General features: G+C 38.7%; 3 protein-coding genes across 4 annotated transcripts; 1 reads left to right on the top strand and 2 right to left on the bottom strand.

Annotated features, from left to right (window-relative positions):
• The first annotated feature begins 21635 nt into the window (after positions 1 to 21635).
• smox (spermine oxidase) lies at positions 21636 to 38496 on the top strand. Of its 2 annotated transcripts, none has more exons than XM_053338132.1 (7): positions 21636 to 21727; positions 28560 to 28794; positions 30398 to 30624; positions 32390 to 32563; positions 33898 to 34642; positions 36382 to 36542; positions 37960 to 38496. In XM_053338132.1, the coding sequence occupies exons 2-7, from the start codon at positions 28587 to 28589 to the stop codon at positions 38110 to 38112; spliced, it is 1668 nt and encodes a 555-aa protein (XP_053194107.1). In that variant the 5' UTR covers positions 21636 to 21727; positions 28560 to 28586; the 3' UTR covers positions 38113 to 38496. The 2 variants fall into 2 exon arrangements, with proteins under 2 accessions (XP_053194107.1, XP_053194101.1); XM_053338126.1 differs by lacking the exon at positions 21636 to 21727 and adding an exon at positions 26900 to 26985.
• A 7892-nt stretch (positions 38497 to 46388) lies between these two features.
• fbxo41 (F-box protein 41) lies at positions 46389 to 77138 on the bottom strand. The gene is made up of 13 exons (XM_053338119.1): positions 76590 to 77138; positions 75612 to 75841; positions 61754 to 61961; positions 58182 to 58255; positions 53681 to 54069; positions 50660 to 50898; positions 50420 to 50535; positions 49705 to 49857; positions 49471 to 49566; positions 49247 to 49365; positions 48665 to 48823; positions 48117 to 48232; positions 46389 to 46451 (listed from the first exon to the last, which is right to left on the bottom strand). Exons 1-13 carry the CDS (start codon positions 77136 to 77138, stop codon positions 46389 to 46391), a joined length of 2511 nt encoding a protein of 836 aa, XP_053194094.1.
• A 37355-nt stretch (positions 77139 to 114493) lies between these two features.
• LOC128378572 (E3 SUMO-protein ligase EGR2) lies at positions 114494 to 116236 on the bottom strand. Its single transcript, XM_053338142.1, has 2 exons — positions 116080 to 116236; positions 114494 to 115821 (listed from the first exon to the last, which is right to left on the bottom strand). Exons 1-2 carry the CDS (start codon positions 116234 to 116236, stop codon positions 114494 to 114496), a joined length of 1485 nt encoding a protein of 494 aa, XP_053194117.1.
• Between the last annotated feature and the right edge of the window lie 2602 nt (positions 116237 to 118838).

Here is a 118838-nt window from a genome sequence, read left to right as displayed (position 1 = left end):
CAAATGACAGGGGTGCATTGTGAGATGGGCGCAGAGTGGGAGTGCCATGTGACACTTGTGAATGGGCAGCCGGGGGTTGGCCGGGGGGGAAGGATGGCAGCATCCACAAAGGCCCATTGAAGGATTGCAGACTAGGTACAAGACTGGCACTGGTCCTCCTTCCCTTCCATGGGATGGCAGGAGGAGGCTGCTGCTTGGTACTGACTGAATAGAGGGATTATTTTGAAAGAATTGGAGAGAGGAGGTTTATTATCACCATGTTACACTTCCTTCAGTCTGTTGATGGCTATTATGTCCAGTTCTTGACATACACTACTGTCTTGTGTGATTTACTACTCTGTCTTGTCCATACAGCTTAGAATAGGCCGTTGTGTTTTTAGCAACACAAAAACATGATAAAATGGCACTAAATCATAGTCACTGACACATTATTACATACCAAAGGTCAAAGTAATAACTGTCCTTTCTCAGGCTTTAATTCACAAACATTGTCTATAATCTCACACCCCTAAAAGGATTACTGGTTAATCAGATGATATCTTAGTTAGGATGTTGATCCCTTACTATGATAAAACATACAGTATATAAGTTCAGTACAGTTATATTTATACAACATCAAATCACAACAGATATCTCAGGGCACTTTTCACACTGAGCAAGTCTAGACTGTAATAACAGAGACCCAACATTCCTCCATTAGCAAGCACTTGGCGACAGTAGCAAAGAAAAACTCCTCTTTAATGGGAAGATATATAAAGCAGAACTGAGCTCTAGGTGGGCAGCTATGTGCTTTGACTGACAGCAAGTAAGGTAAAAACATATTTGTGATACAGCCTGTAGGAGAAGTCTTATACAAGAAATGGAGCAAACTAAGACTCACTGAATGCTGCCAAACCTGCTGGTCTGGCAATAAAATTGACTTTAGGGCTTTTGAAATACAGCATTTATCCACAATCCTGCCAGAAGTGCAATTAACACCAAGTTGTGGGAATAATCAGTGGATCTGATTTAATGACTAGTAAAAATGAAAACATGTTCCGTAAACAATCAAAGACTAAAGAACAATGAAACATTTTGAAGTTGTCTACATTATCATGGAAAACTTTTTTTCTAGACATCAAGTGAGCACAGGTGAACTTGTCTTGTCCAATTAACACAGTGTTTTTCAATATGGGAATTGCACTCAATCTTTAGAGCAAAACTGTGTTGAGTATGTTTCTTGAGTGAGCTTATTGTAACAGCACTATGATACAATCAAACAGGTATAGTGTTGTTATAGTTGTCAGTTGTCAGTACTGCAGAGAGTACATACTCTATATTATATCATACACCAAAAAATCATGTGATATTGTTTTGCTGGTTGCTTTCCAAGCCTTTACCGTTGCCATGTGGATGTTTAAAAACACCCTGAAAGCTACGTTCCTAAATATGATTATCAATTCTTCTCAGAGCTTCTTTTTTCAGTAAAATGGTAACATTCAGCCTAAAACATTTTCATGACATGAACATTTTTTGTCATGTCATAATTATTTGCTTTGCTTTATTTGTTGAAGTTAAAGATGTCTCACCAACCTGCAGTACTGTACTGTACATTGAGTTATATGGCAGAGTGTCACAGACATGACAGCATGTGTGTCTGACTGGTGCATTTGTACAAAGATACACTCATACACTAACATCTATTTGCTACCCTCTAGTGGCAAACATAGTTCATTATATGTTGAGATAGTTTGCTTCAAATTGGAAAGTATGACTTGTAAAGACATGTTATAAAACACAGATTTTCATCAATAGATATGAAACAGTTATGGTCAGAAATCTGTTTTATTTGGGTATATGGTAGGTAAGTCGCTGTTATTAGGGCTAATTCAAAGTAGGAAACATAGATGTGTGCTTGTGATTTTGAAGACATGCATTATGTTTAATTGGTATATTTCAAACTCTATGTCATTTAAGTGACAGACAAAACATTTGTAAGATTTGCTTATTGGCATGCAAAATATCCAGAATACTTTGGTTTTGGAAAAAAGATCCCAAAACTTAATTTCAACCAGTGGTTAAAAGCTTTTCTGTCTTGCCCTAACAGAGGGGTGGGGCTGGCCTGCAGAGGGCAGAGTGGTACTTTTCTTGCTAGGCCTTTTGAAATTAAGACATATCCTGTATCATTTTCTTAACTCGAGTTGTCAGGGGGATTCAGGTGTGATTGAGTAACGGGTACAAGACCACTGTACTGGTGTCCAGTTCTTTCCAATATAGCATACAGACTGCTCCACATCAGTCTGATGCTTGAGGTCTGATTATATAAACACCAAAATGAATTTGCGTTATATAAATACTTACATAAACACTAAACAATTTGTGTAATGACCCAACCAGACTTCTCAGGTTTGGCTACTCTAAGGGCTTTCAACAAAGCATTGTGTGAAGTGTCCTTTAGTTTGTATGAGCCACACATCTATGAAGATCTCTGATTTGTTCCAACTATAAACTGGTTTAACTGGTTTTGTCAGTACATTTAGGCTACTTATAACTGTACTTATAACTGCCCCAGAGGCATTGGTGTTCATTCATTGTTCCATACCTGTTAATGTGCGGTTGGGTTTGCAGAAACTGAATTGCCCCTCGGGGATAAATAAAGCTGAATCTGAATCTGAATCATATGCATTTCAGATTTCCCTTATTCGATGAGCTGGATGAAAATTTACTTTCCATGCCTATAAAAAAGTAAACTTGATGCTTGTTTTAAAATTAGTAGGTTTACAGAAGATCAGACTGTTTGTACGTTTTATCTCTTTGAATATAAAACAGACTCAGTAAAGCTACATTTTTCAGATAGTGGATTTTTCAGAGATTATATCTCATGAAAATAGTCATACCTATCTATCTCATAAAGGGATGTACAGAATATGCAGCTATTGTGCATGGACTTCACTTTGGTTGTCTAATTCGAATCCACTGATATAGTTGTGCAAATTGTTTTGTTTTCAAATGCTTTACTCAAGAGGAAATTGCAATAAGGTACCGTAGCAAAGTCACAGTGTACAGCATCTAGAAATGTCTAAGACTAATGACTAAATTGGCTTCCTGTACCTTTCAAATATAGGACCTAAACTTTATAAAATGGTGGTGCAGATTATAAACATACATCTCTGCTTTTACAGAACATATTATTAATCAAGGATAAAAGAAAATATCATATTGCATTTTATGGTGGTAAGATTTCTTGCAGCCATTAACACGTTTTGCTACAGTATTGCAACACTTTATGTTGCATTATTGGGGCAGAGGCATTTCCATTTCTTAGATATATGAGCTCTGAAATATTCAGGTTTCTTTTTGTGTTTTTAGCCTTTTCAGCATGATTGATTAAATACAATAATCATCAATCATCATCTTGCTATATGACAGTCATACTTGCATCAATTGCTATCAGCTGTTTCCTTTATGCTCTACCATCAGTGGTTCACTGATATTATACTGTCCATCAGCTGATGGGTCTAGTAATATTAAATCAATTCTACTGAACCAACAGCCATTTCTGATGTTCTTAGCAAGCCTAAAGTCAACTGAGCAGAGGGCAGGGAAGAACTGATATGGCCTAACTGTGGTAGAATCAGTGACTTCAATTAGGTTTTTCAAATGTATCAAAGTGAGATAATGCTACATACAGTGCTTACAATGCCCAACTACTTTGGCTATCATCTCTTATTTGAAAATAACTTTTAGATGTGCCACACCTCACTGTTTCCCATGGATTTGCAAACATTGTTGTAGTGGCTGTGACTCAAGAGGTAGAGCGGGTCGGCCACTCTTCCAGTTCATACAAATGTCCTTGAGGAAAGCACTGAACCCCAAGTTGGTCAGGCTGATAGCAGAAAGCAGGTCTCCCGTCATGTGTGGGAATGGGTAAATGATAAGCAAAAATCATTAAGTGCTTTGTCTGTTAAGGTAGAAATGTGACTCAAGAGACCAAAGAGACCCATTGAAGTCAATACTCTTTTCACTACAAGTCAACTCCACTGCTACAGTTACAGATCAACAACATCCTACATGTACCTATGTGAGAGAGTCAGCATATCCTGCAATGTTTGTGACATTTAAAATCAGCATAGTTGTGGCGCTGCACTGTTTTGAAACAGGAGAGGTCCACGGTCACATAACTCCCAGCTCTCCCACCCAGAGACACTTAACAGCTTGTGACGAGGCAGCATATCCAGTGACAAACACAAGCGAAATGGAAACAAGAGTGTGTGCACTGACCTCATATGAAGAACAACATATGGAGGTGTGCTGCAGTAAGCAATGTTCAACTGTAGATACTGTATAAGAACAACAGCAAATGTACTGAACCTTTACAACCTGATTTCTCTAGAAACATTATCGTCATCATTATCTCCTAACACAATGTTTGATTTTATGAGGTTCTTAAACAACTGCGCAACCCCCGGTTACCAAAACAGTGGAATAAAACAAATTGGATAACTTAGAAAATTGATTAGAGAAAAGTGAATTTATGTGGAGATGATTTTAATAATAAAATTAAATAACCGTAGTCTGTGTACCAGCACAAAGACTATAAAAGCCTGTGTCACCCCGCTGCCAAAGCAGCAGCTGATCCAGAGATACCCAGACAAATACAGACATGAAAATCACTCACCTTTCGGCGAAATTCGCCGTTTTGAAGCCAAAATAGATGACCTACGTGAATCATGCAGATCCGATGAGAATTTTTTTTTTTTTTTTTTGGGGGGGGGGGGGGGGGGGGGGGGGTTGTCACGTGGCAAGTGATTGTGATTTGGAGGTATACGGGAGCCTTGAATTGGGAAGAGAGAGAAAAAGAAGAAGAAGAAAAAATATCCAGAGGCCTCCGTCACTTGTAGACCTCATTAATACCATAGATAGACGATTAATACCAAAGTCCTTCTAAGGTTCTTATTATAATGTCTATTATTAATACACGCACCTATTGTCACCCACGTTGTCGTCGGTCACATGTCCTCATTGGCTTTGGAGACACGTGCTGCCTCATCCTAAACACTGATCGGCTGGTGTGTGGTGTCGTATGAAACAGTCACGTGTCCCACAGATGCACGCGTGAGTCAGGAAATGACGTACCGGACATGGTTTGTTCCGCGTGTGTTACGTTACGTGTTGGACTAAATACATGGATCTATTGAGGAAAGTATTCCGGTTTTATGGAAACGAATTTCATATTTCAGCAGAATGGATATTTGGCGAGCTGTACAGGAAGTCCTGAGTCATAAGATGATCGTTGTGGATAAAGGGAAGACTTTGAAGGTATGTAGCATTATAGCTGTTAGCTTACTTTAGCTGAGTGGCCAGCCGAGCTAACCGCTAATACTATTACGGCTGTGAGCAACCATATAAGTCGTGAGTGGTCTTGAATGAATCAGGAGAATCTAAGCTTTCCAACAATGTACGGCATGAATATATATGTTTAAGAAGAACGTGTCGCTACCTCCCAACCTCCGGTCGGTCCCGTAGGCGGAACAGCGTGTTTTACGTGTCTGCAGTTCCGGTTCTTCATGTTGGCTGAAACAGACAAGTCACCCTCAAACATGCTGAAAACCACATTGAAGTTTGGCCTGCAGTTAGTCTTCCCTAATGTTTATGTGGCTTTGAGGATGTTCCTCACGTTGCCGGTTCTCATTTGGGGAGAATCAAAAATGAGCCGGAAGTCCTTTTTATCATTACTGGCAACAGAGTCTGAACCTGTCAGAGACCTGGACTTTAGAGATGCTGTGGAGGAGTTTGCTAGGAAAAAGGTCATTGCATAAGGGAACTACTCTAGTGTGTGTGTGTGTGTGTGTGTGTGTGTGTGTGTGTGTGTGTGTGTGTGTGTGTGTGTGTTGTTAATGTGCATTGTGTTTTTTATGACTCTGAAAACATTAGTTGTTGGGATGTTTGATATTGTGGAGATTGTAAAAAGAGGTTGTTTGGTATTTGCTTTGAAGTGTTTCTGCATATCTGAGTGTAGACTGTTTTGATAGTACACGCACACACACACACACACACACACACACACACATACACTGCATGTGCTGAGAGTCTTGTGTTGAATTTATCAGTCAGTGTGAATCCTATGCAAGTTCAGGAGTTTCCAACAACTACTACATCCACACTTGTGCACTAGTAAACTAGTTGTATGTTGTGTTGGTGTTGGTGTTGAATTTACATTGAACATGTTTCTTTTAATCTTTGCACTTTCATCAAACTGTACTGTCCTCCGTCCGTCCGTCTTCTGCCACTTATCTGGGGTCGGGTTGTAGTTCTGCTTGAATTTCCTCTCAAAATGCAGATTGATGCTTTCAAGCCCTAACCTCCCTAGAGGGGTCGTATCCTTCTCACCTTTTTCACCCATGATCCGTTTTCATGTCTGCAAATAGGGAAGAACCCCGAAGTGATAAACCAAGAGCTACAACCTGGAGCAGTCACACTACTGCTGCTCTTTTTGCCAAAGTAAAGTAAAGTTTTTGATTGAAACTAATTTGTTGTAAATATGGCATTATTCACTGACAAAATCATTTAGTTTAGGAAAAAGAAAAAAAGAAAGAAAAACACGCTAGCGTTAGCAACGGTTAGCAGTGGTTAGCCACTACTAATGTCGACAACCGTTGGTGGCTGTTAATAGCCGTTGGTGCTGAGCCCCTCTGGTGACATTTGAAAAAAAAAGAAGCATGGCCATGCGATACTAATGCGCGTATGTATCATTATGTATTTCGTGTCCATGCATTAGTGGTAAACTGCATGGCTGCATGTGAGTGCAATACCTGAGGGATCCAGCAGAGGGCGCATATGGCTTTGAGCAACATTAAAGGACACCGTCATTCATTCATTCATTAGCCTGACCGATTGAATGAAGTTTGTCTTATTTCGTCTTTCACTGAAAAACTCCATTTCTGGTACAAGTCCATCAGAACAATGGTTAATATTTACAAGTGTGTTGGGTGAATGTTCATATATGTGCTCAGGGACCTATTTCACTCCAGCTAGTGAATCATGAAATCTATGACATCCCCTAGATCAGCATATTCTTTGCGTTTAAGCTGATGCATTTTGAGCAGTGTCTCTTGCTAAGTACTCCATGTCTAACCGCAAGTGACTTGAGTATGTCATTGTAATTCATTCCCGTATTAAAATAAGGAAATCAATTCAAAGTTGTCCATGTTTACACCTCAGCAACAATCAACAGTATCTTCATGGAAATGACAACAATTAACTAACATTATTTTATTTTTTTCAAATGCCACCAGAGGGGCTCCGTAATGTATACACGTAACACGTAACAAATACACGTAATTGTGTGTATATAGAAATCAATTTGTATAAGTCAATGTTAAAGTTGTATTAGTTGTACTATAATTATCATATTGTATCTTAAGCTAAATAACCTGTATAACCTATATATCTAATTGGGTTGATTTGTAATGCCTTAATGATTGAAAAGAAGAAACGAGAGAGAAGAGAAAACATGATAAAATAAGGAAGAATGCAAGTTTAATTTTGTTTAGTTTATTAAAATGTCAATCAAATGATAATTTGTAAATAGAACAAGAGTGATTTTGAAAGAAAAAGGTTTGATCTGTGTAGTGATTATAATTTTTTTGGCTTTGTGGTTACAAGGCCAGGTCCTCCTCCTCCCCATCTCCTCTTCTTCATCCTCCTCCTCCCCATCTCCTCTTCTTCATCCTCTTCATCTCCTCCATCCTCGTCATCCTCGTCATCCGCTTCACCATCATCATCTGCACCAGAGATCTTCATTCTTCAGCTCGGCTGGTTCCGATAATGAACAGTACAGTAGGGCTGAAGTGACGAACCAACCCCTGAACCAAGAAGTTTGTCTTGTTTTGTTTCTTTTATTGATAATTGAGTTTTTGATATTATATTGTTAGCATTTTATTTAGTTGAGTTTAGAAAGGGAAGAATAGGGTTGAACGAACCACCTGTTGGGTAGAGACCAAAATAGGAATAAATAGTTTAATTATAGCTTAATTAGTAAAAAGACTAAACAAAAACATTTCAATCATACTGAAATAAATTTAGCACTAATATAAAACTAAAGTGATACTAAATAACTCACACACACCCTGCTCAGCTGTCCTGCAGTCCTCTGTAATAACCGTCTGTGGGTTTGACACTCCACCTCTCCAGGACCGTGAATGGCCTGTTATAATTTGTAGCCTGCAGCTTGTTACCAGCAATTAGGTCCAAAAGGTATGTGATTGGCCTGTCCTAATTTGAAACCAGCAGTTTGTTACCAGCAATTAGATAGTCCCAAAGGCAGTTTTCGTTTAATAATCCAAGTTAAAATTAGAATTCATGCAACTCTTTAGTCAGTGCATACATTAGGGGGGAAAAGGATCAAACCATGCAAGGAAGTACTCAAAAAAAACACAAACATGCACAATAAAACAAATTCAAATCATGCAAATAAAATCCCACTAATTTATACAAACTGTCCTTCTGACATCTACGTTCACCATATCACCTTTTAAGCTACAGCATGTACCAGTGGCATGCACAGACCTTTTAAAGGGGGGGGCGTAAAAGAAAAAAAGGGCACATACAGCACGTTTTCGCCACTGAAGAGGGCACTTTAGCAAGCGTTTTTGCGACCCAAGAGGGTAGTTTAGTGTGTTTTGCCAACTAGGAGGGCACTTTAGCACGCGTTTTGGCTCCCAAGAGGGCAGTTTAGTGTGTTTTGCCAACTAGAAGGGCACTTTAGTGCGCGTTTTGGCTCCAAATAGGGCACTTTAGCGCACGTTTTTCAACTATTGGGCCATGACCAACCAACTACCCTCCCCCCCCCCCCCCGTGCACACCACTGGCATGTACATATGGCTGTGCTGTGTTCCGGCTCCGTACTCCACAGTCCGTAAAACCCGCCGCCTCCGTCTGTGTTGCGGCTCCGGCGGGCAGCGGGAGCCGTGAGGACCTACGAGATCTCTAATTGCGCGATATAGCGGGAAGCCACAAAACCAACACATCCATTTGGAGGAGTAGTAGGGGTGCTAACCTGTTGATCTGCCTTGCTGTTTTCAAGGTATAGTGCTGGGAAATATGATCCGCCGTGAACATGGTGTATTTTATTTAGAAGAGAACGTTTTTATTTTGTATTTGTGCTTCCTGTCCCCCACAATCTGCTCTGTGCTGAATTGCTGCGCCGTGATCCAGCATCTGGCAAAAATAGATGCTCTGCGTATGTGCTCCGGAGGCCTCTGGACTGCCGGAGCCGTTCCACAGCCGGTGGAAGTACACACATTGACTAGAATGGAAACGGATCGGATCCGCCGCCATGCTGGAGCGGAGCCGGACCGCAGACGCATCCGGTGGAATTTAGCTGTTACAAGGCAGACACAACGACAGCAGGCCACATCAAACAGTATAAATCAGGTGACATTTAGTGCAAAGATAAAGAATAAATATGAATGTGACTACAAAGTGCATTAGTACAATAAATAAACAAGAATGAAGATTGCATAGTCAGTGTGAGACAGAGTATGCCTCTCTGAATAGGTGTGTTTTCAGGCGGGATTTAAAGGTGGAGACAGAGTCTGAAGTGCGAATGTCTGGTGGGAGAGAGTTCCAAAGGTGGGGGGCAGATCGGCTGAAGGCTCTTGACCCCATGGTGGTTAAGTTGGCAGATGGGGCAGAGAGCTGGTTGGCAAAGGAGGACTGGAGAGTTCGGGAAGGTGTGTAGATGTGAATAATCTTCTAATCTAACTTCCAAATATGAACATATATCTTCATCTTTATCTTGCAACTTAGTTTGAACGAGCCACCACACAAATATTCACTGTGAAAAAGGAAACCACTATCAGGAGTTAGATAGTCAATTAGCTGCTCAGCTACAGCACATTAAACAGCATGTTAACATACCTGAAAATGTTATTTTGGTCCCCTTAGATGCTTGTTTGGTAATTGCTCTTCAAAAATCAGTTTTAGTAACACACCGTCTGTCTATCACTTGTAGCTACATCAGTTTGTTCAGTTCCCTATACTATAGCACCAGTAGCCTGCTAGCTAGAAGCCTCTGACACACCAGCTGAGACAAAAAGGAACATTTCATCTTCAAAAAGTACAAGGTGATTATCAATACATTTTAAAAAAATATAATATGAAGACAGGTGATCATGTATAATGCCAGTTGGATTTAAAAGTTCAAATATATGATGTGTTTGCAAGTTGTTTTTTTTCATTGCCCCCAAATGGCCAAAATGTAATTAGGGCTACTGTAAATTAGATCATTAGCACAATTTACTGACCTCTACTCTGAATAAGTGGTTTTAAGTTGTAGATGGGATTACTGGAACCAGAGCAACGGCAACATGTGGCTGAAGAAATATTCATAGCAGTTGATATAGGATGACTGCATCAGGGTGTTGGTCGTTCATCCCTTTCCTGTACTTAAAATAACCTCCACATCACACAGGAAAGGGGGGTTATCTACTACCTCCCATTCATGTCCTTACTGTATGACCACCGGATGACACTGCAAAGGGCTTGGACACTAATATAGTTTCTTCTGGCCAAAGATTAGACAGGAAGCTTTATTTATTATTGTCCCCCTCCTTCTTCATGTCTAGCTCTGTCTGCATCCTACAGACTAAAAATGCAACATTCATCTTATTGCTTATTTTTATTATGCTGTATTCTATTATGGTCCTAATTGATCACTGTCCTCACTTGTTGAGGATAGCAAGAATAAATGGAAGGGTTTGTAATGAAAGGTATCGGTGCACTGGGGCAAATGGCAATGAAAGGTCATGCCTTTGATGTTCTCCTGCAGTTAGTTTTTTGATACTGTAACATACACAGTTATAATTTTACTACTTCACTTGCTTCACTTCAGTAGGAAATTACATCTTAAATCTTCTAGCATCTTAAAAGACTTTACAAAACTTTCTAATTCACTTAGAAGAAAAGTCATCAACTTCTTTTGTGACTCATTCTCAAAGTGCTATTAGTATTAAAATATTAAACACTGTTTTACTTCTGTAGTACTACGCAGAATTACAGATCCCAGGCAATGCCATAAGAAGTAGAAATATAGCAAGTGATTATGGAGAAGACAAAAGTTAAAGTCACAAACATCAGTGTGCTTCTTTCCTCTTACTAAGAATATCATTTTTTTGATAGGAATAAGGAAATGCAGTGGAAATTTTCTTTCATTCTTCAACACTCCCCTTTGTCCCTTTTTGCAAATAACTAATTCTTCCGTTCAAACCAGACAGCGTTAGTTTTAAAAAAAAATATGCAAATAGGATTTCAGCCTGTTGTGCTGATTCAGATGGAGAAGTAAAAAGTAGAGAAGTGGAGAAGTGGAAATGGACCAAGGAATTGAATATGCTGAGTAAAACAAACATCCAGACAAACAGACATTGACACACAAAGTGAGCATGATGATGTATTACATATATAGATGCTTTATTCTCATTGCACATTTCTATACAACATTTTCTTTGAGAGCAGTCCTTATTACAACAGCATAAATAAAATAAAAGGAGTAAACATAAATAAAAGGAGTAAACATAAATAAAAGGAATAAACATAAATAAAAGGGATAAGCATAAATAAAAGGAATAAAAGGTCAGAAATCAAATATAAAGTGTAGTGTAAGGTGCAAGTCCAGTAAGGTGCCAGAGTCCATATCAGGCTTCCAACAGAGCTTTCACCACCCTGGGGAAGAAGCTGTTTTTCAGTCTCTCAGTTCGTGCCCTCATGACCCTGAGTCTGTCAGGGGGGAGGGTGTCAAAAAGACCAGGATGTGTGCAGTCAGAGCTGATCTTTCCAGCTATATTCCTCAGCTGAGCAGAGTGGATCTGTTCCAGGAATGGAAGGGGTCACCAATGATCTTTTGTGCAGTCTTGGTGATTCGCTGCAGAACTCTCTTCTCCGAGGTACAGCTGGAGAACCACACTGTGCATCCATAGCTCAGGACACTTTCTATGGTGCACTGGTAGAAGTTGGTTGGGAGTTTCTGTTAAGTAGTTAGTGCTGAATGAAAAACTGACTCTTAAAACTGGCAATATTTAAAGAGAGCACAGAGTGATATTTCGTCAATGTGACTCAACAATTGTTGATTCAACTTAATACCTGCAATTTATTCAACTGTTAGAAGTAGGTTGAGTTAATTCACATTTAGGTAGCAGGGGAACTTGCTAACTTCTAAGTTGAACCAGTTTTAAATATATTATGATGTATGTACGGAGCTGGAAAGATAGTTGGCTGGGGTTACTCATCAGATCATCATCTCACTATATCTGGGATTTCTGATGACAATTTCAGCTTTTAGATGTATGAGTTTTCCTTTTGAAATAAAAGCACAAATACAACAGGTTGAACTGTACTTGCCATGCCTTTCATTCATTTAAAAGTGCAGTCAACAGTTACAGACTTCAAACACAGGCTGCAACCTGAATGTGTATAAGAGATGATGCAGTGAAGCTAACCATAAATAAACATCATATTAAATGAGTATTGCAGAAAAAAGTATAATTTTGATTTGTGAACTTGTATATGTAATGTATATGTGTTTTATGAATTGAAGTGCAGTCGTGTGTGAAACGTGAGTAGAAAAGTAGACTAAGAACACAGCCTTGGGGGGTGCCAGTGTTGAGGATGGTGGCAGAAGAGATGAGGTTTCCAAGTCTCACTTGCTGTGGTCTGTTGGAGAGGAAGTCCTTAATCCAACTACAGAGGTGGTAGTCCAGGCCCAGTGACAGCAGCTTGTTGACCAGCTTGTCAGGGTTGATGGTGTTAAAGGCACAGCTGAAATCAACAAACAGCATCCTCACATAGGTGTTGGGGTTCTCCAGGTGTGTGAGGGCAGTGTGGAGCAGGAGGTACATCTCTTGGTTTTATAGGCAAACTGGTACCAGTCCAGGTCGGCAGGGATGGAGGCCTTGATGTATTTCATTACCAATCTCTTAAAGCATTTCATGATTATCAGTGTAAGTGCGACAGGCCGATAATCATTTAAGCATGCGACTGCTGAGCACTTCAGGACAGGGATGATGGTCGCTGCCTTCAAGCAGGTGGGGACTGTGGTCTCCTTCAGTGACCTGTTACTAATTGGATGTGAATGTGGAAATACAAAATGAAGTGTAAAACATGTAACAGGAGGGAGCAAAAAGCCATCAACTCACACATTGAAACTCCCCAAAAAAGCATAAATTTAAAAATGAATTAAAAAAGCAATGTTGGCCTGAATGATTTGTTTTGATATCTCTGGCTCAACGAAAACAAAGGAGAATAAATAATGGAATTATTGCCAAGTTAAACAAACAAACACTGAGCAAACAGATCAGTGTAAGACGATTACTAAAGTTAATTTTGTATGCAGATGATATACTTTTAATATGTTCAGGTTGAGAGGAGCCAGATGAGGTGGCTCGGCATCTAGTTAAGATGCCTCCTAGACGCCTCTGGTGAGGAGTTCAGGGCACGTCCCACAGGTAGGAGACCCCGGGGAAGACCCATGACACGCTGGAGAGACTATGTCTCTCGGCTGGCCTGGGAACACATCGGGATCCCCCGGGAAGAGCTGGACGAAGTGGCTGGGGAGAGGGAAGTCTGCGCTTCCCTGCTTAGGGTGCTTCCCCTGTGAACCCGACCCTGGATAAGGGGCAGAAGATGGATGGATGGATGGATGTTCTGCTAAAAAACTAAATTTATAATATTTGGATACTGAAAAATCATGATAGATAATGTTGTTTATAGACCACAAACTGAAAATCACATGCAGTGTATGAGTGACTGTATGTAATATATTTTACCCCACATGGTACAATATATAAACTGTACTGTACTGGGACCCATCCCTTTGGTGTTTCATGAGATTACTAACTGCATAACCATTTTATGTACTCCTATAACCATGGAAACGTGTACATTAGTAGCAGAGATTTGTGGTATAATTTAATTTTTGGGATATTTTGGGACAGAATTGAAGTTTAACACATACAGAATTATTTTCTCTTAAATTCAAAACAATTTCATTCATCATCAACCAAGATTTCAGGTCGTTCTGATTACTTGAGACAGAAATAAAAGTTTGTGCAACTCCAGAGTTATCCTTGTTGTCTTTAGGTGAAAAACTTTGTCCTGCTAAGTGATTAGTTGCTGGACATTTCTCGGTCACACCTCTATTAATATCACTTTGTTTCTCAGTCTGACTGCAGTTGTTTTATTCTCATGCTGAAATCACAGAGGAGATTAACGTGGGTCCAGACTTGTATAATCCTCCTGTTTATAAGCCTTGTTAAGTTCTCTGAGACGGTGCAGCAATGATGGCTTATTTCAGTAAGGCTTTTGTGGTACTAGAATATTTTAGAACTTATTTGTGAATATTTATGAAAAGGTTATTCAATCTAAGATTTAAAAAGTGGGTTCATGCCTGGGTGTGTTTTTGTTGGAACCTGTTTTGCTTTATATGTGGATGGGTAAGTGGTTTGTGCAGCTAGATTTAGTAAAAGCATAAAGGTAGCCTGTCCAAAATATTCATTCTACAAATTATATTGACATAGTTTGAGTTTAAATTCAATTTTCCAAACAGAAGCAAACATTGCATCTAAAGGACAAATCTTACATTTTTGAAAGCTTACATAGTCCCTCTACAGATTGTCAGAGTTATGCTAAAAATCACCTGACCTCATCAAATACACACTGACACATCTACTTACCCTTCTTTTCTTTGTTTCAAATATGGCGTTGTAGTGAAGTGAGCCTTCACAACTACAGCTGACATTGTCGTGATACCAATAATAGTATGCCTTTCTTAAGCCTTGAGACAAACTGATCCTTCCAAAGTTCTGTTGCTGCTGGTTATGATTTACAGTCTGTGTAAATGGAACTAAATCATAGGAGAAACCCAGCCTCGAATGATCCTCTTGAAGTTCTGTTGATACATGGGCCAATCAACAAAACACCAAGGAAGGATGAACCCAGCGAATTGTTACCCCCACCCCCACTTAAGGAATGACAATTACAATTACAATACAGGGTCGTAAACCAAGTCCTACAAACTCAATTTAGGAACAGTAGTATGTAAACATACTTTACACTACTGTGAATGCACATTCTTACCACTCCTCAGCTTACTAAAATAAGCTGTTTTGTTGTTTGGTTGATTCTGTGACAAAGGCAATGTACTAGTTAACATGTGGGGGAGAGACTTGAGAGTGGGGAGAGTGGGAGGGGGGGAAGAAGGCATCAGTTTCACTGAGGGAGGAAGGATTTGGCCAAAACACTTGTGACAGGGTTCCTTGTTACACTACAACAACAGAAAACTCAGACCTCTGGCCAAGACCTGTTGCGCAACCGGTGGTGTGATAGTATACACAAAAGGGTGTGAAATAGAGTAAGGGGCAACAGACTTTAAAAGAGAAGAGGTGAAAAACATGCGTTCTGGAATGGTAGTGAAATCTTTTCGGCACCGTGATCTGCTGTTTGCCTGCTCTGGTTAACATTATAATATTGAATTACTCATCTTTCCACAGCCTCCATAGCTTGAGGTGATGAAATTCCTCAATGACACAGTACTCCACTATGTTTACCATCAAGTCAAACATCTACCTTGCTCAAAGAGCGCCTTTCATCAGGGGCACATGAAACATGGATAAAGAATGTGTTTTTATTTCCGTTAGCATTTTTTTGGCACGATGGCATAGCTGTTTTCATTTGTTAACAGGAAGGAAGACACACGTTTCTGTGTGGCTCTCTTGTTCATGTTAGGTCATGTAGGTCATGTCCTTTGTATTATTCTGTGGAGTTTTGGAGTCTTAGCAAACTGAGAGGGAAGAACATTTTTTACAGTTAAAAACAAAGCTTAGTTCAGACGGTCACAGAATAAGACAATTAAAAGTCTTCAACCTACACGTGGGTATTTTTAAACTCAATATACTCAAAAACTTAACAACAACGTTAAAGTATGAGTGTAAAAAAATGATTCGGTATTTCGTCAGACTTTTACGGCTGGTATCAGATATAGGGCAAGTCAGCATTTAAAAGGATAAATCAAATCAGTGAAATATTACAGAAAATAAAGTATAACTGAATTGATAATTAAAACTATTTTAGAGACATTTAGGCCCTGCTGCTAGCCTTTTGATGACCAAGTGTAAGGTGTTCTACATACTGTATGCAGCTTATAAAGGTTTTATGTGCCTCAGACAATATGTGCTGTAGGTCTCTCACATAAATAGGAAAGCTTGCAGTCCCAAATGTCCTGCACTGAACTCCACAAACTTGGTAGTGGATGTTCTTTTACTCTCACAGAGGACCTTGAAGTCAGAGCACAGCAAGTTACACTATAACAACAAACCTTGCATTAAAGACTGCACTGTGATTGGTCCTTTGCACCCGCCTCACTGCTTCATGGTAGTGTTGAAGGTAATGAGTCACTCTGAAGTATTCATGCAGGTTGCTTGTTGCTTGTTGCTGGGGAAGGCACAAGATCATGAGAGGCAGTTGTCGCCAGCTGACTGACTCCCCTCCTCACTGAGTTCCTGTGCATGCTCCAACTGACCCATCAATGAAAAGCCACTTTCTTCCCCCTCCGTGGTGCGTGGCTGTGCAAGAGACTGAAAGGGAGGTGGGAAAACGATGGACAATACAGTAACCCAACACTGGCCAGACTCACAATGTGAGGTCTCTGTGCCCTGGTAGACCAACAAACAGAGGGGCCTTTCTCATGATCCAACAGCTTCACCAATCCCATGCCAGCATTCCCCTGCACTTTAATTATGCCGCAGACACATGCATATTCATGTGCTGATCACGTCACCTCGGCCGGGACACCCTGTAAAGTAATTAAGATAGCAAAGGAACATGTGATCTGAGTGGACCAATACATAGAGAGGAAAAAATTGTCCTGTGGTTACATAATACTGTCAATACAAGACTGGCTGATTGTTAAATCTGTGTTGATGTGTCTTGTAGAGACCCGCGGGGTTTCCTGCTATGCCCCTTACAATTTTAGCTGAATTTTAATGAACACAGTATGGTGCCATCCCATGTCAAAACAATTAATATATTGATACAAATTTTGTTTAATACATGAATATACTATTGTGTATATGATTTACACTGCTCTTCATTAAATAAAATTTGGGACCATTTTATTATTCACACACTGCACTGTAATCCTGTTTTATTCCGTTGTTATCCATTTTGGTAACACGTTATTTTAACTTCCCCTGTTTAGAGTAAAGTGTTTAAGATACTCTGTGCACAGCAGTGTCTGGGCAAATTACAATAATCAAAAAAAGTATACCAGTGCACTCCAGGATACTAGGATTGACACTATTTTAGTATTCATCGCAAGAGTTATTCAGAGCGAACTACACATTTCACATGGTGCTTCATCAGATTCACTCTGTTTTTTATGATTTTACTCTATTGACATTTAAAGCACTTTCACTTCCCTTATTGTTAAACGTTGCTATAAAATACCATTTTACACACAGTGAAGCATGATGTACAAACATTAACATAGAGAAGGGTTCTTACAATACCATAATAACAATTTAAATGCTTATATTGTATGTTCACAGAGGATCCTTCCACAGATTTAAATATATAAATTATTGCTTCTGTATTTTGTACAAGATAGTATCTTTTTAGCACACTAAAGTTTCCATGCAGGTGCTCAGCCCATCAGGATGAGTCTATCAGATGGGACTTTTCTGTTTAGAAAGGCCAGAGTCACATCTAATGCTTGATAAAAAAAAATGTGCCCATTCAGAATATCAGGTCATCGCTTATCTCATTAAGACTAATGTGCAAGATGCTTATATTCACCTTTTGTTACATGTTACATCACTTCAGCCTCCTGTGAGTTGATATCTGGAATAACTACAGTTACCATTTCAAGGAGACTAAGTGGCTGGCTATCCAGGTTATGTCATGCTGACCTGTTGCATGATGGTTCACACATGTGACATCAAGTTTACAAGTCAAGCTTATGTCAAGCAGTAAAGTGATAGCACTTTGCACCTTCAAGCGTATAATGCCCTGTTATATGGGAAGAGCCTCTGAAATAGAAAGGCAGTTACACACAGGCTTACATATACAAATTCAGTTGGTCCAGATAGTGAGATTATACTATCTGAGCCATAAAACCCCATTGAAGGACTCCACCTGGGATTGTAATGTTAAGTTAATGTAGCTACCATTTTGCCACACAGCTTCCAAAATGTGCAGCTAAATAAGGGGCTTCTGAAGAAGAGCAAATATCAGAAAGAAAGAAAACTGTAGGACAGTTTTTTTAGAATTGCTTGACATTATAACCCCCTACTTGCCTGTACATGTCATGTCCTCAGAGTATTTCTAACTATTGTGGTGCATGAAACATACATGATGGGACCTGTTTGAAGTCTGTACTGGTGTGCAATTTACCTGAGCTTTGCCAGAGCAGTACCAATCAAGAGTATGGACAGACCCTTATATTCCCTTGAATGAGAAAGTGTGTCCACATTTTTTAGTGGTACTTAATATTTCAAACAAACTGAAAGTCTCCAGCAAAGCAATGCAGTCCACACCAAGACAGAGAACAGAGACATTTCATCCAAAGCATACCCAGGTTTACCTAAACTGACCCCATCATTTTGAGGACCAGTATATTAATCAGACATTTTTACAGGATAGAACAACATCTGCACTATAAATAGAAATTCAACTGAACAATGCATTCCAGTTTGTAAATGAAACGTTGAAAGGTAAAAATTACAGCCACACTAGGAGAGCCACAGTTTTCAAACTTCTTCAGTGAACTCTAACTTGGGCCAAAACAGCACAAGAGTAATACTCTGGAAAAGTGTATCGAAGCTTTGTTTCCACATCTGGTTTGAGGGCTTACACGAGAAGACCAAGAGAAGTTGAGAAGTTAATGAAACTTGATTATAATCTATTTTAATCTACTTTATTTTGCTGTGAAGCAAAAGTTATCTATCATTTTGTTGGACTCAGCACCTGGACATGAAAATGTTCTTCACATGGATTGCTGTGACAGCAGTAACAATACCATATCTTTAAACTAACAGATAAGAAATTGTCTATGAAGTACATACGACGTAGATGTTTATTCTCACTTCAGTTAAATGGTTTACTTTAATGGGTTGTGTAAGATTTTCTGTAGCAGCGTGTGTCATTTTCTGCTGATAATTCAAATGACTATCTGGCAAACATCCTTCTTTTAACAGAGCACAGACAAAGCCCAGGACAGGAAGGGAGGTGACCTGTAAGATGAACTTCAGTGATTATTGGCCCGTACACAGACAAACGCTGATGACATCCGAGAGGTGCACCCCACCAGTGAATCACCCACATGACTTCCTGTTGATTTATGAGTTTGGACCTGTATAGACAAAACAGCTGGAGGTGGGCTTTTGGAGAAGTTAAAGGGTCAGCCCACCAAAACAAATGGCCCCTGCTTCCTTAGGGATTTCCTGCCCAACAACATGAAACAAATCCACCACAGATATGGATCATCAATTTAAAATACTGTCATTGAGATGACATGTTAATATCATATGTCACTGTCATATTTGTTGTTAAATGTGGGTTATTAATATGTGGTTGTGTGGTGGAGATGGGGTGTGGTATGTATTTTAGGGTATAAATGTTGTGCATATTCCTCTAAAACTGAGAAAATATAACCTGAGAAAATGTTTAAGACTGTTAATTTCCATCCAAAATTGATTCTGTCTGAGAATAATAAACCATCTGTCACATCAACATTTGGTTTGTATATTCACACACAGTCAGCATCTTCGTTTACATTAATTCATTCTTGTAGACCTGCTTTTCTAACTTATTTCATTACTGCAATGTTTCTTTTTATTGGACTGTTACAGCATCAGGGATTATAAAGACTGGGTGGTTTGTATATGTTGACTGAGGGATGCTGTGTATATTTACTCAGATGTTTTTTAAGATGTTAAGTCTATTTACTTTACTACTTTACTAACTGTGGTAAATTTAGAGCTATTTATACTTACCCAGTAATTCAGATGTAAGCTAATTTACTCTACACAGACATCCAACACAAATGATAATCTAATAATGCAATGTAACACTCTGAAATGCCATTTTGCTGCCTAATGAGTACACTGGATGCTTTAATTACATTTTGCTGATAATTCTTCTTCTACCTAACAAGACATTTTAATGCAGGACTTTTATTTGCAATGTCATTTTTTACACTGTTACATAAAACAATTTCAATACATCTTTCACCACTGAAAATGATTAATATTAACTATTAACTATTATATTTTCACATGTGAAATATACCATAAAATGTCCCAACATTTTGACTGTTATCAATTGTGAAATACAATTATTAAAAAAAAAACACATAACATATGTGTTAAATCAACAAATGTGAAATATTGTTTCACTTGTTAAACCACATGTGCCTATGTGTGAATTGTGTATGTGGTTAATACAGATGTTTCATATAAAAGATCTGAAAATGACATCAACCATTATGTGACTCAGTTTTAATTATGTGTCCTCTATGAGAAGGTAGGATGGACATCACTTACCACTTTAAGGTAACAACACTGTCTTTTTTTAATTAAACAAGCCATCCTAAATAAGCTACCATTTACTTGTCATAACTTTTAAGACTTTGAAATACGGTATTACATTTCAATAATACATAAGGTTGGATATCCCATATATGAACACAGAACTAGGAAAAACTACACTCGCCTATGATGATCCTTGTAGTAGGAATAAGATTCAGGACTCTGAAATTATAAAAAATGTTTAACTCTAAAACATTTTAAGTTACTGCTAAACCATGTTTTATATAATGAATCATCAGTGCCTGATATATTACTGTCTGTTCTTTGTGTTCTTTTCATGTCTGTTATGTCTGTGCTTGTGCTGTAAATATGTTGATTTTTACACTTTTTGTCATATCCTAAGGCTCTTTTTGGTTTTGCATTTGCAGGACACCATTGTAAATGATTGGTAATCCTTGAATAAATAAAGGATTCTATTCTATTCTATTCTATTCTATTCTGTTCTATTCTATTTACATATAAAACAATGTGAAAAAGCAGTTAAGATCTCTTATTTCACCTGAAAACTTTAAAAGTCTGTGATCAAGAATTTGCAATACCACTTGTAATTGCTTGTTGTAATGTGATAATAATGCCCAACTTGTGTTTGTGTACTTTTTTTTTTTTTTTTTTTTTTTTAGTGTGCATCTATTCATGCTTTAACTGTACATGTTTATTATTGTACACAGGGTTGATCTCAATGAAAGTTTTTAAAAAAGGATTCAGTAAATAAAATGTCCCACATATGATAAAGCCCAATGTGCTTTCTGGTTGTAAATAATTAAATAGATTTTTTTTTTAAACAAAAAAAAACATGATTATAATTAAGCTATTATGATGTTACTCGTATTATTATTCCAATATTGAACACTTTCATGTAGCTATCTATTGACGTTTATGATGATTTGACTACATGTGCACACAGGCTGTGTGTGGTGCGCAGCAGCACTCTGACTCATTGGAGGGCCGGTCTATGTCGTCATCACTCCTCATATTTTATTAATGAGGAGGCAGCGGCCACCGAGAAACTGGCTGCTTCTGGTTTCCAGGCATAAATACAAAGCGGAGCCGGTCTGAGCTGAGGGAAAAACGGCGCAAGCTGAGGGTTTGAAGCTGAAGACGAAGAGAGTCAGGTAAGGTGGTCTACTGAAAACAGATATTCGTTATTGAACAGCGGGATGGTGATGGCGAGTGCGGTGATTTAAAGGTTCAATAGAAAGGACAGAACATGCTCTGTCGCTGAAAACACTGAGAACCGCTTGTTTACTGTAGCTGTCACGCTGCGACCGGCCGTAAATACATTATAATAGATGTCAGCCAGTTGTTTGTGTAGAAAAGGCAACAAAACGGCACACAAAAACAACCTGTGTACACACACAGCGCCGGCAGCTGAGATCAAATGTGATGTGACATTGATGTGTTGGCTCGCTGGATTTGTTTCACTGCACCGCCTGGAACAAGGTAGATTTTTGTTTTTCGCTTTGTTTTCTTGCTTTTAAACTGTGTTCAGGTGTTGTGGTAAGTCCAACACATGTTGTCTTTCACAGACAATCAGTCAGAGTAACTCACTGAGGTAGTTTTCTTTGTTTCAAACTGCTGCCACTTTGGCATCACAGCTTATACGTGGCAGTAAAGGCTTTCCCAACACTATAGTTTTCCAGCCAGGCAGCATATAGAGGAGCTGAGATCAAACACTTAGATTGTCTTTGTCTTCATCTGCTCTCTGTCTTCAGTCACACTTTTCTTTTCTGCTGGATGAAGTAATAGTAAAAGTTTTTATTTGCATTTTATTATCCATACTTTGTTGCCACTTCCAACAAACCACCCTTTATAACGTTTTACCTAATGGGTTGGTTATTGGTCAAGAAGTTATTCACCAAAGCTTCACAGCTGTAGGTAGAAAGAAGAAAGAAAGATAAAATCCTTTAGTTGATGTTTACCCACTCAATTTAGCAATAATGCAGACATAAATGTCAGAAGTAAATTATCACAAGCTCACTTTCAAAAAGGTCATCTAGACTGCACTTATAAATGTTAATACACTTCAATGAAGTGTTTTTAGTGCATTGAGTCTAAAGGTGTAAATGTTAACAAGTTCCCAATAAATGAACTTTGGTCCACCAAAGTGAAACTGTCAGCCTGACAGCCCAAAATGATGTCTGTTAATGCCTTATAACTGTAAAGTTATAAAAGAAGAAAAAGTATAAAGTATAAGCAGAAGATTTAGTTATCTATTTATTTAATTGTTGATCAAATTGTTTGTACAATGCGTAAACCCATTTGGCTACATAGGGTGACTCGAAGAAAGTGATTCATGTAGGCTATTTCTTTATTTAAAGGATGTGACTCACTGTTCCAGAAAAGGGCGTTTTTCGTTAAAAAAAATAAAAACAGTTAAATATTATCCGTAACATGTTATCTTTGTCTTTTATCCGCCTTGATGATTTGTCAGTCATTAATGATTACCGATCCTCTTCCCTGAGTCTGCAGTTCTTGTCGTTATCAAGGCACTGTTCTCCTAATCTGGACCTTAGACTGTATGTAAAAATGTACGTAACAAACTGTTACATTGGTTTGCATTGAAGCAAGTTTGAAGGGTGATGTCAAGATGGTAACCCTATTGGCGAAACTCTTGCGCTGTCCATTGATGTTATTTTTTTCCTAACTGCATTCTGTAAAGACACGCCCTACTCTGCATCTGATTGGCTAGTACTTGTTGCCTTTGTTGGTTAAGTTTGGGCATGAGGATTGAGATGGTTAGGGTTAGGGTGAAAATATCAGGGTCAGATTTAGAGTTTCAAAAATCTAGGGTTACCCATCTCGACATGACCAGTTTGAATCCCAGAGTTGCTGCCCATGGTCACCGCCATTTTTTCCGTTTGGAGCGAGGAGTGCGGAGTATTTCCTTCCACACTCTGGAAACACATCATGCTACCTTGGACCGAAGCTAATGCTAATTTACCGGGAACACTGAGCAGTGCAGGCTTGTGCTAACATTAGCTAACAGGGCAGGTATTGTTATTAAGTAACACTAAACTAAACTGTCAATCAACGTCCACATGGCAGACATCAAAGCTACTTTTCAACTTTATATGTAACTAATAGAGCAATAATATCCATTAAGCCACTATTATGACTATTACATATACAACTATTATAAAACTACTCTTATTAGAAGGCCCAAATTCAAAAATTGAGACCATAATGACTCGTTGAAAAAATGTACTGACCTAGTATTTAATTGAATAGGAGTCCAATGGAGCCAGGGATTTTTTGGAGCCAGCATCTAGTGACTGGCAGTAGTGATGCACTGAAAGATTAGCCTTGATGCTAGCTGCGGGCGGCTCGGTAGGCGGCAAAACACTTTAATTAATTTTGCTTTCGACCTACCCCCAATAACCGCAAACAAACGGGCTGACTGACTCTAACATACGTACTATAAATACATTTTCAGTCAGGTACCTTTTACATTAAAAAATAATATATGATTTTGTGAACGCGAAATTGTCTAACAGCTAGTGGAAAGTGTTAGAAAAATAACCATAGACCGGCATGCGTAACCGCACTTTAATATTCTTGAAGGTTAACCGATTAACGGTTAACTGTTGACATCCCTAGAGAGTGTGTGCGTGTGTGTGTATGTGTGTCCATCATCCAGTCCAGTCCATCATCCCAGCTTGCGAAAATCAGAGCTGGGAGAGAGAAGTGGAATGCCTGGCCTTTGGCACAAAGCCCCTAGATTACACTGCTGCTTTTTTTTTTTTGATGTAGGGAGAGAGATGTTTGTTGCCTGTCCTAGTACTCACATGGGACTGATAGAAAAAATGCAGATGTGTCCACAAATAAAAGAGATGGGCTCATTGAAAGCAGTAAAGATGGGAGACAGGAGTTCACAAACAGGCGTTTAAGGCTGGCTCGGCTCTTGAAAAGGCCACCGGCAGACGCACTGTAGATTGCCATTTCTAGGTCAGTGGTAGCCCCCCCGCCCAATCCCTCCCTCCCCCATCCTTCTCACTCCACCCCACCCTGAGCCGCCTATCTGCTCAAGGCCGGCCCACACATTAATCTGTGGTGATGGTGTAAAGTGTGGACTAGTGGCATGTGGCGAGTGCATTAACCAGCCGTGGAATTACAAGCAACCAGGGAGGAATACGCAATCTGTTGAGGGAGGCCCATGTGTGAAGTGGTCATTCTGTCATCCATTTAAAACGGTTGTCTCGCTAAACAAATCTGGTTACTCGTTTGTAAAATCAGGTGAGTTATATACAAAAAAATTGCTTTATTTTGTAGGTCAGGCCCCACATTGATAGAATAATTCTGAGTGGAAAGTTAATCCTTCATCTGGAAATGTCCAGAGAAAGAAATCTATGTCTTCCCAACTTTTCTACCGTAACAGTAAAAACATCTACCTATTCTTGTTCGTCCTAGTTACATTGTTAATAATAATTTCTTAAAAAATGTTAATCCTTAAAACACAGTCATATTATTGATATAGAAGAGAAGTACAAGGATAATTGGCTTAGTCAGCATCCTCTTAGCACTACCTGGTGGTTTGTTGAAGTTTCATTGTGAGACAAACAGGAAGCTGCAAAAGAAAGAAAGTAATAGATGAATAATGTCTGACTACATGCTTGAAATGTAAAAACAACATATCTGAAATGGGACATCAGCGTACAGTGAGTGAACAGAGATCAAATATTGATCTTTGGATATGCTGTATGTTTGGTTCTTACTGTCCAGGACGTTTAAGTGCCACTTATTTACTTATTCACGCCTATCTGTTGTGAATTGTTAAAATGTGTGTGGAAAACAAATCATGTATACATATGTAAACATCTGTGTAAGGCAATAAAACCACTGGCCCTGGGAGGAAATATTTTCACATTTTCTATATTTGCATTTTATACCTGAGTGATGATCTAATGGTTTTCCCTGTTAGTCACAGGACATTTGCTTGCTGGGCCTTTCATCAGACATAATTTGATTGGCTGCTGGTTTGTTACTATGATTTTTAAAACAGATGTACAGTATTAAATATTATTATATATTTAATTTATTCACAAATTATATTTACAAAACCAGACACACAGTAAACTCCACATCTGTTGCTTATAGTTCAAATAACTTTTAGATAATTTTGCTGCATTCAGCAAATAAATGAATGCTACACCCAAACAGCCTAGACAATATAAAAAATACCATCCAGTCTATCACTGCATCCTTTGACACGCATGATGTCTTCATTTGTTGTCCACCACAAAACCGTGTCCTCTTATGATCCTCATCTCAAACAACAACAATCCACTGAAAAGCCCACAATTTGTAACATCTATTCTTTAACTTACTGCGGATGTAGTAGCACAGGAAACAGACATGCTAAAGAAAGACCACATTTCAAGACCATGGTTTCAATAGGCAGGTACCACCCAGCGAACACAGGCAGGTCTTTTAAGTATGAGAGATGCTATGAACAGGCTTATCTATAAATCTCTATGGTCCCATGGCGTCCTTAGGGTTGGTTTTAAAGAAAGTGAAGGAACTGATTATGAAACTTGGTTTGGCGGTACAAAGTTGAAACTATGTGGTTTAAGCAGTGATCTACAGCTGCTGACTGGAGACTGATGTGTCTCATTGAAGTATGCAACAGAGAGAAGTTCCTCAACCATAGTGCATGTAATTGATGATGCAAAATCAGTTGATAACCCATCTAAAATAATCACATGAAAATAACCAGTCACTGATTTAAATATCTGACAAATCAAGAAATATCATCACATTGATGCAAAAATCAGATAAAAATTAAATATTGCCGTAAAACTGTCCTGTTAATTTATCTTTTTTTCAGACAAATCTATATGGTCTATTTGTATAAACTATCACTTCTAACTGAAATGCAAGTTCAATAAATCTGTGCTGTCTGTGTCCGACCCACATTCAGGATAAGGGTCGTGAAATCAAGTCAGATGTCGTGTGTTGACCAATCCAGATTAGCAGCAGGTTTAACCCACATCTGTGCTGAAGGTCACATGAAAAGATCAAACAGGAAATGAATAGGGATGTACAGAAATCCCTGTGCATTTTCTCTTTAGTTTGACACGTAGTCTAGTCCTTATTGCAACATGAATCTTTTTTAAAAAAAAAGAAGTTCATCTGTGCTCACAATTACCATTACCATGTTTTTCATGCAGTGCTGACTGGTGGTTTCCTGTCTGACATCCTTTGTCAGCTCTTCATGTGATTCATGCAGCTGAGTTGTCAAGATTGACAACTTATGACATGGTTTCTCAGATGTCATTGTTCAATCAAGGCTAAACGCAGCTGAAGACAGGAACTATCTACTTGTGGTGTACACATTGCATGCATGCACTCGTGTAGCTTAAGCCAATCAGAGGTAGGTTCATGAACTCATATAATCTATTATAAACAGGGTGTAACACAAATATGAGTTATCATGACATTCACTGAATTCTGTCTGCTTTGTGAGTTGAGAGAAACTCAAGAGTGTATTTTCTACAGAGAACCATGTGTGCCACCTTGAGTCCAGTGTTGCTGTGGCAACAAAGTGGAGAGTATGTGTATGTGTATGAGTTGTTTAACGTTTGTATATCACAGTTTTACCTCAGAGGAGTGGATATTGATGCTCATGCATGTCCTATACTGGAAAAAACAGACCCATTTGGAATTAAAAACTGTAAGATTACAACAGTTTACTGGTGAAAAACTGCCACTTATAGTTTGTACTTTGTAGATTTCTCTATTGGGTTAACAGGGCTGTCTTCTGAATAGACCCCCACTGTGTTATTCTCACACACAGCTGTCCATACATTCAAGGCAGGCAGCCTTGTGTACTGGACTAACAAGGTCGTCTGTGTATTCTTCACTTTGAATGTTAATGTCCCAGAGCAATTTCAGTATAATTACAGATATTGTAACATGAAATTGCTTTTTGTTTGTGTGTCGTCTTGGGGCCTGACAGAAATAACTGGGTTGTGTCAGGACGCCTAAATTTGGCCTCAGTAAACAGTGTCATACAACATGATACACAGCAGAAAGGCAAATTAATGTTAACATGTCATTAACTTGTAATGGAAACATGAGGTTAATCACAGTCATAAATAGAGCCATAAATGTGGATCATATAGGGGAATATGCCAGTAAGTAGCACTTATCAGCTATGAAAGAGGTCTGTGTACTCGGCACTTAATTATCAATATTAGACAGCAGAGATCCAAAGAGGCTAAATTACATGTATCCAAACTGCAGGTGCAGTGTCTTTGGAGCACCAAAATACTGAAAAAAGCCAACTATTTTGAAACTTCAGTCTAAGGTCTCTCTAGCCATGAAGATAGTTTTGGTATAACATGTCCAGATTTGATTTGTGGTACACACAGTGCAGCAAAAATCATATAAACATAAACTCAACAGCTATATATTTTCCCAGAAACAGTGTCCCTGTAGCCGCCCTGGATAATCCACAGACCTCACTGCTTCAGTTTTCATCAGAATTATTTTCTTTAGTAGAAAGTAGGTCCTGTTTATAGTGTTTTCTGTGGCTTATCCAGAGTAACAGGGACACATTGTGATTTACGGACACAGTTTGTAAATGCACATTTTTTACCACCAATTAAAAAAATAATTTTATATTGAGGGTAATCTGTACAATCTTGACAACATATGCTAAACACAGACAAACTGCATCAACAGTGAGAAGCAGTGATCAGTAGCTGAAAATACTGTTTAAGAGGTAGTATCTACTGCTACTGTACCTGGCATGCAACCTAATACAACCCACCTAATCAACAGTATATTATTTCTTAAAAGTATGTTATGTGTCATTTAAAGGACATATAAACTCCAAAATATGTTGCCTTTCTCAGAATCATCTTCTGGTCTATAAGCTTCAGTCTGTCGGCTGACTCTGTGTTAATGCTTCTGTTTTTAACCTTTTCTCTAATTTGTCCACAGACTCTATCGAAGAGGAGCTTGGAAGGCATGCAAAGTTGTGAAATTTCCTCAGACAGCACTGATGATCCTCTTAGTAGCGGCCTACGCATTCATCGGCAGCCTCGAATAGTAGTAATTGGTGCTGGCTTGGCCGGCCTTGCTGCAACTAGGGTCCTACTGAAAAAAGGCTTCACGGATGTCAGAATCCTAGAGGCGTCAGACCACATCGGCGGGCGAGTTCACAGCGTTCAGCACGGTGAGAGGATGTTGTTTCCTTAAAATGAATAATTAATGTATTCATGAATAATACCTAAACATCCAATAACTATAACTGTGGCATTTGAATCTGCAGCCCTGAAATACAGTAAGACTTGAAGCTTCAGAATAAATAATAGTGTGTAATCAGACACTAACTGTGTAAAATCAGTCTTAATTATTGTTATCTACAATGTATACCCTAAACATAATATATTTATTTGGTACAAGGCAACTGAATTTATTTTTCAAATGTTTACATTTACATTAAATCATATAGTGGTAGTGTTTCATGAATAAATCCAAAATCAACATAAACACATTAATGTAACATAAGATGTAAAATAAAACCTACTTGATCAAATAATGTGAAAATAGAATACATAAATGCATAACATAAAAATAGAAGATAAAACCCACTGAATAATAATAATTAGAGTGATAATGATAATGAAGTGAAGAGATAACTTTAATTTTCTTTTTAGTTTTGTGGCGTAACTGACAGAGGCTGCCTCTCTGATTTTTGTGAATCTCCAATGAACCAGCAGCAGATGATAAGATTGATACCACTCATGTGTGGAGCTAGATCCAGCAGGCGAATAGCTTAACTTAGCATAAAGACTAAAAGCAGAAGGAAATATATAGACTAGTAGGCAGCTAATGAGTCTCCAGGAAGACATTACATTCAGAACTCCCTTAATAAAATTATTACTTGTCGTTTTTATGTTCAGTTCATATGTTAATCAGCTTTTGAGATATGGGTAAGCACATTTTGCTTCCTTTGAACTGGGTCCAGGCTAGCTTTCCAGTTATTAATGCTAAGCTAAGCTAAGCTATCTGTCTCCTGGCTGTAGCTACACAGACCATGGATGTATAAAGATGTTTTTAGAATGATTATGCAGAAATAGGATTATCTAATTTCCAGTAGGCTTTCATATCTAAGTAAAATACATGGTTTTTTTTAAAGACATGTTTTAGTTTGATTGCTCAGTGTTTTTACATGTCTTTGGAAAACTGAAAGCAGTATATTCACACAGTCACCCTGCTTCTAGTACCAAGACAAATAGTGTATTTTTGTACTTGGTTTGCTTCAGTGATTCTGATTGAACTGTGCCAGAGAAAGTTGCCTGGCCGCTGCGGATTTCATGACCAGTTCTTTAAGCTGGCAAGAAAGTAGGAAACAACATCTGCTCGTGGGACTGATACCGTATGCACAGAAAAAGAAGTCACGTGCAAAAACATGCTCGTGCTGCACTGTTACATATAAACCTTTACGACAGGCACATGGTTAATTGCATCCGTTATGTAAAAGTCTTTTTTGTGTGTTTAGAAGTTATGTAAAGCATTTAGCCATTTCTGTCCCTGCATCACCTTGTTGTTATTACGTAAATTAATGTAAAACAGTCTGTCACATACAGTACAGTGGGTCATTCTGTTATTCTTGAGAAAAATATTAAATAATGTTATTTAAGTGGCCTTTAGCTACAGTCTGTTAATTGAGTTGAGCTCCTTGAATTGTCAAATTATCTAACTCTCAAGAGTGAATACTATTTTTTTTTTTTTTTTTTTAACTGACGCTGATCTCTTTTTTTTTAATCTTCTAGGAAAATCAACTTTGGAGCTTGGAGCCACCTGGATCCATGGAGCCAATGGGAACCCAGTGTACCACCTGGCAGAGGACAATGGGCTGCTGGAGCACACCACAGATGGGGAGAGGAGTGTGGGACGCATCAGCCTGTATACCAAGAACGGTGTGGCTCACTACCAGACCAACGTTGGGAAAAGGATCCCCAAAGACCTGGTGGAGGAATTCAGTGACCTGTACAACGAGGTGAGGGGGAAGCATATGCACACAGACACGCATAGATACACACAAGAATTCACACTTGCATGCACAAATGGATGTATGCACGGACGAGAAAACAAATATACTCATTATTCAGCAAGACTGACCATCACAATATGTAATATGTAAGTTCCATTGTGTCAAGCCTTAGTAACAAGTTTATGTAAAATCAGTTGGAAAGCCTGAAAGGGCCAGCTGGTTGGTCAGTCATTACTAAAACTTAAATTCTAATAAGGATCACAAATATATTAAGTTGAATTTTGGGGAAACGGGAAAAATGGGGTAATCTTTTGCAGCTTTAATGAAGAACTGGGCTATAAGACAATACTGTCAGACTGTCTGGAAAAACTGTCTGATTTTAGCCAACCTTAAAGCTTAAAGCAGGGAAAGAAAAGGGGAAACATATGTTAAGATATCCTCTCAGTCTCACCACTACTAACACCCAAATTAGCGTTATTAAAATATCTACAACCATCTTAAGGAAAACCAATGAAATAGCCTCCAAACTGTGAAGATTTTAACAAGGAATGGCCATTCATGTCCTTTCTGCAGGCCCGGTTTGCGCATGATTAGTATCGTTTAAGTAGGTCACGTCTGGAAAAGCAGTTACAGAAGGGAGGTATAGCTCACACATATTACATACACAGAAAATATATTCTTTTTTGTCATCTTTGCTTTCTGAGTGCACTTGTGAGCCTGTGCTAACTCCATGAGATAAATCATGGGATTTCATACTAATGCCTTTGCAATTTCACCATCTTGGAAACCGGATTATTTTACATTTACCAGCCCTGTGTAGCCACTGCCAGTTTATCTTGTCCGCCTTTCTTCTGTTTTCTTAGTAGTTTTCAAAGTAATTTTAATGCTTTTTGCATACATTGTACAGCTGGTAAAGCTTTCTCAGACAAGTTTGTGATTTCACTGACTTGACTTAACTTGGAGTGACTCCCATCTCTAGGACTTTTTTTGCTTTTTACTGTCTCAGGTACAATGCTGCTATTATACCTTCTCCTCATTTCATCTACTGGAATATTTTCTTTTATAACAAAATATAACAAATGATAATTTTTCAATTTAGAGAGGCTCACGCCGCAAATTAACACATCTTTCAACGCAGAACCGTGTAAATATGTTGAAGTCGCTTTGCTAAAGTGTTTTTTCTATCTTTGATGCTGATTCAGTTACAGGGAACATCATGTCACCTTACTGCCTACAATCTCCAACATCATCATTTATTGTGTGATGTCAAAACATAAACAGACCTTGACTTTATCAAATGCTCAACTTATAGTGTGTGCTTCATATTACATGTCAAGGATTTGATGAATTTATTCAGTTGAAGCCAACTTTATTAACTTAAAGTGAACACAGTGTAGATTCATGCTGTTAATGTTTTGACTTGATACATGTTGATACTTTGCTGGTGCTGTTTTGACTTGCTTTCTAGGAAAAGGTTTATTATTACCCTGGAGGTCAAGAGAGACAACAAAAAAACAGCACAACATTAATGTAGCATCTTGTCAGCATTTCTCTGTATTGTTTTTCCTTCTCGCTCCTTTCTATTTATTGAGGTGCTGCACCTGTCGGGTGGCATTTATTTTTAATCTGCTATGGAGTTGCTAAAAATTACATTTTCTTATCGGGACAAACAAGTGTTGAATTTAACTAAAGTGGTTTGTTTTTCTTCCCTCTTTCACCCTTTTATGCTTTCTGTCCTTCCTACTTCTTCTTTACCTTTGGCCTCCTTCAGGTATACGAGCTGACTCAGGAGTTCTTCCAGAACGGGAAGCCAGTTTGTGCTGAAAGCCAGAACAGCGTTGGCGTCTTTACACGTGACGTGGTGCGAAAGAAGATCATGTTGGATCCTGATGATCCTGAGAGCACCAAGAAGCTCAAACTGTCAATGCTTCAACAGTACCTCAAGGTGTGTGATGGTTCTCCACAAACATGTCCACTTGTGTATGTGATACTGTAACAGTCTATCATCACCGGAGCTCTTTTGTCAAAACTATGCTGTATCTTGAATGATGCATAAGGAGGCTCTTTAGTCTGTTCTATGCTGTTGTTTCCCTGAGGCCTTACAGTCACTGGAAAATGCTCATAAATCATCTATTCAGACATTTGAAAGGGCGTGGAAACACTAGAAAAGTTGGTTTACAAACTTACTGTATAATTGGACTGGAATGAGATAACACTTATTGCTCTAATCGTAGTGCTGAAAGTCCTGAAAACTACAAGAATTAGCAAATAATTACAAAAACATTGGTTTGCTAATTACATACGAGTAATTAGCTTTTATTTACTTGCCTCTGAGCTATAATCTATGTAGATATAAATTGACAAATATTCAGGCCAGGGCCTTTTGTTATTTCAAGCACAGCTGGTTTTGTGTTTATTTCCTACCATGCAGTTGAGAGAGGCGGTTTACTCACACGTTTTATTTGTCTGAATACAATTGAAACACTTAAATGTATGAGACTGCATCTTAATAGAAATGATCAGTAATCATAATCATTGTTTTGATCAGTAATTGATCACTTAACCTTTAAAATGTTTAAAAAAATTCAAGCTGAATTTCACAGAGTCCAAGGTGGCATCTTCAACAGTCCAAACCCAAACATATTAAATTTACAGCAAAACCACACACAGTATTTGAGAAGCTGGGAGCAGCTAATGCTGAACATGTATGCTTGAGAAATAATGATTACTTGATGATCAAAATTGTTACATGCATTCATTTTAATAACTTGTCATAAAGGCAAAAGAAGATTGGAAATTATGTTTCTTTTTTTTCTTTTTTGTGCATCTATTTGTCAAAACGGATGTCATCTGTGAGCATGATTACTGTAGGCTATGAAAACACCATTTTGTATCCGTAGCCAGCTGATATATTCATGTTCTTGAATGTTTCTCCATACACTCCCGCCCACTCACAAAAACACAAAGGAAATACAGCATGTTGTGAAATGCAGCTACCAGGTGACCTCCTCAGTGCAAGCTCACTTACTAAGTGTATACTATTACTAAGAAAATATACAACTTAAATAAAACGTGATATGCTCCCTGCATGTTTAAACCAGTCTAGTCACATTTGTTCAGGGCTGTATAGATGAAGCTGTTGACACACCTTTACTATGAATTTAAGTGTTATCTTTAAGGGTAAAACAAAAAAGTGGATATTTGTCCAGTTTATGAGGAAGCAGTCAGTCTAAATGTAACTGACTTGATTCTCTGTGTTTGTACGCTCTCCTGTTTCAGGTGGAGAGTTGTGAAAGCAGCTCTCCCAGTATGGATGAGGTGTCTCTGAGTGAGTTTGGCGAGTGGACAGAGATCCCTGGTGCACATTATGTCATTCCTGGAGGTTTCATGAAAATTGTGGAGCTCCTGGCCCAGGACATCCCCTCTCACACCGTCTGCCTTAGCAAACCAGTCCGCTGCATCCACTGGAACTACACAGCCCAGCGTCAGGACCTGATCGCCAAGAGTAACGACACCAACCAGGACAACAACCACAACGAAAACAACCGCGGCTGCCAACCTCAGGAGGACCCTCTGATCATGGGTCACCCCATTTGTGTCGAGTGCGAAGACGAGGAGTGGATCACAGCCGACCATGTGATCGTGACAGCCTCCCTGGGTGTGCTAAAGCAGAACCACGAAGCCATGTTCTCCCCGTCTCTGCCCGAGGACAAGGTGCTAGCCATCGAAAAGCTGGGGATCAGCACCACCGACAAGATATTCTTGGAATTTGCAGAGCCCTTCTGGAGCCCCGAGTGCAACAGCATCCAGTTTGTGTGGGAGGATGAGGCTCAACTAGAACAGCTGGCCTACCCGGAGGAGCTGTGGTACAAGAAGATCTGTAGCTTTGACGTCCTCTACCCGCCTGAGCGCTACGGCTATATGCTGAGTGGCTGGATCTGTGGGCAGGAGGCGTTGTACATGGAGTGCTGTGATGATGAAACAGTAGCTGAGACCTGCACTGAGCTGCTGAGGCGCTTTACAGGTCAGGACACGCACACAAAAGAAAGCAGAAATATGCATTATATGCTGTGCATCATATAATCCTGTTTACTATAGAAGCTTGGAGGGTTTTCTCTGGTGATATTTAACATCGAATTTCGTGTTAAAATTTCCTTTTGTCTCATTTATTTTCACTGTTAGATATTATTTCTTCTTTTTGTCATTTATTAATTGAGAAGATCTCTGAAGAACAAACTATTCTTTACAGAAAATGACTCTGCCTTTGTAATTCTGACTTATATTGACTATCAACTTCAGACTTCCAGTTCTTGTTCTAGTTAAGCTTTTGCTAACAATCTGTAATCTAAAACTAACACAATAGACTGAGACTGTCTGCTCAGTGACTCATAAGAACTATGACTTGGCTTGGGTAATTGTGTTTCATATAAAGGATATGACATAAGCTTCAGCTGTGACGTAAGTAGCTCTTTTCCCCTGAAAAAAGCTTGACAGATAATACACCTGAATGACTCATACACATGGTATTGTGTAATATCAGGTACTGTCTTTTCAGCACTTTCATGTGTCCCATAAGAAGAAGCCTTTACTGTAACTGACACACAATCAATCCTCCTTTACAAATCATATGGACCACTCACTTTCTCTGAGGCTAATTCAGTGCTGAAGCCACTACAACAGTCAATATAATGCATGTTGAGCAACAGATGTATTTTCCAGGAAAAAAAGACCTCTCTGTTGAAGATGATTTCAACATAATGTGTAAAAGTTTCCCACACACACACACACGCTCATGCATTCCTCATTTAGGTCAGTGTGGTTTAATCCCCTCAGCTGTTGCTTAATTACATATAGACTCGCTGGTGCCTCTCTGCTCACAGAGGGTCACATGTTGATTAGTGTCGGCAGATTGGACGTCCCCGTGGAAGGCCTCAACTCACAGCTGCCATATCTTTGGTTTTGAACTGGTTTCACTCTGTAATGAACTGTCTTTTCAGAAATGCTAGCAGCGAGGCAATGTCCAGTTTAGCAGTCAACTGGTTTTTGTTCAAAATTGTTGTGAAATATCTCAACAACTATTTGGTTGATTTCCATTAAATTGTGTTTGTACATTAATACTCCCCAGAGGATGAATCCTAATGATCCAATGAGTTTTCCTCTAGAGCTACTGTACTTCTAGGTTATTATTTCTGACTTTGAGTCAAATATCTCAATTAGATCAATTGCCTTTATCAGGATAAATTATAATAATTTTGGTGGCACCTTAAAGGACAGGTTTACAATTTTTCAAGTCCGTCTTGAAAAATAGTCAGGTGCTCGAATCAACACTGAATCAGGTTTAACTCATCCCTGTGGTGCTCTAAAATCTACTTTTTTTAAAATTGAAAGAACATCATCAAACATTTACTTAAAATATGCAAATAACATAACAGCTCAGATAACTACACAGCATAAAGACATGATGCAAACAATATGCAACTTTATGGTTTCAGCGATAGCATTGTCCATAGCAACCACCATAGCAAACGATATAAAGCCTGAAAAAATCTACATAATGACTGACATACTAAACATCATATGCATTTACTGAATGAAGATTATGAAAATAAAATGCACATTTCTCACTATAAATGTTATCAAAAAGCATTTTCATGCTAAAACATAGCATAGACACATTTTGATGTGAGACTGGGTTGTTCAAAAAACTCTCTCCACTCTCTGTCCTGACTCTCTTTTTCTTTCTGTCCGTCTGTTCGTCCACAGGGAACCCCGACATTCCAAAGCCCCGGCGCATCCTGCGCTCCTCATGGGGCAGTAACCCTTACATCCGAGGCTCCTACTCCTTCACCAGGGTGGGCTCCAATGGTGGAGACTTCGAGAGGCTGGCCATGCCACTACCTTATGCCAACAGCACCAAGGCTCCGGTGAGGAAATCACAGCACACATGAGTTGCGCACAATAACATGAACAAATATGTATGATGTGATACAATGTAATTCAGCAGCCCTCAAATAACTCATTCATGTTCATATCTTGTCCGTTATTTGCAAGCACTGTGTGCTGTTAGTGTAATATTTGATAAGAAAAAGTTTACTCTTTAGTTTTCAGGTGCCAGAGACTGTCTCAGCAAACAGAAATCAATTGCAAAGCTGAAACTCAGTCACTGTTAAATATTGGGTAGTAATTGTTTTAGGGGTGGATTATAAACTGTTATTTGGTACTAAATTTAGGGAAACTATTTTGATAATCAAATATGTAATCAAATAATAATTATTTGATGGTTTAGTGTTCTGCTTTTCTTGGTCTTATATGATAGTAAATTGAATATTTTGGGTTTTTGGACAATCTGATGTTTTATAGACCAAACGATGAGTCGATTAATCAGCAATCATCTATTGTCAGATGAACTGACAATATAAATAATGGTTAATTAGTTAGTTGCAGTCTTATATCACATACTGTATGTTGAATTGTATGCTTTCCTGCAGAAAAAAATTATTTATATATATATACATATATATATTTGCATGAACTACTGTTCAGCAACTAAAACACCCTCTGTTACACCAATCATTAATTGGAATCAATTAATCAATTGTAATTATACCAAGTGGTACTGTCTCCATTTCCCCTATAATCAGTACCACATTACATTTTTTCTATGATTCCTGTGATGAATTTAAAGTTAAGTACCAGTTCCATTCTTGGAAATTAAAAGGATCTATTAGAAACTGTAAATTAAGTGTTTACCACTAACAATACAGCATATTTATATGTTTCTTCCTTTTTATTAACATAAACTGTATTATACAGTATTCACTGAAACACTAGGAAATAGCTGTCTCTACAATAGTACTTTTTTGTGACTGTACATTTGGTTGTTTACAGTCTCTGCATGCACTCTGAGAGCATTTGGCTAATGTTGTCATCACTACCATGTCACATCCCAGCACATGTAGAGCAAATACAGCTGGTGTCAAGGGGTTATGAATGCTGATTCTTGGCCAGCAGTCTAGACCTTGAAACTTGAAACGTTCTGGGTGAAGAGAGTGAAGGGTGGGGGGCAGGGCTGAGGGTTGGGTTTGTGTACTTACTTGACACTGCTGAAGGAACGGCACAACCCCTCTGCTGAAGTCCTTTAACTCTATCAAACTGAAATTGTCAGCCCTCAGGAAAAGTTACTGTAGCCTGCACCATGTAGAACAGGGATGGAAATTCTTAGAGAGGCCAAAAATATGTCAAGATGATATTTAGAGATCATGTTTTGAATCTGGATTTCTTCTCTCAAATCCCTTTCCCCCCCCTTCTCATTTCCTTTTTCTTCCCCTCCTTCTTCCTCAGCCCCTGCAGGTCCTGTTTGCTGGAGAGGCCACCCACAGAAAATACTATTCCACTACCCATGGTGCTTTGCTGTCAGGACAGAGAGAGGCCACTCGCCTGATAGAGATGCACCAGGACTTGCACAGAGCTGAAACCACAAAGCCTAATATGTAAAATAAAATGAACCTCTGACTAGTGAAAAAGATATAAATAAGCAAAACTGTTGAGTTTTAAACTTCTGATTAATCTTGATTAAGTTATACTTTAAAAACATAGCGCGGGCATTATTACACTGATTACAAATGAGTATTGTTTCTATTGTACTGTAGATTCGAATCATGCTAAATTTTATTTGAGATGTACAGTTCAAAAGTTGCCAATGGTGCTGTCATTTCTTTTCTTTATCATTCATGTCATTATGTTGTTTTTTTAAAATCAGTAATTTAATGTTTATAATAACAGCATCTGTAATTTAACTTGTTTTTGTAAGTGCCTTCTGTACGTTATGTTATTTCAAAAATAATGGAAATACTAAATAAAAATTGAGTTTTAACATAATAAAAAGTTCTATCATCATCTAACGAGACTGGCTCAGTCTTAATTCATTAAAATAGAAAACATCATGACAAAGTGGAAGGCATCAGATACCTCCTCTTAATCCATCTCTTTTCCACAGAAGTAATAAAAGGGGAGCACTTTGTACAAGCACAGGCAAAAGCTGTTTCCATACTATCACCGTCTTGGTATCCTTTTAAATCTATGAGAGGGAGGCAGAAAGTGAGTGCACATGGAAAGAAAAGAAAGGGCTCCAAAGCTGTAATGCTGTGCCAAAATGACAGATGGTGTTAGAACAGACCTTAACCCGTCTTCACTTCTGTTGGACAACAGTGTTAATCCTCCTCTTCACTGACAAAACAGGCTGGAAAGAGATGGGGAAGTTTTAATTAGCAACAGGAAATAAACAAGGAAATCAGTAGATGTTGCCTCCCCACTTATTAGCAAGTTATTGCAATTAATTTCTCTTCTGACTAGTGCTGAAAACTAATTCTTATTTTCATTATCAATCTGCTGATTTTTTTATTACATGAATCAGTTAATTGTTTAGTCTATGAAATGTTAACTATATAGGACATGAATCAAATTGCACATTTTGTCTGACCAACAGCCCAAAACCTGAAGATGATCAATCAATTAACAAAAACAGAGACAAAGAGAAAATACTAACATTTTAGTGTCTATGTCCATCAAATACTGGTAATTTTTGCTTTAAAGGTGACCCAAAAATCAAATAATATCTAATATATAAAAAAATAAAAATAAATTCATCAACTAATTGTTTCAGCTCTATTTCTTGTATGATCTAACGTTTTTTTCAACTAAAAGACATTCACAGAAACAATACTATAATACTCTTTGGTATCTAAATCAAGATTTTCAAAACTCCCCTGTTGCACAGCAGTACTTAAATGTTGGAGCTGCAGTTCTTCATTTGTCACCACCTGATAGGTGTAGATAAAACTGGGGAGAGGCAAATTAATAATAGGATTATGCAGGATGACCACTGCTTCACCTGGTTAAGTCTTTGTAAAGTGCTGGAAACATCAATGAGCCCACTTGATGGAAGATTTACATACACTTACGCCTATGCAGCATTCAGTATTTAGTGAATACTTATACTGACTGTGTGTGCACATCTCTTTCATCAAGTTTAACTAAAATAAGCACCTTTGAAGGTTAATCAGATCCACAAAAAATGTGTTACTGATAAGGCTTATAAGTCTTTGCATACACTAAATACATTCAAAATTTAAAACAAATAGGCAAAATTATTTGTCCTCAGTGTCCAACTTTGGATATTTTTATAGAGGTCCAAATCAAATATTAAGAATAGTACAACAATACAATGGAAAATAAATAGCAAACGTCCAGGTAACTCTGTGGAACATGTTGACTCGTGTTATAAACTGAATCTAGTTTTTTAAATTCATTCCACCTTACTCATGTCAGCTCATGATTGCAAAATGTGTATATATATATACACACACAGAAATCTTGAAGCACAGTGTATGAAGCCTAGCTCCACAATTCAAATCTAAATGGTTGAAATGCTTTTTACACCTTTTTTAGAAATATATTTATGACCTATTTAATGTGTTTAGAAGAACATCAAACATTTTCTTCTAAACATTTTCTTCACTTTACACAGTCTTTAAGAATTCAGTCAAACAGGTGGGTGCAGAATGACACATCATCATTGCATGAGTACCTTTAAGCTTAGCAGTCAGATAGTGAAATATGCAAAGCAGGGGGATGACACACTGTTAGACTAGCATCTCTACACCAAACACAATGAATCACTGTTTCTTTACTTTCTATGGTTGACTGCAAATTCACCTGTCGAAGTGGAACAAAGGTGACCTGTTGATTTTACAGCACAGCAAAACACAGTTTTCATTCTCAACTGAAATGAATGACAATGTCAGTATTTGCATAGATTGGGACTAGTGTGACTGCACTCTTGTACCTTTGTCATGCATTAGTCCATAGAGTTGGTGACATTGTGCATTTTTCTATATAGCCCTGCTGCCCAACTTCAACCTGAACAGAGGTCTAATAAGCTACAAGTGAAAACATCTGTGTGGGTGTGCAAGACCTTAAGAGCCTGAAATGAAATTGTATATTTTTGTCTACTACAGCTTACATATCTGCTAAAGGAGAGATTTTTATTTTAAAATATTTGATTTCATGATTGTACCCCCCTAGTTTTACATTATTTAGATTAAATGATGTTTCATCACCCTCTTACATAGCTGTCCTTATTTTAATACATCAACAAATTAAATCCTGAATAAAGCGATTGCATTCAATCATAGGCCAAATAGATGGTCAAACAGAGCCTGACAGCATCCTGCTACACGACACAAGAGCCACAGACTCTGAACAACAACCCACATTATCTTACCTGCTGAAGTCTCCTTCTGACCTAATTTACAAACAACACTTGTCTTGTCCTGCACCTCAGGTTGTTGAATGAGCCACTAAACAAACACTCAATTTCCTGGAGAACCTAAAGCTATTTAACTAGACACTAGAACAAGGATTATTAATCAATATGCTAATAAAATAGGTGTAAATTGTGCACTTGAGTCTCTAAATTCTATATAGGAATTTAAAAAAAAATGAAAGTAGGTATTAAAAAAGGAGTTTGCTAAAGGCCTCCAATCATGTATATATTACTCTAGGGCCTTGTTGTGGCAAAACTTTAGTAATCCACTGTGAGATGTAACCAGAGAGCTCCTTCTGAAAGTGTCAAGAGCACAGAAACAGGCAGGTTTGCCAACAAGTTCAGAAGTTGTCCAATTACAGCACGTTACATTTCATGGCAGATCAGATAAGATTTGCCTCAATGTTGCTTTCAAGAGTTTCCCCTTGAGCTCTGAGTAAAGACAAATGCAGCTGAGCTTCATCAACACATGGTGGTTATGAAAACAGCTAGAGGGATTACTGTGCATTGCGAGTCTGTGTACAAGCATTTACAGCTGAAACCTTGTTTTCTGTGGGCAGTCTACTCACCCTCCTCTCTCATTCAGACTGCTCATTGGAAAGCAGAGAGGGAAACACAGAGGGACAAAGTTCTGGCAGGAGGCCCGGTGCAGCAGGGGAACGCATGAGGCAAAAGAGTAGATCAGGATTTAATCATTCAACTACAGACATCAGCAGAAGGGAAAGTAATCTGTTACACTGCTTTGGTGGTGTAGCTTCATTCACAAAATATATTCACTACATGAGGAAACAAAGAGTTGTAGGTATGTAGGAATGTCCTCATTAACTTGTAAAAAGGGAAACTGTAACTAACGACTGACAACTTAAATAATATATAAACTTTGGCAAATTTCATTGTACAGATTACAACACTTTATAATGAAGAATTTATAAATCATTATATTAATTACTTGTGCGTAATAGAACCATGTCTACTGTACATGAATGCAGTGATAAATAATGTGATGCTATTGACTGTGAATAATAAACTATAAGAATTTGAGAATAGATTCAGAATATGAACATTATCACTCAAACAACAGTCACATGTTGTTAAAGTTGCATTAATCAATTTGTCGGCCATGAGGGGGTTAGAGTTAGGGTTAGCTTTGTTGTTAGCTGCTGTGTCCTAATAAGCTAGCATGAGACAGTTCATCAGAGCTTTTATTAAATATTTAAATTGGACCTTTACATCTTCTCACAAGTATGATCATTTAAAAATGACTTCTAAGGAAATAAATACCAGACTCAATGTCTTGGTCTTGTCTTGATAATCCATGAACTTCCCTGTGTCAGTTGTCACTGAAACATCATCAGCTTGAAACCAATAATACAATTTAAAGCAATTTTATTAATGACAACACATGAGTGAAAATGAGTAGTAAAACATTTCCATCTATTGTAGTCATCGGAGAAGGCTGATCATATTTTGGGAATGTTTTTTTTTTCAGCAACAAAATCTGTTTTTGTCCTTGTAGCAACATGGATGATGTTTGTGGACCAATTGGCATACCTGTTGATGATAGTCACAAAAAAGAAAAGAAAAGAAAAGACAAACTGCACACTTAATTGCCCAGATAAGTGTTGAGGTAATATGTAAAATACTATTCAGATGGATGGGCAGAGTACAATCATTCATACGGAAAATATGTACAGAGAGGTACATGAACACTCAGTTTTTCCAACTGCACAGTATGGCAAATGCTGTAAAGGAGAAATATCACTTGATTTAAAAAAAAATCAATTAATGACAAAACCATGAATGAGGAAGCACCTAGGTTTATGAGTGATGCTTCAGGTTCTCAATCAGTAAAATAAATTAGAAACAGTTGACATTAGGAGAGGCAGAGAATGGAGATGTAAGCCAAAATTATTCTGGCATACTTGGCACCTCTAATCTGCAGTTTCAGAGCGCACAAGCTCTGCAACGTCTTCAGCAGGTCCATTATCACAATAAAGCAAAAGTACTGTTGGTATGAGCATGAAATCTACAGTATAATGCAAACGTAAAACAAAGGCTATGTTACTGTAACACATACAAAAGGTGAGCATAAGGTCATATAGGCAATGAACCTAAAAAGCACTTGAATGTAGTTGAATCAGGTTCAATCTTTGACTTTCCAACCTATGAGAGATATGAGAGATGGTGTAATAGAAATCAGGCAAACTGTTCACTTATGATCAAGTTCCTATATGATTGCTGTGTTTCCCCCAAAATCTTCTTTCTATGCAACGGAACATGTAAGTGAACAATTCGTCTCCTGCTGACAGAAACCAGTGTTGTTTCTGACTAAACTGATGACCGGCGGGTCGATTAAAAGTGTTCAGGAAAAAAAAGTGCATCATATTTTGTCAAATACTGAGAAATAGCTGAACATTAAAAACAACACTCTTATAATAAACATCTGAAATATCTTTTTTTTTTTTCCTCACTAGTGCAACAACAGACTTGGTCAAATAAAGAGAAAACCTGCAGGCAATCAAAAGCTCTTGAACATCTAATATTTTTTCTTGCCACAGTAGCAGAACAGTTAAGAAGGCAACTTAATGATTGATGCTCAAACACAAACATGCCAACATTATACACATCGCTCTTTTTTATAGAAATAAATAGCTGAATTATCATCTTTATCCTCTTCTTAAATAATTTCCATCTCTATATGACTCTGATGCACATTTAATATAAAGTATCTAATACACAACTGCAATTTCAACACTACTGTTATACATAATATAATTCTCTATGTTTATCTTTCATTCAACTTTGGAGAGAAAATGCTTACCGAATGAAGACCTGTAAACCTCAACTTTTTCCACTCATGAGTATGACCTTAATATTATATAACATCAAATGTTGGTCCTTTTTTTCTCTTTTTTTCTTGTTGTTTTATACAAACATTATATACAGAGTATCTGATAGCGAAGGCAGGATTGTCTAAAACTCAAAATCAACAAGTGCATTGTGTTTTCTCTATTGTGTCAGCAAAGTTTTACACCTTTCCCACAAACCTGTTTTCCTCAATGAAACTGAGTGGATAATCAGTATAAGTGTAAGCTAATAATATGCAGTACTGGAAGATCGTGAAGAAATGGACATCCACAAATGTTTCTCACATACTGACTTGGAACACGCACATCATTACGACAATATGCAGCCGCAAAAGACCTCATAAACATGTTTGACTATGTAGCAGAGACCAAAAACGGCAGCAAACAGCTCTCCTCATCAGTGGGTTTTGAATTTTTAAAGAGCCCACATGACAAAAGCCTGCTCAGCATTTTTGAAAACCGCCACCTTGCTCTGTTCCACCCACGGATGTTAAGATCTGTTGTAGAGACGTGGCTAGTTGCCTTGAGACAAATGAAGTGTTCAAGGTCAAATTAACTGCATGTCACAAGGGAGGAAACGCAGTGTCCTGATGAACGTGCATGATTTCATAGTATCAAAGTGGATGTAAGTGTCTAATAGGAGCTCTGCTTAAAGGGGCGCTCCGCTGATTTTAGTTATTGCACTTTGATGCAGAAGCAGAGAAATTCTCACTTTTGGTCCCAAGTACAGGTCACACTCCGAATATGCTTCCCATAATTCAAAACAATTAAGTATTTCTGTTAGCCTTGTAAACATCCCCATCCTTCAAAGTCAATGCTTCGCAGGTTTTATAATAAATGTGTGCTGTTTCCAAGCTAAAATAACCCTGATAACAGCAGTGTTATTTTTTTTCACAGTCTGAGTTTGTGAAATCTGCAGAGTTCCTCTTTAAACTGATCTGCAGCTCAGAGGAGTGTAACACTTGAAGTATTGCTACTCATACGTCTTTAAAGTTTCCACAACGTACGCTGAAGCCAAAAATGACACCAAATCAAATTCCCAATTGAAAGGTGACACTGAGGACCTGATCCCTTGGTTTTGAGTTCTGTAAAATACGTAAGATGATTCTTGTTCCATGCTGGAAAGGGCACAAAGTGTCAAATCACAAAAGCTGGCTGTCAGCTGTGTAACTGCCTGAAAACACCAGCAGAGGGAGTCAGAGGACGTCAGCCGAAAATCATAAATGAGGATTGTACAGAGGCTCATGAGGAGTCCTATAAATGGCACTGTTCAGTCTGGTTAGGTATGAAATTCATGATATATCAACACTGTAAGAACCCTATACGCCTGGAGACCATGTTATATGAAACACAAAACCATATGTTCAATAAGAGCTGCTCACACTCAAATCAAACTCCAGTAATATTAAGTTACTTTAGATTTGAAGAGATTAAACATCTGCATTTGCGTGGTCCCTTCTTCCCTCATTAATGGCACATTGGAGAAAACGCTCGCTGGAATCAGGACAGACACTGTTACAAATGGCACCTGTTTTGAGAGAAATGCATTATTGATCATCTTTGAGCCTCGTACATCAAAACACTGAGTCCACGGTTTGAGTCATGATCCGGTATCTGATGATCGGGAAGCAGAGGATGGTACAGTAGAAGAGGCTAAATGCATCGCTGCCATGCAGTGGCTAAAAGACGAATGTTCGTAAAGGTGGTCTGTGCGTTAACTCTCTCTCCACTGTGCCTGGAGCTGGTGCAGCATGTTTCTGTACTGGGTGGAAGCAGGAGGTGTTTCTTCTGAGAGTTGAAAGTTGTCCAGTTTCAACATAGTGCAGGGCAGGTAGCAAGAAAACCATTTATTCGACCCTCGGCTAGTCTATTTATACACTCTCAAATCTGCACACACGCAAATGTATAAAGCCTCTGTGTCAAGACTCTTAAGAGAGCTCAAGATCTCTTAAGAAATTCAACTTCTCAACAATGTCTTGCAATCATTTAAATCTCCTCAAAGTGGAAAGTATGTACTGTATGCTGTATAATGTGCTGCTGCCCACGAGCACTTGGTGCTGAAGGTAGTCTCAGGTATACGTCAAGCATTATGGAGAGTCAGACAGTTAAATACAGCGCTGTCACCTGGCTCCAGGCATTTCAAGAAAATGATCTGACTCTGTGCGATGACACAAACCACTTTCATGGTGAAAATAAAAAGACGACTGAGAAAGAGGAATCTGACAGTTTTGTTGAGTACAGTTTGAAACAGGCCCTTCATTGGATATACAGTGCCTTTGCCAAAGTGTTTGCAGTCCACATAAGCTCCCTAACTGGTTTTATGTCATAACCAATACATAGGAGATATCGATTTCCCCTACTTGAGTAGTGAATGAGTTTTTCTGTTTCAAGTTTGTCCTTGTGTAGTATGCACATTGAGCCTCAGTCCTGGTTCATCATCATAGCGCTCATCTGTTGTTTCTGTCAGTGCTGCAGATGTTATTCAACCCAATGGAGGGGGCCCAAAACAGCTGGGTCTTTTTGATTGACTGGAGCCGCATGGCACCTCTCCAAGACTTGAAGAATCTGCACAAAAGATGTTAGCAGAGACTGTCTGCTTTGACGTGGAGGATTTTGGAGAAGCCAGGTCTCTTTTTCAGAGCCTGAAAGAACAAGAGAAGGAGGGACATCAGAATCTCATTTCAATGAAGGCAACCTGGGTATGAATTTATCCAAATATCTGAGTGCCAGATATTTTATTATAACTATTTTTTATGTTCTTAGTTAGCAGTAAGTATTTGAATGTGTAAAATACAGAATGAGTCATATAAAACCCTTAAAGCACTGAGGTGCAGCAGGGTTAGGTTGACTGTCTTATAGAGCTTACTTAAAAAAACATTAAACATGAGAGGAGATCTTTGGCTTCTTTTTTGCAGCAAACTTGAAGAGACAGGGATAAAAATAAATCATAACTGTTTGCAGCTTTTGGAGAGGTTACCTAACTGCTGTGAGCAACTTTATCATCTTGTGAGTGTAATACTCAAGAAGAAGTCACTATAACTGACTCATAAAAACAAAACAGAAATAAAACCCTGGGATTTCACAGCCTTTAAATCTCTTAAATGTCTGTGTGTGGTCAGCTCTACTGTAAGAATGACCTGAGCCTCTCACAGTGAGCCTCTGCTCGAGTGAGTTAGCAGTAGCTGCACATCCACAACCAACCATCATGGGGACTTCAGGGACTGAGTCACGGTTTTCACGGTGTGTAGTCATATTAAAAATAGATGCATTTTATCTGCTGAGCAGCTCTAGGTGAAACTGTTAGTCATGTTGTGTATACATCAGAAATCCAAGAAAATGTTGGCTTTAAAAAGGGAAGCTAAATTCACAATATGATAATTATTAAATCATTTCAATGAAGTGTGGCCTGTTTATAGTTCTGAGGGAAAATTAATGGATTTCTTTCTGGTGAGAACTGAAATGTAAACAGGAAACGTGTTTATGTTAAAAGAATGGGAGATCTAGAAATGTAAAGTTCTGTCTGTTGATGACGCTAAAGGAAAGCTCATAGGTTTCTTTGTTGTGGAAACATAAATGTATGTGCAAAGCATTTGTCCATAGAGGGAGCGGTTGGGGAGACACCCTCACTATAAATCTAATATTTTTCTGATGCTGGCGTTCTATTATAGTAGTACCACAACTTAAGAACTGTAAAAAAAAATAGTTTATGAATCAATAAGTCGATCAACAGAAAAATGTATCAGCAACTATTATTAACTACTACTACAATCATTCATTTTAGTCCTTTTTTTAAGCAAAAGGATTTAAAGCTTTTCTGTGTCATACATTATAGTAAACTGAATATCTTTCAACTTTGGACTATTTACCAGACAAAACATGCCATCATGAGCTTTTTCTGACATTTTATGGACAAATTGATTAATTGAGAAAATAATAGAAAGAAATTGGAAGTGTAAATAATTATTAGTTGCAGCTCTAGAACAAATATTAGCCCGGGCTTGCTACAGTATTTGTATGTACGCCCAAAGTTGGTTAATCAACTATTGAAAGAGTTTATTTTTAACAGTTACATTATATATAACTTGTAAGAAGAAAGCTGAAATATTTGGAAAGTCATTCAGTGTAAGTGAGAAAATGTATTTGTTCAATTTGTACACACTATGCAGGGACTAAATCTATAAAACACAAACACAAAAAAACCTGACATGCATAGAAGCTCTAATATTAAAGTTTGTTTTAATGCCTGAAATACCAGTATGGTGATCTGACAAGTGTGTGTCCTACTGGAAATGCTGAGGTGTTGTTACCTGCAGCTTGTTGACCATCTCATCAAACAGTTTTCTGGCTTCAGGGCTGTTGGGGTCTTCAAAATAGTCCTCTATACCGATCTGAACCACGATGGATTTCAGGTTGCGGCACACGCCTATGTGAGTGGAAGAAGGGTTCAGAGAACATTGACATGAAAGTCATCTGGGTTTTCTTGAATTACATTTGTAACTAAAAATATGACAAGTAAATACACTCTCGTTTTGTGTGATGTGTATGTGAAGCAGGCAGCAGAACAGGTGACTATTATTTATTTATTTTTTTTATTATTCCTACACTGGTTTTAGTGTCCTTTGGTTGCCATAACAACTATATTTTGACTGCTTGGCTATCACAATACCCTTGTAATTGTAGCAACTGTATCATGCATCACTGGCTAACTCTACAGAGGATATCTTACACATACTGTATGATATTACACTGTGCACAATATTGTCAGTATGCTTCTATACAGCACATTTAATGTATAGTACTGTGTGACAAATATTAACAAGCCTACTGTCTTGTATACAGTAGTTTTCAGACTCACTATTGAAGTGGAGCAGGGCTTTGGGGGTGACGGGTGTGGAGGTGAGCACCAACATCTCCAGGCCTTTAAGCCCTTCTCTGCAAACCTCTGCTGCCACCTCCTGGTTGATTTCACTCACATGGTCCAACTCCAGTACCTGCAGGCGCATGCAGTTCCTCGCTGCAGAGAGTGGGAGAATGAAGCGGTCAAAATAATACTCAGGAGAGGTCATAGCAGGATATAAAGGGTTGTCTACATTTAAGGTCTGTGGTGCCAATTGTGGCTGCAATGCAATATATATAGTGTAATATAGTCATATATGTATTTTTAAAACAGAATTTTAGCATTAGCACATTTAAGGGTTGTTTATAAGAACATTTTTGCTGCTTTGTTATCTTGTGTCTTCACACACTCGTACCATTTCTCCATCATCTAGCCACAAAAGTTACATCACTGTTCCTGCATATGTGAATCAGTTCATAATTTAAAAGTGTGCCGGTGCTGGAATTGAAATCATGAATAATGTATTTTCATATTGTAGCTAAAATTACTTCCGTGGAGTGTAAGTACAGCGTGAATTATAGTTATATAAGCAACACTTACCCAATGAGGCCAGACCCTGAATGCCACATCCAGCCCCACCTACACCGAGAGCGCGGAGGTGTGGCCAACATCGCCCAATGGTCTGCAGACATCGGTTACTGAAACGAGCAGGTTGTTGGCTAAAAGAGACAAAATTAAAGTCATGTGCAATCATTAAATTTCCTCAGAATAGTCACAATAACACAAAAGTTGCAAGTGAATCTTTTTATTTCCATGTGTATTACCATGGGTGTAGTGGTGCCACCTGTAGAGAGATAATGTCTCTACAACCTGCTCCAAGGGCCCAGATCACCTCCTGGCCAACTGGGTCTGTAGCGCTTCTGGAACACAACACACATATACAGTTGGTGTCTATATTACATACATGTGCAGTTTTATGAACTCATTCAGTGGGGATTAAGTGGAAATTTCTGTTAGAATTTCAAGGTGAAGATTTAATGGAAGTTGGGTAGGTGTACCTGTAAGTGACAGCCTGCAGAGCTCGGCAGTAGCAGCTGGCCAGCCAGAGGGAGCGGTCAGTCAGCAGGTTGGGGCAGTGAGAAATCTTTAATATCAGTAGGTTACTTCCTGTGGCCTTTAACAACGCCTCCAGACCCTCCTCCAGACAGCCACTAAGATGGAGACATTAAGGGAAGAGTGACAAGAAAAAACTGAGTAGCAGAGACACAGCAGAGGAGGTCATTCTCCTGTCCTTCAGCACAGCACTTCTACTATTTATAGCACATAACAAAATGTTCCTGCAATGTATTTGGCAATATATGCAAGTGGCAGCATGTCTATGCAGAGTCTGCTCAATGAAGGAGTAGTTTGAGCTATAACATACTGTGTGTCCCCCACACTGGACATTTAGACACAACTTTACTCACTCATATCAAACCTCTATCGGTCTTCATTCAGGAAATGAAAACTGATGTTTTATATGCTGAACATAATTGAACAGCACAGATGGGTAATTAATCACACATGTTCCTCTTGTTGGTTTCCTCTCATCAATCACTGTTTAAGGAGTCATTTAGCCTGTCACTCAGTTCAATAGATTGCAAAGCAAAGTGCTTATCAAAGCCAAAACAACACACACTGTAGTAATGTGCAACCTGAGGTCAGTTTATTGTAAACTGCGTGCAGCTTTGACATCCTGCCTGTATTTGAGTTTCTACTGCATGTGTGTCTCACCGTGTGCTTTTAAGGTAGTCCTCCTTGGTTTCCTTCTTGCCACGCTGTCGTGGTTTGAGGTTTTGCAGGATGAGTGAGTGCGTCTGAGTGCACCACTGAGACAGTGTGCCCAGGAACTACAAGAGGAACAATGAAATCAGTGAAGATCTTAATAATACAGATCAGAAAGGGTGACACAGTTACATGCATTACCATACATGCTGCTGCTATTTACTGTTAAAAGTTTCTATCAGCTTTCACCTTGGAAGAAATGCGAGCGTTCTCGAGCAGCACTCTGGTCCAGACAGCCGGGTGACGAGCCACAAACCTCCAGTTGCGGCAGACCTCAGCAGCTCTCAGCAGAGTTTTAGTGTCCAGGTAGGTGAAAATGCAGAAGAGAGCGGCACGCATCTTCAGGATCTCTGGACTGATCACCTCGTTGGATTTGGATGGGCTCTTCTCATGACGGCAGGGCTTGTTGTAGCCCCCTTCTGATCGACCTATGGGAACAAAAAACTATTTTGTTGCTTGTATGTGCTTCACCACTGGAGGGCACTAGCTTAAATTCAAACAAATGGACTATTTCTAATGTTTAAACCATTATGATGAATTTTGACATAAGGTTTTCAAGGATTCCTTAAACTGTGGGATGGCCATCCTGCTTTGAAGGTAGGAAGACACCACATGTTACAAACATAATAGTGTCAGATGTGTAATTTACATGTATTATTTTTATAATGCCATTTTTTTTATGACATCAAAAAAGTCTAATCTACTGACACATAACTTACATGTTCATATTTATATACTGTAACTTTTAACAGTATGAGCAATCAGCAGTGAGTGTTCCTCATTGTGCTAGTGTCCTGCAGGGTGGGCCAGTGGGTGGGAAATGGTTAAAACTCTGCAATTTCTACTTTTTATTATTATTTAGTTATTCATTTCAAAAACAAAAAAGTGACTTGGTAACTGTGCTTGGAGAGATGCTCTCTATTTTGTGGACTTATTGAATTTTTTAAAGAGGATGTACACTAGAAGGACATGGCCAGAAATGCTAAAAAGATTTTCTGTCGCATGGTGGCGCCAACCTTCAACGAGACACTGAATGAGATTACATAATTTTTTTCTCCTTCCTTTCATTTTTATCCTCCGTATTGCTATCTACTGGCTATTACCAAGTGTCCAATTCAAACAGCTTATTCCTCCCAGCAAGATTTCTCCTAGATGACTCATTTTCATCTTTGGCCTTGGAAGGAGTCTGCTTGATACCATCAGGGCTATGAACCATTGCTTACACTCTTCCTCTTTCTCTTTCTCTCACTCTCTCTTTCTTTTTCTCTCTCATACACACACAAACACACACACACACACACACACCACCTACGCTCAAGACTGCCAAATGAACTAAAAAAGCAGAGCTGTGTGTAACATGCGGCGATAAAAAAACTGAGCATGTAGATCCATACCATCTGATCAAACCTGGCAGAGACCTTCCCAATAAGGAGAACTACGTCAGAGCAGAGGAATGCCAGTAACATGTTGAGTGTTACATGAGACAGATCTTTGAATTAATGGAGCTGTCATAGCAGTTCATACAGATTTGTCAGAGGGCTCTGGCCCAGTTTCGCTCTTTCACTGACTACTCAAGTCCACCTCGTATTTATAAGAAACCCAACAGCAGGTGGGGAAAAATGGAGGGTAGCAGCAGTGAGTTTAAAGATCTTGGCACGGCAGGAAGTTAACAGAGAGATGTACAATCTGTGAAAGAGCTGAAAAAATGTTCAAGCATGACTGGCGTTCCAACTTGGCTCGCTCATAGAAGCAAAAAGCTTAGTACGAGAGAGGAAACTGAGAGGATACATCAGGCAAATAGTGCTCTGCTGAATACAAATATGTTATAAGTCTACCATAGACACAGACACACAGAAAGTATAGTGTAGGACTTGCAGCAATGTATGACTTGGTTTACTCATCGTCTATGACAGACATACTGATGGTAAACAAAACATTGTAAACACATCCTGAAAAATAAACTGTAGATAATTAAATCACACTTGTCATCAACAAAATAAATTCAAATCATATCAGACTGCACTGCATGACAATTAGCAGTATTATAAACAGTATAATATATGCCTCATCATATCCCTGTTAAGATATATTTAGAAAATAACATTTGAATACAAAAACAAGAACACAAAATGAATAAATACCTAATGACGTGCAGAATCACAATTTTTCTTGTGAATTTGGGTAAACTTATAACTGCATTATACCTTCTTTTTTTTGCTTATTTGTTTTCAAATGAATGTATCTAATTTGATTCCATTTCATTTTTACATATGCTTTTAATCTTTTAATTTTATTTTTATCTCCTTACATAAAGCATTGCCTCTGTGTTTGAGAGATGCTATTTAAATAAACAGAAAAACAGATGAATGCTTTTGTTGAAAATGGAGCAATAACATGTGTTTTGTTCTCTAAAAACTACACATGGTGACATATGGTATATGGTGCTGTGAAAACACATTATACTTTCATATATTGCCCACTGAATTAAATATCTTTCCTTCTCTGCCTCTGTTAGTTTCAACTAGAAACTGCTGTTCATCTTTGTCAGGATACACTAGTTCTAGTAATAATGATTTTGTGTTTGGTTTATGTGATTTTGTTGGTTTCAACTTGTCAAATGTTTCTTTTCTTGTTTTTCTTTGTCATACATCATAGTAAACTGAATAACTTTAGGTCTTAAACGCATGATTTGAATAAACAAGACATCTGAAGATATTTTTTCTAACATTTTATAGACCATAATCAATCTGCAGATTATGAAATGAATCATTAGTTGCAGCCCTACAGTATGCAACATGTCCATCCATGAAATTAAATAAACACCATAACTAAAATCTGTAGCCGTGTTGTGATTGTGCTTTAAGTTTCTTCAGAGTTTAAGTGATTTTTTAAGTGATTTACACTGTGGTGTCTACACTCTGCATCACATCCAGTATGTGGTCTCTTCCATTCCTCTCTATGTTGCCATATAAGCTCACAGCTGCTCCGCACTCCTCTTAATTTGTAGAATGAGTTTGGTCAGTGACACAGCTCCTGAAATATTACAGTGACTCAGCCTGACCCAGTTCCACATCAGTCATTGATCTTATGGGAGTCATTCCAAGGCCTTTATTCTGTAAATCCCATGTGTCAGAGTTACTGGCTGGATGGTTAGACTGGAGAGAATATGTGAGATTCAATATGTACATTTCTAAGAATAAGAGTCCTTACCTGCGTTAGGGCGATATCCGGCTCTGCTGTGGTGAGGATAGGGGGCGGCAGACTGCTGGACTTCAGCCACAGCTCTCCTCTCTTGCTCCCACATCTCCACTTCAGACTCGGTGGTCCGGGAGCCCACGTCTGACACGTCTCCCTCATCGCCTTCAGTGCTGTTCCTGTAAGGTCGCCGCTGCCAGTTCTGGATAGCCTGTTTACGGAGACCCCAGTTTCTCGATCCTCCTCCACCACATCCAGGGGAGCGCTCGTAACCCCCCTCACCCAGCCGGCACTGCATGTGATAGTACTGAGACTCGGGACAATCCTCCATAGGATGCATCTCCACGCTGTCACTATCGTAACCCCCAGAGCCCTGTGATACAGACTTGATTCGACCTGATGCTCTGCAAAAAAAGAGATGGAAGTGAGAGATAAGTACCAGTAAAACAATTTATGACTGAATTGCTCTGAAATAGTTGTACAATATTAACTAGGTGGTCCAATTGGTCTCAACAATGAGAATTTACATCATAACGTGACAAATCCATCAAAGTTGAATCTATTCATGATGTTCTAACAGAGGCAGAATCAAGTCTTGAAAACGCTCCAGTGGTGTATATTTGAATAGAGGGTCATCTATTGGCCCTATAATACAGAAAAAGCTCAAAATAATTGCACTGCCTCGAGAAGATCACTGTTGCAAATATCCTTTTCTATCATTAATACTGTACATTCACATGGTAATCATGACTAGACTGGAAAAAACTGTATTTCATTTCATTTTTCAAAATTAACACATTACCATGTCATGCCATGTTTTCACAGAATTAAATGAGATATGCAGTCCTACTTCCACTTGACACTTGGTAGAAGATAAAACTAATTAGGCACAGTAGATACTGTATGTGATAAGTACAACTCTAGTTATCCAACGGCACACTCACCCATGCACAAGCACTGCACATTAAAGATCCTGATGAAACCACTACCATCTATAAATCTCCTCGTAATGCATTTGTTCAATTGATTCTTCTGATTATTATTGTCTTGGAAAACAGCTGTTTTATGTGAGATTCACATCCACTAAGGACATCAGCAGGTTTAGTATTTAAAGTTGACAGTAATGGATGCAATGAACCTCTGAAACCAAAATGAACCACAAAAAGGTGCTGTAAGACAGAACTGCGTTTCACAGGATTTCCAGTAGAATGAGGGCAGCTATTATACAGTACATACTGCTACAGTACTGAAAATAACACAAGTAATGAGCAGTTGCAAATATCAGCTTCTCAAAAACTAGGACAGTTTTCTTTCATTCTGCGTTTCTTCCATCTCACTGCTCCTTCCTTTTTCCTCTCAGCATAATAATGCTCAGTCAAATGCTGAGTCAAAGCATCCGCACGTATCATTTTAGGGATAAAAACAAAAAAGGACCACAGGTGATACTGCAGGAAAAGGATGCACAGGATATGGGATGCTGTGCCACAAATAACCAACGGTGTTTGTTTATGGTTTCACCATCAAAACTGGGACACTGACAAAATCTGGCTTTTTCAAATCATGAATAAATTCTCTAATGAGCTGGTTGTAAAAACAGTTGCACCACTTTAATGTTTTCACAACATTAAATCAACTGCATGACATAACGACATAGAACTGACCTCAATCCCATATGATTAGCTACTGCTAACTAATTATTTCAGTGTTTGTGTGTGTATCAAGACTGCAAAGCAAATATAAAACACAATAATCAGAGGCAGGAGAAACACACTCCCTCCTGTCTCATCTCACTGCTTGTGTTGTTTCCTACTGTGCACATAAACATTAAAAAAGTGGATACACTTCACTCTGAATGTTAGTTTTAATGTCCTGATCGACAAAATCATTGCTTTTGGTCATTAAGTAGAGCGTCTTTATTTGACATCTATCCATACAGACACTGTTACAATTACAAATTGATTGCTATTACACATAAACTATGCAATACATACAATTATTGATATTTATTGATATTGATATTTGACAGTGAGATGAATATCTGGTGAGCTCGATATCAATAAATCACAAAACAGAATCACAACTGAGAGGATGACATTTGCTACATATAGTGGCAAAAATATCTTGGTCCTTAATGAAGAGCTATTAATAACGTGAGACAGAAGGCTTTGCGGGTTGCTGTTGGGCCACTGTGTGTGTGTGTGTCGTGTCATTCATGATTCAATGGGGAAGGCCTGACATGTTCTGTGTGACATCACATTAGAAAGCACACTCACACACCAACTGGGAATGACAGTTGTGTTAGTCAGGGTATCATGGTGCGACCGTGTGTCTGACATTTCCAGCAGAGACTCAGAAATACTTTAATGAGTGTGTAGAGAGACGTCCGACCTGCACCTCTGACTGAAATACAATCTGTACATCACATTGTTCAAAACTGTACTGCAATTAAATATCTTAATATAGTCGTCAATGTATGAAACCACACTGTCTGCTCAATATCAAAAAGAGCACTTGTTAATTATTTATGCAATCAGTCTACTGCAATGTAACAAAATACTGTAGAGAAAAATGCCAATCACAATTTCTCAGAGCCCAAGAAGACGTATTCAATTTGTAATAATAAATCAAGGAAATCAGCAGATCCCCACATTTAATGAGCTTGCATCAGCGAATGTTAGGCAGTTTTACTTGATAAATGTCTGTAAGGAGACGTATCATAAACATTTCCAGGTCTATACTTATATTCTGGGGATCTACTGGAGTACTTTGAATGATTTACATAAAAAAAAGAAGAATTTATCTCATGCTGGCCCTTTATGCTGCCCCTCAGTTCAGCCTGTGTTTGAAAGCTTCCTCTCAGTTCTTGCGGTGGCCCTGGAGGCTATGTATGTGACCATGGGCGGCTGGTTATGTTTTAAAATGTGGGAGCAAACTTGGAAAGACACATAATTGATGAGGGGGTCTGAAGGTCTTCCCCAGAACAAAATAAATAATTTAAAACACATTTCCTGCATTTCTAGACCACCTACAGTAAACTCCATGAATACACACTAAATCTTAATCAGTTTGAAATAAATTATGGTTTTGTAAAGAGTAACAAAGCAGACTGTCTTAATCTCCATAGCAACTGTAGCTGAGGATCATGGGGAGGTTAATGGTGCCCTCTGCTATCCAAATCTAAGAAAAATTTCGAGAGGGAGAAAGTCGAGGGAGAAATAATTCAAACTAATGGGCTTAACATTACCTGTTTGTAAGAAAACTATTTTTTATCAGTTGCTGAACATAGTAAAATAATTGTTGATATAAGCTGCTTGAGATATAATCACCTGACTGCAGTGACTGTATGATGGTTTATTTATAAAAAGACAAAAAGTGGAGTAGCAAAACTATAACTCTCTAATAGGGGATGCATTTGCTCCAATTGCTCCATTGCTCATGCATTTATGTAGAGTAGTAGGATTATTTTTTATATTCACTTATTTTCCTCGTTCTTTACTCAAAATTGACTTAAAGCGAGCATTTTACATTCGTTAACATTAAGTTTTGGAAATATGACCATGTTTAACATAGATATATGCCATAACAGTATATAAATGATAGAAAATCACAAAAAGCACAATATGTCCCTTTTTCATTATTCACAGATTATGAAAATGATCAACAACTGATTTTCTGTTGGGTGCTTAATTCAGTCTGTTTATTGTTTTAGCATTTAAGTATTGCAATATAAATTTAAGTGAACTTCAGAAAACAGAAAAACTAATATAATGATAGTTTGCTATTTGCTGCGATGCAAAGTCTGCATGCAGCCCTGCTTGTGTGGACTCTTTCTTTAAAAAGAGTTTATTGAAATAACTAAAATCTGAATTTTAGAGTCACACAGGGAGAAACCATGGCACTTCCACTGTTTCTATTGTTTCCATGAGGTACTGTAACTTCAGCTGCTGTGCTTACAAACACTCATGGTCACATGGCTGACATTGTGTCCCATGGGGCAGGGGTAGCCAGCACAGTAGATGGTGGTTAAAAAGATCCAGGGCTGCAGGGGAGCTGTTACATTTCCACATAACTGACAGATTGTGTTTCGCTCTAGGTAAGAAAGACGTGGTGCAACCAATTCATGTGACAGCCAAGGGCCTCAAATTCTCCAACCACACCAGAAAATCAGGTTTCTATCCAAATAAACTTGCAGACTGAGACTGCACAGCTCCCTAAACAACTGGCCTTCTGCTCCAGACACTCTGTCAATACAAAATCTTTCCTATTATTACCTTAAGAAAATGTGCAAGAAAGACAAATTGATTCCTGATTATATCACATGTAATATGGCCACTGAGAGCTTGGATAATTCCCTCTTAACTTGTTGGTTAAGTGTACCAGTAAGTGTAACCACAAAGCTCTTTATGGCACAGTGGTAATCTGGATGGATTATATTTCACATTCATGGTAAAAAAAAAAGGTCTGGCTAGGTTAGAAATCATCTATAATGTGTATAAGGAGCAGCCTGCTGACTTACCCTGTGCTGGGGGAGGAACGTCGGTCTGACACTTGGTACATTCCCCTTGTGCTCCCAGAGAGGCTGGAGTTTCTCTGCAGGGAGACATGAAGATGCAGAAAGAAAGAAAAAAGAAAAAGAAAAGTTTTATAAAGAAAACATTTCGGTACCCCAAAGTAAGATAAGGTTTTGTAAGATTAGGTGAGTGGGGTCACATCCTTTATGCTCCGGCTATATCATTGATTTGTTCCCAACTGACAATATACAAGTGACTTCAGGTGGTTAGGATAGTTTTTAATGAGAGAAATTTAGGTATACTATTTTATATTTATACAAAAAATGTATATGTTGTAAATTATTGCTACATTGCTATTAAAATGTCTACAGTGCACTGCTTAATAAATTCCCTATGAAAAGAGCAGTAAATCTTACAGTAAATCAAACAGAAACCTTCAATATATCAGTTAGCATGGGTAGATTTTCTGAACTTTATTCAAACCAGCTTTGGCATCTCAGCTCTGGTTTGGGGAATATAATATAATAAGGTTTAAATAAACAACATAACTGATCTTCATGTCAAAGACATTGGACATTTCTGTATGATTTAATTTCACTTCACAGTCATAGATTTTAGTGTGTATGGTACAACTGATGAGAGCAGCTGAGGAAATGATGATCAGTCATAGATGAAGAAGAAGCATGTTCAGACTATTGGGATCATTTTGTCCTGAGGGTGGCACAAGAGGAAAAGCTCAGCAAATGTCCAACATGGAGAGGTTTTGCTCTTTGGGGAGGCTGATTGAGTGTGACATTTAAGAAAAGGCCATGGGTCACCAAAAAACCACAAGATAATTACATGACTGAGACCATGTAAACTCAAAAATCCACTTAATGTTTTCAGAGCCATAAACCACATCTATAGTGTAACGTTTTATACAAAGTAAAGGTTATCATATCACTATTAAATACAGTACTGTAGATTATCTATGTCCAAAGTCAAGAATTAACATCCGTGTTCAAATTAAGATACATTATGGGGTGGGGTGGGGGCAGGGTCATGATCCAGAAACTGGTTTTCAAGATAATTTGACAAAGACTGCAGTGATGTCTAAAGTCTAAAATGAAAACATTTTTTAAAAAAAGTAAAATGATCATCTCGGAACTCTGGATATTCACTGAAAACTATTTGGTCTGAGGGTGGCGCTATAGCGAAGTTTACAAAGTACTTACGTTAGAAAGGATAGAAGGATCCTGACAGTCCAAGTGCTAAGGTGTGTTAAGAATTATTAGGAATTAGGACAATTATTACACATGCACCTAATGAGAATGTACAGTCCAGCTGAGTGTATTGACTTTAGGTGCATTGTGGGTAGTGTAGGCAGCCGGACAAAGCAGGAGAGCGCATGAAATAAAAAAGATGACATTTCTGATTCTGCTGCAACAATATTGATCCTTTTTTGAGAGGGATAAACTGTCCATTGTGAGTCAGAGATAGGTTCTTTTTGGTTGAGTACTCTTTTAATGATGCAAAACTCCAGCTTTCCTACAACTTAAAATGTTTGGTTGCAGCTCTGAAGGGAGTAAAAGGGTGAGAATTTTGAGATCTTAGATGTTGCCGTGCACTCTCTCTCACTCTATTTGTCCGGGTGAAAAATCCTCCTGGTCCTTCCATACAGCGATCAAAGCTGCCTGTGCATTAAAATACACTGTGTTGAATATGTAAGTGTATCTATGTGTGTGAACTAGTGCCAGGTGGAACTTTGTGTACCAGACCGGCGATGTACCATAGAGAGAAAATGTGCATAAACACAGGCACTGTCACTCCCTCTCTCCCTCTAACTCACACAGTTTGTCTCTGGCCACATGCCAGTGAAAATGGACGAGAGAGGAAACAGGCAAACACTATCCATGGTTCTCATTCCTGGCCAGCAAGCCGTGACAGCAGAACAGAGACAAATCTCTCAGCAATCGGAGGAACGCAAAACTTTTTTCCTGTGCATCAGGAGGTAAAACTTGAATCTGTTGACTTGAGGTTGGTCTTAAAATGAAGTCTTTCTGTATTTTTTGCTTTCATTCTCTCCAATTTACCTCAGTTACAAAGCCAAACAATGTGCACCTATCTCGCACCTCCTGTGAAGAAATGCATTAGACTGAGCTGGGCAGAGAGCAGGAAAGCAGTCAGTCATCCTTTCTCTTACTGTTATTCCTCAAACATCTCTGTGGCTCTAAAAGCTGTCTCCTAGGAGATACTGTAAGGGCGACCTTGTTGATGCCGTGACAGAGAGATGGAGAGCCAGGTTTTGAGTATGAGTGGTCCGGTGACATCTCTGGGCTTCCCTTAGTGTAACAAGGTGCCAACCAGTCTGTGACTCCACACTTGTACTTGTCATGTTGATTATTCAGTCATCCATTGGCATGCGGAAACAGACAAGGAACTGACTGATCTTAAAATCTGAAGAGAGAAAGTCTACATTTAGGTTTTAGGTCAGTCATGGGGCAAAAAGCTTTCGGTAAAAGTCAAGAAAAAAAAGAAAAATAAAACTTTCTGAACATTGGTTTGCAGAAAACATATTTAAGTATTTTTTGCTACAGGCTACACAGTGTTACAATTAAGATCACTGACATTATCTTATACTGGCCCTTTATACAGCCCCTTAGTTTAGCCTCTGTCTCAAACAGGCTGTTCTGATTGTCCGGCTTAGTTCAGCAGACCAGTTTGAAATAACATAGTGAGGAATAGTTTTAGCAGAAATAATCACAGCGATGATGAAATGAGGAAAAGCATGATAGGTCCACTTAAATTGAGAGGGACCACTATCTTTAGGTATTAAGTACAATTAAAACACAGTGTCAATGACATATACTGTAGTTCATACATATAAATAAACTGAAATAAAAAAAAACTTGTTGTCATAATATAATTTAAGCACTATCACTTCAAGTTCAGTAATTAAGGTTTAAAAAAAATTCTCTGCAAGGTTCAATTAAAATCCTGCAAATACAGTTAACAAGAAGGTAATGGCGAGAGGATTCCTAGAGCAGGAGATACAGCAAATCAGCTACATGACTTAAAGCATACACACCCAAAACACACACACACACACACACACACACACACGATTGTCTGGTTCCTCTAACAAACCCATTCAGCCAGAAAGTCTCATCCAGTGTGTGCAGTTTCACTTCGAGGTGATTCCAGTTTATTGAATATTAACTGCTTATGTTTAAAAAAAGAATTGGGAATGTTGTAGACGTGTCTCTGGCATCATGAAGTCTATTAGAGGTTTCACCTGTGGTGCATCCCAGGGACACTACTCAATATAATCAATGCGTATGCACAATTCAGCAGGAAAAGGTTCCAGCCTTAAAGTTACTGGCTAATGATAATTATTTTCTAAAAAAATCACAATAAAATAATAAAAATAAAATAAAATAATCTGAATTTGGCCTGAATCTTATTATATGATTTGAAAAACAATATGACTTGTTGAATCATCTCAATAATCTTTGTATTATCATGCAGGTCATGGTGAGCATCAATTCAACAATTTAAAAAGTATTTGTTCTGAGCTATCATGTTATGATAACCTCACCTGGCGTCCATTGCCCTTTGAAGCCTGTAGACTGCAGCGTCCCAAGCTGCCATTCGGCGTGGTGCCACAGCTGCTGATGATCTGCAGCTGTTTTTCGGCGCGGTCAGCGCGGTCCAGCAGCTCCTCAATAAACTGCTGCAGGCGTACCTTGGCGTTGGCTTCCCGTGCTGCCGTCTCCTGCAGGAACTGGTCAATCTGGGCAACCTCCCTGAGGGCAGAGGAGAATAGAGAATATACTTTATTATGACTGAAGCGATTTGTGTTTTCTATTCTCTGTCTGTCTGATTTGTAAAACTATCTGATTAGGAATAGATCGCTTGTGGCAGAAATGCACATGTGATAACAGATGGTCCTTATGTGACTTCAGGACACTATTTTATTCTTTTCACATTTTTTTCAAAACCCCTCTAACATACATGCCAGCTGCTGTCCTGCCATTTTTGTATGGAGACTGTAAACACAGAGGGTTGGTGACGGAGATGAATACAGAATATAAACACAAAGAGAGAGAGAGTGGAGGAAGAAGAAGAAGAAGAAGAATAGAGGGTGAGAGAGCAGCTGGATATTTATATCACAGGCAGAAGGGGGCCAAGTTCCTGTCATTTTAAGGGACAGTGTGTTACCCAGATACAGAGGCAAACAAACCACAAGTTCAGAAAGTGTAAGTAGATGTCTGTAGCCTGCTCAGCATATATTATCACATTCCTTGAATAAATTCTTCCCAGCGTTGTCTGAACAATAACTGCAAGACTAGTCATGTGTGCATACATGCTCTGGAAACACTCTTAAATGCTGAGATCTGATTAGTTTCATCATATGATGCAACCCAGTAAATGTGTGCTTGGCTTGTGATTACTGATTTTTCTGTCTATCAATTCATTTTACTTTGAAATGCCAAAAATAACACTCATTTCAAACTTAAGAACTATTTCAATAGTCCACAGTGACATATTCTGTTTTCTGTCTATCAGCTTGTGGATTACTGTAAGTGTTGCAGCTCTGACACAGTTCCCAAATGTGCAGTAACGATGAGTGATCTCTGCATCAATGGCCTTGACAAAGTACATGTTCAGATCGGCCAACAGTAACCGGTGATACCACCCACCAAAAGGATAAATGTATCACACACCTCAGTGACAGCTGCCACAATGACAAAAACATGTTCAATCAGCGGCAGAGAAACTTCACCTAACTGACATCCATCCTGCAAACATACTGTTCATCTTTTAAGTTGTGGGTCATTTTACCAAGGCTGTACTTATTAATTATGATTCTATTTGTCAAGTGGTCTGTTTACTTTTGTCTAACCAATGTCAGATTTCATTCAGATTGCTTGTTTCATCAACAGTCATGAACCCAAGGTACACTCAATTTTACAATGTCATGAAACTGAAAAGAGCAGCAAATTGTCACACTAGATCTGGAACCAGCAAATGTGTCTTGCTTAATAAATGATTAAGAATTGATGATCAATATCCAGCTCACATCCTGTCAAGCAATGAGCATACATACTACATCATGTTGGGATAACTAGCATGCTAAAATTACACAACTTTTGACACATTTTACTGTGTCTTCATAACTGCCCATCAATATACCAAACAATTAGTCAGCTATTCATTTCCCAAATCCCTCCTCAGCAAAGTGTCTCTCTTTCTTTTCATTCCTGTCAATGTGGATCTGCCTCCATATGGGACTTCTGCAATTCCCAAGCTGCCTTCTTTCTTTATGAATCTCTGTTTGTGTTCCTATAAACAGCCCAAGCCCAAGCCTCCACTGTCTAAACAATGCAGTCAGGAGAGCTTAACAGAGCAACTCATCCATCTGACCTTGACAAAGCCAAAAGGAACCATTAAAAGGTTCAGACCATCACTGCAGAAAATGAACGGGGGACATAAACTCTGTGCCCCTTTGGATTAGTTAGTTCTTCTTTTCCATTCCTTGCATAAAAGCATCCACCTAATTGGTGGATGCTTTTATGCAACAACTACTGTAAAACATTGACTGAATGTTCACAGGACCAACAGTCACAGTGATATTTCTTGAAATGGGGGCATTCTGGGATAAATATAGTTTGGTGTTTGGCACAGATAACTTTTCTTATCTTCAGGCATAGATGAGAAAAATATGACTCTAAAATTAGTCTAGGTGTTTGACTGCAGGGGAGAAATGAAAGCAGATGTGCAATCAAAACTGCAGCTACATTATACTGAAATTAAGTTGCAATAACATCTCTACATGTACAACGTGATCTGTTTGTCTCTCTGTAATTGTTCATAATGAGAGAAAAATTATCTTTATCTACATCAAGCTCTTTGAGACTCATACAGTTGGGTGTAAAGTGTCTGAATGAGGCCTATTACAGTGCACTGTCTCCACTGCTTGAGATAATGCTCCTCATTGGGGAAATTTACAGAGGAAACCTGAAAGGAGTGTGAGATATAAACTGTCTCAGCTCCAGGCTGTTCTCAATCCATCTCATCCTCACCAAACTGTCAAATCACTCTACTTCGGAAAAAGGAAAAGGCAAACGTACCACTCAGCCAACAAATCTGATAGATTTTATCAGCAGGGACAAACTGAAGATGGAAACAGGACAAGGCAGGCTCTGGTTACAAATAAATTAAGAGACATAATTCAAAAAGGTACTTAAGCTGGAACAAACCTCTAGAAGATAGCACTTACCCAGACGTTGGCTACCTTAAATAGACCTTTGATAGATTTATTGGGCACTAAGGAGCAGTGGAACTAGCTGTGAACACAATGTTGACATATTATCTATCACCTTGGTGGACTTGTTAGTATTAATTGGCTATTTTCCCATCCAGCAGACACAGAGCAATATTAGCATTAATTTGGAGTCGAGGTTCTGGCCTTCTATATTGTTAATATCTCGCTATTGAGCTGTTAAAAGCAACACTATGTTCACCATGAAGAACAATGAGAGACAATAAAACAACGGTAAATTAAAGATGCATATAAAGTCAAGAGGTTATGATATGTAGCACAACAGGCTGGTAAAGCTGTAAACCACTGCGTTTCATGCACAGTGGTGTTCATCTTACAAAGAACTACTCTCCCAAAACTGAAAATATGATTGCTGTAATTACTCTTTGGAGTCCACTCTTTGTGGTGAAGAAGCAAGTCACCCAGTGCAGCCGTGACAGAGAGGAATAAAATACATCAGAGTTTGGATACACACAAAATAAATGTAAGTAGGATCAGCTCATGTTGGTTTGGCTCTGCTCATGAGATGTGTTGACAATAAGAAAAAAAATAGAAACTCGGGAGCCAAATCCTTTAAAGATGCTGTAGAGCTGTAGAGCTACAGGAGCTCAGCGCTATAGGCAATGCTTTTCACACATAGTCATGTGATCCACTATTTATATATGAATATTGATCAGTGCAGCTTTAAGCCTTCATCATTATTCCTGCTGCACTTCTAACTTCATTTGTCTTGTATCTATTTCTAGCATTACCTTTTCAAATGTGTCAAAAAATGGTTCATATCCTATTTCAATTTGTGTCAATGTTTTATGCTGCATTTCCTTTTTCTTTATTTTATGGAAAACATTTTAAATTGCGCCTAAAGGAAGAGACGGATTGAAAAATGGCAGGACCAGGCACTGTCTCTTTTATTACATAAATATATGATTAGCTATTGTAATATTCAGCTTTATACATTGAATTTGCTCACAGCCAAATATCAAAAATGACACATGATTACAGAAATTCAAAATATGAACTTCTCTCAGTGGAACCAAGCGATGATTTTGCAGCACTCCTCTGTTGAACTTCTGTTGTGTTGCATGAACTTGCTCATCAAGAAACACATTGAACATGAAGGGAGACAGCTGCCAGGTGCAGTAGTACTCATGTCAAAATAACAAGCATTAGTAAAACTCCCTCATTGATTCATTTTATACAATTCATCTCATTACTGTGCACAATTAATGAGTCTGAGAATCATTTATTTTGATTTAATGATTAATTTAATGATTTAATATGATGTATGAATAAGTAGCCTGAAGTGGAAATTTTGCTCTCATTATTCAAGTTAATAAACAGAACAACCATGACTCAGCATCTAATAGAGTAACATATGTCACAATTGCTATAAATAGTGTTTTTGAGCTATATGTTTGTATGAAGTCAAAATAAGGTCATACTGTATCTTTTTTGGCATCTGAATTTTTGTCTAAATGAATTATTAAACTGCATCAGGTTCTTGTTAATGGAGACTGAATCCCATGAGGAGAAACATGTTAGGAGCAACTGAGGAAAGCGTTTCCCTCTTTCTCTGTGTGAGGAAGTAATGCATTGATGCACCACACTGCCCGGCTGTCTAACCACTCAACTGAAGGCACCTCGGCATGAAATCCTTATAGAGAGGGAAGGGAATCAGGAGCAAGATCAAAAATATGAGATAGATGTTAGAGGGTGGGCAGCAGGAGGGAGAGGCGGGAGAAAAATTCTTCACCCGGTCCCAAGAGAAATGTAAGGATAAAGGGGAAGACCAGAAAGAAAGAGAAGAGAGAGGAGAGGAGAAGCAGGAGTGAAGCTGATGGGAGGGAATGGGCATAAAGACTGTGAGGGGGAGGGTTGGGGGGGGGGGTTGTACTGCAGCGGCTAAAGCAACAGACAGCAAACAGAAATCTGCAGTCATGTGGAAGCAGAAAGCACACAGGAGGTTTAACAGAAAGGAGGAATGGGATGTGGCTGCTTCCTGTTGTCAATCCTAATTTCAACACACACATACATACACACCTCTCTCCCTCTCTCTTTCTCTCTCTCTCTCTCTCTCTCTAAGCGTGACTCGCTCCAACACCTCAGAAATACAGCCTCAAGGTGACAAACATGCCCAAGTGTTTACCCGGACACTGGGGGAGTTGGAAAGGCAGACCGCCATCATTTCTGGGTGATGCACATGCAGGTTGTTAGTCTGAGACGTGATTCAGAGAAAATGACTCGGCGGCGGCTCCATCGCTTTACACCAGCATCCTCATAACACTGATGTACGTTTGTGAAAAAGAGGGAACCGCATGTTTGTGACCCTGTTGACACTGTTTGCTGACACAGTTTCATCATCGTATCCTTTTTGTTTCTGCTATCTGAGATACACTGAACATCCAGACATACCTTATTACGTACACTCAGTTTGTTTAATGGTATTTTCCACAATTTCAAATGAAAAAAAGAAGGATCTTCAAACAGCATTAAAGGGTGGATTAGGCTTCAGCAGATGCAACAATTAACCAATAATTTCTTGATTACAAGTAAGAAAGCATCGTGCTCTCTTACACAGATAAATCATATATTCTATTTACAATACGAAATTGCATCATCGATCTAGAAACAGTGTCCCAACATTCACAACTCCGATCACCAAATCTGGCCAAATCAGTGCTCAGATGCTTTTCTTTAAAAAAACACATCAATATCATTGCAATTCTGTCATTTTATCTTTCAAACCTATTATTGCATAATACCTCCTCCAGGACACAGTGAGACAGTTTCCTTTATCCACAGTCTGCTGTCTTTAGTCCACCATCGTCTAGACTCCAGGGTGACCTACAGTATCTTACCTTACACTTAATGAAGACGCTTTTTACATTGATGGAATATAATCACCAAGGTCTTTCTCGCTAAGCTAAAGAAATACTATTATACACTTAACTGATCTCTCCTTATTGAACTAAATATTTTATACAAAAGCAGTGTGCCACATTCATTCTAATGTAAACACTAGCAGGCAACAGTTGAGATACAATCAATACCACTGATTAAAAAGCACAAGTTCACAGAGCTACATTTCAGTTTTATCATTTAACTGGTTGTGCTCTCTCGTCTCGCTGCTTTCTCCCATGAGACTGGTATAAGGGGCATATTGTGCCCGATATGCACTGAAAATGTGATGGCTTTTGAAAATAAAAAAAATGCTTTATTCTCTCAATCCACTCTTGGTAAATTCAGGTCTTGGGAGCCTTCAAACTGCTGTGGTCACTTTTTTTTTTTTTTTTTTTTACAGCAAAATGAGCAGTAAATGTGTCATGCTGCTACCGCATGTTTACAGAGATAGAATGAACAGCTAAGCTAAGCATGTTTCATTTCCATATCACTTAACAGCCATAGCAAATGGTATAGCAAAGACTTCCAGCTGTAATAGCCATGATTAATAAGGCATGATCTTCTGAAGGATTCTGTTTAAATGGTAATTACACTGGTCAGCCTTCCTTTCAGAGTTGTCATCATCTCTAGCCATTAATTCAAAATTATGCCTCATTAATATTAAAAAGTAGAGAAGATTGAGTCAAAAGGCTTGTATATGACGATGAGGAAGCTGTTGTATGAATGCAAGCTTTCCCCACGTTAACAAAGGACAGCTGTGCCTGTGAGCTGTCCTTTTTTCGACACCTGGATCAAATTGTATTTTGTTGTTGTTTTTTTTGGTGAGACAGACTCAGTAGGTCACATTGTGACATCATGTCTTCATGTTACACATTTGTATGCCTTACACAAACATAAAAAGGCAGCAGGGGAAGAGTGCAGAGCTTATGGCAACATGAGGAGATGTGACGCAGACAAGGATGAAAGGGTGAGAGAAAAAGGGGATGATGAAAGAGAAACAGGCTGTAATGGACAATTTTTCAAAGCCTCTCAGGAAAATAAAGTGTGTGACTCGTTTCCCACGACATGACTAATCCAGGTCTTAGTGCCCATCGATCAGAAGAAAGCAAATATTTTATTGTGGTTCGACAAGTCCTAGATTGATTCATTATTGGAGAAAAAGACACCAACATTTATCTGTCAAGATTTAAAAAACAGTATGAATTTCTGATTAAATGTTTTTGCAATGATGATTGAAATGTTTCTGGATGCTTTTGGATACATTATTTTCTGAAAAACAGTAGTGCACATGGGGGAAAAAATGCAGCAAGTATGGAAATGTGCATAAAGAGTAGGGCTGCAGCCATTTATTTATTTCATATTATCACTAATCTGCCAGTTGATCTGCTGTTTTCTTAATTAATCAATTCATCGTATAGTCCTTAACACTATATGAAAACAGTAAAAAATTGCCATAAGTTCAAAGAGCCCAAAATGAAATCTGACAGCTTTTTAATGTAGGCTTGAAAAAATGATATAAGTGTGTCATCAATTATTAAAACTGCTGCTGATACATATTTCAGCTCTAGTGTAGGCTACTGTAAGTCAAATGTGCATTATTTTTACCTACAGATAAACACACCAGCAATACTCATTCATCTCTATGACAGCTTGACAGCTTGAGAATAACAAAAAAAGAAAAACATGACAGCATTGTTTCTGTGACAGGTTTCCACTGAAGAACCACACACACACACACACACACACACAGACACACAGATGCTTATCCCCAGAAGATCCTTCACACATCTTAAACTTGTATAACCATCTACCAACAACGTAAAATATGCATTGAATTATACCACTCTAGAACAGACACATATGCACTGACAGACTGGTGACACCATGATTCCTATTTCTCTCTGCCTTCGTGTTCAAAGGGTTTCATCGCCCAAGGTCTAACATGTCAGTTTCTTCCAACTAATGATAGATCGACACCTCCGCTGATAAATGCTGCTCTGACTGACGGCTAACACTCATTGGATCATCCACACATTACAATGTGGGCTGCCTATTAATGTGCAGAACCATTACCCATCATTAACCACTTCAAACCTCTGCTGGAAACCTTGAATGCTGCACATACACACTTTATATTGGTCTTTGATTTACATAGAGCATAATTATCTCTTAGCTGGTCATATTACAGCTCTACATTGTACATTATAGCCTTAATTTATCTATCAAACTGCAGACATCAGGCTGGGTAAGTACCTACTCTAACCATAGACAGTATATTTCAGGTTAGGTAATAATTGTGCATAACTTAAATATCCTGTTAATAAATATATTTCTGTTATAACAAGGGTGTTCAGGGTGTTTTTCATATTGTAGGAGAGTATAATATCAGCATTGTAATGTTTCATGTCCAAACAATTCCTATAGTTTGGACAAATATAATATCACTGTGTTCCCAGACGGTCCAAATTCTTAGATATATTGCAGATTCCCTTTTCCTTTTTTTTCACGTTTCTTTTGATTAGAAAGTCTTCAGAAGCTGTGCCATGCTATTACCGCCTGCTCCTCTCTCTCAGACACTGCCATTAATGAGGCAAGTTCCCTCTCTGCCCTGACAGCTTCACTTTGCATTAGAGATTGCAGTTCAGTGAAAAATGAGCCTGCTTTTTTTAAGGGAACAACAGTGATAGAAAATAGGAAGACTGCTCCTCCGTGTTCTGTAGAGCCTTTAGAGCCTGCAGCTTTCTTATGCTGCACAAGGCACTCTTACTTTATCATAGTTGATTGTTGGAATAAATCAAGCCTCAGGGTTGAGGCCCAATGCAGTGACTGCCTCTCTCTCTCTCTCTGTGTGTGTGTGTGTGTGTGTGTGTGTGCGCGTACACTGAATACGATATGTAAACATGACAAGAGGTTTCTATGTACTGCTCTTCTCCCTTTTCTATACAGAGGGTGGATATCATGAACAGTTGTACAATGTCATGTGAAAAACTGCAATACTGCATCAGTGCAACAGTTCAGGCTTTTTTCTGTTTGTATAGAAATCAATACCACAATGTCAAAACATAGAACTACAAAAGTCACCATAATAATTACTTTTCTGAATGAATCTCAGCAGATATGTAACACTATAAAAGTTAATAAAAGGATTTGTTATAAGGCAACAACATGTGGGAATGTGATGAACCTGAAGAGTTTGGTTTAGAACGTGCTCTATGTGTAAAGTGCCTTGAGATGACTTTGTTGTGATTTGGCGCTATACAAATAAAGATTGATTGATTAATTAATTAATTATTACTTTCAGCTAATAGCACACACACACACACACACACACACACACACACACACACACACACACACACACACACAAAAGCAGTGAACTGTCATATTTGAGAATCTGAATGAATCAAATGTTTGGTATTTTTGCTCTAATTGTATCCTCCACCTCCTGTACACTCATACCATAAAAACATTTCTCACGAGAAGAAGAACAATGAAGGATTAACAGAACAGCGGATGATGATCCTTCTGCCGCTAGAGCATATCATGTCCTCCAGAAAGAGCAGTGAGGGTACTGCCATCATTTCCAGGGTCATATACTATATGAACAAATCACAAACTAAACTGCAGTTAATTAGAAATGTCTCTTCAAAAGTTATCTACTGGAACAACAACACAACTTTTGGCATATTAGCATTTGTAATAATTTCACAGCAAATAAATCTTTTATCATTAAGTAATAATTAATGGCTGGAAAGATGGCGACAACATTCAACATATTTCTGTAAAAGACACTAAAAGAGGCTGTTTTTCTGATGTTGGTGAATCTGTTACGCTGAAATGACGCAGATAACTGCCCCACCATTTTTAATTGGGCTCCAGTTTCTGCTCTCATTTATTCCAGCCACTATTAAAAGCATTTAAAAGCCAGTTTATTTTTGTGTGTTTTGTTTGTCTGTGAATGAATTTTACTGCAAACTAAACAGCATCCTAAGATAATAAGGAAGGCTGAACAATTGAACCTGAGGCCTCTTGTATTATTTAGAATTATTTAGACTGTTTCTGACAGCAGAATAAATTATCAGCTTGGTGTCATATTTTCATGCATAGCACTGCTAGCAGCAAAAGCCAGTTCGTAGGAGTTTCCTGTGGTTGCATAGCAACTAACCATTAGGTGACTTGCATTTTTAGCACTTGACACCTCAGATGTTCAACATGAGGAATATCTCTTTGAAATGAGTTTTACAGATAAAAAAATAAAGTCTAAGTTACTGATGAAAATCAAAGGTTTAAAAAAGTCAGCTGAGTGTATGTGAGTGTTAGGCAGCCATTTTTGAACCAATAAGCTGCTCTGTGTCTGTTGACTACTGCTTAGTCATCAACCCTGCTGAACATTCACCGACTGTGATGCTCTTTTTCCACCTCTGAGCTACTCTGTATTTTAGAGTCTGAATGAGCTTGCTGTTTGACTGCCAGTTTCTCTCCAGAGAGTGAGAGAGACATCGAAAGTGTGTGTGTGTGTGTATGAGAGAGTGAGTGAGTGAGTGAGTGAGTGAGTGAGTGGGAGAGAGAGAGAGAGAGAGAGAGAGAGAGAGAGAGAGAGAGAGAGAGAGAGAGAGAGAGAGAGAGAGAGAGAGAGAGAAAAAGAGAGAGAGAGAGAGGAGAGAGAGAGAGAGAGAGAGAGAGAGAGAGAGATATTGGGTTGCTGGTATAGCTGGGAGGCAGACATACAGCAGAAACTGGGATTTTAAGACTGTGACCTTCCTGGTTTCGATGCTGCCAGATTTGGGATACATGACCTTTGCAATAGAAGGACAGAAGAAAAGAATACACACCTTCAGCTTATTCAACTCAAAGAAACACTTACTTAGAAGTTTTTAAACAGATATAAGAAGATTGGTGACCTGCAAAGACCCAGAACACCTACTATGTATTGTATGTATTCATATCTAATGTAATTTAATTAGTCAATTAATAAATAAATGAATTGAAAATACTTTACAAGAATTCTTGTCTGATAAAAGCTGTTCTGTTATGTCTTATATCACTGTGAATCTAATATATTTTAGAGTGCTGGTCAGACAAAACAAGGACACTATGACGGACACATTAATGAAAACATTAACACACATTAATGAAACATCCAGGACTGTTAACAAGAGCACTGAAAACAGGACAGAGACACCATAAGCTATCTCCAAACAGCAGACCAGAACCTGTCACCGGAAGAGGTCAAAGTCATCAACCAGGAGTCAGTGGATGGCCAGAGAAAAACATCTCACACCTGAGAGACAGGAGTTACAATCCACGTGTCCAACAACCACTTGTTATCACATAACCAAAAAGCATATGATAAGGATAGGTTCACAGTTTTTAAATTGTCTCATAACAAAAATTAGGAGCTTATATGAACATTGAAACAGGATTCGCTTGCTAAAAGACATCCTTCTTCTAATACAGGCCATTAAAAGATCCCCTCTTTTGTGCTAAAAAGATTTTGATGTTACTACTTTGGATGACAGAAACTTCATATTAACTTCATATAATCCATTAAATACAGTGTGCACAAACATTTTTGCGCATTGAGAAGGGATTCCTAATGACTACAGCAAGAAAAACCTGATGCAATGTTCATTTGAGCATCTGACTCTTGTTTAAGAACGACTTGAAAAACTGAATCTGCCTGCATGACAACTGAGAGACTCTATCCCCCAATGAAGGCAACAAGATGTATGAAAAACCATTTAAACATTTTTTATTTTTTTTATTTTGGCCAAATATTTGCATTTAGGGTCTGGGAAATTAGTATGGCCATTTCTACTATCCTCTGACATTTTATAAATGAAACTATTCATTGAAAAAAATAATCAATAGATTAATGGATAAGGAAAATGATTGTTAGTGGCAGCCATGCATGACACACAAAATAATGTCTTTCTATTGATGCCCAAAAGCCAAGACTTGGATATGTACATTACCTTTGTGCCTTCTTTAATGCCTTTACAAAGAAGCCATGAATGGCATATGTAGTGCAGTGATGTGTGTAGTTGTGTGTTTGTGATGATTAAAGGCCTTGGAAAGTGCCTGTCTGTCTCTGACATATTGTTGGCATTCAGGCCTGATAAGGAGAACGAAGAGAACTGATAAAAACCAAGACAAAGATAGAAAGCTGAGGCAAGCTGTCCTGACAGATAAAGACACAGCACAGATATCTAATGACTTTAACATGAGCCTTGAACAGCATTTGTCAACATGTGTTGACCACTTTAAGAAAAAAAAAGTATCAGCAAATAGCTTGTATTGGTGGTTGCAGCAGGTTTGATAGTAGACAATTTTAATTTATGTGAAGTGCAGAGAAAACACATTTTTCTAACATCTTCTCCTATTACTAAAATACCAAAATATATAAAGTATTTTCTTATAATAATAAACACATAATATCGAAAAATTGGATTATTCTGTTTCCAGAGCCTTCTTGCCCATTGTGGCTGTGCCTCATAATTCTCACAAACACTTGTTATTAATAATAAATTAGATGCTGAAGAACTCTTTGACTTTATAAAAACATTTTTATGGAAATTCAATGCAATGCATTTTTAAAAAACCTTATTACTGAGAACATGTTGTAGAATATAGGTAGAGTTTTAGCATCATTTTAATTTATTGCCTTTCATTTTGACAAAGACTTATTGTCAATAAAAACACTGGATTTTATGCACTGCCTCTCGCCTGTCAGTAAAAATAGCATCACAGTTTGGACAACACAATAAATCATGCTGGGATTCATTTCAATAAAAGGTCTCAAAATCAGGAAATATAAAGCCTGGTCTTACTCTCTGTGCCATGCTGTGGAAGAGCTCCAAATCATGCTCATCAGATTAAAAGCTAGCAATGACTTACATCACCACACTGTGAATTATGTCCAAATACTCCGACATTAAACTAGTTCATGAAGCATGGTAGCAACTTTATTGAGGGACCAGCCTGAGAAAGAGAGAGGCATGGTGCTGTGAGAGCACCTAGACATCTCTGTTGCCTACCCAGCTGCTTCTGTCCGACCCTGCATTCAGCTTCAGCAGCTAACCCACCCTGCAGGGCACCGGTGTATAAGAGACAGCAGTGGCACAGATGTACAGCACATCTGGTTGTTGGATACAACCGAGCATTATATCATCAGCAGAGAGGTAGAGGTGAAGGAGAGGATGGGGGTGTGACAGAGTGATTGTGTGCATGATAATGTCCTTTTAAAAAAAAAGGAAGTGTGAGGTACACAGTTGAATATCTATAACTGTATCCATAAAGCTGGAGATGTTTGTATTTTTCTTATTGCATACTACATCTGTCTAAAAGAACTTCAGTAAAAAGTCAGGTGGTTGTGATATGTAGCACAACAAGTTAGCGAAGCTCTGTAAATAGAACCACATACCTGCATACGTGAAGTGGCGGCTGCCTTACACAGAACTACTCTCTGGGCCCTGAACATGTGAACGCTGTTATTACCCTTTGAAGCCGTTTCTAAAGAAACTAACTAATCTTCTCAGGCAAAGAAACATGTTATCCAGAGCAGTGAAGCAGTGTGAGTCATTGACTCGTTTTTTTGACAACAATGGAGGATATATAAAATACATCCGGCTTTGGATACACACTTTTAAAAGGAGGATCAATTAATTGTGCATTTGGCTCTACAATACAAAACACATAGATCATCGTCAGCCTTATTGTCAGAGAGCTCTCTGGATTGATGGATTTTCATATTTTCCTCCCTTCCCTGCCACAACATGTCATCCTACCACAGGCCAGTAAACTGCTACCTCTGGATCAGTAAGACACATAGACGGACCGACCAACCAACAACTAAAACTGCCATCATTAAACCCAACCACAACCTTTGCAACTTTTTTTTTGTTGGACACGATTATGAAAAACATTTCTGTAAATCTAAATGTATGAAAAATAATTCTGCAGATCATGTCTTATGCAGAAAATCTAATTTATCATACAGTTAAATTATTTAAATATTTTGTGCATAGGTCATGGTGTGCAGACTTTTTGGTTTGTCGATGCTAGATCATGTACCTGACAAATGTAAACTGTAAGTGTAATTGCATGCAAGATATTTTTCATTTTTCTGAACACGCAATTAAAATCAAGAAAGCACATCACAGCAGGTCAGCAACAGCTCAACTCCCACAATAAATCTGCCAAACGGGTAGAGAACAGTTGAATCACTTACTGTTGTTTGTGGTTGAGCTCCGCCTCCTTGTTCACCAGGTCCTGTTTGAGGTTAGCTAGCATTTCAACAGAGACGTCCACCTGCCGTGAGAGCTCAGAGGCCTTGTCCTCCAGGTCTTGTTTCTCCTGGCTCAGCTGCTCACTCTCCTGCTTGGCCCGCTCCAGCTCGGAGCTCTTCCTCTCCAACTCTGCCTGAAGGCGGCCTACACGTGCCGCTATTTTCTGCTCCACCTTAAAAACAAGAGGCCCTTGAGCCACTTAATCACTGTGTTATATGAAACGGTACTAGTTATGCTGATGAAGTCATTTACTAATACAGAGTAATTAACACTTTAATGAGCAAATAATTCAGTCAGCAAACACTCTGACATATCCATGTTTTGCATTTTTTTTAATTTTTCTGCATCACAAGTTTTTAAGGAAATTACTTTTTCGTTAGTTCTAGGATCATTTTTGACCCGACATGTCATACTTGAGATATTTGTAGACTGTGTTCACTGTAATGTCTACCCACAGAAAAACACATACAGAGCAGAACCCAATGACCCGATGATCACATCTGTATCTCTTTGAGAACTGCTTGTAGGGCAGCTAACTAACAATTACTTTCATTGTGAATTACTCTGTTAATTATTTTCTCTTTTAGTCATTCTAATTTATAATATTCTGGTCTATAAAATGGTTTCCCAAAGCTCAAGATGCAACCTAAAATATCATGTTTTGCTTTGACCAACTCTCCACAACCTACAAGTATTCAGTATACTGACGACTGAACAAACCAGAAAACATTCACATTGAATATGCTGGAGCAAGAGAATTTGGACATTTTTGGACAGTGACTCAAAACTATTAATCAATTATGAAAACTGTTGGCGATTAATTGTCTGGCAGTCAACTAATCAATTAATCAACTAATCATTACAGTTCTAATTACTTATATGTGTCACCACACTTGTCCAATAAAGTGGATCCTATTTACCTCTTCAGACAGCTTCTCCAGCCTCTCATCCAGCTCCAGCCGTTCAAACGCCCGTGCCTTCAGCCTGGCCAGGCCTTCCTCATAGGCAGCCTCAACTGCACTAGCTGCTACATTAGCTGCCACTGCTACAGCTGTGCTAGGGTTTCCATGGGGACCAGGGTCTGCGGATGTCATGGCTTTCTTCATAAAAATCTCCCCCAGGGGAAACTCCACATTGGGAATATATCGGGCTGCAGTGTTGGTGTTAGCCGGGGTCAAACTCAAGTCGTCGGCACAAGGAAGCTCACGGCAAGGGAAGCGTCGTTCCTTTAAAGCTGAAGGCCGCAGAGGCTCAAAGGGGTCGTTGTTGTTGGCAGGTGCGAGGAGAGCTCCTTCAGCCACTAGGGGCAGCAGAGCAGCGGCGTCGCATACACTGTTGGATTTGGAGAGAACGTAGAGGGTCTCGTACGTGTGGTTGTACTCCAGGTGGGCGCGCAAGGACGACAGGCTTCGGAAGCGCTTGTGCTCCCCGCAGCGAGGACACCGGTATGGCAGGTCCAGAGAGGCCATTCCGTGCAATAACTGCCGGAGGGGAGGGGGCGCTCACGCAACACAACGGTAGCGCCAGTATGAGGGCATAAAGGTCAAGCACCTTACAGATCCTCTCATGGTGAAAACAGGGCAATAGGGCAACTCGGGGTGGTCAGCTGGTGGAAGAGAAATCTCATGTGCAATGGCGGAGCCCAGCTCAGTCACATGACCACACATAGTGGCAACATTCAGATGCTCTTCACTTCATCTTTGGTGGGTCCCCTGCCAGAGGTCCTAAAACAGAGGAGAGGAGGAGAGGATACAATTTTGAGGTTAAGTGCTTCAAACTGTGAATACATGTGTAATTTTGGTTTAAAATGAGATGAGAATCAACTAGACAAAGGTACTATTAAGTTTAATTGCTGACAGAAGGTTGTTACGAAAGGCTGGTGTAACAACAATGCAATACACTGGGGATAATAATTTGTGCTTTTTAGCCTGTTTCATTTTCCTGCAGTGTGTTCCTGTTACTTTACATACTCCTATAACAGTTCATTTTAAAGTTTTGCTTTTCTTCTTTCATTTGAGGGAAAAAAGGTGAAAATAACCTTCAGTGACAAACTCCTGCATGCTGTCTCACTTACTGCTGAAATATGAATTAGATCACAATGTGTCTGTCTTTGGATTACCAATAGTGAGACAGTGTGTGGAAGTTCTCATTGTTAGCAGGTATATGAATAGGTTATACCTGATGAAGGTTGCACAGACATTTTCTTTCCAAAACATTTTGGAAATTAAAGAAAGGATATGCAATTTATCCAGTTACAGAATGTCGTTCAAAAAAATTGTAAAATGTGATCATTGGCTTCCAGTCAATATCTACCAAATTAAATGTGTTTTACAGTGTATGGGAATGGCTGGAGGAGATTGTGAATTAATAACTTCAAATATATTGATTAAAATTAAATTATTTTTGACATTTGCATGAAAAATATGTCAGGATTAACATGAATTGTTGGTAGATGTAAAAATTAAAAAAAAAATCTCTACTATCAAAAATCATTACTTACAGGGAAAGGATACATCTCAGCTGACTCTGTCAGAACTGTCTAAATAGGAATATGACGTATAGTGGTCAAGAACATAAAACCTGTACGTCACTAAGGATTAAGAGTAATCTACTGAGATTGTGCTCTGAAATACTCAGAGGAAGACAGCTGGGGAAAGACTGGGGAAATAGGAAATGGACCCATTAGCGAGAGTGCTTGTGAGCGCCAACATCATTTTCCAGTCTGAAGTCTACAAGGTCGGGCTGGACAATGCCTTAAGTCCTTCACAAGGGGATCTGGTAATCCAAAAGGAAAAAAGTCCACTCACTGAGTTGGCTCCTAATCCAGCCTTTGCTTGTGTACTGTAGTTCCTTGTAAACCTTGAATTCTGCTTCTTCTTTTTTTCTAATACCTCGTAAGTGAAGATTAGTCAGAAAAATGTTCAAAACATTTTTTTAAAAACAAAAGCCTATAATTAAACTGCTTTCCTACAACACCACAACAATGAATCCTGCATTCAGTATTGCAGGGTCTGATAATAGGACTTGAGAGTTTATATTTGATAATATCTGATAACTAAATGCTGAGGAGGCTGAGGCCACTGCAAGAACATTGTTTAGCCAGCAGTTTAGCCAGCAGTTGCTGCTCCTGATTTATTATATGAAAATAATTCAGTATGTCAGCATTCTATGATCGCAGATTCCCCTGCGTCAGGTTCTCTAATCAAAGTGCAATCCTTTAATTAAGCACTCCACTGAAAAATTGTTTCTACTGTATGATCTTAAGGTCAGGCTCACACACCAGTGCTGTCAAACAGATAAAAACATGCTCTTCAGTTTGTGATGATGGATATAGAATAATGTATCTTGTCTTCACACTGCATACCATATGACTCGCAAGTTTCGCGAGCATATCGTTGTATCTAACTAAATCTGCGATACGATATAATAATAGTAATATAATAATACATTTTATTTATAGAGCACTTTTCAAGAAATTCGAAAGATGCTTTACACAGCAAGTGAAAAGTATTCCAAACTATAAAACTACAAAAACCAACAACATCGTGATTATTTCTGCGGTAAGGTTCCTCTGTTGATATCTAAAATCTAACTGACATCATGGCAAATATTTATTTAAATTTAGCTCATACCTACATCATCTACACAAAATTATAAACATTTCATAATTTCAGTTAAAGGATTTTTAAGTGGGCAGCTATTAAAGGGCAATGTGGTTCATGTATCCTTGTGACAATTAAATGTTTGTTCATAGATCCATAAAAGTCTGCAGAAATCATCCTTCATCATATTTAATGGTGCTCAGCCCACTACATGGTCTACATGGTCTTCATATCAGTTATATTCCATGTAGTGCAGTGCACACAGTCCTTATTTAAACATGACTATCAGTTGGGCAGAGACAGCAATTGTACACCATTCAGAGACTGGAGCGAATCACAGATGCAGGCCGTTCCTCACAGAGCGCTCAACACAATGGAAATCCCCAGAAGTCACTGAGACTGTTATTAGAAGTCTGGTGAGGCTGGGATAGGGAGTGTACTGGCAAGCCGTGCCCACTTATTAAAGGAGGAGGATTTCACAGGCGCAGTCACTACAGTGCAGACAGCAGGCATTCCCATCTGCTTGAAATTACTAAGTGAGGCATTTAACCAGGCAGGAAATGGAAGAAAGTGAGGCTGCTTGGTAGCCACATGTCAACATCCTGCCAATGGAGTTCAGCTGAGACATCCCAAAGGACTGTCTAAATGTTTTATTATGGACTGGTAAATAGTGGAAGCATGTGTTACACATGAGACACACAGATATTGCTTTCGGTCCTTTTCTATTTGTCCCATTACTTTTCTATTATAAGAGGCGTATGAACTACGATGAAGAGTGAATGTTGCAGGAGGAAACAACAAATCTTTGTTGCATGGGAACACACAGAAGAAAAAAATTAAGTTAAGTTGAATTCCTGCATGCTGTCTGTGTTGTGTTATCCAAGCTTTTCTGTTCTTTGTTTTGGTAGCCACACTGGCCACGTGTGCATGTTAGCACATCTTAGTCCCTTTCATGGATGTGTTATAAAAGTTGGATAGCGCTCCACTGCACAGCCAATTTTTCCTAGTGGCCACTCATAAAAGAAATGACTGTAAAACTATTGTCAGAACTCCTCAAACTGCAAGCAAGGTTAATGATGACTCATTTATGAATTTGTGATTCATGGAGGAACAATTCTTACTGGACTGAATGGGCATCATTTTTAGTCTGGTATTCAGTTATTGTTATACATCCATTTTCCTTCCTTTTACACATCCGTTGGCAAGATGGCAACTGCGTCACAAACTTTTTCAAGTAACTGCTAAAAAGTACACTAAAATATCTTCCTGAAAACATTTGAGGTGAGAAATATGCAATGCAATAACAGAATCTTCATCAATATTTGATCAGCACTGACTAGTTTTGACTGAATTTTGTGAGTTGTCAGCTTTCTTTCAAACATTCGTTTTAAAACAATCCACTCTTTTTCTGTAAAGATCAGATCAGTAAAACCAAAAGCCATAAGCCTTACCAAAACAGCTGCACATCTGTCTTCAAGATGCAGAGGTATCTACCTTTTCATTTCCAGCTGACAGGTTGTGGGGACCTAACAGTGATGTCCTTTAAAAGCAAAAAGGGCAGAGTAGTGCGGGCTAAGTACAGGGCTTCTCTCTCCTTCATGCACTAATCAGAGACACATCTGCCACAATCCTACAGCCACCTATTGTGTTATAGCGCTGTTTTAGGATACAAACATACACATAATGGCTCTGGTATGATTCCACAAATACTCCACTTTGTGCTACAACAAAATGTCACAGTGAGCTCCATACTATTTACCATTGAAAAGTGCAGTATGCTTCTTATGAGCACGTATAGACGGGAGTTTTTCTACTTGGTTCAGTTGTCCTTGACATGTTATTTCAGGGGTGAAGGGAACACACAGACATTATTAAAGATCCAGATTACTGCTTTGGGCCATATTCTTCACTGATATGACAGGCCATCAAAAATATCACCCTAATTGGCTGTTTTATTTCCGTTCCATGAGCAAACTTATTGTGCCCACTTTTAATAGAAAAAGGAAAAATTGAAGTTTTTAAAGGCTCTTTACTGGAAAAAGTAACAATCTCATTTTCATTGTCTGTCAGTCTCATACAAGCTTTCAGACGGTCAAACGAGGCATTAAAGTTGGTCCAATCAAGCCATACACATGAGACAGCACATGATCTACAAATTCAACCATGGCTCTTTATAACAAGGTCATGAGAGAGAGAGAGAAGATATTTGGACCATTTACTATATCGATGGACATCATGACAGCTCCCTGAAAGTGGGGCCAATGCATCTCGATCGCCCCCTGGAGGCTGGCTGTGGTATAAGTCACAAGTCCCGCACCTTCCATGTTAGTGGATGGGACGTGAGCCAAACTGAAAAAATCAAACTACACGTCAAATACATTTTTCCCAAAGATGCTGCAATTTTAGTTAGTTCTTATTTCGGCAGGAAAATATATTGACGATATATCAACATATAAGACTAGATATTGTCATGGATATCATAATGTTGAGATAGGACACATCTGAACTAGCTGTTTTATTATTTGCCTTTTAACCACTTAGTCATTATGTCCACATAACTGATGATTATTTATCAAAAATATCTTTGTACATATTTGGTGAAAGCACCAATAGTCAACCTTACAATATATGTATAGGTATTTGGTCAAAAATATTGCGATATTTGATTTTCTCCATATTGCCCAGGCCTACTTTGTATCACACTCTCATTTGCCAAAGTGCTCATTTTCTGACAAGTGAAAAGTAAAACTGGAGGCTGGTATACAGGGAGGAAGTCACAGACAAATACTGTAAAACAGACAGAGAATAGAATGGTGATGATAAAGAGAGAGGAAAGGTAAACAGGCAGCTGAAGCGGATGTGTGGGTGTGAGGAAGATGGAAGACACTGACTGATAAAGTGAAGTGGTGAGGAAGACTTTAAAGATAGAATCAGAGGTTTACAAATCTTAAAAGGAGTAATTTTATGTATATAGCCCTAAATAACAAATTACAGTCAGCATGCCACACCCTCAATGCTGAGACCTTTGATTTAGATGAGGTAAAACTCCACAAGTAAAGTAATTAGTGGCCAAGGGAACATTATAGCAACTAAAAGACACATAACAGAGCTTCAAGCTTACAAGCAGGCCACAGGAGCACCCACACCGCTGATATGAAACACAGTTTATATTCAGCGCTTTGAGAATAGAACTGGGCAATAGTTGGTATTATAGTCATTGTTGATCATATTTTTGTCATTTAAAAAAAACTATGTTGTCTGAATAAATTATTCCAAACTAATATTTGAAGATATTATAAATTAGTTACTGAGGTCAATTAAATATATCAACAGGATTATATTATGGTTTCTAGCAGTTTATCAACTTCGAGACACACAGATGTGTTACATAAATCTGAGGGGTGAGACAAATATTTAGACCATCATCCATCTTTACTGATTGATCACATTGCACGTTCTCTTTCCAACAATTATTTCAAGCAGCATGTTGGGGAAAAAGAAAACCTTCTGAGTTTTTACCAGTGTGAAAAGTCGAGGCTGACAGCTCAGTCAGCCACATTTAGGTCCAGATGTGCACAGAATAAAGTCCCTGCTGCACTATGAGTGCAGGCTGAAGTTAGTTTGATTATCACCAGTTGGACACATATTTAACCAAACAAAGTATGCATTGGGCGGAAGTTGGTTTAAGATAACAAATCGAAGAGCTAGACTTGTAACAGTAGGTCTTTGTTGTTTGCAACCATGACTCAAAGAGTTCAAATAAAGAGGAGCTCTCTCATCTTAACCACCACTAACCAATATCCACAGGCAAACTGTATTTTATGTGTGTTATGGCATAAGTTGCCATTTTTTATATAAATCCATATTAAAAAAATTGTCATTAATGCCATGATATCAATTAGAAGCAGAAGTGGCTCAGGAGATACAGCAGGTCAGCCATTGACTGCAGAGTTGGTGGTACAGTACCAACTGAACTCCAGTTACTCCCGTGCTAAAACAGTGCCTTGCATGGCAGCACCACCACCATTGTGTACACATAATAGACATGCACCTCCGTACCTACAGGAACTGATCATATCACAAATCTCCACCCACACCCTCAGATCTGCCAGCAGCGTGCTCCTCCAGGCCCCCAGTAGCAAGCTCCGCACCATGGGGGAATCGAGCCTTCTGCTCCTCTGCACCACACGTGGGGAGCAGCCTTCCTAACCATTTGAGAGCAACTCTTTAAAAAAAAAAAAAGGTCTCAAACCCTTTCCATTCAGGAAGGTTTTTCCATTCTCTTCAGCTCTTACTTCTATTTTCTTTATGTTGTGTGTGTTCTATGTTACTAATAATGAAGGACTTTGTGTTTCACTGAAAATGAAAAGTGAATGAAAAGTGTGGTATAAATTAAATGGATTATTATTGATGTTTGTGAGGATTAATAAGAAGCACACTGTGGAGTGCTTTTGTACTAAAAGCACTACAAGCAGTCCATCTGATTACAACCATATCCCCCAGCCCTAGTAAAGAATGAATAAGCACTCAAGCATGTTTTACTACAGCTATGTTTGTATGTCTAAATGCTTAATAGTCCTGGCTGGAAACACTTCTCACAATAATCTAATAGCAGGTATCATTTATTGGCAAAATCTGATGCTTTTTATTAGAAACCAAAGACAACTATCCTAATCCATTCTCACTCCCTGCCTGTATTATTTCATCTTTTAATTTTATGCACAGTGTGGTCACTGGATATTAGATTGTGCACTCCGCAGTATTTAATGATCTTTGATTAGGAGGTAGGAATGCCCCATTACATCTCTGCATATAAACACAGAGATCATACTTGCTGCATTCTTTTTTTATTTAGTAAGATACAGAAGAGAGAGGGAAATGTGTCAAAACATCAGTGTCAAACCACAAGTTTTGCACATCCATGTACTGTTCATTTTAATATTTTACCCCAATACCCGCTGCAGGCACAACCATCTCAGTGGGGGTTTCCTAAATTGACTTGGCCTACACAATGTCACCCTCTTTTTAATTCTCTCTACTTATACTTTTCTCTCAAAGTTTTTTTTTTCCCCACAATACCCTTGACATTTATAAGAGAAAATATTTCACAAATCTGAAGACTTTGTTTCTGTATACTTTAATACTTTGATACTTTAGTCATTTGGCACTTAGTGATTCGTTGTTGATTCATCAGATCTAAGTACATTTTCATTTTGTCCTCTGATAAGAACCTTGCTTGGATGCCAATGTTCTCTGGAGGTGTTGGTACTAACATCATAAGAAATTAATAAGTAGGTCCAAAATCTTAATGAGAAACACAAAAAAGAAAGCTGGATCTGTTTGTTTCTCAAATCACTGTAATTACAGATGGCTCTGCCTAGTTTTCACAGAACCCTAATTACTGAATACAGGGAGATAATTTCCAAAAATATTTTAGATTAGTTCAGCATCGATGGTTCTAGTGATAGAAGTATCACTGCTGGCGACAGAAGGAGAACCAAGGAACTAATAACATGAATGTTATTGAACAACTACTGTGCTTACATTTTAAAAACAAGGCTTTAAAAACAACAGCTGCCATGACCAGAGGCTTGAATGCACATCAACTAATTATTTCATTCAAAGTCTTTACATTATCTGTCTAAAGATACCGTGTCCTGTGGTGCAGTCTTTGCAACAGAATTTTTAAACTCTGCACCATGTGAATAAAACATCAGCATTCCTTCAGGCTCCACTAATGACGTGACCGTTAAGGAGTTCAGCTCTAAAAGGATGAACACCAAATGAACCAAATTGGTCTAAATTCACTCATAAATAATAAAAGTAACAAGTTAAAAAGACAATGCCTCTCAGCCCTCACAATCTTGGTTCACAGCTCTGATGCTCTATCACAGTCAGGTGGGATTTATTCCCCTGTACCTGCCGTGTATGATACAGACCTGTTTTGCTTGGAGGTGTGAGGAAGAGAGTGAGTCAAGGTGTATCACAACCATCATGCCAATCCTCTGCAATGCTTCACCCAGAGATGCTGCTGCACTGAACAGTGAATAGTGAACCGAACTACACGCAATACCGGAGGTGCCAAAACTATTTAAGAGGTGTGACACGAGCATCAGCCTACACTTCAGAAATTGAGCTCTTATCATTGCTGGTATTTTTCATGTGGAAAATGTGCTCCTCCCACAATGTTTTCACAGTCAATGCTGCAATAAAGCAGTATATCAAAGTAAATGAAGATGTGAAATGCTGTGATAAAATTATTTTCAGTCCTAGTTTGTTCTGAATGGCATATGATAGCATCAACATTAATGTGCATAAAGAGACGGCAAGCCTTCTGACAGCAGATGACATGGATAAGAAGCCCTCAGAGGTTTGACATGTTACTAGGACTGTGTATAGAGTCCTTTAAAAACTTGAACAAGAGGCTTAGTGAATGTTTCAAATGCCTTCTAGTCTCCTACATGAGCATGTCAAAGTATGTTAGCCCTGAATAAGCCATGGGACTCCCATGACAGACAATCTCACAGCCTGGGGCCGCTCACCTGACAGCAGAGGCAAACCTAACCACTGAGGTTGAAAAAGATTGAACACACTTGAGTCATCATACAGAGAATCACCCTTCTGAAGAAGACGAAAGTAACAGACATTGACCCAAACATAAGACTACCCAGATAATGTGTTGGCCACCCCCTACTGCTTTATTATTTGTGGATAAAAAAAACACCTTGAAGGTAGATATACTGTATTATATTTAACATCTATCAAGTATTTTCAAATATATTAAAGGGGGAAAAACTTCTTTTTTTTTCATTTTACCATCTCCACAAATATTTTCATTATAAGATCATGTTGGTGCTCTTCTATATTTTTCTCATCCCATGAAAAGACTAAAATCAGCGATACCTTAATGTGTTTCTGTTTCTGAAAATCTTTAAAAGGGATTATATTATACACATTTCCATGTCTACATTTTTGATCTGGGGCTCTACTGGAATATCTTTGCATGATTATACAAATTCCTTATTTAACTCATAGTGACCCTTTATGCTGCCCCTCAATTCAGCCTCTGTCTGAAACAGGCTGTTTTAGATTCGGTCTCTTTAAGGCCTGCCTCCCACTGAGGCCACTCTGTTCTGATTGGCCAGCTCTTGAAAGCCGCCCAAGACTGTGAGGCTACATAAACAAACCATGCAACAAACCATTGTCTTTGGATTACACTACTTTTTTCTTGTTTTTTACTGATAATGTAAACTCCTACTGTATAATACACCCGCGCATGTTTGAACTGAAATGTTATCCAAGAAAAAAAACGTCACACACAGTGTCCAGAGTGGGTTGAAGCCTCAGCGTTTGACTTGCAGGGAGCGTTTCTGTATAAGTAAATCTCAAGTTTTGGAACTTTTATGTTTAGTGTAGATATCCAACATCATATGAATATTAATTTTAAAAAATCAAAGCACAAGAAGCATATGTCTCCTTTAATATGGTTCACAAATGTATAGTTGCAAGGTTAAGTAGTTTTCTAAAACATCTGTACACTGCAGTCTGTAGGAAATAATATTCAAAATGAGTAAATTGTGCATTTGGTTGTGTTGAGCGGCTTCCCCCATTCAGTGAGCTGTTTTACGGCAGTGTTTACAGCAGCAGCTTTGTCCTAGTCCTACTTGTAGATAAGGATATATTTGTCAAGCTCAAAATATTTTGTTTTCTTCCCATCTTCTTATATAAAATTAGACTATGTGACACTTGGCAGCTTAACATATGATTATTTCTGCAGTAACTTAGTTTAATATTAAACACTGGGGGAGACTCTCCCCTTGTGTCTGCTTTTAAGGAATTTATTTCCTCCAGTAAAACACAGAACATGAGCTGAGAGGTGACTCTGCTTACTGGACACTAGCAGGCCAAACAAACTTTACTAGACACACTGTAGACTGTAGGAATGTGGTAGCTTAGTAACAATAAGGCTACAAACAACCCATGATGCAACACTTCCTTAAAGTAACAGGCTCACTGTAAAACACAAGAGCTTGTTCTCGCTTTGTCCAGAGTAAAACTGATGCCTCTTCAAATTTTAAATGAATCCCATTTTTGAATATACTTTCCAGAAAGAAAAAAAAGAAGAAAAAAAAAAAACATTGGTGCAATAAAGTTCCCTGTGACAATTGAAAACAGTTGTTGTGTAGCCAGTACTTTTTATTACAAAGACAAACATGGACACTATGTAAATGTTTTTCTCATATTTTATGACACAGCCCCAACCAGTGCCCATTGATGCAGTATTAGCATTCAGTCACCACAATGAGTATGAACACAACAAAAAAGCCAAAGCTGCACACCATGGAACGAGGCTCAGATAGTGAATGAGGCTGAATGACTTTCACAAATGTGAGCTGACAGACAGACTCATTCCCAAGCTCACCACTGTCTACTATTGATCCAGATAGCCATTCACAGAAACAACTATCTTCCAGTATACATACATCAACAATGCATGCCAGGAAGCTGTTGTTAAACACACTAATAGCACTGATCCCCTGCTGTGATCACTATGAATTTTGGCAAGCATGTACAATGACAGGATGAATTAACTGTTAAGAATATACAAGATACAGCTTGCTTATTTCTAAGGATAATGAATGGATACTATACTAATGAAGTTATATAAAGTGATGCACTTGTATCAAGTGTCTTACAGTGTCTTATCCAACCTGAGCTAGATAAGACACTGTAGGTACTCAGTCTCATATCCTCTTAAAAGAACACAAGAAATCTTCTTATGTATGTATATTAAGCCTCCTGTGCAAGTCTAAATAAGATTGGGAATGTAGCTACTACAGAAGTAGTCTGTGGGAAATGATGCAGAAAATAACCTCTGTGATTTGTGGCTGCATTTTGACCATCTCTGAGGCCCTCTTATGCTCATTAATCCCGAGCCTGCAGTGGCACATTGCTGGTAGAGAAATGAGGAAATCAGTGCAGATTAAATATTTCCTATTTCAACAGAGCTGACATACGGCTCTCTGTCTAACAAGGATGGGAGACTTCCAATAAGAAAGCATTTAATAAAATTGGATAACATGTCAATCATAGGGGTGTAATGGTATACAAAATTCACAGATCAGTGTGTTCTTCGGTTTTGGGGTCATGGTGCGGTATGTTTTCAGTACAGCCAAATAAAAGAAGAAAGGAATAATATTTTGGTCCTTTATTTAAAAAAATGTTAACATCAAACAATGGCTCATTGGTGGTAACTATTACTGAAACAGTTTAGTTGTGCTGCAGTGGAAAAAGAAAACAAACCCCCTGTTTCCAGCAAAGAGTCAAGACACTTACGAACAACTGTTTTATGCCAATTTATGGTTGCCCAGAACTGGTTCCTATGTGCTGTCTGACCACGTCGGAAATCAAGCGTGTTTATAGTTGTTCCAAATGGCTTCACTCAAAGGCAACTGTCACAGAGATGGGAGGGGGCCGAAAAGAAACAACATTGTTTAAATATTGTGATAACAGCAACTATCTTAATAAAAATGAAGGTAGTGACACTACATGAGCCTGGGCAACCGAGGTAACCAGGGTTATTTGGCTAAGCTAGCAAGCACACATCCGTGAGCATGCTAGCTATAGCTAAATGCACAACCAGAACGTTCCTGGTGAAACTCAAGCACAAGAATTATTGTTTTGCATGTCAGAGTAAGTGGATTATGGAACAATTTTGATGGTATTTGTTTGGGTAAGGGAGCATACTGAACTGAGGATAGTCACATACAGAACCAAACATCCTGTAGCGAACGGGTCGGGACGCATAAACAAAACGTGACACCTCTAGTCAATCACAAAGCACATGTTGTTATCCAATAGTTTAAAAAGCCTAAACAATATAGTAGAATAAGTAAATACTGCATGAGTGCAATTTACACATTAGTCAGTTACACATTATTTACACATCAGTGTTTTTCTACATACGGTTTTAGGCAGACAGAGGCTGTCTGAAGAGTTTAGATGCCCTAAGGCCAGAATCATGAGCCTGATCCTTGAGCTCTATGTGATGGTTGAATGAACACAATTTTACAGGCAGGCGCAACAATAACAGAACAGCCGGGAGATGCCAGAGCCAGCTGTGCATGAGCACAAACAGACTTATTATAATAGAAGTGAATACTGAGACTGAGTCCTAAATTAATGATAAGCTAAAAGGGACAAGAGTCTGATCACAAGAGATTAGCTAAACAAGAAGTACCACATTACGCACAAAATTGTGCAAATCAGAAGTGTGAGAGGAGAGAGTGCTATATTTTGAAGGATAAGTTTGATATTCTATAAGTCTGCCATGAAAGGCACTAAACCCATGATGAATTAATACCACTAACAAGGATTGCCTGTGTAGCCAAAGCTTGATACAGCTTATGGCTCTGTGCCATGAACATCATGGGCACTGTTTTTTTTGTGCCCATGTGTCGACACAACTACAGTGCCCAGATGTTTTATGAAATTTAAAAAAAAGAAAGACATGATATATTTTAAAGATTGTCAATCTTCCATTGGAGCTGAGAACCACAGACAGGTTAGGGGAGTCACATTTCATGGGATTTTTAAACTATAACAATACAGAATACCAGCCTGCATCCTTTCAATATGATGCCCAAATGCCTCACATTAGGAGCTGCACTTAATAATAAACAATACCTGCAGGATGTGTGAATTTCTGTGTGAATGTAGCTAACTAGTATGCATGTTGTGACTCTCAGCACCCTGGCAGAGAGATTCAACACTGCATCTGCATCCTTGTCAGATCTATGAACCTCACATCCAGAGAAGCAACGTGCATAGACAGATACATAGATGGGGGAGTACATACATGCATATACAGCTAGGAGAAAGTGTGCATGACGTGGCAACAAAGATACTCTTCATTATCAGTAGCATTGTAAACAAAACCGTCTCCCCTCATTGCTCCAAAATGGCATGAATAAACACATCTTTTCTAACAGCGGAGGATTTCTATCTGCTGTAAGGGCTGTGAATAATGAATATGGGATTCGCTATCACAGTTTAAAGAGCACACACGCTGAATGAAAACATGCATGCACACAGTAACTTAACAGTACAGACACACACACACACACACACACACACTAGTAAGGGTATTCAATGCTAAAGGCAGCACAATTGACAGTAAAATATCCTGCACCAGGCTCACGTGTGATAATCGAAAAACTATCTGTCTGCAGTGACATTTACATGGAATCTGCAGGTATGTTATCACAAAGCCTTTCTGCCTGTCATGGGGACTGCACACATGCATGTACTGTAGTATGTGCATGCATGTTGGATAGGCTACAGCTGCAGTGCAGATACAAAATACAATTCTTCCTTTACAAAACCAGCAGTCAATAACTTAATATCTAATCTCTTTCTGCAGAAACCAACCAAACCTGCAAGTATTGTTGCTTTGTTGTTCCTTTACTTTGCAGTGTGACTGCTGCAACTTTTGTCACATCTGATTTCTACAAACAGCTCACATAGCTAAGGCCCACTGTCTCCCTGAGTCAGATTTCTCCATGCACTGTAGTCACATGACAGTTTCCCAAACTCCAACATCCTTGTCACTTCAGCAAGTGTGATGCTTCAAGAGCTGATGGCACACCAGGAGAGTCTGAAGGGTCCCATGAGAATAATATTATCTGAGATAAAACAGAGTCATGATTTCCTCTAGTGTGCTCAGAGGGAACCTGCATACTCCAGTTATGAATTGACGTATGTTATGATAAAACTGTGCATGAAATCACAGGTTAAGCTGTGTGTGCACCATATAGATAGGCTATACCTTGATTTTTTTTTTTTTACATGCAGCAACAGCAGGTTCAGTCCCCCATACAGCCAGGCCAAACAGGCCGGTCTCAAAGTCCCAGAGCTGATTCAGGCTTTCGATTAACAATTGTTAAGCGCTAAAAAAAAATTGATGATCATATCCTCACTGCACATGGATCAATCACAAGCAGCATATCATGTGGGTGTGGACGAGAGGCATCACCAAATGTCATCTTGGAGCGATGAACGCCGCCGTAACGATTCAAACGTACACACAGGCCTGGAGACAGGTTAATTCACGCCGATGCTGATGGCAGCAGCTGTGCCCTCTCAGAGGAAAGGGCGACAGGCTGGCATATGCCCGATTTTCTGCTGTTTTAACGGCAGCACTGGCTCATCGCTGGACTCCCGACGTTGCATAAATTCGTTGCACAGCAGCAGCGGCGTCAATGAAGCGATAATTGAAAACATACACATGCACACACATACGCTGGCACAAATGTGATCGAAAGACTAGGGTTAAAAAAAGAAAGAAATGTGCGTTTCACTCACCTCGCAATCTTCTCCCCATTTTTTTTTTCGTCCGCTCCAACCAAGGAACCGCTCCAGCCTTCACTGACGTCACGCAGCCCCTCTCTGCAGCAGAGAGCAGCAGGCCTGCAGAGGACGACCAGAGAGAGAGAGAGGGGGAGAGAGAGAGAGAGGAAGGTGGCAGAGACACAGAAAGGAAGAGAGAAAGAGAGAGAGAGAGGGGAAGGTGGCAGAGACACAGAAAGGAAGAGAGAGAGAGAGAAAGAGAGAGAGAAGGGGGGAAGAGAGAGAGAAGGGAGGAAAGACAGGGGAGAAGAGAGAGAGGGGAGGGAGGAGAGAGAGGAAAGAAAGGAAGGTGGAGAGGGGAAACAGGCAGAGCCACAGGAAGGGAGAGGAGGGAGGAAAAGTAGAGAGAGAGATGAGAGAGAAACAGACAGGGAGAGGAGAGAGAGAGAGAGAGAGAGAGGTAGAAGACAGAAGCCAGAGAGAGATGAGGGAGAGAGAGACAGTCAGAGACAGAAAACAGAGACAGGTCTTAACTAAGTACAGACTCAGTGACCACAAATTGGCAATCAAATCATAAAAGAAGTTAAGAATGACACAAAAAAATCAAGGCAACCAAAGGAAAACAGAATTTGTGGTCGCTGTTTGACTGGTGAGGTTGAGACGGAGATGAACTTTCTCCATATGTATACTGTATATATCTTAATGTTGTGTTAATGTTATTTTGTTCCATTGATTCTTGATGCTTTGACATTCATGCCAATAAAGCAACATTTGAATGCTTGAACAGAAAAAAAATCTCACACATTAAAAAAAATATCCCTCCCTCCTCAGATTAAGAGGAGGATTCAGTATGAGGTTGTGTGTGTGAAGGGAGATTACCTTCTACTCTAAGCTGTTTTTGATATTTATAATGGAGGTATTTTTGATACATTGTACAACCTAAGCTATTGCCTAACTATCAAATGTATTGTGCCTTTCTAATGGGATTTTCAAAAGGCATGTGAATCAGTAACTTGCTCCTCCTACAGTATGTAAATGTGATTGAGGCCACTCTGAGCACACCTGTGTCCTATACCTATAACATATGTTGAGTTATGTCCCTCAATACCCTGATGAAAACTGTCATGTTGAAATGCTGACAACTTTATCAATTATTCTTGCATCGTGGCCGTCAGTGTCCAACTACGTTCCTTCAAGCTTCCATTGTGATCTGCAACTCTCCAACAGTGATGTCCATTCCTCTTCTCTCCCAGACCACTTAGCGCACACACACACACACAGGAGAAAGACAAACATAATCATACAGACACACAGACAGAATATCCCACTCATCCAGCTCAGTATTGCAAGCTGTTAAGTCAGTTTGTTCCAGCCAGCTGCTGCCTGGCTCCGTGAATCAATCGACATCAAGTAAAGGAGGGATTGTGAAACATCGTCAATGTGTCACAGCTTTTACTATTTGGGATTCTGTCAGTCACCAAACCAGTATGTCAGTCTTCATACAAAGGGGTGCATGATGCAAGTCAGGGGTTCAGTTCTTCAGCAAAAAGACTGATGTCATCTTTTTTCTATGTAACAGGATAAAGAAAGTAACTAATGGGAGTACAGAGTATGAAAGCAGGGAAGGTCTAATGACAGACAATATTGTTTCTCATTATGTGAAATGTATGATCTCAAGTTTTTTCACCTTGATCCGTGCTAGAGACTAAGGATGTCCCCACTTCAGATGAATGTGGAATTCTGCACAGTGAAGAGAAAAAAAATGAAACAGGAGAAACAACAAGAAGAAGACATTTTTGAGTGGAGGGGGCCTTTTGACTCATTTTATTTGTGTGTACTCTTATGTAGCACAGGTAGACACTCTTTGAGAAAACATGACTGGATCATGCGCAGGCTGCTCCTCAAAATGGTACTACAGCATAGGCACATACACATAATTATAGTCAGTCATGACAAAAGAAAATATGAAGGAAAGAAAAAAAAAAAAAAAAAGGACACAAACAAACCAAATGAGAGAATGCATATAACAGCCAATAAGTTTAATTTATAAGTAAAATCAATTTCCAGTGGTGCAAGTACAAGTTATTGGTTCTCAATTAAATGATGCTGAAGACACAGAACAAATAAATATTCAAACTATGGAGGATTCAGATTACACATGTTACTAACAGCTAATGGGTGAGCGGGTGTCAGAGGATGTGGTCAAGTAAAATGCAGGAAGGGTCTAACAAAGAGGTGACATTATGGTGGTTTTTAAACTTGACTCATGGTAGGAACTAAAAGTCAGAACATTTTAGCTGCTTCAATTCACACCATTCAATAAATAAAGTCTCTTTTGAGTCCCAACTTTATAGAAGTCACTGGAGAACTCCTTCAAAATGGGAAGGAGTTGGGAGGCAGACTTAGACTAAAAGAAGATTATCTATCTAGACGGTGCACAAACATTAGATGTGTATCACCACAAAGAAGAAAAGAAAAACAAACTTTGCTTACCTAAGAAAAACTTCACTCATAAAACTTGCAGTTCACTCATGTGACCACATGTACACAAGCATTGCTCCCTCTCCTAAATGACCACCAACAGCTCCTTTAAATAGGTACTACAATCTAGAGCATCATCAGATTAATGCGAACCACATCTCTCTGAGGGGTATCTCAGACGTATTACAAGTAAATGACAAAGTTACTTGTATCAGCTGACACCATATCTGCACCAACATGACTTTCAATATTCCTCTCCAAGTGGCCAAGGTATCACAAATATATAAATTACAATAAATGAAGCATTTAACTCAAAATAATCCTCCCCCCCTCCCCCTTCATACTTAGTTTAACCCATTGCATCACTGATGATGTCATCAAGATTATAAAAACAGGAAGTGTTTGGTCACCACCCCCTTGGAAACTTGGAAACATGGTGAGTATGATAACAATACTTGACTGTCTTGATTAAAGCAGTAAATGTGATGTAATGTAACTATAACAAAACATAATGCTTAACACACACAAACTATTATAGAATATGATGTTGTATAGTATGCACTAGCAATGCTACAGATAAAGATGTTATACTGGCTAAAGAAACAAATTACATGCATGGTTAGAAACATGTCAAAGAGTAAATGAGGCCAATGGTGTGGTCTTTGTCACAATTATACACTATGAAACCATTAGATTTACCATTGCTCAGTGCTCATGAAAAAATATTTAAAACAAATTATTCTTTACTTTAAAACTGATAAAACACCAGAGAAAAAAACACTACTGACAACTGAACTTCATTTTGCCGTGAACATTTGATTGGGATACAGCGATATCATGTGACACTTCCAGTTACTTGGCGCTTGCCCTGTCCACTCAAAAAAGAAATCAAGTATAGTTTTCATGCCCTCCCACAAGGAAGCGTCAATTTGGACTCTCTCGAGATGGTAATCAGCCCCATTTGCCCCATGATCTAATGTATATATTCATGGCCATGCCTGAGGGAATAGTAGCCATCCTCCCTTTTAAACAGGTATGGGCAACACCTGTAGCTGTCATTGTTGGGGTGTTTGATTTCCAGGCCATGGCAGGGTTCTGCATTCAGGTCTCCGATTCTCCTGTCACGTTTGTATTCTAGATGGGGGGCAATTGGATTCAGCTCAAACCCACAGGGGAAACCTGATGACCTATGACTTCTGAAGGCAATGTTACTGCCACCAGCTCCAACTTGACTCCTATTTTCAATTTTTTGTCTGGATGGACTTCTGTCCCCTTACTGCAGAGGTAAGACATTCAAAATCTGAGCACCTGGAGCAGACTCATTTAAAATCTTTGGACAGTGCAGTGGAGTAGTTGCATGGATCAGGGGGAAGAGGGAGAGAGGTAATATTAAAATAGAGGACAGGGGTGCTTAGGGTCTGGTAGGTGAGAGCAGATCCATGTGAGAGGACATCATCAAAAAGAGGATTTGCAAAGGAGTCACATGACAGTGGTTAGTGAATGAGACAGTAAATCTTTGGTCCAACGCTATAATTTGATATCTTTTGGTTTCCATGTGTCTTGTGTGGTTTGATTTGATCAATCTTCAGAAGAGTAGCTGATCTGGGATTTATACCTAATTCATGTGAGGTGACATGCCAAAGTCTGAGGTAATGATGTTTTACTTTTGGTTCTGGGGACTGACTTACATCCTAATTTGATGTAATTGACAAGAGTGTAAAGGAGGGCTAATAACATGTGACCACTGTCCGAGACCAACTTGACAGGTTGTAATGGAGATTTCCTTAATCAATGGTGAGAGAGAAAATCATGAGTCCAGTAAACAAATTTAAATCACAAACTAGTATTTTAATAACTCTTGTACAAGATGAGTTCAGTATACAGCACACACAAGGTAATGTACAGATAACTGACTGTCTAACTAAAAAAAAAAACTTATACTAAGACATAACAAGACCACACAGGTGGTGTCTTATCAGTGCCTGAGTGGGAGCCCAGTCAGCAGCACTTTCACACACTATGAGAGAGATACATTGTTTACACAAGCCATGCAAAAAGTATAGGTTTTATGAATCTATAATGAATATTATGTCTCTACTACACAGGTACAGCTGGTTTACTGAATCCTCTAAGCTGCACTTGATGATTCAACTGGTAAAAACAGTGACACAAAGCGTTAAACACATTGGCCTAACCTTAATTTTAACATTCAGATCATGCTGAAAACTTGAGGTCATTGTTAACATTATGTAAAATCTTACACATTTCCCTACAGATATGAGTACATTGTCATGAGAAAACAAATAGCAGAGTTTAGTAAGTGGAGCTATCAAGCACCTCTGAGGGAGGGGACGGGAGCAGCAGCAGTGGTGTGTGCCCACACTTGTTGTTTTTTTTCACCAATAATTGCCATGATAATATCATTATATGATCATATATTATCACTGGCTTATTCATGGAGCATCAGATTGTGGTCTGAGGATTCTTTTTGTTTTTGTTCTTTTTTTGTTCGAACTTATAAATATAAATATACATTTCAGTGGAGGATGAATGGAAAACCATGAATTTTCAAGAGACCATGTACATTTATTTAAAATATAAAATAAGAATAAACACATAACTTTTAGTAATAGCCAATAAGTGATCAGGTTCAGTTTATTCTACTTGTACATTCACATCAACTGTAAAACAGAACACACTGTAGAAAAAATGTGAAATAAATTGACAAATGAACTGTGAAGTTTGCAGGTTTGTCTCCTGGCACTAATAGAAACAAGTTTGATTTGGTGGCATTGGTAGTGATATAATTTTTTTTTTATGCTTGTCACTTTGTCCCCTGATTTGGATAATGAAACAACAACAAATCCACCCTTTTAAACAAAACAAGAACTTATTCTTATTGCTGACTTAACTCATTACCTGTGGAGAGGTTCATATTTGTAGATACTAGGGTTTGTTTTTGCCTCTGACAGTGGTGGTACTCCTATCCTCAACTTTGGCTGAAATCACAGTATGTATGTCACATTTGTAGCATGGCACTTGATTCTAAACTCTGTCATTTAATATTACATTGCAAGATGAAACCTTTCAGATAAGACCCTCATTCATTGAACACCAAATAAAACAATGAAAGGTTAAGTTAGCAGTGATGCACTTGAGCTGTATATTGAATAATATGCTTAAAGTAACTAGAATTGACACATTTTCAATACTAAAATGAACTAGAATAACAACAGTGTTAACATGTCAGCTTTGTTGACAATTTTCAGATGTCGTGCATTTAGATGAGTGTGTTACAAGAGTGTGTACTGTAAGTCATGTATTTGATACATGCATTATACGTTTTGATGTGATTCTATTTTACTGTTTGGTCTTTGTGTTCAGCACTGATCTCTACCTATATCAGATGATAAACTTGTACTTCTTGAATTGTGTAAATCATATGACATGTTATCTGTTTTTGATGAGAACATGAATCAAAAATAATACAATACTATGTTTTATTTTATCAGGTGGCAGACTATAATATAGTATGATTTAATGTAATACTCCATATTAATTTCTGTTTGAATATGGGTTGCAATAATGTAATAGGTTATGCTGTAAATGATGTTGGTGTACGACTTGTTCCATGTGCCCCTATTTAACTTTGAGCACCTGCCCCTCTAAAGGTTGCTACACAGCTACATTTGAACTAAGAACATAACATAACTTGAGCAACTAATGTAAAATAAGATGATGCTTGGTTTCCTCCCGTCCTTTTTTGAGTCACCAGCTGCCACTGGTTTGAATCAACATACAGTCAAATGTTCAGCGATGGAAAGTGACTTGTTTAGTCTTCTACTTTCTCTTTTTGGATGGAATTATTTTTAAATATGAGGACACATCACTCTGAGCAATTATCTCTCCTTTCATCCAGCTGCTCTGCGCTGTCCTTACATTATGATTATTCTCATTTTCTCAGACAAGTTTACTGTAAGGGGTGATTTCACAGGGAGGTCTAGTCCTCGACAAAAATAGCTCTTTTAATCATAAAGTCTAACACTCACCTTCTGAGCTGTGCATTGAAACAGTCTGTACTTGATGCTTTCTGGGTTGTCATAGCACCCTCAATCTAACTAATCCTGTTTCAAATGTATTTTTCTGAAGGAAGAGCCTTAGACCCCCCCCCCCCCCCCCCACCAATTGCCCCATTCATTCTAAGTTTGTTCTCCCATTTTTAAAACATAATCAGGTGCCCATGTAGCTACCATTGAGGACTCATAGATCTCATCCTCAGTATTCTTTCTTCTGAGTTTTAAAGGAAGGTTCAGAGGCAATTATTAAATTAGACTGAATTGAGATTTAATCATGTTGCATGTCTTCATAAGAAACATTTCTCTGGCATTGTGGGGAAGGATTCAAACTGCACTGAATATATCAATGGTAGAGGCATCTTACTGATTTTCACAAAATGTATTTTAACAGACAAACTAGTTTGGGTGGCTAATGGGGGTGGGTTTGCAAACTGGTACTTTGGACTCTTGACCTCAGTATTTCTAAAATCCTGGCTACAGCTCTAGTGTTGCTGTAGCTTCTGGTGGTTTTGGACTGGATTGTGGCAAATAATTACCATGGAGGGAATCAACATACATTTGAAAGACTTCTTGTATACAATATATTTAGATTTAGCAGGAGTTCATCTTAATGTGTTCCTTGTTTCATTGTAGGTGTACACATATCTCCCACTGTAGTTGTCATATGAACTGCAAACACTCTTTCAGCTATGGTATCAGCAGTATATTATGTATCTGTTTGTTAGTCCTTGACATCAGAATACTTGAGTGCACATGGGATCTTTGTAGGCAGGGAGTTTATGTGTGTTATGGTGAAGGTCGTAACTCTTGCAGCTAATCATACAGTAAGCTGCTATGTGGTGACAGAAAAGAGAAGAAAATAGAAAATAGGATACACAACTGGAAATCAGCTCCTGGTGCTTTACTTACAACTGATGTTTTGGTTGCATGCATCATGGCCTGGGGATGTTTTCAGCTGTGTTTTTATAGTGACAACTATTTGCCTTTGTCATGTATTTTTTTTAGCATTTATCATTTTAAATTTGACTCACTTGCTTGTAACTATATTTTCACTGGATGGACTTATAGTGTTGCTGAAGTAATGCTACAGTTAGGATTTAAGGGACCAACCTGCCAATAAACAAGATTTTAATATGGGTTCAGTGTACCTGGAAGATGACCTTAGTTGTCATTGCAAAGATATCGAACTGTTTGAATAAAGATTTTTTTGTACATGTAATGTAATAAAGGTTTGAGGTTGTGAAATGTCAAATCTCAAGCTAGCTGAGTACTTTTTTATCAGATCAGGCTCCTGTTATTAAGTGTACAGGTGTATATATGTACAGTAAGGGGCAGGTGTGCGAAAATGTGTTGTTTCTCATCAGCTGTTGCATGTTTCATAATGTAAGAATTTAGGAGCTCAAGCACCACTTGCTGGTCAAAGATGGGAAGTACAGAGTTTTCTAAAATACTATAAAATATCTCCCTTAACCAGAGTCCAGTAAATCAGATTTATTATAGGACTATCAAGGGCCTTTTCAGTCAATTCAATAAACACACAGCTGTTACAAGGCACGTCTCCTACACTTCATTTTAGATATAAACTGAAATCTTATTTTAAAGAACAGCTGTTGTCATCATCGATCCTCATTGTCATTCATACAACCATAATTACAGTTTTCAACAAAAAGTGACACATACAATGAATTTCTCACCTGCAACAACAGACAATAAACCTTTTTATTATTATGTCCTGGATGCCAAAAGGACTGATTAAAATATAATCCAAATTTCTCACCGCACAGTGATTTCTAATGTATAAACTGAGGGTTAACATTGAAAATGCCATTAAAGCCTCTTACCCTCTTTGTCTTCTGGAGTTTTCTACTCAACTTAAAAATGTTCTGAGCGAGTATGCAGAACATTAAGGTGTCAAAAAGGCCATAATTCATCAAACTCTAGCAACCGTCACATTATTCATGCCAAATGTCGACATTCTCCTCACTCATTTTTTTCCCCACTAATTTTCTCAGCGAAAATTGAAGAGCTCAAAAGTATGGTATGTTCTTTATAGCCTGTGTGTTCAATGTGAAGATTATATGTGTTCAATCTTGCATATGTATCATTTAATTATGTCCACATTCATAACTTATGCAGTCATGGGACACAACCACAATGTTCTTATGTCGTCTCGTTGTTGCTGTTGAAATATGGCTCTGTTTTGACATTTTGTTTATTTGATAATTCATTCCTGTGATTACCTTAGTCATTTGTGTTTCTTCTTAACTGTTAGGTCTATAATTAAGTCTTCAATTATTTTCATTAAGCGTAAAAGGTTTGTTAAACCTTTGTCAGTTTTGTTTTTTACTACATTTGTCAAGCACCAAATCCTCACAACAGTTCTTCAGCAGTGCTTTTCACAGACTGAGGTTTACTCTACCTTGTTTCAGACCTACCTTGAGCCTCTCAGCTGTTCTGAAATCACTATATATCTATAGTATATATCCAGATATTGCTTAATTAAAAGAGGAGCCATGTGTAGTGACTGATTCCATGACTAAATACAGATTAACTGATTCATAATGATTTATGATGCCAAAATAGTAACCCTAGTTATGATCATGCCTACTTCACACTGTAAATACTCTTCATGGATGTATTAACTGAAAGGTAAAGCAGTCTTAGCATTTAACATAGCTATATTATATCTTTTAGACTTTCCTGTTTTTCACAGTAACAGCTGGAGGAAAAAAAAAATCCAAACCTGTTACATCAATCTCTACCCCTCTACGCCCTCTACATGCCGCACTTATCCAGTCATGACAGGAAAAGACTGACACACAAAGGCTTAAAAACTCTATCCCTCAGGAGATTTTGATAGGATGAATATGATGCTGGGCCGTGTTCTCGTTCTCACGTCAAAAACCGTGGCAAATTTAGACCGAACACCTTTATCCATCCCTTCTTATTCATATTTATGAGAAGTGACTGACAAACTCATTGTTGGGTAATTACAGTGTGGTGAACCTTCATTGTCTTTAGATTGGTAGAGACTGAGACATGCTGTGCTTTGGCTTGCTGCACTAATGCAAAACCCCTTCCATGTAGATATTATTAGTCACTGTTTGCTTAGCAACCACAACACATGTCTGACATTTTTGCACGACGAAAATGTTTTTTTCCTAGAGTTTATTTTATTTTGTCTGTGAGGGTGTAAAAAAAAAAAAAGATTGAACGATTGAAAAGATAGATGCAAAGTTTTTTAATGGTTATGTATGAAGTTGTATTAAGTATGTTGGAATTATTTGTTTTTCAGGACAATGAACAGTGATGTCAACATTGAATGTGACACAAACATGCAGAATCCATTGTAATCATTAAATTAATTCTAGAAAAGCAAGTATTTCATTTTGGAACACCTTCCTTATTCTTCCTAGTAGTAGTAGTAGCTATTACTACATTCTCAAAAGATATGAGCCTGTCCTTTTTAGATTAATTTAGTTTAATTAATTTAAGGTTAAATTAGGGTTATAATGTATGTTAAACAAAATAATTCACACCTAAGCACATCAGTAAACTTTATAGCAACAGCAATATATCAATAAGTCATAATAACGCATAGAAAGCAGTTGAGGCTTTGAACAGCAGGGGGCACCAGTAATATGCAAGGATTAAACGATGAACATCATCAGTTACTGAGAGGTATATTTTTAGTTTTAGTCATCAGAACAAAACAAAACAAAATCTATTGTGTTTTGTGTGATTGTTACAAAGGTAAATATTTGCCTTATTTCTGAATTCAGACATAATGTTTGAAAATGATTTGATGGATAAACTATATAGATTTTCTCTGCCATACCAATTCCTTGCTGATGATGTAGTTGATGAATCTTTTCAGAAAAAGACCACACACAGGGCTAAATGACAGCCTGGCTTCCTCAAAGCATGAGGAATTGCTGCAGCAGTAAGTCAAATGGGCTTTTGCTTTCTGTTAACACTCAGGATAACACAATAATAGAGCAATATACTAGCCTGTGGGGGCTCAGCCAATATCAATATATATTGTCAAGTGCCAGTTATACTATTAAATGATCACATGTGATGAAACTGAAGCTAACAGCATGAAAATCATGATCACATTCACTGCATAAGAATGTGACTGTAAGTGTGCAGTTTATCATCAAGCAGTCCAAGTATGAAAATGAGAATGTGCACTGGCACTCAGGGGTGAGAGGCCAAACAGCAGATACACAGAAGACATTTGGAAATCACTTGAACATTTATTCAGTTTATCTTGGCATACTCTGCTGCCATTACTTACAGTTTGCACTCATTTACCCACTGATACAAATCTATGTTTCTAATTTTACTCAGTGGTGCAGTTTGGTCCATAAAATAGTTTCTGCAGACAGTGCCAGCTTTTCATTTTCATTAAATATCAAAATTGAAAATAGATGATTGTATTGGCCAGCTGTATGAATTTATTTGTCAAATTGAAATGCAACACTCAAGCAAACATAAGGCACGTTAAAAAGTCAAGTTTAACTTATATAGCACTGTGATTTGTTTGCACTGTGGTCTTCAACCATTTATGCAGCCAGGAAATAAATACAGATAGACCTAACAGCAAATGACTCGTTTGGTTTCTGCAGGATATTCAAACAACATTAAGTAACAAATACATACTTTTAAAGGATGCATCCTTGTATAAACTGCCACAATAATGACATTTAAATGTGTGCAATGTGTAACTGATGTCTTTACAGGGAGGACTACAGACTGTGGTCAGTAATTGTGAAAATGGAGGAGAAATGATGGACAGATGCCTTTGTGTTGCAGACATTGTAGTGTATGCATAGCCACTGTTGAAACGATTTCTGAATGGAAACATTAATGTCCCAATATAGTAATACACAGGTCTTATAGCAAGCCCGATATATCACAATGACAATGATTATCCAGATCTCTGCATTCTTAGCTTGAGCCATGGATGTTGCCATAGTAACACGAGTATGTCTTATCAAGTACGGCCCTTGTGATTTTTCACTGCAACTTATTTAGGCTGTTCACTGTAGGTATGACAACAGGCTATTGAGTTGTTGCATTCATTTCCATGTTAATGGAGTTAACAGCCATTGTGTGTTAGCTTAACCTTTGATCTTGCCTTGTCAAATTGTTGTCAGCTAATATTAAATTAGGCTAGTAATAGAGGCTTTTTATGTAAATGATGTAAAATGCTTTAAAACTATAAATAGGCATAATTCAGCTGAGAGCTGATATGATGGTGCCTGATATCAAAACATTTTTGCTGCGTTTTAATGATCAGATTGTAAAAAGCCATTTATGATACAGGATATTCACAGTTACTGATGCCGAATGTCTTATTCATTATAATCAGTGTATTTTGGATTTAATGAATAAATGGCTCAGATTGCACAGAGCAAAAATATGCAGGTTTTTGCAAATCATGCTGGAGCATAATGTTGAAGTGTTAGTCCTGGTTTCACAATTTACACCAAATTCTATGTAAATATAAGTAAAACTACATAAGGGGCATAAGGCCCCATGTCACCCGTCTGGGGAAATGCCGCACTTTAATCTCTGCAGCATTTTGCTTGCAAAGCATAACGACAAAGTGCAGATTTTATTTGAACTTGGTAGTCACTTTGTAGCTCCAACTCGTCGCACACTTGCGCTTCCTCCCTCGTTGAAAATAATGAGGCTGTTTGATGTGAGACCACTATGAGCCGTAATGAGAGGAGTAGACTGTTCAGGTCACATGAAAGCTCTTCAGTCCATTTGGACCATGAGCGGCCATTATGGCGCGGGACCGAGACATCATGGAGGTCTGCTGACTTTATGAAGGGGTACAGGATTTAATGATGGAGGCAACAGCTAAATCTGTCAGCCTTTTAACTTCACATGGAAGGAGGGAGAAAATATTCCAGAGGTGTTAAACACAGGGAGACCTACAGCATTCAAGGGCATGCTGAATGGGCCACATGAACAGAAACATGGTCACATTAAAAATGACAGCAGAGGTACTGTAGGAGAGCACAAATGAAGAGAATCTGCTACATAAATTAAAGTCCTTGATTGTGCTAGCTCTGCGACTGTTTAAGTGATTGTTCAACTTCAATCATACTTCTGTATTCGTTCATAATGACAATTTCTTTGAGGGTTATTCTTTGTTTAAAAAAAAAGAATACAGTTTTCACAACCCACAAAGTGATGAGTCCATAAATTATCTTTTCTTGTCCAGAGGCAGGAAGCAGCACATCTACCTCTCATCATATCAATCTCTTCCTCCTTCACAAGACGCCACTGTCAGTGGTGCCAGAAGAGACACAAACACAGAGAGTGGATGAGTAGGAGGAAGGAGAGGCTGATGGTGATGGAAGGATCAGCATCTCTTCATTTATCTGTACGACGACAGAGGAAGAGCCCCAGCTGAGATGGGGTTAATATTTCTCCAGCCTAAGTTCTGGGGAACATTGTGAGTTGTCACCTCAGTAGTACAGTGAGCCCCAGTGCCAAGAATCGAGTTAATGGTTAGCACACAGCATCCTGCCACTGGGCACCATTTTGGCTCCATAACAAAGGAAGAACTGCCTCAGCCACCAAGTGCCGTGGAGGACCGGGGCACCCTGTCACTATCTGTCTCCCCAAGGATGGCAGTTCCCGATCGGTTAATAGTTAACAGACATGTGGATGCATCAATCCTGAGGAGTGACAAGGAGTATAAATGCTCAAATACACAGACAGTGGGAGCCCAACGCTGATGCTGTAAACATATCTTGTTAGCAGGAAGCAGACCCTATGCTGCCACAGCACTGACTGACAGGATCCCAGATGACTAACAACAACAGCACAGGACTTTCCCCCCGCCCCCCGCCCCCCCCTCTTGTATTTCCTATCTAAGCATTTGTGCTGCTGATTCCCAAAAGCTGAAATTAGCATTATTATCTTTATTCATTCTTTGCACATAACTTGATGTAGGAAGGTAATTTAATGGAAAGCAAAAAATACATAAATATTTACACCTTTGACAAAAAAGCAGAGAATTGTGAAAGCATGAATTTTTATATATTGTACTTTATGTACTGTTCTAGCATTTAGTATACTTTTATTGAATGCTGCAGTATGAATAACAATTTTAAGTCCCTCAAACACTGCTCAGTTTCTCCATTTCCAGCTTTACCTGGCTATACCATACACTCAGCAGCAATAAAGGCAGTTACAAAAACTACAACCTAAAATACATTTGTTAATTCACATGGTGATTGCTTACAACACAAGACAAGGGAATTTAGGCAGTGAGAGAAAGCGTTTTGATTTTTAAATGTGTACTGCTGATCTGACTCATACATATGAAAGCCCCATTTAAAGTGGCAAGAATCGGGGGGGCTTGGGGGAGGACAAAACACGTCTCTTTAGGTTTCCAACACTCTACAGGTTTGAGATCAGAGACAGCTTCTGTCTGATAAACGGCCTGGGCCCCAGGCTTTCAGGCTTGGGAAACATACATTATCGTATACACCCCTGTGTGACCCCAGCATGGCTCCTATACACTCAGACAGGGAAAGACGTCACTCTCTGTGCCCTCCCCATGGTGAAAGTGACGGTTCATCACCAGCTAAAAGCCACTGGGGGGGCAGGACTGGCCATTATGCACTACTGAGGAGGAACAGTAAGGAATAAGGAGGGGAGGGGTACCACGGGATGCTACAGCTTCGCTATGTAGCAAATCAGAAGGGGTAAAAACAGCCAGGCTGACTGAAGCGTAGAGATTTTCTCATTTATGTGCAGCAGCATCACAGGATATTCCTACTGACCCACACACAAGTGGTGCAAAGTACATTTAGTCAAGTCCGTATTCAAGTATTTCAATTTTGTTATTTTGTACCTGCTATATATTCCTCTTTGCACTTGTACTACATTGATTTGGCAGCAATATTTACTCAATACTACAATCAATTTATAAAATGTGACACAATGTTATACATTAAAATACCAACCAGTAAACAAGGTACTTACAATTAGCACCACCTCAACCATTTACAATATTATAAATGAGCATATATGTTAGTGAATCAATAGTGATAATCCAATTTATAATAATTTAAAGGCTCACAAAACAGCTTCTTAATCTGTGAGTATGAGTCAAACATAAACACACTATTTCTAAAAATTTTGAACAGTTTTTCTTATTTGACATGAGAGTTTTCTGTGTTTCTCTTCTGTCTGTGCTTTTTTCACCGATTTGAAGTTTTATTGTTACTTATTTTTATCGTAAATATTTAATGATATTGAGATTTTAAACCACATTTTCAGGGTTCAGGTTTTAATTCTCTAAAAGAGTTCATAAGCTGTACGTTAACACATCAGTAAATGTTTTTGGTACATTTTGCTGATAATACTCATGTGCTTTCACCTTTAGTATATTTTTAATTCAGGGCTTGTAATAGAGTATTTTTACGGTATTGCTTCCTTTACTCAACTAAATTCTTATAATTCTTCCACTACTGAGGGAAACTACAGCTGTTGTAACAAATGTATCTATGGTTTTGTAGTATAAATATTGTGGCAGCAATAACATTTATTTAGGGCTGTAAAAAAAACAACTGGGGGTAGATCATCTTTTCATTCCTGATTATGACTAAAAATTAAAACATTTTATTGGTGGTTTATCTGACACTTTTTTTCTGTTTTTCAACAAATAGAATTAAAAAACAATATAATATAATATAGCATAACAGGATGCAATAAAACAGAGTAGAACAGAATCAAAAAGAACAAAGATACAATATAATAGAACAGAACACAATACGGAATAGAATGGAATGGAATAGAACTAGATATAATACAACATAACAGGACACCACAGAACAGAATAGAACACAGCGTAATAGAATAGAACAAGATATAGTAGAACATATTGGACACAATAGAACAGAATGGAACGCAATAATATGTGAAGACAGAATAGAACAAAAGAAAACGGAATAGAGTTGCATAGAAAAGAAGGACATAATAGGAAAGGGTAGAATCAAATTGAATAGAAAAGAGAAAAAACACAACAGAAGAAACGAGAAGAAAACAGAGCTGAATTCAACATAGAAAAACAGAACATAATGAGATGACAGCAGAACATAATAGGATACAATAGCATTGTGTGGCATAGCTCTACTAATTCTCAAACTAATCTAAAAATACGCTAATAGATAAATTAAGTGATCTCATCCTTGATAAACAAGCACAGTATTGTTAGTGAGTTACTGTTACTGAGCCTGTCCAGAAAAAAACTAGGCTCTCTGTTCTGTTATTCTTCACTAATGGTTCCAATTCACAACTATCAGCATTCAGCAGGCATTAAAACAACTGTTGCGGCAGGGAAAGAAAGCTGCTAATGCTCAAGTAGCTACATTTTGCATACATTTCATGGAGCTCCGAGGAGCGATGCTTGATTTAGATGGTTAATTTAGATGCAGAATACATACTGTAGTTGGCGCTGGGGTTGGTATGAACATGCAAATCACCGCCCTGCTTAACGGGAGGGTGCACTGTATGAGCTGAGCGTGTTCAGCCCACTCATTTTTATACTACTAGTCTTTATGTCCCAGCCCAGCCTCCTCTCCCAGTCTCTGATTCAATCTTGGCAATGACAGACACACACACACACACACACACACACACACACACACACACACACACACACACACACACACACACACAGTTATACACCTCGTATACACTCTTAATCGGCCTTCCTCACTCACTTCATTCTCTCACTAAAAACACACATGCGCACAGTTTCCTCAGAGTTCGACACATTCTTCTCTCTGCTTCTCTATGGGTGAGCCATCATTATCTAGAGAGAGTGCCAGTGTTTGGCCACAGTATGCCTTCTTCCCAGCGCTGAACTGAACAGCCGAGACATAGGCTGCTGGTAGTGACACAGCTGTCACAGACATGCCTCATTACTGCTGTTGCAAATGCCAAAGCACTAAAGCAATCACTCACAGCTCTACTGGACACATTGTAATTTATTTTATAGGAAGAGGGGTTAAGAGTTGCATGTGTACATACTGATGGTACATCGATGAGTGGATTTTACACATTTTTTTGTTTAAGATACTTTGCACGATGGCTGCAAGCTAATGTGACAGCAGGTATCTGGATATTTGCAACAAGTAATAGCATGACAGACTTTTTTTTTTAACACAAGCACAAACTTCCTTCAGAGTCATTACTGTCAATCTAGGATGTTTTCAGCTACATTCCCATTGTGGAGTTGACGATATATATATGCACCTAACACTCATTTCAGCCACATCTGTCAAAGCAGTTGTGTTGAGCAGCTCATTGTTAACAGGTTATTCACAGATTCATCCAAACAACAAAGTGCGGATAGCCGTCAACATCTATCATGACTGATTTGAATGATTATTCACTCTTAGAGGAAGCTTTAGTACTCTGCCACCAGCTGATTGGGTTAATGGTTCACATTTCATCCTGTTGTCACCACCAGTCACTGTCACAGCCGTCCAAATTGGGCTGGATCACAGTCAGAGTGGTATTGTTATAGAAGGAAGGGGAGAGAGGCTAATCAAGTCTGTTGTTGTAAGAACATGAGCAGGTTGCCTTGATGGAAAACATGATAGTGTTTCCTTGTTTCCTTCAGAGAACTCAAAAGGTCAAGTTGTCCTTTATATGTTCATTTTAAACCTGCAATTATCACCTCTATAAATTTGATATGGCAAACTTGTTAGCATACAGTTGTCTCTTTACATGTCCGGCAAATGGGGAGCAACATTAGTATTCATTTGGAGTCTTATTTCAGGAAAGCTGGTTGATGTAAGTCCAATTTTTGCTCTACTCTCACCCCTGTTCTTGGTCTCCACTAACTCTGGAGAAAAAATATCCACTGTCTGCCAATTGGTGCAGGGCAGGTCATGTATAGAAGGCTTTTAGTGCTTTTTTGCTGAAAACAGCTGCCTGCTGCACCTGAAGATGACACTACGAGAATAAACCGAAACAGCCGTAGAGTTGGCAGGAGAAGAAACCAAAAAAAGGAGCTTAAAGATACAAAAATGCTCCACAAAGCTGAACTGCAGAGTCAAGTGATGAATATCTGTAGGTTCATCCCTATGAGTTTCCTCTTTCACATTACACATATTCAAGATTTAAGATTCAAGATTTAAGAAACTTTGTGTGTCACTTTGTAACAGAAATTCCTCTTTGACACAGCTCAGTCAAAGACAAATTTAGGTGCATGTAATAATGACTATAATAATAAATAGAAACAGTAAAAACATCATAGTAGAAAATATACATTTCATCTATCATTATTATAAAAAATACTGATTATAGCAGATTTATATTATTTATGTTATAAACTACTAAATAGCACCATGTTCCTGCACTAACTTGAGGTATCAAGCACCTGAGCTGGAAAGTCCAAATCAGGTGTACTGACCTGGTCTGATGGTCAGCCCATCAGTTTACACAAGAAATGGATATGGTTATAAAGATGTTTGTGTTGACTGAAATTATTATTTCCATTGACTGTCCAGATTCCAGGAAGGTTGTTGCAGCCTACACAGCTGCTCCACAATCCTGCAGTAGCATTGTAAGGTCTCAAACCTGGAATGTTCCAAGGGCAGCTGTAAATTTTCCTAAGTAATTGAATTTCAATGAAGTCATTCAGCTAGCTGGGATATGTTCACCGCGACCCATTCACTTTAGGTGCAGCATATACTGCAAGTCCTTTGACGTAGTTGCCATAGAGATGTTGTGCACAGGATAAAAGTGGTGGACTGGTCTCCTTGACCTTAGGGTTGACTTATAATTTATGAAGGAGCAAGGAAAAAGTTATTCTGTCTTGTGCTTCGCCTGATCAGTAATACAAATGAAGAATTTGGGAACCAGAACAATGGAAAGAATTAGGCACTTTAAAATGTTTGCATAATGAGCTCCTTCTCGCTGCAGCGGTTCTCTTCTTTTTAATCACCTGCACTCTCCAGACCACCTACACCCTTCTTCATGATCAGATACAGGACCAACAGGCTGATGTATGATCCGAGGAATTAATCTGCTAAGCCTGATTGCCATTACAGCCATGCGATTATACACCTTGATTACTGAGTCCACCCCAAGGACCATGACGTGCCCCGGTGCACATTTTAAAGGTGCGCATAAAATTATGTGGTGATTACCCCACAATAGATCAATCCAGGAGCGAATGAGACTGTGTGGCCATATAGACCGTCTCAAGTAGGACTTTGATTATTAATAGGTACTTGAGGTGACCTGATACCTGAAGCTGAACTGAAACTGCCTCTGATCCTCCATATAAGCAAATAAATTAATTTTCATATATTCTGAAAGTCATTATTGGATTATTGTTGTAGAGGTAGAATTGTTTGGAGTTCAAGCATGGATAAAAGGGATGCTAGGCTCTTCAGAGACGACTCAGGCTGTACTTGTCCCTCTTAAGATAGACTTCAGGCATTTAATGGAACCACAGATGTGGATTGGCTTGACACTGAGGGAGGCGGCATGTATGCACCACTTACCAGCCTTTATCATATAGACCTGCTGGAGGTCAGTATGTACTTGTGCATGATGCAAAAGAAATGAAAGAAATGTACATGAATTATACAGAAAAAACAAACTTTTGTGTGCCAGTCAGAATAAGCAGATAGCTTATGCTTACAAGTAATGAACATGTGAGTACATATCATTCTGGAATGACACTTATCCTCAGAATTTGGGGCCATCTAATCCTTTACTGTCAATTTTAAGGATTTTTTTTTATTTAATCGTGAGCCAAAGTACTCATTTGGTACAGCAGATAAATAGTCCCATTGACTTATCCAGAAGCAATCCAACATCAAGCGATTAATTGGATGAGACAATGAAGAAGTGAAATCACATCTGTTCATGGTTCTCTCCCTGTTACATATGGAATACATTAGTCACACAGACACACTACCTTGGATAAACCCCCAAAATGCAAGAGTCCTAATGTTAACATGTTTGCATTAGTAATACCCCAGCGAGGATTTAATGGACTTGATGTGCTACCATTCACAGCAGAGGTCCACGTTCTGAGAAAGCATGGATCTCAGTAGCGGTCATGTGCCCTTCCTGCACAATTACTTAATGGCTTTGGCAATTACGCATACCTACGGGAGTCGAAAACATAAATGTCAGTCAGTGGAAAATAACTGATTTATGTCTTTTGTCTGTATCAGAGCGTGAGTTGGGGAGGTTTATGACATGGTAAATGTATTCAATAAAGACAACACAGCTGAAACAGTGCTCACATGCTGTAGATATATCAAGGACCATTTACAGTATGCAAATGTGAATTTGAGCTTCCAAACGCACAAATGCAGAAATTCCATCACTGGCCAGAGTTCAATAACTCTTCAGTCTTCAAGTGTCTGGATAATGGTCACTGTGACTGCACATCACTGCAATTCAAAACCTCAACTATCCATCACTGGACAATGTTTGCCACTAAAACAACATGGATGAGGGAGTGTGTGTTGATGTTGCTTGAGCCTTGTGCTATTGTAGGTGATGATGAGTGATGGACAGGAGAGGATGTGTGCATACTATTCACAGTGCTCCATGTGGCAGCTTGTATTTTCACACTGGTACAGTATGTTTGTCAGATACAGACAACGCAGGCACTTACGCACTGCCGTGGGCAACCAAAGTAGTGTTCTGCCAGCCGACTGCGTCATGGGCACATGCATGTCCTACGTACCCCAGCGGAGTCCCTCATAGAACATGCCTGTGTCCATGCATGACTTGTAATGACAGATTGTAAGATCTTGGCTCCCTAGAGAGACCCAATGTGCAGAAAAACATGACTTGGAATCCCACTTAAACTATAAACAGTCTTTCCCCCAAATCTATTATATGTAGACTTCAATATAAACAAGCCAAATGTACTTTATATCTCAACATAACAGGTGCTATGCTTAAGGTTCAGGGATATTTCTACCCCTCCACATGAAATGCAGTGCTATTTGAGTCAATGTTTGATACACTCACATAGAAGTTTGGTTGCTTTGAAAAAATGCTCTGCTTCAAGTAAAATAAGCACTCACAACTACAAAAAGAAGCCATGGTTTCCAACACTGTTTTTTTCCATCGCTCTTTTTTATTCAAGTAGAGAGGTTTCAGGAAATGGAGGCCATTAACTGCATTTACAATAATGCACAGGTAGTTATTACAAGATGAGACTTCAGTACCACCATTCTTTGATAGAAAAAAAAGGTGATGATAGACCATAATCGCGTTCAGCAATTGAGCGGAAATTAATATCCTTTTATTGCAAAAATGGATGAGTGAGCAGACAAAGGAATGAAAGAGAGTCAGATTATCTCACTGACATGGAAAGAAAATGTCCTGTTTAACAGGTTTCCTGTCGAGATTACCATGGTGTCCATGGTGTTCATCTCTACATTTACAACACGAGAAAAGTGATCTTTGAAGTTGAGGGGATTCAGAATCACAGCACTGAGTAATAGGGTATTCACTTTAATGTGTTTGAGTCAAAAGCCTTGTGAGTCACAGGGCAGAACTGTGATGTCTAATGTTACGGCTACAGTGTGGTGCCGCAGGTGGCCTGTTATCATGTATATTTTGGGATAGAAACACTCATCTGACTGCTCTGATAGGGAGATTCAACGCTGTGTGTAACAGATTGGTCAGAGTAAAAAAGAGATACTTGTCATTTTGATCATTCTAAACCAAGCACAAGAAACTTGCTGCTTCCAGAAAATGTTTATTTTGTTCATAAACTTTTCATAAAAATAACAACATCAATATTAATTTAATGTATTGTAGAAACTGTGTATGTACAAAATCTTTAATTGAACAGTTAATATAACTTAAGGCGAGTTAAATTACTTTTTTGCAGTACCCTGTTGGTGACAATTGCACCAAACTCTCAACATTGTGTTTTTTTTTTCTTTTTTCTTTTTTTTCTTTTTTGCTAAAGTGAACATTTCAGCTTACAATATCTCCAGCAAAAGATATCAGGAGTCAAAACCCTTTCATTATCAAGATAAAGTCCACAGAAACTCGCAGCAATGTGTGCTACCTGATTACTCAAAAGCAATGTTCATATGATTTGCTAGTAAATTCTAGCTTGATTAAACATACTTCTGTACATACTGTAAAATCATTTTGTCAAAAAGCCGTACCACAACTAGTGTCCATTCTGGTCCCTTTTAAATCTAAATCAGCAGTTCAATGAAATAACTCTTATCATACCAACAATGGGATGAAGTGCGAATTTAAAATATTGTGTTACTGAACAATAGCCCTCGAAACCCAAGACATTATTAATGATTTTAGAATACATTTCACTTTTAGAAATGATGCTCAAATGTGATAAATGTAAAATATACAGTTAGCTATAAAAATACAAAGAAGTACAGTAATACAAATATATTTATTTCCCATTTATGATATATCTTTCACAATTGTAATAATCCAAACAATTGTAACACAACACAAAGACCAATGACAAAAAACACTGACAGCCAAATGATAAGAAGTTAAACAAACACTAAATCTGATCAAAGATGGACAGCTTTATGGTCAAAGCCATAAATATGTTAGCCTACATTCATGTCAATAACCCTCACTGTGGAGTGAAGGAGTACCTTGACAGTGGTTGATATTCTGGTTAAAGGAAAAAAAACACTGACATAAACATGCGTTTTAAGAAACATAGTCCAAACCATTGCTCTAAGAATGCTAAAAGCATAAAATAAGAATCTTAAATGGAAATATTAATAATCTGTAAGTGCAATCCATCCAGACTGAGAGGCGGATGGAGGTTGGAGCTGTCCAGATGAAGAGGTGCTGAACAGCAGTCATGCAATGCCGCAGCAGGGAGGTTTGGCTCCACTGACAGTTTCAGCAACAAGTCACTGTCGATCTGTTTACCGACTTTTACAACTTATGCATCTTTGCATAAAGTTATCCAAGGAGGGTTGAATCGAGGGGAAACCGGACTTCTTTGTTGTAGATACATGAAGACGTTTTGCCTCTCATCCAAAGGGGAGACTGGCGGGGAGTCCCGTGTATTTAAAGTAAGCAGCAGCAGCAGGCAATAAGGCCAAAGCACACCCCTTCCCCCCTCTCTGCTCCTCAAAAGCTGCAATATTCGCAAAACCTCTTATGTCAGAGATTGGCTTACCAGTCAAACCAACTCAGGCATCAACTTGTAGTCAGCTGGCTTATCTTCCAAGACGGAAAGATCCTAATATTGTGTATGTGTGGACACATGTAGGGTGTTCTCACTCTTCAAATCCCCTCGGGAAGAGTGAATGGCCATGTGCTCTGGGTCACCTGTGGCTTTATTTCCATTTTCTCCTTCTGTTTCAGGTGTACGCGTCCGTGCCGTTTTCTCTCGTCGCTCCGGGCGAATCGTTTGCCACAGACGTCGCAGGAAAACGGCTTCTCCCCGGTATGAGTCCTGGTGTGGGTGGTAAGGTGATCGCTACGGCTGAAACTGCGCAAACAGATGCGGCACTGGAAAGGTTTGTGGCCTGTGTGGATGCGGATGTGCCGGTTGAGCTCATCCGAGCGAGAGAAGCGCCGGTCGCAGCTTTCCATGGGGCAGGTGAAGGGTTTCTCTTTGGCTGGGCCGTGAGAGGCGGCGGGGCTCTTTCTGGCCCTGGGGGGCTTCGTTGGACGGGTGGTGTAACTTTGGGCAAAAGAATCTGGCAACAAGGAAGAATACAGGATGGAGTCTATGGTGCTCGGTAAAGCTGGTGATGTGTATAAGGAATCACACTGATTAGATGGCTGTGGAGGTTCTGGGAATGGTTTCAGGTTAGAGGAGAGGCCCATCGGCGGTGGGAGGTAATTGTTGTACAGGGGACTGGAGTAGCTCTGGGAGCAGGTGTCAGAGAAACACGGTTCCTGTTTGATACCTCCCTCCACTTTAAACTCCATCTCTGGGTTGGGACAAATTGGGGGGAACGTGTCTAAAAGTTCTTTTACATCCATTTGCTGATCAGGGGGGAAATCATTTGACATCGGGAAGGTTTCTGTCTGGAAACTCGTTTCCAGACAGTCAGATTTATTAAAAGTCCCCCACTCGTAGCAGCTGCTTTCAAACTCATTCTTGACCACCACAGGGAAAGAAGCGGCCTCTGACTTTGGTTCAGCCTTCTTCTGGTTTGAAGCTCGGGAAGAACCGAAGCTGAGCTGGGAAGTGGACGGGTCTTGGGCCTGGCCGGCAGCCTGATCGTCTGCATACCTCGGACACGTCTGGTCTGGAGAGTATACAGGAGGAGAAGGTCCGGAGCAGGTGTAGGATTGTCTTTTGACGCCGGGGTCTCCAAAATTCCCATTGGTGCTGTCCATCGGCGCAGGCGATGGATAAGTTCCCCGACTGCTGCCGCTCTGTTGCACTTCTGAAAGTGGCAATGTAGATATACCCACGATCTCAGTGATCATATTGAGGAGTGTTTCGGTGCTGCACGGCGCTCCCTGAGATGCCTCAACATAGAAACTGCCAGAGTAGGCGAGCGAGGAGGGGGTGTAGGTGTCTTTTGGGCACTCGCAGGGGTTGAACGCAAATTCCGAGTTGGAAGCTTCGGTTTTGAGAGTTGCAGGGGTTCCTTCTGTTGGATTAGAAAGAGAGAAAACTTTGTCATCCCCGTGTGTTTTTCTTATTTGATAATCTGTGCAAATTGATTGAGGAAGAAAATCAGCGTTACATAAACACTCATGCGTATTTGGCACAGGAATGCCTGGATACGATAACTTGATATACACGATTGCGCCACAAGTGTCATATTTTTCTCTGTTCTACTTATATTTGACATATTCAATATCTCGTGCATGCACATTTCATCGACTGTGCAAAGATGCGAACTCACCATGGCCAAACTGGGCAGGTACCCCCCGCTCTGCATCGACATACACCTCCTGATTATCTTTCCGCACGCTGTTTTCCATCCCCAGGGAAGAACTGTTGCAATTTTCAAACTGAGGGTAAAAAGAATCTTTCGCATTCAAATCCATATTGTTCAACATAATGATTCACTTAGAAGTCCGTCTCTTCCAGGGAAAAAGGTAAAAGGGAGGGAGGGGGCAATGTAGAAACAAATAATGCAGATGACTGTTTTCTTTTAACCCCCCTGTTGATGGTTTTCAACAAATGATCCAAAGTGGTCAAAAGGTGTATAAAAAAGCAATTAAAGGTATTCCTTTTCGTCTCTGCTCCTCGGTAGATATTTGCTTGCTGTGGATTTCACATCAGCGACTTCCCCTCTCTCTCCTTATATACACTTTGGCAGCTCCCTCGGCCCTCCTCCCCATTCATCAGCTCCAGTGAGAGGATTCCCCGCTGCGTGTAAACTTCATGCCCATATATGGACAGAGGATGTGACGGATCCCCCTCCTCCTCCAGTCCTCCCTCCTCCCATACTGTAGAGATGGAGTCTGACGTTGCAACAAGTGGCGACCAGTGCTGTAAAACGCTGTAATGGTGCATGGCATTTCAGGAGTGTAGAGATGTCACTTTGAAGAATATTAAAGTAAGGTAAATTTTAAGAATATAAACATTATTCTTGGTGTCATCCCCCAAGCCCCACATCTCAAATATTACATTGTGTTATCTAAAACGGCTATCCAGTATCCACCATCCTCTTATGAGAGATAGGACATGACAGGAATGTGACCACTCACAGGAGAGGGATATTCCAGTTTTGGAGAGTGAGAAAACATGCAGCAGTCTATTTAGGCAATGTAATGGGAAACAAATGTAGCCATGTTACAAATACTCTCAGGGAAGTGTACAGTTTTGATAATAGAATGAGGGAAATCATAAAATAAACATTTTTGAGTAAGGTGGCAGCTAAAAGACAAAATGATCTATTAATATCTCATTGGATTTTGCTATACATAAATATAATACAGCAAAGATATTCAATGAATGGCATAGACTCAGGATATAGCCTTTCATAGGTCAAAAACACATTTTTGTAGAAAACTAGAATTTATTGTAAGCTAGAAACCAAATTGCTATAGTAAGTAACATATTTTAGACCTATAGATATTATAGCAACTAAACACTGTATGCCCTATAAGGGGATATTAGTGGAACACATAAAATATCATAAAGCAAGATAAAGATGCAATAACTATAAATGTACTGTATAATCAAAGACAGTATGAAATCCCTGAAACTATAACTCATTATTAGAATAAGCTATAGTATTTATTTTTCCTCTAAGGCCTCTGTTTTAGTGAGGGCAATTTTAGCATTCAGTGATCAGTTCAAGTTGAAACTGGACAACCAACAGCAGCACACAGCACATAACGAACTGTACTGTAAGCGCAGATTTCAAAGAGATGTATGTCTGTAGATCTGACTGCTGACGTCTGCACACTATACTGTAGCATAGTCTGATGTAAATGTAATACCTGTAGTCAAGTTACCTCTCCCACAATACAGGAAGAATAACAACAGACTTAATAGCAGACAGATAACAGACCTAATTTGAAACCTTATCTTGTTGAGCAGGTTATCTTTGAATTTAAGTAAGTACAAGTTAGAGAACGACTTTATTTTACAGACAGATACAAGAACAACCTGTTACTCAGTTCAACTAATAACTCCTTTGAGAATTCACCAGCCTCATATCTGGGCCAGACTGCACAGCCTCGGTGTTTTCAGCAGTCTAACTGAACACCTCTCCCTGGCTGTGGACTGCTTAGATTTACTTTCACTTCCTCTCGTGTCGCTGGAAATTGTGGTCACTCACACTGTAAGGGCAAATGAACTGCAAAGCCCTATCTGAACGAACCTTTGGCCTTTAAAAGCATTGAAGGGAGTCGATAACACCCCTGAGGTGTTCAGTGGTTGAACCCAACTGTTCACATGACATTTCAACCCCCAAAGCATTTTTTTTTTCTGTTTCGCATCTGTTGCTGGGTGCACTCAGTGGTCACACTTCCTATTACAAAAAGTCAATACTCTTTCATAGGACATTGCAGTCTGCAGCAGACCTCTAGCACCTGTTTGAGGCTCAGGACCATGGACAGCGACTGTGCGGCATTCAGCCCTGTAATCACACATGAACCAGCAACACAAATGCTTTACTTTTTACTTCTCTCTGTATGCTTCCTGCGGTTCTCTATTTATAAGAATGGCATTCTTTTACATGAAATCAATCCAATCATATCCCAGAGGACTATGGCAAATTACAGTCACTATTTGCACAATGATTTTGCCGAGTTTGGCTGGATTGCTTTAATCCTGTGGTGCATTTCTTTCTACAGGAACAGCGGTCAACAGAACTGTAATGATCCTGTTGGTATAATTTGAGCAGTGACCCTGTGGTTCAAGCAGTGTGATATTACACTGTATTAGCAATATGCTAATGTACTACACAATCATCATATTTATAGGATGATTTAAGTCCTTTGGCTACACTAAGGTGCTCTCATCCATTTTTATCACAGATGCAGGCCACATACAATTCATAAAAATCAATATTTTAGTGATGTGCATTATCCTCAATTAAATTGGTTCTCACTGGTGGAAAGTCATTAAGTACATTTACTCAAGCACTGTATTTAATTATGAGGTGCATACTTCAGTTTTTTGGTTGTTTTTTTTGTTGTTGCTGTT

Source organism: Scomber japonicus, chromosome 2 (assembly GCF_027409825.1).
Source record: "Scomber japonicus isolate fScoJap1 chromosome 2, fScoJap1.pri, whole genome shotgun sequence".
Taxonomy (NCBI): domain Eukaryota; kingdom Metazoa; phylum Chordata; class Actinopteri; order Scombriformes; family Scombridae; genus Scomber; species Scomber japonicus.
This window is presented reverse-complemented; position numbering and strand designations above follow the sequence as displayed.

What these genes read in the sequence shown, in the direction of transcription:
- smox (XM_053338126.1), top strand. Translation starts at nt 26,956, where the DNA reads ATGCACTCGTGTAGCTTAAGCCAATCAGAG. An exon ending in AGTTCACAGCGTTCAGCACG is followed by an intron (nt 28,795 to 30,397) that starts GTGAGAGGATGT and finishes TTAATCTTCTAG; the next exon opens with GAAAATCAACTTTGGAGCTT. An exon ending in GCTGCTGAGGCGCTTTACAG is followed by an intron (nt 34,643 to 36,381) that starts GTCAGGACACGC and finishes GTTCGTCCACAG; the next exon opens with GGAACCCCGACATTCCAAAG.
- fbxo41 (XM_053338119.1), bottom strand. Translation starts at nt 77,138, where the DNA reads ATGGCCTCTCTGGACCTGCCATACCGGTGTCCTCGCTGCGGGGAGCAC. An exon ending in GAGCTCAACCACAAACAACA is followed by an intron (nt 61,962 to 75,611) that starts GTAAGTGATTCA and finishes CTCTGCCCTCAG; the next exon opens with GGAGGTTGCCCAGATTGACC. An exon ending in AGCCCTGCTCCACTTCAATA is followed by an intron (nt 48,233 to 48,664) that starts GTGAGTCTGAAA and finishes CCACTCACATAG; the next exon opens with GCGTGTGCCGCAACCTGAAA.
- LOC128378572 (XM_053338142.1), bottom strand. Translation starts at nt 116,236, where the DNA reads ATGTTGAACAATATGGATTTGAATGCGAAAGATTCTTTTTACCCTCAG. An exon ending in ACCTGCCCAGTTTGGCCATG is followed by an intron (nt 115,822 to 116,079) that starts GTGAGTTCGCAT and finishes CTAATCCAACAG; the next exon opens with AAGGAACCCCTGCAACTCTC.